Source organism: Triturus cristatus, chromosome 9 (assembly GCF_964204655.1).
Source record: "Triturus cristatus chromosome 9, aTriCri1.1, whole genome shotgun sequence".
Taxonomy (NCBI): domain Eukaryota; kingdom Metazoa; phylum Chordata; class Amphibia; order Caudata; family Salamandridae; genus Triturus; species Triturus cristatus.
Window position 1 is genome coordinate 1,241,563,811 of NC_140592.1, and position 144,179 is coordinate 1,241,707,989.

Below are 144,179 nucleotides of genomic sequence, written 5' to 3' on the forward strand. Positions count from 1 at the left end.
GATGCAAACTACACATGCAGTCCCTGCATGACCTGGTGAAATCTTGATGCACAATGCATATGTAGTTCCTGCAAGACCTAGTGAAATATTGATGCAGTGGCCGCAGGACCTGGTGAAATCTTAATGCACACTGCACATGCAGTTCCTGCAGTATCTGGTGAAATCTTGATGTACACTACACATGTAGTCCCTGCTGAACCTGGTGAAAACTTGATGCACACTGCACATGTAGCCCCTGCAGTTCCTGGTGACAACTTGATGCACACTGCACATGCAGTCCTTGCAGGACCTGGTGAAATCTTGATGTACACTGCACATGCAGCCCGTGCAGGACCTAGGAAAAACTTGATGCACACTTCACATGTAGTCTCTGCAGGACCTGGTGAAATCTTAATTCACACTGCACGTGTAGTCACTGCAGGACCTGATGAAATCTTGATGCACACTGCACATTCAGTCGCTGCAGCACCTGGTGAAATCTTGATACACACTGCACTTGCAGTCCCTGCAGGACCTGGTGGAATCGTGATGCACACTGCATATTTTGTACCTGCAAGATCTGGTGAAATCTTTTGATGCACATTGCACATGTAGTTTCTGCAGGACCTGCTGAAATATCCAGATGCACACTGCACATGTGGTTACTTCATGGCTAGGTGTCTTGCAGTATCACAGCATACGTGGTCACTGCAGGACCTGGTGTAATTCTGTAGAACATGATGTCTTTATATTACCTGGGGAAATCTTGAGGCACATGACACATGTAGTCCCTGCAGAAACTGGTGAAATCTTGATATCTACTCCATGTGCAGTGCAAGCAGGGACTGGCATTATGCTGTAGATTGAACAGTTGTTCCCTGCAGGCCCTAATGGAATCATGGTGCACGGTACACATGGAGTTACTGCATGTCATTGTGTCATTCCGAATAATTGGAGACGTGGTCACTGCAGGGCCTTGAGACAAGTTGATGCACAATGTACATGTGGTCCCTCTGGGACCTGGTGTCAAGATGTAGAATTGAATATCTGGACCCTGCAGGAAACGGTGTCTTGCTGTAACTTCAAGAGGTTGTCCCTGTAGGATCTGGTAAAATATTTATGCACACAGCAAGTGTGGTACAGGTAGGGTCTACTGTCATGCTGTATAGCTGGACATGTGGTCCCTGCAGGACCTGGTAAAATCCTTTAGTACACAGCATGTGCTTGTTCAGTGATGTGTTACAGAACCCTTCAGTTATGCCAGGCCTTTTTCATTTGGTGATGTTTGTTTTCTTGGCTGTACACTGAGTGCCTGTGATGGACAATCTTCATAGCAAATAGTCTACTGAAAATGTGATAGGTAAACAGTCAAATGTGTTGCTGACCACCATGTATTATGGTTTTAGTGTTATTGCAGGCCATAACTGTAGTGTTATATTAGGAAGTCCATAGCTATATAATGCCACGGTAAACCATAGGTCAGCCCTTTTTTGCTTATCTGCATAATAAAAGCACTTGGTTGTTTGCAATTTCTGGGTTGTAAGCCGAGGGTTGTACATGAAGGCGCAAATGTTTTAAGGTCTCTGTTCCCGGGATATGGGTGTGGGGGGGTTATCTAGAAAATGGCCAGTTTTCACTTGTCCTCTGAGCTGTATATGCTCCTCGATGCTTCTAATGCTGGCAGGTAGTGAGTTCCTGACCTTAGCAACTTGTACTGAGAAAGCAGGGCCTCCGATGGAATTCTTATGGTAAGTGGTATGATGGTAAGTGGCACAAGCCTGGAGTACAGTGCTCTTTTTGGTTTGTATTGCTTGAAATTAACTTGTAGTAATAGCAGTCCTTTCTCTTGGAAGGGTCAGTGACATTGCAGAGTTCCTTGAACATCACCCTTCTTGCTGTAGGTAGCCAATTGAGTGACTGCAGGACTGGAGTCATGCCTTCTCTTGGGTGAAGGTGGAGAGGAAAAATTCCCCCAACATCTTGGATGAGCTGTATTTTGTGTATGATGAATGTGGGTGCGCCAAGGTATAGGCTGTTGGCATAGTCAAGCTTGGAGATTACTAGCGTGACAATGACTTGCAGTTTATACTGGTATGCAAGGTATGGGAAGATGCAAAGTAGTGTTTTCTTTGTGTAAGAGGGGCCTCGTGTTTCTTAGGTCTTAGGGCAGGAATTAACCTTTTTTCAGGGACTTGCTGAGTAGGCATCTGGCTACCTCTCCTGTCCCGTTTGAGCGAAAGATATCTTTAAAAAGCCTGGTGATGTTGGGTCTGATGGTAATCTTGATGGTTTGGCTGCACAGTAATAATCAAAGAAACCTTTGGTGACAGGATATTGAAGGCATGCATTGATGGATGGTTATTGGTGTCTCTTTCGGTGGTGGGGTGGGCATACATTGACGTGGTACTGAAGGCATGCACTGATGGATGGTTATTGGTGTCTCTTTCGGTGGAGGTCTGGGCATACATTGACGTGGTACTGAAGGCATGCACTGATGGATGGTTATTGGTGTCTCTTTCGGGGGAGGACTGGGCATACATTGACGTGGTACTGAAGGCATGCACTGATGGATGGTTATTGGTGTCTCTTTCTGTGGAGGTCTGGGCATACATTGACGTGGTACTGAAGGCATGCACTGATGGATGGTTATTGGTGTCTCTTTCGGGGGAGGTCTGGGCATACATTGACGTGGTACTGAAGGCATGCACTGATGGATGGTTATTGGTGTCTCTTTCTGTGGAGGTCTGGGCATACATTGACGTGGTACTGAAGGCATGCACTGATGGATGGTTATTGGTGTCTCTTTCTGTGCAAGTTTGGGCATACATTGACGTGGTACTGAAGGCATGCACTGATGGATGGTTATTGGTGTCTCTTTCGGTGGAGGTCTGGGCATACATTGACATGGTACTGAAGGCATGCACTTATGGATGGTTATTGGTGTCTCTTTCTGGGGAGGTCTGGGCATACATTGACGTGGTACTTAAGGCATGCACTGATGGATGGTTATTGGTGCCTCTTTCGGTGGAGGTCTGGGCATACATTGACGTGGTACTGAAGGCATGCACTGATGGATGGTTATTGGTGTCTCTTTCGGTGGAGGTCTGGGCATACATTGACGTGGTACTGAAGGCATGCACTGATGATTGGTTATTGGTGTCTATTTCGGTGGTGGTCTGAGCATACATTAACGTGGAACTGAAGGCATGCATTGATGGATGGTTATTGGTGTCTCTTTCGGTGGTGGGGTGGGCATACATTGACGTGGTACTGAAGGCATGTACTGATGGATGGTTATTGGTGTCTCTTTCGGTGGAGGTCTGGGCATACATTGACGTGGTACTGAAGGCATGCATTGATGGATGATTATTGGTGTCTCTTTCTGTGGAGGTCTGGGCATACATTGACGTGGTACTGAAGGCATGCACTGATGGATGGTTATTGGTGTCTCTTTCGGTGGTGGGGTGGGCATACATTGACGTGGTACTGAAGGCATGCACTGATGGATGGTTATTGGTGTCTCTTTCGGTGGTGGGGTGGGCATACATTGACGTGGTACTGAAGGCATGCACTGATGGATGGTTATTGGTGTCTCTTTCGGTGGAGGTTTGGGCATACATTGACGTGGTACTTAAGGCATGCATTGATGGATGGTTATTGGTGTCTCTTTCTGTGGAGGTCTGGGCATACATTGACGTGGTACTGAAGGCATGCACTGATGGATGATTATTGGTGTCTCTTTCGGTGGAGGTTTGGGCATACATTGACGTGGTACTAAAGGTATGCATTGATGGATGATTATTGGTGTCTCTTTCTGTGGAGGTCTGGGCATACATTGACGTGGTACTGAAGGCATGCATTGATGGATGGTTATTGGTGTCTCTTTCTGTGGAGGTCTGGGCATACATTGACGTGGTACTGAAGGCATGCATTGATGGAATGGGTTTTGGTGTCTCTTTCGGGGGAGGTCTGAGCATACATTGACGTGGTACTGAAGGCATGCATTGATGGATGGTCATTGGTGTCTCTTTCTGTGGAGGTCTGGGCATACATTATTGTGGTACTGAAGGCATGCACTGATGGATGGTTATTGGTGTCTCTTTCTTTGGAGGTCTGGGCATACATTGACGTGGTACTGAAGGCATGCACTGATGGATGTTTATTGGTGTCTCTTTCTGTGCAGGTCTGTGCATACATTGACGTGGTACTGAAGGCATGCATTGATGGATGATTATTGGTGTCTCTTTCTGTGGAGGTCTGGGCATACATTGACGTGGTACTGAAGGCATGCACTGATGGATGGTTAGTGGTGTCTCTTTCTGGGGAGGTCTGGGCATACATTGACGTGGTACTGAAGGCATGTACTGATGGATGGTTATTGGTGTCTCTTTCGGTGGAGGTGTGGGCATACATTGACGTGGTACTGAAGGCATGCACTGATGGATGGTTATTGGTGTCTCTTTCGGTGGAGGTTTGGGCATACATTGACGTGGTACTGAAGGCATGCACTGATGGATGGTTATTGGTGTCTCTTTCGGTGGAGGTCTGGGCATACATTGACGTGGTACTGAAGGCATGCACTGATGGATGGTTATTGGTGTCTCTTTCTGGGGAGGTCTGGGCATACATTGACGTGGTACTGAAGGCATGCACTGATGGATGGTTATTGGTGTCTCTTTTGGTGGAGGTCTGGGCATACATTGACGTGGCACTGAAGGCATGCACTGATGGATGGTTATTGGTGTCTCTGTCTGTGGATGTCTGGGCATACATTGACGTGGTACTGAAGGCATGCACTGATGGATGGTTATTGGTGTCTCTTTTGGTGGAGGTTTGGGCATACATTGACGTGGTACTGAAGGCATGCACTGATGGATGGTTATTGGTGTCTCTTTCGGTGGAGGTCTGGGCATACATTGACGTGGTACTGAAGGCATGCACTGATGGATGGTTATTGGTGTCTCTTTCGGGGGAGGTCTGGGCATACATTGACGTGGTACTGAAGGCATGCACTGATGGATGGTTATTGGTGTCTCTTTCTGTGGAGGTCTGGGCATACATTGACGTGGTACTGAAGGCATACACTGATGGATGGTTATTGGTGTCTCTTTCTGTGCAGGTTTGGACATACATTGATGTGGTACTGAAGGCATGCACTGATGGATGGTTATTGGTGTCTCTTTCGGTGGAGGTCTGGGCATACATTGACGTGGTACTGATGGCATGCACTGATGGATGGTTATTTGTGTCTCTTTCTGGGGAGGTCTGGGCATACATTGATGTGGTACTGAAGGCATGCACTGATGGATGGTTATTGGTGTCTCTTTCGGTGGAGGTCTGGGCATACATTGACGTGGTACTGAAGGCATGCACTGATGGATGGTTATTGGTGTCTCTTTCGGTGGAGGTTTGGGCATACATTGACGTGGTACTAAAGGTATGCATTGATGGATGGTTATTGGTGTCTCTTTCTGTGGAGGTCTGGGCATACATTGACGTGGTACTGAAGGCATGCATTGATGGATGGTTATTGGTGTCTCTTTCGGGGGAGGTCTGAGCATACATTGACGTGGTACTGAAGGCATGCACCGATGGATGGTTATTGGTGTCTCTTTCTGTGGAGGTCTGGGCATACATTGACGTGGTACTGAAGGCATGCACTGATGGATGGTTATTGGTGTCTCTTTCGGGGGAGGTCTGGGCATACATTGACGTGGTACTGAAGGCATGCACTGATGGATGGTTATTGGTGTCTCTTTCTGTGGAGGTCTGGGCATACATTGACGTGGTACTGAAGGCATGCACTGATGGATGGTTATTGGTGTCTCTTTCGGTGGAGGCCTGGGCATACATTGACGTGGTACTGAAGGCATGCACTGATGGATGGTTATTGGTGTCTTTTTCGGCGGAGGTCTGGGCATACATTGACGTGGTACTGAAGGCATGCACTGATGGATGGTTATTGGTGTCTCTTTCGGTGGAGGTCTGGGCATATATTGACGTGGTACTGAAGGCATGCACTGATGGATGGTTATTGGTGTCTCTTTCGGTGGTGGTCTGGGCATACATTGATGTGGTACTGAAGGCATGCACTGATGGATGGTTATTGGTGTCTCTTTCGGTGGAGGTCTGGGCATACATTGACGTGGTACTGAAGGCATGCACTGATGGATGGTTATTGGTGTCTCTTTCTGTGCAGGTTTGGGCATACATTGACGTGGTACTGAAGGCATGCACTGATGGATGGTTATTGGTGTCTCTTTCGGGGGAGGTCCGTGCATACATTGATGTGGTACTGAAGGTATGCACTGATGGATGGTTATTGGTGTCTCTTTCGGGGGAGGTCTGGGCATACATTGACGTGGTACTGAAGGCATGCACTGATGGATGGTTATTGGTGTCTCTTTCGGTGGAGGTCTGGGCATACATTGACGTGGTACTGAAGGCATGCACTGATGGATGGTTATTGGTGTCTCTTTCGGTGGAGGTCTGGGCATACATTGACGTGGTACTGAAGGCATGCACTGATGGATGGTTATTGGTGTCTCTTTCGGGGGAGGTCTGGGAATACATTGACGTGGTACTGAAGGCATGCACTGATGGATGGTTATTGGTGTCTCTTTCTGTGGAGGTCTGGGCATACATTGACGTGGTACTGAAGGCATGCACTGATGGATGGTTATTAGTGTCTCTTTCGGTGGAGGCCTGGGCATACATTGACGTGGTACTGAAGGCATGCACTGATGGATGGTTATTGGTGTCTTTTTCGGCGGAGGTCTGGGCATACATTGACGTGGTACTGAAGGCATGCACTGATGGATGGTTATTGGTGTCTCTTTCGGTGGAGGTCTGGGCATATATTGACGTGGTACTGAAGGCATGCACTGATGGATGGTTATTGGTGTCTCTTTTGGTAGTGGTCTGGGCATACATTGACGTGGTACTGAAGGCATGCACTAATGGATGGTTATTGGTGTCTCTTTTGGTGGAGGTCTGGGCATACATTGACGTGGTACTGAAGGCATGCACTGATGTATGGGTATTGGTGTCTCTTTCTGTGGAGGTCTGGGCATACATTGACGTGGTACTGAAGGCATGCACTGATGGATGGTTATTGGTGTCTCTTTCGGTGGAGGTTTGGGCATATATTGACGTGGTACTGAAGGCATGCACTGATGGATGGTTATTGGTGTCTCTTTCGGTGGAGGTTTGGGCATACATTGACGTGGTACTGAAGGCATGCACTGATGGATGGTTATTGGTGTCTCTTTCTGGGGAGGTCTGGGCATACATTGACGTGGTACTGAAGGCATGCACTGATGGATGGTTATTGGTGTCTCTTTCGGTGGAGGTCTGGGCATACATTGACGTGGTACTGAAGGCATGCACTGATGGATGGTTATTGGTGTCTCTTTCTGGGGAGGTCTGGGCATACATTGACGTGGTACTGAAGGCATGCACTGATGGATGGTTATTGGTGTCTCTTTCGGTGGAGGTCTGGGCATACATTGACGTGGTACTGAAGGCATGCACTGATGGATGGTTATTGGTGTCTCTTTCGGTGGAGGTCTGGGAATACATTGATGTGGTACTGAAGGCATGCACTGATGGATGTTTATTGGTGTCTCTTTCTGTGCAGGTCTGTGCATACATTGACATGGTACTGAAGGCATGCACTGATGGATGGTTATTGGTGTCTCTTTCGGTGGTGGTTGGGTCATATAATTGTTGTGGTGTTGTCCACATCCTCCTTCAGGTACTTTTCAATCTTTGTAACTTTTTAGAATAATCCAATCGAGATTTTGTCACAGAAGTCTTGTGAACGTGGTGTTTCTGTTTTGGCACTCTGGATTGCAGAAAGCTGTAAAGGTTTTTGAAGGGCAGTCGGCTTCAGTTACGCATGTGGCGTGGTGGTGTCTTTTTGTGGTTCTGTTGGCTCATTTGTAGGCTCTGTGATAGTGCTGTAGCATGCTTTTGTCTGTGTTGTAGTATGTTGAGTTGTACTTTCATTCTTTTGATGTTGCCATTAACCCATGTGGTACTCTTTTTGTAGTCAACTCTGGATGTGGTTTTAATTGGATATGTGGCGAAGGCAAGACGTGGTGAAATCTAGGTGCCCTTCAGGATCTGATGCCATGCTGCATCAGGGCACACGTGGCCCCTGCGGAACCTGGTGAAATCTTGGTGCAAACGTCACAAGTAGTCCCTGCAAGACCTGGTGAAATCTTGGTGCACACTGCAGCTGCAGTCCCTGCAGGACCTGGTGAAATCTTGGTGCACGCATCACAAGTAATCCCTCCCTGCAGGACCTGGTGAAATCTTGATCCTCACTGCACGTGTAGTCCCTGCAGGATCTGGTTTTGTGGCGCATCATGGCTATTGCTTTCCTGGGAATATACAATCCCTGTGGTGCCCTCATATGTCCCTGTGTCACGGCACATGTGGTGCCTGCGGGGTCATGCCCTGGAGAGGGGGCAGAGGTGCCCTCCCTCCCACACTCCTTTCTGCCCATGAGGCGCACGTGTAATTAAAGTGGGAAGGGCAGGAAAGGCTTCATTTCAAGGCCATGAGTGATGCCGGCCACTGGGGAACAGTTTCGCGACAGTAAATGTCTGCATTTCCTCCCCGGATCCCGCAGCGGAGAGGGAAGAGGCAGTGATGGATTTAAAGGGACAGGCACATCGCTTGGCGGAAAGGAGCGCGCAAAGCATTGGCGCATCAGACCGGCCCAGTGCCGAGTGCTTCACGGACTCGTGCCTCCGCTCCCTGGGCGGGATACACGCTCACGTGGCGCTCATTAGGCGCGTGTCTCACGCACAGCATCCGAACAATGCAGGCTACCTCGTAGAAATCCCCGGTGGCTGGTCATCCTGTGAGGGTCCCCCGCAGGCGCGCGCGCGAGAGCGCGCACGCACACCACACAGAAGCAGCCCTTGCTGTAGTGCACGCACACCCTGCAGTCGTGATCTGAGAGGTCCGCATTGGTGCCCACACCGCAGTCTTAATGCATTCTGGGAGTTGTAGTCTTGGTTTGCTCCGGAGTAATTTGACTCATTGAATGAAATCATTTTTAAGCAAAAAGGTCAGGACTAGAAACAGTGTCCGTGATGACAGGGCGAGAGGTGGTCATACACAATTAAAACCGCAATTCTGAGGCCATTTCGGCAGTTCATACGTGCAGATATTTAATGGGACAAACATTTTGATGCAGCGAGCCCAAAAACCCAAGTTAATTTCCATTTTCGCGGGTGGGGGTGTAATAGGGGCTATTGATTGTACCCTATGAATAACGTACCCCTTTGTTTTGTTACTATTCATGTGCAATAAGTATCACACATAACTAGGGCTACGGCTCCCGGTTTTATGGTATTTTTTTTTACATTTCCATGTGTATTTATCTATATTTATTTTTGGGCCATTTTATCTATATTTTTCCATATTTATTTTGTGTTATGATGATAAATGAAGTTGTAAAACTGCGCATTTCCATATTTATTTAACTGATAGACACACAGTCATACTTTGATGTCTGTCGTGTTTTAGCAATTTAAGCTGCCAAATATTACAGAACAATACATCCACTGGTAAATATTAGCGTTACACCACAAATGTATGTTGACATATACCATTATGTAAAGAAATGTTATCCTCTTTAACTTCCCATGCTGTCTATCTGCTCAGCTGTTGGGCTATAAGTCATGAAAGACAACACAGAGAGTCACTTAAAAGTAGCTCAGTTTTCTGTATTTATCCACTTTTAAAAATAAATGCAGACATATTGCTTCCTGTCTCTATTTATCTGTAAAAATCTGTAAAAACGGAAAACCGGGAGCCTTACACATAACACACGGCGATTGTAATGAGAGTCTTAGTGCATTCCACAAGTACACAGACAGATTGACTGATTTATTGACTACACGTGTGTCACTTGCATCTTGGCGTGCCTGTCTTTGGTCTGACTCCAGTCGAGATAAAAAATAATAAACCCTTTCTGTTATCCATGTGTTGTACACACCTTCATCCTATTACTCATGACCTCTGACCCATATTTGGAGCACTGCACACCTCTTGCTCAGCTCGCTGTCAGGGTACTGTGCATCTTCACCCCGTTATCTTGCGGTATGGCACAATTTTGAGTGTTTTATCCACTTCACACAGGCCACCATCGTAGCGGTGCATACCTTTCCTAGAGTCCATATTGAGATCAATACAGACACATCTTTAACCCATTCTTTAGGCTGTGCGTACACTGCAGCTCATTGGTTCAGCTAAGTGTGCCACCCTCCTGTAGTCTATTATCTATTACTCTTTAATAAAAGGCACAAGCAAAATTTAAATTATGTTGGCATAATTCACTATTTGGCTAAATTTGTGTTACGTTTTTCACGTGAAACTCCTAAAATTACGCCATTATTCCAGTTGTGTAGTTACACCACTCTTCATAGTGACGATATAGAGGGAGACACAATAGCAATGTAAACAACCAGAGCACAAGCAGCTGTTGTTTGCACCAACTGTATTTTTCATCCTTTTTTTGCATGAATTTAGGGGTGGGTGGTAATCTTTACTCCTCCAGTTGTGTTTACTGAGCTTTGCTTACTTTATGCTCTGCATGGAGCGAGGAGTTCGGCAAAAATTCCGCCAACTGCAGCGTAGCTGAGTTTTTCTTCTCTGTAGCCCACCAATACTAAGTTGGCGAGCACAAGCAAGAAAAAACAAGCGCTAGACCTCCTCCTGGTGAGATTTCTCAATGCGGGCGGTTGCTGTAGGTCGTTAACGCTCATGTTGGGAAAGGTGTCGCTTACGTAGAAAATCTACGCAAGTGGGAGAAATAACCAGAGCCCTCTGGTGCACCAAGTGGTGCAGTTTGCACTCCTGGTGCTAAAAATCCGTGCGAGCAGCGCAACAGGCCAGAATTCCACCATTTGCAGGACTCTGGAATCTCGAGGAGTTTTTAAGTAACTCTTCAGAATTCCACAGAGCAAAACTCAGCGAGTTCAGCCCACCCCAACGTGAAATGTGTTCTTGCATCAAAAATTGGAGGCCTTGCATTTTGCATAAGTAAAAGAAAGGAAATTACAGGAAATTCTATACCCCATGAATGTACACTAATGCAGCTCACCTTTGCTTGCAGTGCATACTCTGCTCCAGCAGGAAATTATCTATTGCTGTTGCACATCCACCGTCATGTATTGCTCTGCTTAGTACACAACCCCTTCTGTATGTTGTAATCTACTGCGTCTCATTGTTGCATGTAGTACAAGCTGCCTGCACTCCATAACTTATAACTTTTGCACCCCAGGGGTCGTATTACAGAAAGTGCCCAGGGGGAGCAACAGGCATTTGAGCCCACTTTGTACACTCTCTAGGCACTTGGTACTACAGAAGGGGCCGCCAACGCTTGTGCAGCCCCTTCTGTATTACAGATATCGCTGGCGCACAGACAGTCCTCAAGAGGGTGTTCCCTCATTTGCAGGGGGAAGTGGTCCCATGCAAATGAAGGAATCTCTTTAACCTTGTGACCGTGCCGTATTATGGAAGTGGGCAAAAAGGCAAAGACGCTGTCAGGAGGTGCACAGAAAGTGCTCCACAAAAAGGTGGTGCACTATTAATGCTTCCCTCATGGCAGCCCTCTGGAGGGGGGGAAGACCCCACCAGACATCCCCTTGCAGGCGGCTACAGTCACTTAATGCAGGTGGGTTGCCACCTGTACAGTGAAACACTGAGCAGCTTTGAAGCAGCTGATCCGTATTTCACTCGAAAGCAACCTATTACCATGAATGCATTGCCCCCTAGGCAGCACGGGTTAGCAGCTGCCCAAGAGGCAATGCATTCACTGTTATAGGGTTACTTTATCTGTTTGCGCACAGTGCACCTATTAAAAGGTGCTTTGTGGTGCAAAAAGGAAAAGTGTGCCCAATTTGTAATAGGACCCCTAGCATGTCTCATGCTTGTATGCAGTACACCCCCAACAGTCCCTTATCTATGACTGGTAACACCCATTGCAGTTCACTGTTGAATTTAAACCAATCAAACAATCAATTAATATGTATTTGTAGAGTGTGACTATTTACCCGGAAGGGTACCCAGGCGCTATGTTGCTGGGCTCAGTTGAAAAGCCATGTCTTGAGTCTCTTCTTGATTTCCGCCAGAGAGGGTGCTGCCCGGAGGTGGAGAGGAAGACTGTATCAGGACTTGGCGGTGAGGTAGGAAAAGGATCGGCCTCCACTGAAGCTTCGGCGGATGCGTGGTGTATTCGCGACGGCAAGGGAGGTGGAGCAAAGGTCTCTGGAGGGTTTGTGGAAGTTCAGACGGTGGTTGATGTATGCTGGTCCTAGGTTGTGGAAGTTTTTGTAGGCATATGTCAGTGTCTTGAAGTGGCATCTTTTTTGGATGGGGAACTAGTGTACAGTGTACATCCCCATATCTGCAGTTCATTACGTATGGATGCTGCACACTCACTGCAGGTCACGGTGATGTGTAGTGCACACCTTCCTCCTGCAGTCAAAGTAACTGTCATTGTTGCATATCCATCACAGGTCAATTCTTAGTGCACACCCCTACTATCTGTAGTCTAGTATCCACTACTGTTGCACACCTAGTGCATCATCTTGTTGTGAGCATTGCAGGATCCCCTGCAGTTCAAAACCCACGCCTGTTATGCTGTGCACACCCTTCCTCCTGCATCCTATTATATCACTGGAGCGTGTTGTTGTATGTACTACTTGCACCCATTCCCTGACACTCCGTTTTGGACTGGTGCGGTACTCTGCTGTAGCTCCTTGTAATGCACACCTCTTCCACTGTAATCTGTTTTCTAACACTGTAGTATACCCACTGAAACTTTTTGTTGTATATAGCGCACACCCCACCCCAACGGTTCATTATCCATGGGTGTGCTGCACTCGCTGTAGCACACTATTGTATGCAGCACACACCCTTACCCTTTTGTTATGTGCAATGCCCCCCTTAATCTATTTTCTAACACTATAGTTTACCTACTGCGCTACTTTATTGTTATATTATGCATATTCTACGCCTTTACTCCATTACCTAAGTGTGTTGTACGCACACTGCACCTCATTGTTGTATGCAGTGCATGACCTTCCTCCTTCTCTGTGTTATATAAGGGTGTCACAAGGTATCACACACACATTGCTGCTCATTGCTGTGCGTAAATCAAACCAATTTACCTGTTGCCTCTATGGGTGATATACACCCACTGTAGGTCATTGTTATATAGACAGCGTACACCCTCCTATTTCACAACATTATCTATGCGTGTCGTACACACACTGCAGCTCACTGTTACACAGACAGTACCCACCTTTCTGCTGTACATCATTCTCTATGGTTGCCGTACACCTGAGGCAGCTCATTGTTATATAGACAGAGTACACCTTCTTACTGTAACCCATGAATGAGTTTTGTACACCCACTGCAGCTCATTGTTATATAGATAGTGTGCACCCTCCTAGTGTACACTAGGCATGAAAGGAACTCACGGAGTTTCACTCCATGGAATTCCGCAGAGTCCTCCAAGAATTCTGCAAGATTCCGCGGAGATATGGTACGTCACTCTGCTCTCGCTGATTTTTAGCTCCGGTAGCTTGTCCCTTGCTGTAAAATCAGCATGAACGGCATCATGCCATGCAACAGAGGGTGCATTTTCTTTCTGCCGCTTGGGTAGATTTTCTACTCAAGCAGCAGCTTTCACACCGTTAATGGCAAGTTTCTGAATGTGCCACAACCGGCTGCGTTGAGAAATCTCACCGGGAGGCAGTCTAGATCTTGATTTTCTCGCTCGCCAACATACGATTAGTGAGCAGTGTGCGAGAAAAAACTCCACCATGTGAAGGTTGGCCGAGTTTGTCTGAAACTCCATGCTCCAAGCCGAGGCAAAACTTCGCAAACTCCACCAGAGGAGCGGAGTTTACCGCCCACCCATAGTGTACACCATTATTTTGGGTACTTTACACCCACGGCAGTTCATTGTTATATAGATAGTGCACACCCTTCCACTGTTCATCATTGTCTGAGGTTGTTGAACACCCACTGCAGCTCATTGTTACATAGACAATGTGCACCCTCCTGTTGTACACCATCAATAGGTGTTGTGCACCCACTGTGGCTCATTGTTACATAGACAATGTGCACCCTCCTGTTGTACACCATCAATAGGTGTTGTGCACCCACTGTGGCTCATTGTTACATAGACAATGTGCACCCTCCTGTTGTACACCATCAATAGGTGTTGTGCACCCACTGCGGCTCATTGTTACATAGACAATGTGCACCCTCCTGCTGTACACCATCAATAGGTGTTGTACACCCACTGTGGCTCATTGTTACATAGACAATGTGCACCCTCCTGCTGTACACCATCAATAGGTGTTGTGCACCCACTGCGGCTCATTGTTACATAGACAATGTGCACCCTCCTGTTGTACACCATCAATAGGTGTTGTACACCCACTGTGGCTCATTGTTAGACAATGTGCACCCTCCTGTTGTACACCATCAAAACTCCTCTGCAGTCAATTGCATCAGCTTGTTGTTCACTCAACCCCAGCCTGTTTACTGAATATTATGCACACTAAATTAGGCATGTCTTTAAAGAGTGACTCACTTAGCTGCATGGCATTTCCGGAGTGGGTTGCAGACTAACCTACAGCTCATCACCTGAATGACCTACACACTCACTTCAAGGTCACTACCTCAGTCTGCTGCTAACTCATCTGCAATTCATTTCCTAAGTGTGGTGTGCATTTAACTGCAGCTCATTACCTGAAGGTCTGTCACTCTCACCTTCATTTCTTTACCTGAGTGGTTGCACCTTTGCTTGCAGCTCATTATTAGTGGAAGAGGTGTGGCGCCACAGCCAGGGCGACTGACTCCGGAATCTGGGGATCATAGTTCGATCGCCGGAAGCAGATTAGCCCAGCACCATGTGACTCTGGGCAATAGCTTGCTTAATCTTTCCGTCGGCCCCCAGCACCTAGAGAACCTTACGGGTGATTGTTCGCGCTTTACAAATGTGGCTTATTATTATTTGAGTTTTTCACACCTACTCACAGCCCTTCAGTGGCTCCCCATAATATTCAAACTCCTCTGCCTGAAGCATAAAGCTTTGCCAGGCAATGAACACACATACCTACAGGTCAAACTGGTCCCCTGACCTCTAAGAAGAAATCTTAGATCAAGGAGTCAATCTCTTCTTTGTCTCCTGCGTATTCGTATGTCTAAGTATGGTGGACAAGCTTTTTCTTATCTCGCACCGTACCACTGGAACAAGCTTCCCTTGTTCATTAGGGTGTGCACTGAGTTCTCAGGCTTTAAAAAACATCTTAAGACCTGGCTATTCTAATGGCTGCTTTTCTAATATTTGCCTCAGCGCCGAGCTGCCCCTCCGGGGGTGAGTCATTGCTCTCTACTGAGTATCCATTAACATAACATAACTCTTCACATTAGATTGTTACACACTCACCTACTCCTTCTTACCTGAGTGTGTTGCACACTCTTCTCACTACCTGGGTTTGTTGCACACTCATCTGCTAGTCACTACCTGGGTGTGTTCGACACTCACCTGCTACTCACTAGCTTGATGTGTTGCACACTCACACACTGCTCATTACCAGGGTGTGCTGTACACTCACAGGCAGTTCATTACCTGAGTGTCCTGCATTACCTATTACATTGCTCTCTTACCTGCATCGTATTAACCAAACACTCAGCTGTTGGGTGTGCTGCACTCTGCCATGTAGCTCATTACTTGGGGTGTTGCACACTCACACACTGCTCATCACCTGAGAGTCTTGCACCCTCATCTGCAGCACATTACCCAAATGCATTGCTCTCTTACCTGCATATAATTACCCGAGCACTCACCTACTGCTCATTACCTGGGTGTGCTGCCCTCTCACACACTGCTCATTACCTGAGAGTCTTGCACGCTCATCTGCAGCACATTACTTGGGCACATTGCTCTCTTACTTGCATCTTATTCCCAGTGTGCAGAGATGCACACTCTCATCTGTATCTCGTTATCTGAGTGTGTTGCACTCTCACCTGCTGCTCATTATCTGGTTGTGTTGCACTCTCACCTGCTGCTCATTATCTGGGTGTGTTGCACTCCCACCTGCTGCTCATTAGCTGGGTGTGTTGCACTCTCACCTGTTGCCCATTATCTGGGTGTGCTTCACTCTCACGTGCATCTCATTATCTGGGTGTGTTGCACTCTTACGTGCATCTTCTTATCTGGGTGTTTTGCACTCTCACATGCATCTCATTATCTGGTTGTGTTGCACTCTCACCTGCTGCTCATTATCTGGGTATGTTGCACACTCACCCGCTGTCCATTATCTGGGTGTGTTGCACTCTAACCTGCTGCCCATTATCTAAATGCTATGCACTCTCACCTGCCTCTCATTTTCTGGGTGTGTTGGACTCTCACCTACTGCTCATAGTCATTATCTGGGTGTGTTGCACTCTCACCTGCTGCTCATTGTGGTGTTTGTTGCACTCTCACGTGCATCTCATTATTTGGGTGTGTTGCTCTCTCACCTGCTGCTCATTATCTGGGTGTGTTGTGTTCTCACCTGTTGCCCATTATCTGGGTGTGTTGCACTCTCACGTGCATCTCATTATCTGGGTTTGTTGCTCTCTCACCTGCTGCTCATTATCTGGGTGTGTTGCACTCTCAGATGCTGCTCATTATATTTGTGTGTTGCACTCTCATGTGCATCTCGTTATTTGGGTGTTGTGTACTCTCACATGCATCTCATTATCTGGGTGTGTTGCATTCTCACCTGCTGCTCATTAATGTGTTGCACTCTCACCTGCTGCCCATTATCTGGGTGTGCTGCACTCTCACGTGCATCTCATTATTTGTGCTTGTTGCACTCTCATGTGCATCTCGCTATTTGAGTGTGTTGCACTCTCATGTGCATCTCGTTATTTGGGTGTTTTACACTCTCACATGCATCTCATTATCTGGGTGTGTTGCACTCTCACCTGCTGCTCATTATCTGGGTGTGCTGTACTCTCACGTGCATCTCATTATTTGTGCTTGTTGCACTCTCATGTGCATCTCATTATCTGGGTGTGTTGCACTCTCCCCTGCTGCTCATTATCTGGGTGTGTTGTACTCTTATGGCATCTCGTTATCTAGGTGTGTTGAACTCTCACCTGATGCTCATTATCTGTGTGCTGCACTCTCACCTACTGCTCATTACCTGGGTGTGTTGTACTCTCATCTGCTGCTCATTAGCTGGGTGTGTTGCACTCTCACCTGTTGACCATTATCTGGGTGTGCTTCACTCTCACTTGTATCTCAGTATCTAGGTGTGTTGCACTCTCACGTGCATCTCGTTATCTGGGTGTTTTGCACTCTCACATGCATCTCATTATCTGGTTGTGTTGCACTCTCACCTGCTGCTCATTATCTGGTTGTGTTGCACTCTCACCTGCTGCTCATTACCTGGGTGTGTTGCACTCTCACCTTTTGCTCATTATCTGGGTGTGTTGCACCTTCCCCTGCTGCCCATTATCTGGGTGTGTTGCACTTTCACCTGCTGTTCATTATCTGGGTGTGCTGCACTCTCACCTGCTGCTCATTATCTGGGTGTGTTGCTCTCTCGCGTGCAGCTCATTATCTGGGTGTGTTGCACTCTCACCCGCTGCTCATTCTGTAGGTGTGCTGCACTCTCACCTACTGCCCATTATCTGGGTGTGTTGCACTCTCGCGTGCAGCTCACTACTTGTGCAAGCCGTACACTGCAGTCTTTGCACAGGCACACCTCGCTGCCTGAATAATGACCTCGTTCACGGTCGGTAGGGAGAAGTGGGGCAGACAGAGACCCGGTAACCCGGATTAAAACCAATCACTCTATTACCCTGTAATCTGGTGTCTGCGCCTTTCCTTTTTTTCACTGCCCAGGAATATGATGAAAAAGTAAAAGCCGGGGCTGGGCTGGCTTCCAGGCAGCGTCACGTGACGCAGGCAGCAGCACGAGTACTTAAAGGCAGCTTACAGCCAGCGAGGTCTAAATCCATGCCTGTCCGCCGAGACGGAGCACCCACCCCCGGCTCAGCCCGAAATAGGAGGCTTTACGGCGATCACACTCCGGGAGCTCCGAGGAGAGACTGATGTCCTCAGCAGCTCACCCTGAGGGAAGGCAGGTCTGCTGGGGTCAGGCAAGGAACCGGACCACCTGCCCCTGAGGTAGGCTGCTGGGGTCAGGCAAGGGACACGGCCACCTGCCCCTGAGAGAGGCGATCGGGTCAGACGAGGAACCCTGCGTCTGAGAGAGGCTGCAGGGGTCAGACAAGGAACCCTGACCCCGAGAGAGGCATCCGGGGTCTGGTAAAGAACTCTGAACCCTGAGAAAGGCTGTCTGAGGCAGACAAGGAACCTTGCCCCTGAGAGATGCTGCTGGGGTTAGACAACGGACCCAGCCCCTGAGAGAGGCTGCTGGGGCCAACCAAGGAAGCCTGATCCCTGAGAGATACTGCTGGGGTGAGACAAGGAACCCTGCCCCTGAGAGAAGTTGCTGGAGCCAGACATGGAACCCTGCCCCTGAGAGAAGCTGCTGGGGTGAGACAAGGAACCCTGTCCCTGAGATAGGCAGCTGGCGCCAGCCAAGGAACCCTGCCCCCTGAGAAAGGCTGCTGGGGTCAGGCAAAGAACCGTGCCACCTGCCCCTGAGAGAGACTGCTGGGGCCAGACAAGAAACCCCCCTGAGAGAGGCTGCTGGGGTCAGACAAGGAACCGTGCCACCTGCCCCTGAGAAAGACTGTTGGGGCCATACAAGGATCGCTGACCCCTGTGAGAGGCTGCTGGGGTTAAATAAGGAACCCTGTCCCTGAGAGAGGCTGCTGGGCCCAAACAAGGAATCGGATCACCTGCCCCTGAGAGAGGCTGCTGGGGTCAAGAAAGGAACCGGACCACCTGCCCCTGACAGGCTGCTTGGGCCAGACAAGGACTCCTGCCTCCGGAGAGAGGCTGCTGGGGCCGGATAAGGACCCCTGCCCCGGGAGAGAGGCTGCGGGGGTCAGGCAATTCAACCATGCCCCTGTGAGAGGCTCCTGGGGTCAGCCAAGGAACGGACCATCTTCCTCCTGAGAGAGGCTGCTGGGGTCGGACTGGGGTCACTGTGCTATCTGCCCTTGAGAAGGTCTACTGGGGACAGCAAATGAGCCAGGCCATCAGGAGAGGAGATCGCTTGACCCACGAGATGTTCAACCTGAGGCCCAGCTCTGCTGGTGCTGCTGAGAGCTCCTCCTGATGATATCCCGGATCTAGGAGCTACTGAGACTGGAAGATCAGAGCTAGGAGACCAGAGCACCTGCCCCAGAGGGGGGTTGCTTAGGGTCAACCTTGGACTTAAATCTGCTATCTGACCCGGAAATGGGTGCCTGAGGGCAGCCAAGGATACACCAACCTGCCCTGGAGTGAGGGTGCTGGAGTCAGCCAAGGACGCAGATCACCTGCACTTCTGGGGGCTCCCGAAGACCCACAATATACAGAGCACGTGCTCTCTACCTCAGGAAGACACTGGTAAATTCAGCATTGGGCAAAGCACCATTGTCAGCTCAGGTAGTAACTGCTGACATCACCCAGGATATCTATCTGCCCCAGAGTGGGGCTAATACGTTTACCCACAATTACTGCACACCTCAGGGAGGGGTAACTGATGCCACCCAAGGAAAAAGACTTCTCCCGGCTACCAAGAGGACCAGCTGAGGTCAGCAAAGATCTTCCCCGGCCCCACAAGTAGAGAGTTCAGGACTCTGGACCATCGGGACCTCTGGGCTCAGTGTGCCCAGGAGAAGCCAGGACGGCATCGCCAACACGGGCAGGTCTCCGGATGAACCACGATGGGAGAATGGACCATCCTAGAGCGACTGCTGGAGGCTGCGGTCCAACAGCACTCGACGATGATCGGGAGGTAAGAAGGTGCAGGATGGGGCAGACACGAGTTACAAGGGGGGCACTGCGGTGCAACAGCACACGATGATCAAGAGGTAGGGAGGTGACCGGTGCCAAGTCGGCTAAGGGGACCCTATAGAGGTGGGCAAGGAAATCCACCAGCACACACTGTTGGATAGTCAGCATGCTAAGAACCCTGCAAAAGCTGCTCAGATGGATACCAGAGGCATCGTGTAGGATAGTAGTACAGGGTTTGGCCATTTCCAGACATGACTATGGAAATTCCTTGTATCTTGGCAGCCCAAAGTCCGTTATAGAAAGACTTCAAGTCGTTCAAAATGCTGCAACGCGTATCCTCCTGAAAAATCCCACATGTCACTCTGCCACCAATGCCCTGGCAAGCTGTCATTGGCTGCAAGTGCTTAAAAGGATGTACTTTAAGGTACTGTGTATGGCTAACAAAGCAATGCACAAAAGTGTTCCTAAACTGATTCAAAAGCTACCTACCAAGTATATTCCCACAAGAATGCTGCAATCTAACACTCAGCAACTGTTTGCAGTCCCCAGAAAAATGAGAGCCAGATGCGGAGGAAGACCCTCCGCTTTCCTGATAACTAAACTTTAGAACATACTCCCTCAGAACCTAAGGCAAGCCAGATCAGAACTAGCATTTAGGAAACTGCTAAAAACATTCGTTTTCTAACTGCAAACCCATCTGCTGGTTGTCATAGAGCTGGGAGGCCCTTCTGAGAAGCCAGTCACTGAAGAAACCCTTGTGAATAGAACAGAAATACCCATGATGATGAAGAGGTAGGGAGGTGACTGGTGCCAAGGGTGCAAAGAAGGGTTCACTGAAATCTAACAGCATCCAACAATGATTGGGAGGTAAAGGGGCACCGGACAAGAGGAACAAAATAGTACAAGGGTGGCACTGGGCTAAAGAGTGATCGGGAGGTAAGAGCAGCCATGGAGGTCCAGGGAGTACAGTGGGGCAATGCAGCCCAGCAGCGTTCCATGGTAATCAGAGAGTAAAGGAATGCATGTCGGGGAGTGGATAAGTGGATCGAAGAGGTTATACTGTCCCAGAACACCAAACTACCACCGGGCGGTGAGTATATGACTAGCCAGGGGTACACAGAGGTGCAACTAGGAGCAACGAAGCCCAAGAGCACACATTAAGCCAAAGGGTGGTATAAGGTGATGGTGTGGGGGCATGGGACACTGTCATTCAAGAGTACTTATGAAGATTTAGGGGACTGAGAAAGATGTGACTGGCCTTGGGGCCAAACCGGGGCCAGGATGAGTCACACCACAATTAAAATGCACTGAATGGTGACTTGGAGGTAAGGAGGTGGCTAGCCCATGGCAGTAGTACAGACTACAGCAAAACTTAATAATGGCCATAAAATAAGGGGTGACCATCTGGCTAACCTAGGAGAGCAGTGTGTTTCAACCAGAGTAAGTGGGGTTCCGTTTTTAACAGAGTCAAGAGCCTGAGGGAGACTGGGGGAGGGGGTTGGCCAAATCTTACCAATGACCATGTGTTATCTGAGTGCCCTCCCTAAGCGAAAGGGAGCTATCAGGCTGCACAGTCCAAGAACATTCAATGAGAAACAGTACTCAAAAGGGTGATGGGTGAAGGGAGAGGCTCTCTGCAGTCCAGCCATAGTCAGTAATAGTCATAGGGTGAGAGGGTAATCAAATGGAAGAATTGAAGCTAAACCACAGTCATGAAGACTGGCAGGTCAGAGGGTGATTGGGCGAAGAAGAGCCAATGGACACATTGGGGAGAGGAGTTGGCTTAACGGCTAGGGTGGTCGACCTCAAAGCTGGGCAACCGGGTTCAAGTCTCGGCAAGGACGCTCAACATCCTGTGATTCTTGGCAAATCACGTAATCTCCCCGTGCCTAACACAAATTAATGTGTCCTCCTGTAACACAACTGGTGCTCGTGTAAAGCGCTCTGATACCCCCGGGTCATGTTTGCCCTATATAAAACTGTGTATAAAAAGTTACAGTCTGACTATAGTTATAAATTGTCTGTAAGTAGAAAGGTGAATGTGAGTTGAGTGGTCATTGCAGTCTTAACACACTCAACCGTGACTGGCTGATAAAGGTGCGACTGCCCCTGAATAACTTGGGGCTTTAAAGTCCATAAACACTCAACTGTGATCAGGAAGTAGGGGGCTGATTTGCCTTCGAGAGCTGGGGGAACTGCAGTCCACCAGCACTCAACACGGATCAGGAAGTAAAGGGATGACTGGTGCTGGAGGACTTGGGAAATGCAGTTCAAGAGCACCCAGTAGTGGTTAGGAGGTAAGTAGTAATCTGCCTGGGGACATACAGGGACCACTGTGCCAATTAGCACGTGACAGTGATTGGCAGTAGGGCTGGACTGGCTACCGGGCGTTTTGGCATGCTGCGAGCTGGGGGCTGATGTCACTGCGGTGGGGGCTAATTTAGTTGATGAAGACCTGCGTGTGCTTCGAAATAAACAAAGCAAAACAAAGTTCTTTCAGCACACACAGGTCCCCATCAACGAAATCAGCCCCCAGATCGGAAGCATGCCAAAACGCCCGGTAGCCAGTCCGGCCCTGATTGGCAGTTTAGGGGGTGACTGGTTTGGGGGAAGGAAACCATAATCGAACAGCAGTCAATTATGATCACATAGTTGCGATTGACCTTGGGACCGAGGGGACAGCAGTTCAGCATTTCCTAATATTCATTAACATTTTAGGGGGGGGGCACATTGTAGCTGTCAGTGTGTATAGTTTCGACTTCTTTGCTGATAGTGTGTGCGTTAGAAACAATTGCTGTATGTGTAATCCTACTGTTTGCACTTGTGTTAATGTGTCAGTGTGTCAATACTGTGGGAATGTACTGGATATTGTTGTATATATGCAGTACTGCCCTAATAAAGAGTGTGTATATAATCTGGCCAGTGTTTATAGAGATATCAAAGGTTGTGATTGTAGCATACTTATATACTGTATGCACGTGTGTGCTTACATATGTATGCATGTGTCCCTGTGTGTAATGGTATATTTCAGTACATGTGCATATAGGTGTGTACCTGTGTATTTATAGACACACACACACACACACACACACACACACATATATATATATATATATATATATATATATATATATATATATATATATATATATATATATATATATATATATATAATAAGTCCTTATTCCACATAAAAAATTCCACGAATAAAGGGACGGCACACCAGGAAACCACAAAACTTTATTGTGCACTAGCAGTTAAAGGACGACGCGTTTCGGCGTTTGCCTTTGTCAAGTTACGTAACTTGACAAAGGCAAACGCCGAAACGCGTCGTCCTTTAACTGCTAGTGCACAATAAAGTTTTGTGCCGTTTCCTGGTGTGCCGTCCCTTTATTCGTGGAATTTTTTACGTGGAATAAGGACTTATTATATGCGGTGGCTGCTGCTGCCACCGACGGCACCAACGTCGCAGGCAAGGGGACTGCTCTGGCAGCAAGTTGATGAAGATATATATATATATATATATATATATATATATATATATATATATATATATATATATTCGGACATTGACAAAGGCCAGTATGGCCGGAACACGTTTGTCTGCCGAGGGAGTGGAATAAAGCAACTTTGAAATTTTGGAGAAGTGTGCGCCCTCTTTTTGTAAGAAAGTGCATTTGGAGAAATATATATATACACTACGCTTATATATATAGATTTATATATATATATACATTTATAAATATGTATATATAAGTATATATATATATATACATATATATATATAGATATACCTAAAATGTTATGTGCATGTGTATCTGTGTAGATAGATAGATAGATAGATAGATAGATAGATAGATAGATAGATAGATAGATAGATAGATAGATAGATAGATAGATAGATAGATAGATAGATAGATAGATACATTTAAGTACATATGCACCCACAAGTATCTATCCATGCAAGCATATGGATGCATGTATTTATATATATTCATAAATATATATATAAATATATATATATATATATATATATATATGTATGTGTGTGTATATATATTTGTGTATATATGTGTGTGTGTGTGCGTGTGTGTGTGTCAATATACACACGTATACACCTATATGCACATGTACAGATATATACCTACAAACACAGGGACACATACTTACATATGTAAGCACACACGTGCATACTGTAAATCAGCACGCTACAGTCACAACCTTTGAGATATATATATATATATATTTTGCACCCATAGGTTATTACATTAACACCCACTAGAGTACCTGTGTCATGCTTCATCATTGAGCTCTCACCCTGATGCCTATTGTCTATGGGCGGACTTTACCTCAACTATCAAGGGAGCTCTTTGATGATAGAGTCAGGGGAGCTATGAAGAAATTGTCTGGAGGGATCCTCACAAATTTTCGTTTTCTTCCCAGAACCTTTCGCAAGGTTAGAAACAAGAAGGTGGTGTTATTGGGGTTTGTAATTGTACTCCAATATCTATAGGTCTACACGTTTCAGCCAACTGTGCCCTAATGTTTTATTGGCATCCGTCAGGACCAAACACCTTGTTTCCTCTGCACATAGTATCTGGTTAATGCCGCACTCATTTGTGTTATTATGCGATCAGTAAATTTCTCTCATACAAGCATGCATACCAAACCCACTGGGTAAATCCACTCGATCTGTTGCATTTTATGGGGTTTATGTATTGCCCCATAGAGGGTTAGGGGCAGATGGAGCATCTTGTCCCAAGTCCTCCAAGGATTAGCACGATCTTGTAGCTTAATCGGTACCTTCGGCCTCTGTATCAGAGGTTGGAGTGTGAGGGTCTTCTCACCTCTAAACCCTATATGGGGCAATGAGTAAACCCCACAAAAAATGCAACTTACCCAGTGGGTTTGGTATGCATGCTTGTATGAGTGAACTTCACTGATTGCAGAATTGCACAAAAGAGCGCAGCAGTAGCTGAGTTTCATGAGGCACTTTTCATCATAGGACCCCTGACTCTAAAATCAAAGAGCTCCCTCGAGACTCAAGGTAGAGCTCGCCTGATAGAATGGGTACCGGGGTGAGAATTCGACAATGAAGCATGGCATGAGTACTCTAGTGGGTGAGAGCTCCCATGAAACACACAGGGGTACCCCTCCATGTGCCATGGGCTGATAGAAATCAAGGCATAGGGACGACCCTGGTCTCTCTCTGCATATCTTTTGAATAAAATATTGTGAGTGGAGAGAATCCCCTTGAAAAAAAAGTCTATTTCCCCCTTGTTGAACTTGATTACATTAACACCTTTATCATTTAATGTGTTTATTTGGTGAGAGGCACCACCTTAACACCAAAGGGCAGTGAATGCAGAGATTTTAAGTGGACCTGTTTACTGACGCGCCTGGGTGTCCGCGCCAGCCTCCTGCGCGCGCCTGACACGCAGCATTAGTCGAGTCTCACTAATCAGCTGAAGTGCTATTGATTTCCCCCACTGCAGGAGCAGCGAGATAGAGCTATTGGTGCATCTCATTTGCTCTAGCTCAGTGGTTTCTGGGAGGGGAAGGGCCCCTCAGCTGCTAATAAGCTCCAGTGATAGACACAGGTTTACAGGTCACGCGCCCATAGTATGCGCTGTGTCCAAGATGGATGAAAGCACAAAGGGGTCACCCACAGCCTGGGATGAGGTTGGGGGGTACATGAGTCTCATGTGTTCTCGTGCAGCTTCTGTTCCTCTAGTTTCCTTTGAAACCGGCCATGTGATGGGGGTGGGGAGTATGCTGGTCTGTAGCCTTTGATTGTGATGCGAGTTATAAATAAATGATATGTGTGCTAGCCTCAAGGCAGGTCGGGGGTCTTTTTTTAATCTAATATCATGTGCCACACAATTCTCCCTCGCCTCCCACAATCATACACATGCGCTTTATTGTTCTGCATGCGCTTCCTTTCTCTGCAAGTTTTGATACTAATTCATCCCGACAACCTGTCAGTAAGGAATCATCTCTCTTTACCACCGGACATCTCTCAATGACTAGCGTGCAGCAAACACTCAGCTTCAGAAGAGGATAGCTGCCAGTGACTTGTATTCAGCGAAACATCCCTCTTCAGCACTGGGTAGCTCCCAGTGACTTGTATACAGCAAACATCCCTCTTCAGTACTGGATAGCTCCCTGTCACTTGTATGCCACAAAGATCCCTCTTCAGCACTGGGTAGCTCCCGGTGATTGGTATGCAGCAAACATCCCTCTTCAGTACTGGATAGCTCCCTGTGACTTGTATGCCACAAAGATCCCTCTTCAGCACTGGGTAGCTCCCGGTGATTGGTATGCAGCAAACATCCCTCTTCAGTACTGGATAGCTCCCTGTCACGTGTATGCCACAAAGATCCCTCTTCAGCACTGGGTAGCTCCCGATGATTGGTATGCAGCAAACATCCCTCTTCAGTACTGGATAGCTCCCTGTGACTTGTATGCCACAAAGATCCCTCATCAGCACTGGGTAGCTCCCGGTGATTGGTATGCAGCAAACATCCCTCTTCAGCACTGGATAGCTCCCATTGACTTGTATACAGTAAACATTCCTTTTCAGCACTGGATAGCTCCCAGTGACTTGTATGCCACAAACATCCCTCTTCAGCACTGGGTAGCTCCTGGTGATTTGTATGCCACAAACATCCCTCTTCAGCACTGGATAGCTCCCAGTGACTTGTATGCCACAAACATCCCTCTTCAGCACTGGGTAGCTCCTGGTGATTTGTATGCAGCAAAGATCCTTCTTCAGTGCTGGATAGCTCCTATTGACTTGTATGCAATACATATTTAGAGCCTAATAGCTTCCACTGACTTGTAAACAGTAAACATTCAGCTTCAGAAGAGAATAGCTCCCGGTAACTTGTATACAGTAAACATCCTTCTTCAGCACTAGATAGCTCCCAGTGACTTGTATATAATAAATATTCAAAGCCCAATATCTTTCACTGACTTGTATATAGTAAACATTCATCTTCAGCACCGGATAGCTCCCACTAACTTGTATTCAATAAGCATTCATCTTCAACACTGGATCGCTCCTAGTGACTTGTATAGCATAAACCTCCATCTTCAGAATCAGATAGCTCCCACTGACTTGTATACAGTGAACATCCATCTTCAGCACTGGATATCTCCGAGTGACCTGCATACAGTAAAAATTCCTCTTCAGCGCCCAATAGCTCTCAGTAACGCATACAGTAAACATCCCACTTCAGCACTGAATAGCTCCCAGTGAGTTGTATGCAGTAAATATTCAGCACCCAATAGCTCCCAATGACGTGTATACAGTAAACATCCCTCTTCAGGACTGGATAGCTCCCAGTGACTTGTATACAGTAAACATTGATCTTCCGCACTGGATAGCTCCCAGTGTCTTGTATACAGTAAACATTCATCTTCAGCACTGGATAATAATAATAATAATAATCCACATTTGTAAAGCGCGAACAATCACCCGTAAGGGTATCTAGGCGCTGGGGTCGTAGGGAAGATTAAGCAAGCTATTGCCCAGAGTCACATGGTGCTGGGCTAATCTGCTGCTGGCGCTCAAACCGTGATACCCAGATTCCGGAGTCAGTCACCCTGGCCACGGCGCCACACCTCTTCCCTATTGGATAGCTCCCAGTGTCTTGTATATTGTAAACATCCCTCTTCAGTACTGGAAAGCTCCTAGTGACTTGAATACAGTAAACATTCATCTTCAGCACTGGATAGCTCCTAGTGACTTCTATAAGGTAAATACCGTCAGCGCTGGATAGCTGCCACTGACTTTTATTCAATGAACATTCATCTTCAACAGCGGATAGCTCCTGCTGACTTGTATACTGTAAAGTATACAAAAAGTGATGGGTGAAATACTTGAATGAATCTAAGTCACTGGTTACTGCTCGGATCGCATAGCAATCCATCATTTTTTGCACACCATTCCACCTATGCAAATCAGTCTTGACCTTGCTCCAGCGGGAACAGTTCAGCCTGAGCTGCCAGGCCAGGTCCTCCCTGAACGAGAACACAGGCATCCTAGGACCAGTATCGCTCTAGTTACGGGCTCATCAGCCAGGTATAGCTTGGGTCTAGTGACGCAGTGTGCACTGGATCCATGTCTGGGTGTACCTGTCCCCCTTAAAGCAAAATAATGAAGAATACAAAATGTGATGGATGGAATGCTTAAATTAATCACAGCCACTAGCAATTTGTTGGCTTGTATGTAGTAAACATCCCTCTTCAACACTGTGTATCTCCATTTGTATACAGCAAACTTCCCTCTTCAGCACTGGATAGTTTCAGCTGATTTTTATACATTAAACATCCCTTTTCAGCACTAGATAACGTCCACTTACTTGTATTCGATACACATCCATCTTCAGCACCCAATAGCTTCTGCTGACTTATATACAGTGAACATTCATTATCAGTATCAGATGGCTCTCAGTGACTTGTATGCAGTAAACTTTCATCTTCAGCGCTGGATAGCTCTCTGTAATGTGTATATAATAAGTAAGACTCCTGGTTTTCCGTTTTTTACTTATTTTTACAGATAATTACAGACAGTAAACAAAGTGTTTCCGGTCTGTATTTATTTTTAAAAGTGGAAAAATACAAGTGTGCTTCTGTGGGTGACTCTCCATGCTATTTTTCGTGATTTCTAGGACATCAACTGAGCTGATAGCCAGCATGGGAAGTTAAAAATAGGTTTGAGATTTCCCTAAATGCAGGTGTATGGTAACATATATTTGTATTATAATGCTCATATTTATATGAAGGTGTAATGTTTTGCTATATTTGGCTGCTTAATTTGCTAAAACGCGACAGGCAGCAAAGTATGAGTGCACGTCTATCAGTTAAATAAATGTGGAAATATACCATTTTATTACTCCATATATTTGCAAACACAAAATAAGTATGGATAAATACCAATAAGATGGGGAAAAAATAAATATGGATTAATACAGACGGAAATGTTAAAAAAAAAATACAATAAAACCGGGAGCCCTAACAATAAGCATCTTTAGCACTGTATAGCTCCAACTGACATGTATACAGTATATATTCATCTTCAGCACCAGACAGCTCCCACTAATGTCCATAAAGTAAACATTCTTCTTCAACCTCGGATAGCTCCCAGTGATGTGTATACAGTAAACATTCAACTTCACATCACATAGGTCCACTTAGTTCCATACGGTAAACATTCATCTTTAGCCTTGGATAGGTCTATTCACTCCCATACCCTAAACATTCACCTTCAGCTTCAACTAGGTCTACTTACCTTAAAAAAGGAAAACATTAATCTTCAGCCTTGGAAAGGCCTTCTTCCTTCCATACAGTAAACATTAATCTTCAGCATCGTATAGGTTCACTTCCTTCCATAAGGTAAACAATAATTTTCAGCATCGTATAGGTCCACTTCCTTCCATAAGGTAAACAATAATTTTCAGCATCGTATAGGTCCACTTTCTTCCATAAGGTAAATAATCATCTTCATCATTGTATAGATCCACTTACTCCCATAAGGTAAACATTCATTTTCATCATTGTATAGATCAACTTACTCCCATGAGGTAAACATGCATCTTCATCATTGGATAGGTCCACTTCCTTCTATACAGCAAACATGCATCTCCAGCATTAGATTGCTGCCAAGGGCTTGTGGAGAGCAGTCCTAATCAGCACCAAGCATATTCCAATGGCTTGTAGACAGTAAATCTTCCCCTTTGGCTCTTTGCATCTATCAATGATTTTCACAATAGGCACAATCCTCGTCAGAAATGGACAGCAATAATGACTTGTATACAGTGAACACTTGTCATCAGATGTGTGCCCGCACCAGTGAGTTCTATATAGTAAATACTAATTTTCAGAACTGGGAAGATCCCAAAACAAGAACCTTCAGAACAAAGAAATTCCCGATCCCTTGAATACAGTAAAAGAGCGTCTTCAGAGCGGGTCAACTCCCAATCTCTGGCCGACAGGAACCAATCATGCTCAGATGTGGTCACCTACCACTGACGGGTATACAGAGCACAATCACCTTCAAAGTGGGGTAGCTCGCCGTGACTTGGACATGGGTATCAATCCTCTTCCGAAATGGAGAGTTTCTAACGACTACTACACAGTAAATGATTGATTGTATACGATTCAGGGAAATGTATTTGCGGAAAACTGTTCTGGAGAAATTGTTTTCTCATTTACCCCCTGTCCTTTACTCCTCTCTGGTATCACTGCCCCGATACCCTAGCACCTCCACTATACCCTATTTTACCCATTCTCTACCCCAGCCTGTATCCTAATACCTCTCTCCCACCCTATGCCGCTCTACTCAAGACAACTACATACATCCCTCATTACACCATGGTATCTTGACCCCTGCCTATACCTTAGAATTTCAACATCAGCCTACTCTATAGAACCTATAGAACCTGTACCTAGTAGTCCTACCCTGCATACACCTTTAGACATCTTGCTCTACTCTTCACCGCCAAATATACCATAATATCCCTCTAGCTATGTATACACTAGCACCGTTATATCTGTCCGTAGTTCGGTATCTTGTTCTCCCTCTTCCACCTTTTCTCCTTGTGTGTGTTTTGGTGTTAAAATGTTTCCCGAATTCGTGAAGAAGAAGGTATTGCTAACGGTGTAAAATGAAAGAAATTCAGTTTCATCACGTCCAATAGCACTGCACAGAGTAGGAAGGTATCTTCATCCACAGACAGCTCCCTTTGGCTTGTACATACTACATACCATCTTCATCCCTGGGCTTCTCCCAATGGCTTGTACACAGTACACACTATGGTCAGCCCTGGACAGCTCCCGCTGGCTTGTACACGGTACACACCATCTTCAGCCCTGGGCAGCTCCCAGTAGCTTGTATACAGCGCACACCATCTTCAGCCCCGGGCAGCTCCCAGTGGCTTGTACACAGAACATACCATCTTCAGCCCCGGGCAGCTCCCAGTGGCTTGTACACATTGCACGGCGTCTTTAGCCCTAGGCAGCTCCTGTAAGCTTGTGCACAGTACAGACCATCTTCAGCCCTGGGCAGCTCACAATGGCTTGTACACAATACACACCATCGTCAGCCCTGGGCAGCTCCTAGTGGCTTGTGCACAGTACACGCCATATTCAGTCCTGGGCAGCTCTCAGTACCTTGTACACACTACATACCATCTTTCGCCCAGGGCATCTCCCAATGACTTTTACACAGTACACACTGTGGTCAGCCCTGGACAGCTCCCGTTGGTTTGTACACAGTACACAGCATATTCCGCCCTGGGCAGCTCCCATTGGCTTGTACACAGAACACACCATCTACTGCCCTGGGCAGCTCCCAGTGGCTTGTGCACAGTACACACCATATTCAGCCCCGGGCAGTTCTCAGTAGCCGGTACACACTACATACCATCTTCAGCCCTGGGCTTCTCTCAATGTATTGTACACAGTTCACACTGTGGTCAGCCTCGGACATCTCCCGTTGGCTTGTACACAGTGCACACCATCTTAAGTCCCGGAAAGCTCTCAGTGGATTGTACACTGCACACGCCATATTCAGCCCTGGGCAGCTCTCAGTACACATCATCTTTCGCCGAAGACATCTCCCAATGACTTGTACACAGTACACACTGTGATCGGCCCTGGACAGCTCCCGTTGTCTTGTACACAGTACATACCATCTTCAGCCCCGGGCAGCTCCTAGTGGATTGTATACAGCACACACCATCTTTAGCCTTGGGCTGTATTTGATTGGTAACTAGCCCTCTACAGAACTGCACAGCTCGGATGGACTTGCACACACTGAACGCTGGTGTGCCGCACTACTAAAAGACCTCTTTTTCCTAGAGAGCTGCAGTGATAAGTGGTTTCAGCACTGGACAGCTCCAAGCCTCATTTTTCTGGGCCTTGATGTACAAAGTGAACTGACACACCCCGGCTTCCATCGCTCTCTGCTCACACTTCGCTTCTCGATTGTAACAATCGTCGCTCTGCTGCAAGTATTCGTTCATTCACATTACACCTGCATGTCTCCTTCTTCCACACGCGTTCAGAGTTTAAACCGAATTTCTACATTTTTAGCTTGTACAATATCGTACTCTTACACAGGCGTTTGTCATTTAATTTGTAATGTTTAATGCTCGTTGTGTTTACATGTAACCCTGGGCGTAGTTCGCGAAGTAGCACTTCGCGAAGCTACGCAAAGTGCAGTTTGCCCTACGCGAGCTACGCGTAGCACTTCGCGAACTGCGTAGTACCTTGTTCGCACTGTGCCATATGTCGTTTTCAATGATTGCACAGTGCGGACAAGCAACCGGCACTGTGCAATCATTGAAAATGGCATCTTGCACAGTGCGAGCTGTAGTTTTCTGCTGCTCGAGTAGATTTTTACTCGAGCGGCAGCTTTCTCGACGCGAACTGGTAGTTTCTCATTGCGAGCGGTCGCGAGCATACGCGACCACTCGCAATGAGAAACCTGACCTCCTCGCGTTGGGAATCTCGCCCGGAGGTTTATTTTCCATGCTCGCGATCGCCAACTTGATGTTGCTGATCGCGAACAAGGAAAAAGTCTCGCCGGGATGTAATTTTGCTTGGTCGCGGTCGCCAACTTGATGTTGAGGACCGCGAGCAAGCAAAAAATGACCGCAGCACTATGCAACACTACGCTACGCGTGTTCGCACTGTGCTACGTGCAATTTACGTAGTGCGAAGTAGCGCGAACTTCGCAAACTACGCGAGCGTAGCGTAGTGCTTTGCCCAGGCTTAGTTTACAGCTGAAGGATTACCACATTTGCATATTTTAATTTTTTTGAATCTGGACAAAAATATAATGTGAAACAATACGGTTTTGGAATCTTGCTGTAATTGATGACTTGGTTTAGCCATACCAGCATTATTAGGATTGGACCCAATCCAAGATGTCTCTTAGGTTGTCCGGTAGGAGTGCCCGAAATCGAGTAGTATCACCCAACATTCTTGAAAACCATGGGGAATATGCATCATGCGTGAGGTCTCCGCTCTCGAATGACAAGACTCGCTGTTAGAAATGAGGGGACTCTGGTTGGCGCAGGCAAGTACCAGCGACAAGCAGGGACCCTTTACTTCTAGTCAGGACGAAGGATGACTCCTTAGAAAAACCCCTGCTCACCCTCTAGGTGTGTGGCGCGAGCAGTCAAAAATCTGGACAGACCGTCAGCATTGGCGTGATCTGTACCAGGGCGATGTTCCACCGTGAAATCCATACCCTGTAGGGAAATGGACCACCTCAACAGCTTTGGATTCTCACCCCACATATGCATCAACCATCTGAGGGGCCTGTGGTCTGTCTGAACCCGGAAGTGAGACCCAAACATGTAGGGTCTTAGCTTCTTCAGCGCCCAGACCACAGCAAATGCCTCGCGCTCAATAACACTCCAGCTCTGTTCCCGTGGAAGTAACATCCTGCAAAGGAAGGCTACAGGTTGATTTAGGCCCTCTTCATTAATCTGTGAAAGAACAGCCCCCACACCATGATCTGAAGCATCTGTCTGAACGATAAACTCTTTGGAGAAGTTGGGAGCCAAGAGCACGGGCACCGTGCACATAGCAGCTTTCAGGGCCTCAAAAGCTTTCTGACAGCTGTCCGTCCAAATCACTTTCCTGGGCTGCTTCCTAGAAGTCAGTGCTGTCAAGGGGGCAACAATTTTGCCATACCCCTTGATAAACCTCCTGTAGTACCCGGTGAGACCAGGAAGGCTCTCACCTCTTTCTGGGTTTTGGGCGACTCCCAATTCAGGATGGTTTCAATCTTGGGTTGAAGGGGCGCCACCTGGCCGCTCCCAACCTGGTGCCCCAAGTACACCACGGAACCCTGCCCGATCTGGCACTTACTCGCCTTGATCGTGAGGCCTGCCCTCCGCAGCGCCATCAACACTTCTCAGAGGTGGCGCAGGTGTTCTTCCCAAGTGGAGCTGAACACTGCAATGTCATCCAGGTAGGCAGCACTGAACGAATCCAGTCCAGCCAACACCTGGTTGACCAACCTCTGGAAGGTGGCAGGGGCATTCTTCATCCCAAAGGGCATAACCCGGAACTGGTAGTGCCCATCTGGGGTGGTAAATGCTGACCTCTCTTTGGCCCCTTCGGTCAAGGCGATCTGCCAGTACCCAGTCATTAAATCAACCGTGCTGAGGTAGTTGGCGGCCCCTAGCCGATCTATGAGCTCATCAGCTCTGGGGATGGGGTATGCGCCAGTCCTGGTGACCGGATTGAGTCCTCTGTACTAGTCCATGCAGAACCGGAGTTCGGGTGTGGCTCCTGGCGCTACAGCATTTGGGACCACTGGGCTGGCCCAAGGAATGCTGGAGGACTCAATTACCCCGAGTGCAAACATCTTGGAGAACTCCTCCTTGATGCATGCCCTCACACTGTCAGTCACCCTGTAGGCCTTGTGCCTCCCGGGTGGACTATCCCCTGTGTCCACATCATGGACGCACCAATCAGTGACACCGGGAACCAGGGAAAACAGATCAGAAAATTGCCCCAACAATTGGCGACAATCATTCTGTTGCTCAGGGGTCAGGGCGGAAGAGAGGATGACACCATCCACTGACCCATCTTGCTCCTGGGCTGACAGGAGGTCTGGAAGAGGCTCGGTCTCCTCTTACATTCCAGCATCTGTTGCCAGGAGCATGCCCACTTGGGACCTCTCCAAGTGGGGCTTGAGGCAGTTGACATGAAGGACCCTTAAGGGGTTCCTTGGAGACCGCAAGTCCACCATATAGGTCACAGGACTCTTGCGCTCCACCACCTCAAAGGGACCAGTCCACTTATCCTGGAGCGCACAGGGCTCCACTGGGGCCAAGACCCATACCTTTTGTCCAGGCTGAAGCTCTACCAGAGTGGCATTCTGGTCGTACCACCGCTTCATCTCCTCCTGGCTGGCTTCCAGATTTGCCTCAGCAAGTTGCCTGAATCGCCTGGTCTGATTCCTGAAGGCCAGCATGTAACTATATACATTCTGGGGAGGTTTCCTGGGAGATTGCTCCCAGCCTTCCTTGACCAGACTTAGAGGTCCTCGCACTGGGTGGCCGTACAGGAGCTCAAAGGGGCTGAGCCCTAGAGACTTCTGTGGCACTTCACGGTAAGCAAAGAGAAGGCATGGTAAGAGGACGTCCCACTTACGCCTCATGGGTCCTTCTAGGCCCATTATCATGCCTTTGAGGGTACGGTTGAATCTCTCAACCAACCCGTTTCCTTGGGGGTGGTAAGGTGTGGTGAACTTGTAGGTTACACCACACTCTTGCCAAAGGGATTTCATGTATTTGGACATGAAATTAGTACCCCGGTCAGACACCACCTCTAGAGGGAATCCCACTCTAGAGAAAATTCCCATCAGTGCACGTCCCACCACAGGGGCCATCACTGTCCTCAGAGGGATGGCTTCCGGGTACCGGGTGGCATGGTCCACCAGGACCAGGATGAACCTATTGCCCATATCTGTCCTGGGGTCCAGTGGCCCTACAATGTCAATCCCCACTCGCTGGAATGGGGTACCGACTAGGGGTGGGCGGAGTTTGCGAAATCCACTTTCGCAAATTATCGCGAAAATGTTAAAAATTATCGCAAACATGCGGAAATATCGCGAAGATGCGGAAGTTTTTTTCACGCATGTTCGCGAGATTTTCTGCATGGTTGCGGCTCGCCAATTTACCCATGTTGTTGCTCGCGGGCACGGCCATCTTGTTTTCAGTTGTCTCGCGGTGCATGATCGCGAGAAGAAAGACGTGATCGCGCGACGCATGACGTCACTGCGGGCGCGAACTGTCACGAGACAGCGCAAATGGCTAAAAACAATACAACATCTCATGGAGAACGCGACCGGATCAAGAAAACTTGTCGGCGAATGCAGGGATTCAGGTAAGACAATCGCGCGCTAGCGAGAATGTATTATTTTACAGCGCGAGCAAGAACCAAATTATCGCTAAGCTGCGGAATGCGGAAATTTTGACATTTTCGCGCTTTCCGCGGAACGCGAAAATGTCAAATTATCGCAATTTCCGCGAACGGAAGGAAATTTTAGCCCAGGCCTAGTACCGACCACAGGGAATGGCTGAAGTGGAGCCTTCTGCTTCCTTCCACTCTTTCCACTTGCCTGGCAAGTCTGGCATGTCCTGCAGTGAGTGTCTGAACTCCTGCTCATTTGAGGCCAATAAAAGTGGGTGACAAGCCTTTCAAAGGTCTTTTCCTGCCCCAAATGCCCTGCCAATGGCACATCGTGAGCCAGCCCCAGTAGGAAGGCTCTGAAGTCCTGGGGTACCACCAGCGCACGGGCTGACCCAGGCTCAGCAACCTTAAGCTCTGTATATAGGAGGTTGTTCTCCCAGTAAATGAAATGTCACCCAGACTGATCACCTGCGGCCTGGTCTGCAGCCTGCTGCCGCATACCCACGAGAGAAGGGCATTCTCTTTGCGCTTTACAAAAGTCCTCCCTGGAGGGGCCTCCTTCCTGCTGCCAATGGGTCAGCTCCGGCAGGTTCCCCAGTTCAGCTATCTGTTCCCCTGTAGGCTCCAGGGCATCCCCCTCAATGTCTGCTTCCTCCTGGATCGTGGGAACTTCAGGGGCTGGTTTCCCGTGCCCCCTGCTCCTTCTCTCTGAGGCCGGTTCCTGGGCCTCCCTCTCAGGCTCCAGGACCTCTTGAGAACCTCTACTTGCTGCCATGGATCGTGTGGTGACACACGCCCAATCCGGCATACCCAACATCTCCAGGTGAGCACTCCGCTCCACCTTAGCCCAAGGTGAGCTCTCCAAGTCGTTCCCTAACAGACAGTCTATAGGCATGGCGGGCCTCACAGCTACCTGAAGAGTACCAGAGAACCCCCCCACTCAAAGGGAACCTGAGCCACCTTACAGTGACTCTCTGTGTTGTCAGCGGCAACAACTGGATAGAATGCTCCTGGGACCACCTGCTCTTGAGACACCAGGTGACACTTGACAGCTGTCACACTGGCTCCTGTATCTCTCAGAGCTTCCACCCTACGGCCATTGATGGTCACCCACTGCCTGTATTTCTTAGTGTTATCAGGCAGCTGGGTTTGGGGGACCATCTCACAGTCTCCTAATGAGACAAGGGACATCTCTGTGGGACCCCATCCACCTTGGACACTCATCTCCGCCCCCAAGGCTACACTAGTCACCTGCCGGGGTGGAGCACCAGTGGGTGCTGGTTTACCATACAACGGACACTTTACATCAGAGGCAAAATGCCCCATGTTACCACACCTGTAACATTTTAGGGGCCCCTTTTGAACAGGAGGACCTGTCGGGGCCCCGGCGGTCTCGGGAGTGGGGGAGGCTGAGATCCTTTCCCTTGGTTCCCTTGGGGATTACTTTGGGGCCTTTTTGGGAACTCCCTCTGGTTACCCCTGTCCCCCCCACTCTTCTGCTGGGGACCCTGCCCACCTTTGGCGGAATCTCCCACGTGACCCTTGTGGACCCTGGTACTGACACAGCGGTCTGCCTCCTCAGCAAGCTTCCTAGGGTTAGTCAGCCTACTATCAATCAGGTGCTGGCGTAGCTCAGGAAAACAATTACTGGACAAGTGCTCCCATGCCATTAAATCAAGAAGCCCTTGAAAATCATCAACCTTGCTCCCCTTTACCCAACCATCCAGTGCTCTGCAAAATAAAGTCACATACTCCACATACGTACTATTGGGAATCTTAGTGCAACCCCTGAACCTCTGTCTATACATTTCAGGAGTTAACCCATACCTAGCCATTAAAGCATTCTTCATATGGGGGTAAGAGTTATACACATCTGAGGGCAAATCTAGCAGTGTGTCCCGCCCTTCACTCAAGAACCACCCCCACAACCCCGCTCCCCAATCCTTCTCTGGGACCCGATGGAAGGACATGGCTACTTCGTAGGCTTTGAACCACTGCCCTATGTCATCATTCTTAAAAAACTCCTTAACCACATCTTTCGGAATATGTACCCTTGATTCCGCCGGTACTGGCGGTGTGCTGCCACTAGAGGGATTAAGCTCCAAACTTTTTGCTTTCAGCTCCAGCTCCCTCAGCATCATCTCATGTTCCATTTGGATTTTTCTTTCTTCCATGGCCAATCTTTGTTTGTCCATATCCATCTGCCCATTAAGTTTTGCCATCTCTACTTCATGTGTCCAGGTTGCTGCCCTGTCTGCCAACTCTTCTGGCGACAGGCCTCTGGAAAACTCATGGACGCTTTCTGGTGGAACCACTTCCACCATATTCTCTGGTGCCCTTGACTCATACCAGGTCCTCAGCGCCTTTACGAGTTGGGCCTTGTTTTTCAATCCAGTTTGGGAGATTCTGAACTTTGAGCAAAAACCTTTCAAATCCTCATTTGTGTAGCTCTCAAGTGCGCCTTCTCCCCAATCTACATCGTCCATTCCAGAGACTATAGTGGCTGCCCTTCCTGCAGGGAGTGAACCAGGTATGGTTTCTCAAAAAATGGAGATTCTTGGCAAAACATGAAGTCAATAGTATTGTGGCTGCGTTACTGGTCTGCACTCACTATGTGGCGATCAATGATCCACTGTATGCAAACTACCAATGCAAATCTGAAAATCCTCACCGCTGCCTCCAATGTTAGAAATGAGGGGACTCTGGTTGGTGCAGGCAAGTACCAGCGTCAAGCAGGGACCCTTTACTTCTAGTCAGGGCGAAGGATGACTCCTTAGAATAACCCCTGCTCACCCTATAGGTGCATGGCGCGAGCAGTCAAGGCTAAACTTCAGGGCGTACACGGTTAAGCACTTGCAATTATACACACAGTAAATACTTTGCATGCACCACAAACGGACACCAATCAGGTTGTATACAAAAATAAGGCTTTTATATATGTTCAGCAGATTTAGTACAAGACCCAGTAACGGTGGGATGGTGGGGCTACAATCTTTATGAATACGGAAAGTTCCTTGATACGGAAAGTCTTCACATGCGGCAACAAAGGGAACTGTGGGCCTTAGCACACTTCGCGCTGAGGCGGCAACCGGGAAGCATGCGTCAGACGGCAGGGAAAACAGAACGTTGCGGACCCTGGATCCGATACGAGCTCGCGGTCGAGTTTGTAAGTACAGTACTTTTGTTTCTTTGCAGCTAAGGTGGTTGCGGGACGTCCAGCGGCTCTTGTAGGAGAGCGAGGCGGCGTCCGGGGCTCCCACACTTTACGGGGGGGAGGGTCCGATCCTTCAGGCTCACAGGGGGAGCGGGGTGCTCAGAGGGGGAATGTGAGCAGAGCGGGGCAGCCGGGCATGCAGTATACGTCCGGGCCGTCCAAGGCTTCGGGATGCTCACAATGCCGATTCCGGCGGTAGGAGTGAAGGTGCGCAGCGGGCCTCAAGCGGGCGAGGGGATGGGGGCAGCCCAGCACAGTGTAGAGAGAGCGGCTCAGATCGAGCGAGGCTCTATTCAGGTGGGGGCGGCCAAGCAGCCCGGTCACGGCTCGAGGAGGGGCTTACAAGCACGAGGGTCACAGCTCCGGCGAGGGAAGGAACACCACAGTCCAGCGGCAGGCGGGTGAAGGTCAGGATGAGCCCAATGGTCCTGGGGCTCAGTTCAGGGGGCAAGCTCGCTTCCAAGCCCTTGGAGATCGTTTTGAAAAGCACAAGTTTCTTGAAAATAAAAATAAAGCAAAGTCTCTAGCAAAAGGTTCCTCTTCTCTCCTTTGGCAGCAAGGTCACCACTGCAGGCCAGTCCCCCAGGATAGGGACAGTCTTCCTCCTTACAGCTTTCCTGGCGCCTCCTCCTCAGGCAGAGATTCTTCTTGGTTCAAAGCGGATCTGATTTCTTAGGAGCAGGGCTCCTACATTTATACTACATTTCTTTTGTTCTCCCAGGCCAGGGGGGCCCTTGCCTAGTTCAGTCCAGTTCTGGAGCACTTTGTTGACGCGATGCAGGCTTCTTCTTTCAGAGTGCAGGGCAGAGTCATCAGACGCTCCACAGGGGGCGGAGCCGGCATTGTGGTGGCAGAGCACAGTCCTATTCAGAGTCCAGGTATACTCCTCCCACCCATCTACCTGTCAATCTTTCTATTCACCACCAGGCTACCTAGCCCTGCCCATCTGGGTTTCCCCAGCACTGTCACTCACACAAGCCAGACAGCAGATACACATCACACAGAGGCGGGCAGAAATGGTTAGGCAAGCAAAGGCCAACTTTCTAAAAGTGGCATTTGCAAACGCAGAATATTAAAATAAACCTTACGAAAAGATGTACCTTATTATTCTGAGTTCAGGCATACTAAACTCGATCTTCTACCATGTTCCCTGGGCATGTTAGGATCATAGGATGTAACAATCCTAACAGCCCATTCTGGCCTATGAGAACAGGGTAGCCATACAATAGTGAAAATGAAAATGGCTGTAATTCACTATTAGGACATACCACACACATCAGGGCTTGTCCTACCTTATGCTTACAACGCACCCTGCCCTTGGGCCTACCATAGGGGTGACTAACATGAAGTTAAGGGAAGGTTTAGGGACTGGCAAGTGTGTGCACTTGCCAGTCAGCATGTCAGTACCAGACTGCACGCAGGTTCTGCGATGGCACACCTAGACACATTTTACCAGGCCGCTTCTGTGGGTGGCACAACCAGTGCTGCAAGCCCACCAGCGGTATTTGTATTTACATGCCCTGGCACTCCTGTTGCACTTTACTGGGGTCTGACAGTAAACCAAATAAGCCAATCATGGAATCCAACCAACATATACATTTTACATAGGGAGCACTTGCACTGTGGCACTGGTTGGCAGTGGCACAGTGCGCTGAGCGGCCAACACCATAAAAACACATGAGGCACAGCGACAAAAAGTGGAAGGGAGACTCACGCCAAGGTGCCAGGTCTAACACGCGCAGTGTGTACACTCTTACCAAATGCTCGCCTGTTGCCTAAATAAGTTTGCAGCAACAAAAGGCAGAGTTGCACTGCACTAGTTTCATAGTTCTTTTGGGAAATTTCTGCTCCAAAACAAGTCTTGCAAGAGGAAATGAATCAATCGGCTTAAGAAACACGCGAAAACCTGCTTAATAGGGTTAGTCCAACAATTACGATCTACGTAAGGCTACACTCACATAGTGTAAACTACGCACACTTGTTGCAGGCTCGGCATTCTAGCGCTCCCTTGGTATTGGCAGGTGACAAATGAATGGAAGCTTTCGCTATGTTTCTCAATGCATTGTAAATATCCCGCGTGATGTAAATGTGAAAATTTAAATGTCTTCATTCTTCTCGGAGAATTGTAAAGTCTACTCACTGTGACGGAGTAAGGTGCTTCAGTGCGGCTGGAATTGTGTCGTGCACATTAAGGGATCAGATTCATAACTACAAAGCTACAAATCACTTGTTTACAGCAGAGTTTCAACTTCAGCACCTGACAGCTCCCAGTGACTTGTTTACAGCAGACTTTCATCTTCAGCACCTGACAGCTCCCAGTGACTTGTTTACAGCAGACTTTCATCTTCAGAACCTGACAGCTCCCAGTGACTTGCACAGTTAACACCCAGTGTCGTGATGTGTACAGCTCCCGATGACTCCTCACCAGTGAACTATTATCTTCAGAACCAAGCAGCTCCCAATGTTTGTTCACGTTAAACTATCTTCTTCAGAACTGGACTTCTCCCAACCACTTGACCCGAGTGAACAGTATCCATGAGTAATGGATTTCACTGACTTGTACACTGTTTACAGTCACCATCAATACTGGATGTTGCCCAGTAACTTGAATGTAGTGTAGCACCATCTTCAGAACTGGAACGATCTCAACCACTTATGCACAGTAACACTGACCTCGATTACTGGCCTTTGCCCCCTCTGACTTGCACATTGTAAACAATCAGCGCACAACTGGACAGCTCTAAGTGACCTGTATGCAGAAAAACATGATCTTTAGAGCTGAATAGCTACTAAGGACTTGTTAGGAGAAAACAAACCTATTTAAGACCCGACTCGTATGCAGTATAGTTTACAGCACAGCCTCATCTTCAGAACCTGGCAACTCCCAGTGACCTGTTTAAAGTATACCCTCCTCTTCAGAACCTGGCAGCTCCCAGTGCCTTGTTTACAGTTTACCCTCATCATTAGAACCTGGAAGCTCTAAGTGACCTTGCTACAGAACACCCTCATCTTCAGAACCTGGCAGCTCCCAGTGCCTTGTTAACAGTTTACCCTCATCTTTAGAACCTGGAAACTCTAAGTGACCTTGTTATAGAACACCCTCATCTTCAGAACCTGGCAGCTCCCAGTGCCTTGTTTACAGTTTACCATCATCTTTAGAACCTGGAAGCTCTAAGTAACCCTGTTATCGAACACCCTCATCCCCAGAACCTGGCAGCTCCCAGTGCCTTATTTACAGTTTACCCTCATCTTTAGAACCTGGAAACTCTAAGTGACCTTGTTATAGGACACCCTCATATTCAGAACCTGGCAGCTGCTAGTGACTTGTTTACAGAATACCATCATCTTCAGAACCTGGCAGCTCCGAGTGACCTGTTTACAGAATACCCACATCTTCAGAACCTGGCAGCTCCCAGTACCTTGTTTACAGTGCACCCTCATATTCAGAACATTGCACCTCCCAGTAACATGTTTACAGTATACCCTCATCTTTAGAACCTGGATGCTCCCAATGCCCTGTTTATAGTACACACTCATCACCAGAACCTGGCAGCCCCCATGGTTTGTTTACAGTACACCCTCATTCTCAGAACCTGGAAGCCCCCGTGGCTCATTTACACTAAACCCTCCTCATCAAAACCTGGCAGCTCCCAGTGACTTGTTAAATGTACTTCATTATCTTCAGAACCTGGCAGCTCCAAATAACATGCTTACTGTACAACCTTATATTCAGAACCTGGCAGCTCCCAGTGACATGCTTATAGTACACCCTGATCTTCAGAACCTGGCAGGGCCCAGTGACTTGCTTACTGTATAACCTCATCTTCTAAACCTGGAAGCTCCCAATGACTTGTGCACAATACACCATCATCTTTAGAACCTGGCAGCTCCCAATGACTTGTTTACTGTACGCGCTCATCTTCCGAACCTGGCAGTTCCCAGTGACTTGTTTACAGTATGCCCTCATCTTCAGAACCTGACAGCTCCCAGTGAAATGGTTACTGTACACACTAATGTTTAGAAACTGGCAACTTCCAGTGACTTGTTTGCAGAACACCCTCATCTTCAGAACATGGCAGCTCCTAGTGACTTGTTTACAGTACACCCTCATCTTCAGAACCTGGACACTCCCAATGACGTTTTTACAGTACACCCTCATCTTTAGAACCTGGCAGCTCCCAGTGACTTGTTTACAGTACACCTTCATCTTCAGAACCTGGCAGCTCCCAATGACTTGTTTACAAAACACTCTCATCTTTAGAACCTTGAAGCTCCCAGTGACTTGTTTATAGTACAATCTAATTATCAGAACCTGACAGACCCCCGTGGCCCGTTTACAGTACACCCACATCCTCAGAACCTGGCAGCTCCAAATGACTTGCTTACAGTATACAGTCTTTTTCAGAACCAGGCAGCTCCCAGAGACGTACTAACTATGAACCCTGTTCTCCAGAACCTGACAGCTCCCAATGACTTGTTTACTGTACACTCTCATCCTCAGAACCTGGCAGCTCCCAATGACCTATTTACAGTACGTCATCATGTTCAGAACCTAGCAGCTCCCAGTGACATGCTTACTGTACACCCTGATCCTCAGAACCTGGCAGCTCCCAATGACTTGTCTACAGTACAGCATCATCCTCAGAACCTGGCAGGTCCCAGTGACTTGTTTACTGTACACCCTCATCTTCAGAACCTGGCAGCTCCCCGTGATTTGTTTACAGGAGTACACCCTCATCTTCAGACTTTGGCTGCTCCCAGTGACATGCTTACTGTACACCCTCATCTTCAGAACCTGGCAGTTCACAGTGACTTATTTACAGAACACCGTCATCTTAACCCCTTCGACGCGCATGACGGAACGGTTCCGTCATGCACGTCGGTTGCGCTGTGCGCATGACGGAACCGTTCCGTCATGGCCCCGCCCGCGCACGGAAACTTCAGCGTGGCGCGGAAATCCGCGCCGCGCTGAAGAGGTTAAGAACATGGCAGCTCCCAGTGACTTGTTTACAGTACACCCTCATCTCTAAAACCTGTCAGCTCCCAGTGACTTGTTTACTGTACGCCCCCATCTTCAGAACCTGGCAGCTATTAGTGACTTGTCTACAGAATGCCCTCATCTTTATAACCTTGCAGCCCCCAGTGACTTTTTTACAGTACACATTGTGTCATTTACAGTAAACAATCACCTCCAGTACCTGGTGTCTCCCAATAACTTTCACTTCATGCACCAGTTTTATGTTTGGTAGAAAGGAGTAGTGGATATACAGAGAAGATTTTTGCATTATCATTGGTATCCTGAGAATGCTGTGTTTCACAGAAAATGGGATGTACTGGCAGATCTAGCTAAGATAATATTTTAAAGGGCAGGGTGTGGTGTTGGCTGGGGTACAGACTGGAAATTGTTGCACCACTAAGTAGTATACAGCACAATAGTGTTAGTATAATTACTGTGGTAAGACACACAGAGATGAAGTGATTTTTTGTCAGACAGACAAAACATTTGGTCAATGCTGAAACCAGAATTAAAGCCCAAGTTTCCGCAGATGGCAGCTTTCATTGACTTGCATAGAATAAGTACTCAACTTCAGCTTGGGACAGCTCACATTGACTTTTGTGGAGTAAACACTCTCCTTCAGTTCGGGACATCTCCCATTGATTTGCGTAGAGTAAGTGCCTATCTTCAGCTCAAGAGGGCTCTTATTGACCTTTGTAGATTACGCGCCTAGCTTTAGCACAAGAGGGCTCACTTTCGTAGAGTATGCACTCTTCCTCATCGCAGGACAGCACCCATTGACTTTCATAGAGTAAGCACTCTTCTTCAGATCACAACAGCTCCCGATGACTTTCATAGAGTTAACACTCATCTTCATTTATTTATTTATTTGAGAATTTTATATAGTGCTGGCTATACCCAAGCACATCGGAGCACTTAAAACAGAAGGTCAGGGCACTAAGGACGTGCACCAGTCAGTCTAGTTTGGAATAGTTTTATACAGAAATGTGGTGCAAAGAGCCAGGAACGTGACCTCCTTACGTCTCTATTGATTGGAATGACCAAAAACACAAGAAACAGGAATGGCTGAGCACACGACTATTGTTCTCTATAGTGTAAACATAGACAGTAATGTTTGACAATAATTAGAGTTAATCAATGTTAATATATACGAAGAACAACACAATGTCTCCCAAATGACTCCAGAAAAGACTTTGGTTTCTTAATAATAATTCCTTCCTTTATTCCAAATTTTCTTTTTGTTTAAAAACACATCACAGAATTCATAGCCGACGCGGCGCGTTTCTTCCCAACGGGACTTCTTCAAGGCTCAATAAAGAAGATACGTGCAATAATGGAAGTTAATAAGTAGATGCACATTTGATGACTTTAGATCTGCACGTAGAAGAAACACACAACTACATTGTGTTGTGACGATTTTTCTTCACTGTCTGTCTGCGGATCACACCGTTACACGACTCTGTACTTGCTCTGGGTTACTGAATTCCCCTCTACATATTATTCACCACAACACAATGTAGTTGTGTGTTTCTTCTACGTGCCGATCTAAAGTCATCAAATATTCATCTACTTATTAACTTCCATTATTGCACGTATCTTCTTTATTGAGCCTTGAAGAAGTCCCGTTGGGAAGAAACGTGCCGCGTCGGCGATCAACTCTGTGATGTGTTTTTAAACAAAAAGAAAATTTGGAATAAAGGAAGGAATTATTATTAAGAAACCAAAGTCTTTTCTGGAGTCATTTGGGAGACATTGTGTTGTTCTTCGTATATATTAACATTGATTAACTCTTATTATTGTCAAACATTACTGTCTATGTTTACACTATAGAGAACAATAGTTGTGTGCTGAGCCATTCCTGTTTCTGACATCAGAGCACTTTACAACACTGTAAATTGTTAGGAGGATTCAAAGTTGACATAATTTAACAAGAGGGGATACAAACAATGTAACATAAAATACATTTCTCAAAGAGTAACAGATAATCCAACAATGCCCACCGAGGCATAGACGCTGAATTGGGTGACTATATTGACTGATCCTGTTGGTGTAGGAAACTCAGGGGGGGCGCGTTGAGGTAATTTTTCAGTAGTAGGGTTTTAAGATTCCATTTAAGGCAGATATAGGAAGGGTTATAGCAAAGATCTTTAGGAGGAGAGTTCCAAATCGTTGGAGCGATACCTGAGAAAGAGCATTTCTGATATGATTTTTTTTTTCAATTTAGGAGGGATGAGAAGAAGTGAGTCAGGGCTTCTTAGATCCTGAGTTTTGCCCCCTCTCAATAGTTTGCTTTCTAAATATTTAGGGTTTGTGTTGTGAAGGGCTTTGTGGGTGATACAAGCTGTTTTAAAGATGCATTTTCCTTCTATTGGAAGTTAATTGAGACTCTTAAGAGCAGGTGAGATGAGGTCAAATCTTTGGCACCAGTGAGGAATCTAGAAGCTGCATTAAGAGTTGTTCTATGCGATGATAGGTGGCTTTTTGCGGTCCCAGTGATAATGGCATGGCCAGAATCAAGTTTTGAGAGGACAAGATCACCACACCTCCCATTGACGTTTGTAGAGTAATATTTTACCTTCACTTTGGGACAGTTCCCCTGAATTTTTACAGAGTAAGCACACATATTCTGATTGTGACAGCTCCTATAGTCTTTCGTAATTAAGCACTCATCTTCATCTCGGGACAGCTCCAATTGAAATTCATAGAGTAAGCATTCATCTTCAGATAGCAACAGCTACCATCGACTTTCATTGAGTACGTTCTTGTCTTCAGCTTTGGACACCATCAGAGACTTTCGTAGTGTAAGCAATCGTCTTCAAAATGCAACCACTTCCATTGACTTTTACAGCGATGCACCCCTGTTCGGATTTGCAGGGCTCCCATTGACATTTACAGAGAAGCACACACCATTAGATTGAGACAGCTCCCGTTAACTTGTATACAGTAAGTCTTCGTCTTCAGCTCAGAACAGATCCCATACACTTTAGTAGTAAATCACTTTTCACACTGGCCAGCTGCCACTAACTTCTGGACAGAAAACCATCACTGGAGTTGCACCTCAGCCAATTGACAGGTGTCTAAGTCAGCTGGTAGCTGACATTGTAAATTATATAGAAACAATCCCTCCTAATACTGGTTAGCCACAGATAGGGTTAATAAAAGACAGCCCACTAGCATATATAAGGGAAACAATCTGGAGAGATTCACCTGAGCAGTTTGTGACTTGTAGCCAAGAAAAGCCCTTCACAGCACTCGATAGCTCCATCAAACATTTGCACAGTGGTAGCTCTCAAGAGTGCTCAAATGCTCCCCCTGATGTTCACAGTGTAGGGGCCCTTCTCAGCACTCACATGCTCCCCCTGATGTTCAGTGTAGGGGCTCTCCTCAGCACTCAAATGCTCCCTCTGATGTTCACAGTATAAGGGCCCTTCTCAGCACTCTAATGCTCCCTCTGATGTTTAGAGTGTAGGGGCCCTTCTCAGCACTCAAATGCTCCCTCTGATGTTCAGTGTGGGGGCCCTCCTCAGCACTCAAATGCTCCCCCTGATGTTCACAGTGTAGGGGCCCTCCTCAGCACTCACATGCTCCCTCTGATGTTCACAGTGTAAGGGCCCTTCTCAGCACTCACATGCTCCCTCTGATGTTCAGTGTAGGGGCCGTCCTGAGCCCTCAAATACTCCCTCTGATGTTCAGTGTAGGGGCCCTCCTCAGCACTCAAATACTCCCCCTGATGTTCACAGTGTAGGGGCCCTCCTCAGCAATCACATGCTCCCTCTGATGTTCACAGTGTAAGGGCCCTTCTCAGCACACACATGCTCCCTCTGATGTTCACAGTGTAAGGGCCCTTCTCAGCACTCACATGCTCCCTCTGATGTTCACAGTGTAAGGGCCCTCCTCAGCACTCAAATGCTCGCTCTGATGTTCAGTATCGGGGCCCTCCTCAGCACTCAAATGCTCCCCCTGATGTTCAGTGTAGGGGCCCTCCTCAGCACTCAAATACTCCCTCTGATGTTCAGTGTAGGGGCCCTCCTCAGCACTCAAATTCTCCCCCTGATGTTCACAGTGTAGGGGCCCTGCTCAGCACTCACATGCTCCCTCTGATGTTCAGTTTAGGGGCCCTCCTCAGCTCTCAAATACTCCCTCTGATGTTCAGTGTAGGGGCCCTCCTCAGCACTCAAATGCTCCCCCTGATGTTCACAGTGTAGGGGCCCTTCTCAGCACTCAAATGCTCCCTCTGATGTTCAGTGTGGGGGCCCTCCTCAGCACTCAAATACTCCCTCTGATGTTCACAGTGTAGGGTCCATCCTCAGCACTCAAATGCTCCCTCTGATATTCAGTGTAGGGGCCCTCCTCAGTACTCAAATGCCCCCCCTGATGTTCACAGTGTAGGGGCCCTCCTCAGTACTCACATGTTCCCTCTGATGTTCACAGTGTAAGGGCCCTTCTCAGCACTCACATGCTCCCTCTGATGTTCACAGTGTAAGGGCCCTGCTCAGCACTCACATGCTCCCTCTGATGTTCACAGTGTAAGGGCCCTTCTCAGCACTCAAATACTCCCTCTGATGTTCAGTGTAGGGGCCCTCCTCAGCACTCAAATGCTCCCCGTGATGTTCACATTGTAGGGGCCCACCTCAGCACTCAAATACTCCCTCTGATGTTCAGTATCGGGGCCCTCCTCAGCACTCAAACACTCCCTCTGATGTTCAGTGTAGGGGCCCTCCTCAGCACTCAAATGCTCCCCCTGATGTTCAGTGTAGGGGCCCTCCTCAGCACTCAAATACTCCCTCTGATGTTCAGTGTAGGGGCCCTCCTCAGCACTCAAATGCTCCCCCTGATGTTCACAGTGTAAGGGCCCTCCTCAGCACTCAAATACTCCCCCTGATGTTCAGTGTAGGGGCCCTCCTCAGCACTCAAATGCTCCCGCTGATGTTCAGTGTAGGGGCCCTCCTCAGCACTCAAATACACCCTCTGATGTTCACAGTGTAGGGGCCCTCCTCAGCACTCAAATGCTCCCTCTGATGTTCAATTTAGGGGCCCTCCTGAGCACTAAAATACTCCCTCTGATGTTCAGTGTAGGGGCCCTCCTCAGCACTCAAATACTCCCTCTGATGTTCACAGTGTACGGGCCCTCCTCAGCACTCAAATGCTCCCCCTGATGTCCAGTGTAGGGGCCCTGCTCAGCACTCACATGCTCCCTCTGATGTTCAGTGTAGGGGGCCTCCTCAGCACTCAAATACTCCCTCTGATGTTCAGTGTAGGGGCCCTCCTCAGCACTCAAATACTCCCTCTGATGTTCAGTGTAGGGGCCCTCCTCAGCACTCAAATACTCCCTCTGATGTTCACAGTGTAGGGGCCCTCCTCAGCACTCAAATGCTCCCTCTGATGTTCAGTGTAGGGGCCCTCCTCAGCACTCAAATACTCCCTCTGATGTTCAGTGTAGGGGCCCTCCTCAGCACTCAAATACTCCCTCTGATGTTCAGTGTAGGGGCCCTCCTCAGCACTCAAATACTCTCTCTGATGTTCACAGTGTAGGGGCCCTCCTTAGCACTCAAATGCTCCCCCTGATGTTCAGTGTAGGGGCCTTCCTCAGCACTCAGATACTCCCTCTGATGTTCAGTGTAGGGGCCCTCCTCAGCTCTCAAATACCCCCTCTGATGTTCAGTGTAGGGGCCCTCCTCAGCACTCAAATGCTCCCCCTGATGTTCAGTGTAGGGGCCCTGCTCAGCACTCACATGCTCCCTCTGATGTTCAGTGTAGGGGCCCTCCTCAGCACTCAAATGCTCCCCCTGATGTTCAGTGTAGGGTCCCTCCTCAGCACTCAAATACTCCCTCTGATGTTCACAGTGTAGGGGCCCTCCTCAGCACTCAAATGCTCCCTCTGATGTTCAGTGTAGGGGCCCTCCTCAGCACTCAAATACTCCCTCTGATGTTCAGTGTAGGGGCCCTCCTCAGCACTCAAATACTCCCTATGATGTTCAAAGTGTAAGGGCCCTCCTCAGCACTCAAATGCTCCCCCTGATGTTCAGTGTAGGGGCCCTCCTCAGCTCTCACATACTCCCTCTGATGTTCAGTGTAGGGGCCCTCCTCAGCACTCAAATGCTCCCCCTGATGTTCAGTGTAGGGTCCCTCCTCAGCACTCAAATGCTCCCCCTGATGTTCAGTGTAGGGTCCCTCCTCAGCACTCAAATGCTCCCTCTGATGTTCAGTGTAGGGGCCCTCCTCAGCACTCAAATACTCCCTCTGATGTTCAGTGTAGGGGCCCTCCTCAGCACTCAAATGCTCCCTCTGATGTTCAGTGTAGGGGCCCTCCTCAGCACTCAAATACTCCCTCTGATGTTCAGTGTAGGGGCCCTCCTCAGCACTCAAATACTCCCTATGATGTTCAAAGTGTAAGGGCCCTCCTCAGCACTCAAATGCTCCCCCTGATGTTCAGTGTAGGGGCCCTCCTCAGCTCTCACATACTCCCTCTGATGTTCAGTGTAGGGGCCCTCCTCAGCACTCAAATGCTCCCCCTGATGTTCAGTGTAGGGTCCCTCCTCAGCACTCAAATACTCCCTCTGATGTTCACAGTGTAGGGGCCCTCCTCAGCACTCAAATGCTCCCTCTGATGTTCAGTGTAGGGGCCCTCCTCAGCACTCAAATACTCCCTCTGATGTTCAGTGTAGGGGCCCTCCTCAGCACTCAAATACTCTCTCTCATGTTCACAGTGTAGGGGCCCTCCTCAGCACTCAAATTCTCCCCCTGATGTTCAGTGTAGGGGCCCTGCTCAGCACTCACATGCTCCCTCTGATGTTCAGTGTAGGGGCCTTCCTCAGCACTCAGATACTCCCTCTGATGTTCAGTGTAGGGGCCCTCCTCAGCTCTCAAATACTCCCTCTTATGTTCAGTGTAGGGGCCCTCCTCAGCCCTCAAAAGCTATCTGTCTTGTGCACATTAGTGATCCTCCTCAGCATTCGAGAGCTCCCTCTGACATGGGTGCAGGAGGCACTCTCTACAGCACCCACCAGCTCCCTCTGGCTTGTGTACAATAGTGACCTGGAGCACTCACCAGCTCCTCTGACTTGTGTACTGTAGTGACCCGCTGGAGCTCTCACCAGCTCCTCTGTCTTGTGTACAGTAGGGACCTGGAGCACTCACCAGCTCCTCTGACTTGTATGTAGTAGTGACCATCTTGAGCCCTCACCAGCTCCTCTGACTAGTGTACTGTAGTGACACTCTGGAGCACTCAATAGCTACTTTGACCTTGCATACAGTAAGGACCATCTGGAGAACTCTCAAGCTCCTCTGGCATGTACAGTAGTGATCACCAGGAGCACCTACCAGCTCCTCTGTTGTCTGTACAGTAGTGATCACCAGGAGCACCCACCAGCTCCTCTGATGTCTGTACAGTAGTGATCACCAGGAGCACCCACCAGCTCCTCTGATGTCTGTACAGTAGTGATCACCAGGAGCACCCACCAGCTCCTCTGTTGACTGTACAGTAGTGACCATCAGGAGCACCCACCAGTTTCTCTGAGGTCTGTACAGTAGTGACCATCAGGAGCACCCTTTAGCTCCTCTGACGTCTGTACAGTAGTGACCATCAGGAGCACTCATTAGCTCCTCTGACGTATGTATAGTAGTGACCATCAGGAGCACCTATCAGCTCCTCTGACATATGTACAGTAGTGACCATCAGCTCCTCTGACGTCTGTACAGAAGTGACCATCAGCAGCACCCATCAGCTCCTCTGACGTCTGTACAGTTACAGTAGAGACCCTTTGTAAGATTCATTGGCTCTTCTGATCTGAATACAGTAGTGATCATCAACAGCACCCACCAGCTCCCTCTGACTTCTGTTCAATAGGGACCTTCTAAAAAATCATCAGCTCCTCTGACGTCTGTACAGTAGTGACCATCAGCTCCTCTGACGTCTGTACAGTTACAGTAGAGACCCTTAGTAAGATTCATTGGCTCTTCTGATCTGTATACAGTAGTGATCATCAGGGCTCCCACCAGCTCCTCTGATGTCTGTCCAGTAGTGACCATCAAGAGCACCCACCAGTTTCTCTGAGGTCTGTACAGTAGTGACCCTTTGTAACATTTATCAGCTCCCCTGATGTCTCTACAGTAGTGACCATCAGGAGCACACATTAGCTCCTCTGACGTCTGTACAGTACTGACCATCAGGAGCACCTATCAGCTCCTCTGACGTCTGTACAGTAGTGACCATCAGCTCCTCTGACGTCTGTACAGAAGGGACCATCAGCAGCACCCATCAGCTCCTCTGACGTCTGTACAGTTACAGTAGAGACCCTTTGTAAGATTCATTGGCTCTTCTGATCTGAATACAGTAGTGATCATCAACAGCACCCACCAGCTCCCTCTGACTTCTGTTCAATAGGGACCTTCTAAAAAATCATCAGCTCCTCTGACGTCTGTACAGTAGGGACAGGGGGCATTCACAAGCACCTCTAACGGTCGTGCTGTAGTGACCATCAGGAGCACTCACTCACTTCCTCTGACCTGTCTATAGTTGTAGCCATCTACCGCACTCACCAGCTCCTCTGACTTGTGCACAGTAGTGACCTGCTGGAACACTCACCCACTTCCTCTGGCTTGTATATAGTAGTATCTGTAGGAGAGTAGGATCTGCTTCTTATAGTTACCCCCACTTTTTGCTGATGTTTCACTGTTTTTCAACTTTAGTCTGGCTGGGGCCCTGCTAACCAGGACCGCAGCCTAGCTGCTTCCTCTCTATATTGATTCCCAGTACTTTAGGTACACTCCAGATTCGATTCTGGGGTACCCTTATAAGTCCCTAGTATATGGTATACTATGTACCCAGGGCATAGGTGCCCCAGAGGGCTACCAGGGGCTGCAGCATGTATTATGCCACACCTGGGAAGCCTTCCAAAATGACACCACAGGACTGCTACAACAGCTTGGGTAAGGTGGTGCATGCACCCCTTAATGAGATATAGGTTCACTATATCTCTCCATATCACTGCACATATAAACCAATCAGTTGGCAGGCCTTGCTAATCCTGAAGGCAGGGTGCTGGGTTTTATGTGAGAGGGTGCCCATGCATGAGCAGAGCCCACTGCAGCCTTAGGAACCTTTATTCCGGGGTTGTTTTGTGATGCAGCCAAACCATGTTGTGTTTCGTGTCAAACACCTTGGAATCATACCCACAAACCAGTAACTGGTGTGGGAGTATGATCCCACCCTTCTAGAGGGAGAGACATGACAGCACCGGTATACCCGGTACCAGCTAACAGAGCTCTGGCATCACAAAATGGATGCTGCCAGCCACACACATGAGTCTTCCCTCCTGCTGCTGGACGAAACTCCGGCAGGGGAGGCCTGGACAATAGGTTTTCTGTCAGAGGGAGGTGTGACCACCTCCCAGACAGGCTTTAGTGGATTGGGCCTGGGTGGGTGCACTGGGGGCACATTTGGTGTCCCTGTGCATAGTCCAGCTCAAACCGGTTGCAGGGGCTACCAGTCCCTGCTCTGGCGCGAAACTGGACAAAGGAAATGGGTGTAGCCACCCCTCTTTCCTGACCCTCCCATAGGTGGGTCCCTAGAGTTTGTCCCACCACTTCCTTGGGTATAAGATAGGATCCCCTGGCAACAGGACTTTAGATTACACCTGGACGAAACTCTGATACTGAATCCTGGAACTTCAACGATCTACATTGAACTAGATGACTGAAGAATCTCCCTTGGAGTAAAGGAGTTACTCCCCTGCAAGGCAGGCACCAAAGACGCATCTGTCCGGTTTGCATCTCCGAAGCTCCCGCCGGACTCCGAAGAAGTTTGCAACACAGGAGGTGGATTTCTGTAGTCTCTGAGGTCGATCTGTGCACTCAGCAATTCTGAGGCCTTTATCCCTCATGGAAGACCATGCAACCCGAACCCCTGGACACCGCAACCATTTGCAGAAGCATCAGCTTTCCAACGACTCTTGCAGCTGAGCCTTCGCTTACTTGTATCCCTGACCCCGAGCAGCATTTGCACCGAAGATTGCCCGCCTACACTCCACGAGTGTTCCGTGGGCTGGCCCTTTGTGTTTTCTCTCGAGGTCCCTTTGCAATCCCTGTTCCGTAGACTGGTGGGTCCCTCTGAAGGCAACTTTTACTTTAATTGGGCTTACCTGGTTTCTCCGGATGTGCCCTGACTCTCTGTCACTTGGGGAGTCCCCAGGACCTTGCTAGTCCGCACCAGGGCATCTTTTCTCTTCCTGCGTGGGTTGCTGTTGCCAAGGCTTGTTGGGTCCAATCTGGGCACCGACATCGCAGCACTCGACATCCTTTGTGGGACAGCTCGAATCCAGCTCCTGGTTGTCGTGGACACCTCCTAGTCCTCGTGGTGGCAGAGTCAAGCTTCACCTCTTCACACCTGAAACACCCGGCATCAGTGGACATTCGTCTATCGTACCCCTGGTCACTGGCAAGTGACCCAGACTCTGTCCCCTCTGCTTTCAGATTCTTCTGATCTTCGATCCAGGCTTGGATCACACCGGACACTTTTCTCCTTCCCGGCAACAGCACTTTGAAATCAACGGCGATTTCCAACACCATTTGACACCTATGCACCTGGTTTTCCTGGGTGAGGTAACACAAGTACTCTGGTGCTCCTGTGGGTGCTGGCCCTAGAACCCCCTAAGTCTAAAGGGGTTTGCTCAAAGTCCTCTCCTAGGTGTCCTTAACTTCTAAAATTCCAACAACGACTTTCCCTTAGAATAGTACGAGGGCTGTGTTCTCACACTGCACACATCCCCCGTGGGTCTCTTGTGTCACTCCCTTGGGTGGTTTTTCGGGGTCGCAGTGATTCTACGTGCTCTAGGCACTGTTTCTAGTCAAGTCGTGGTTCTTATACCACTTTATTAATATGTGGTTTGGTCCGCCCCAAGATCAATTGTATATTGTGCTATTTACTGTCATTTTAGAACTGTATTATTGAGTATCTTGGACTCTAATCTCATAAAAAGATTAGTAGTGAGTGTTAATAATAAATACATATATTTTATATATATACCTTGTGTGGATCTCCTTTCATTTAGTAATTCAAGAGGTTATAATCTGGTAAACCAAGCTGCTTTACACTCTTTGAAGGCTTAGCCTGAAGACTGCTCTCCATAGCTACCACTAGGATAGCTTTTAATAAAGGTTGTCTTTAACCTAACCATCAATAAGGGTTGTTTGGACTGGTGCAAGGTGACCACTATAACTAGTAGACAGCATATCCCAGGCCAACTTCTCACAGTATCCGTCAACAGTATCCACCAGCTCCTCTGATTGGTGTACAGTAGGGACCTGGAGCACTCACCAGCTCCTATGACATGTGTACATTGGGACCCTCTGCAGCACTCACCAGCTCCTCTACCCTATGTACACTAGTGATGTTCTGGAGCATGTAGGAAGGTGGAATCTGACTATATGGTTGCCCCCACTTTTTTCCTGGTGTTTTGCTGGTTTATGACTTAGTTGGACTGGGATCCTGCTATTCAGGGCCCCAGTCTATCTGCTTCCTCTCTGAAATGGTTTCCATGTACATTAGGTACATATCTAATTGGATTCTGGAGTGCCTTATCAGCCCCTAGTATATGGTATACTATGTACCTAGGGCATAGGTACATCAGAGGCCTACCATGGGCTGCAGCATGTATTATGCCACCCCTTGGAAGCACTCCACAATGACACCACAGGTCTGCTACTGCAACCTGGGTTAGGGTGTGCTTGCACCCCTTACTGTGGTATAGGCTACCTATATCACTACATTATACAGACACATACAAACCTAAAAGCCACTCCTATGGCAGGCCTTGACAATCCTGAAGGCAGAGTGCTTGGTTTTATGTGAGAGGGTGCCCAAGCATGAGCTGAGCCCCTCTGCAACCTTCGGGAATACTTCCTTATGGTTGTTCTGTGATTGTACAGCCATACCATATACTCTTAAGTGCATTATAACCTCGCGGTAAATGCCAACTTTGGAATGGCTGCATCAAAACATGTCGTGTTTGGTGTCAAACGCTTTGGAATACTACCCCCCGCCAGTTCTGGCAGCAGGGGTAGCATTCCATCCTTCTAGAGGGAGAGACATGTTCACACTGGCTAAACCCGCTTAAATCCTTTCAAAGCCCTGTCATCACAAAATGGATGCCACTGCCACAGACACAGGTCTGGCCTCCTGCTGCTGGGGGAAACTCCAGCAGGGGAGGCCTTGACAGTAGGTTTCCTGTCACAGGGTGGTGTAACCACCTGCACAGACACGCTGATGTGTATTGGGGCAGGGTGGGTGCATTCAAAGAATGCTTTTGAGACACTGCCTGGGGCACACAAGGTGTCCCTGTGCATAGCCCAGTTCAAACCGGTTGCAGGGGCACTCAGCCCAGGCTCTTGCATGAAACTGGACAAAGGAGAAGGGGTGTAACCACCCCCACCCCAGGCCCATCCATAGGTGGAGCCTTAGAGTTAGTCCATCCCCTAAACTTAGTATAAGTATAGGAACCCAGTCCCTAGGACTTTAGATTACCCTGGACAAACCTCTGAAACATATATCCTGGACCTTCGACTTTCTATCACGACTAGAAGACGGAAGAAATCTCCCTTGGGGTCAAGGAGTGACTCCCTGCTTGGCAGGCACCAAAGAAGTAACTGACCGGTCTGTATTGCTGAAGCTCCCGCCGGACGCCAAACTCTCTGTGTCACCAGAGGTGGATTTCCAGACGCCGCCAAGACTACCCTGAGTCCACAGCAAAGCTGAGGCCCGTGGCTATCGTGGGTAACGTGGAACTATGACCCCTGGACACCGTGATCTTTTGCAGCAACAACACCTTCCTGGTCATCCTCGAAGTTGTGCTTTGGGCTTCGGGTAGCCCCAGCCTTGAGCACCTCTTTCACTGACGATTGTTGGCCTCCACTCCATGAGTGACCCGTGGGCCAGCTCCAAGTGCGACCGCTTGAGGCTCCTTCGTGATCACTAGCCCGTTGGCTAGCAGGTCCCCATGAAGGCAACCCCACTTCTACTTGTGCTTTTGTGGTTGCTCCAGACTTTTGCTTACTTACCCTTGCTGGGTGAGTCCATCAGACCTTGCTGGTCTGCACCGCAGTCCTTTCTCTGATTTCCTGAGACTTGCTGTTGCCAAGACTTGCTGGGTCCTTTCTAGTCGCCGACATGGCAGCACTCGACAGACTTCATGGGTAGCTCGAATCCGGCTTGTGGACTGCGTCGACACCTCCTGGACCTCGTGGCTGAAGAGTCAAGACACCCGTCAACTCACCTGAAGCACCCGACATCTGTGGGCATTGGTCCATCCTGCCCTAGGTCACTGGCAAGTGACCCAGACTCTGTCCCCTCTGCTTTCAGGTTCCTTACATCCTAGATCCAGACTTGGATCTCTTCGGACACTTCTCCTATTCTTGGCAGCAGCAGGTCTTTGCAGGCTTCCATTGGAATCGATGACGCGACCCGACACCAAAAGACACCTATGCACCCGGCTTCCCTGGGTGAGGTAACTCAAGTACTCCAGCACTCTTGAGGGTGCTAGCCCTAGACCTGTCTAAGTCCAAAAGGGTTTGGTCCTAGTTCGATTTGAAGTGTCCCTAATCTTTAAAATTCCAACCGCGACATTCCCCATAGAAAGTAGTATAAACCCGCGGTTGTGTTTCCACACTGCATACGGCTCCCTTGGGTCCCCGACGTCCCTACCTTGGGTGGTTCCTTGGGGTCCCAGCGATTCTAGAGGTGATAGGCACCTTGCCTATTTCAGTTGTGGTTCTTATACCACTATTTTAGTATATGGTTTGGTACGCCCCTAGGGCCCAAACGTGTATTTGTGCTTTTACTGATGCTTAAACAATTGTAACTGAAGTACTTCGAACTCCAGTCTCATAAAGAGACTAGAGAGTGTGATTTATCTTAAATACATATATTTTGAATATATGCCTGGTGTGGTTGTCTTTTCATTTGATCATTCAGGAGATTATAGACTGGTAAAACAAACTGCTTTACATTCCTTCAAGAGTTAGCCTGAAGGCTGCTCTCCATAGCTGCCACTAGGATAGCTTTCAATAAAGGTTGTCTTTAACCTATCACTATAAGGGGTTGTTTGGACTGATACAAGGTGCCCACTAGAACTAGTGGACAGCATATATCAGGCCATCTTCTCACAGAGCACACATCAGCTCCCCTGACTTGTGTACTATAGTGACCCTCTCCAGCTCCTCTGACTTGTGTACATTAGAGTCCTTCTGGAGCACAGACCAGCTCCTCTGACTTGTTTACTGTATTTATTTTATTTATTTATTTTTTTGTGTTTTATGGAGCGCGGCCTTGACCCGTTAGGTATCAGAGCGCTTTACAGGATTAACAGGTTTTATAAAAATGAGACTTAGGAGCACTCACCAGCTCCTCTGACTTGCGTACAGTAGTGACACTCTGGAGCCATCACCAGCTCCTGTGTCCTGTGTACAGTAGTGACCCTCTTGAGCACTCACCAGCTCCTCTTACTTGTGTACAGTATTGACCCTCTGGAGCACTCACCAGCTCCTCTTACTTGTGTACTGTAGTGACCCTCTAACTCACCAGCTCCTCTGGCTTGTGTACTGTAGTGACCTGGAGCTCTCACCAGCTCCTCTGACTTGTGTACAGTAGTGACCCTCTAAAGCACTCACCAGCTCCTCTGGCTTGTCTACTGTAGTGACCTCTGGGGCACTCACAGCTCCTCTGATTGGTGTACAATAGAGACCTGCTGAAGCACTCACCAGCTCCTTTGACTTGTGTACTGTAGTGACCCTGTGGAGTACTCAGCTGCTCCTCTTATTTGTGTACTGTAGTGACCCACCGGAGCTCTCACCAGCTCCTCTGACTTGTGTACAGTTGTGACCCACTGGAGCACTCGCCAGCTTCTCTGTCTTGTGTACAGTAGGGACCTGGAGCACTCACCAGCTCCTCTGACTTGTATATAGTAGTGACCCTCTGGAACACTCACCAGCTCCTCTGACTTGTGTATTGTAGTGACCCACTGGAACTCTCACCAGCTCCTCTGACTTAAGTACTGTGGTGACCCGCTGGAGCTCTCACCAGCTCCTCTGACTTGTGTATTGTAGTGACCCACTGGAACTCTCACCAGCTCTTCTGACTTAAGTACTGTGGTGACCCGCTGGAGCTCTAACCAGCTCCTCTGACTTGTGTATAGTAGTGACCCTCTGGAGCACTCACCAGTTCCTCTGATGTGTGTACGGTAGTGACCCTGTGGAGCACTCAGCTGCTCCTCTTACTTGTGTACTGTAGTGACCTGCTGTAGAATTCACTAGCTCCTCTTACTTGTGTCCTGTAGTGACCCTCTTGAGCCCTCACCAGCTCCTCTGACGTCTGTCCAGTAGTGACCATCAGGAGCACCCACCAGCTCCTCTGACATCTGTAGAGTAGTGACCATCAGGAACACCCATTAGCTCCTCTGACATCTGTACAGTAGTGACCCTTTGTTACATTCATCAGCTCCTCTGATGTCGGTACAGTAGTGACCATCAGGAGCACCCATCAGCTCCTCTAACATCTGTACAGTTGTGACCATCAGGAGCACCTATCAGCTGCTCTGATGTCTGTACATTCATCAGCTCCTCTGACGTCTGTACGGAAGTGACCACCAGGAGCTGCCATCAGCTCCTCTGACTTGTGTACAGTAGTGACCCTCTGGATCACTCACCAGCTCCTCTGACATATGTACTGTAGTGACCCTCTGGATCACTCACCAGTTCCTCTGACTTGTATATAGTAGTGACCCTCTGGAGCACTCACCAACTCCTCTGACTTGTGTATTGTAGTGACCCACTGGAACTCTCACCAGCTCCTCTGACTTATGTACTGTGGTGACCCGCTGGAGCTCTCACCAGCTCCTCTGACTTGTGTATAGTAGTGACCCTGTGGAGCACTCAGCTGCTCCTCTTACTTGTGTACTGTAGTGATCTGCTGTGGAATTCACTAGCTCCTCTTACTTGTGTCCTGTAGTGACCCTCTTGAGCCCTCACCAGCTCCTCTGGCGTCTGTCCAGTAGTGACCATCAAGAGCACCCACCAGCTCCTCTGACGTCTGTACAGTAGTGACCATCAGGAGCACCCATTAGCTCCTCTGACGTCTGTACAGTAGTGACCCTTTGTAACATTCATCAGCTCCTCTGATGTCTCTACAGTTGTGACCATCAGGAGCACCCATCAGCTCCTCTGACGTTTGTACTGTAGTGACCATTAGGAGCACCTATCAGCTGCTCTGATGTCTGTACATTCATCAGCTCCTCTGACGTCTGTACAGAAGTGACCACCAGGAGCTCCCATCAGCTCCTCTGACTTGTGTACAGTAGTGACCCTCTGGATCACTCACCAGCTCCTCTGACATATGTACTGTAGTGACCCTCTGGATCACTCACCAGTTCCTCTGACATATGTACTGTAGTGACCCTCTGGATCACTCACCAGCTCCACTGACATATGTACTGTAGTGACCCTCTGGATCACTCACCAGCTCCTCTGACATATGTACAGTAGTGACCCTCTGGATCGCTCACCAGCTCCTCTGACTTATGTACTGGCAGTTCGGGCTGGACTGTTACCATTGGGTGCAGGGTCAAAACTGTTTTGCATATAGCTGGGTTCAAACTGGAATGGGGAGCACAATGGATTTAGGCCCAGATCTATGTACTGGGGTGAATGTATGACATTGTTCTGCATTGTGTCCATCAATTGTTCTTTTTGCATTTGTCACCCGGAGTGGGATGGGTATGCCCAGACGTGGGTCCCGCGCTCTCCAGCCACTGGAGTCAATCTATTCTGGCTGATGTGGGGTGAAACCCCTAAACCGGTCCTAGGATGCTTGTTTCCAGTCCAGGAAGTACCTGGCCTGGCAGTTCAGACTCGACTGTTCCTATTGGGCGCAGGTTCGATGAATTTAGGCCGAGATCTCTGTACTGGGCTGAATGTATGACATTGTTCACCATTCTGTCCATCAATTGTTCTTTTTGTATTTGTCACCCCGAGTCGGGTTGGTATGCCCAGACGTGGGTCCTGTGCTCTCCATGCCACTGGAGTCAAGCTATCCTGGCTGATGAGGGGTGAAACCCCGAAACCGGTCCTAGGATGCTTGTTTGCAGTCCAGGGAGGACCTGGCCTGGCAGTTTGGACTGGACTGTTCCCATTGGGCGCAGGGTCAAGACTGATTTACATATGGCTTGATTTAAACTGGAATGGCATGAGGAGCAAAAAAACGATGGATTTAGGCCCAGATCTCTGTACTGGGGTGAATATATGACATTGTACTGCATTCTGTCCATCGATTGGTTTTTTTGCATTATGTACTGTAGTAGCCCCCTAAAGTACTTGACAGGTTCCTCTGACTTGAATACAGTTGCATTTTTTGACAGTATTGACCTGTGTGCAAAAACAATCAATTGTCTCCTGAACTGCCCTGCTCGAATGCGTTTTTGGAGAAGCTGCTCTTCTCAGCATTTCACAGGAGAAGCTCTCTTTATGTCTTTGTGGCTGTTCTCTGCAGTACTGTACAGCTCCCACTGCATCGCATACAGTAACAATCCTATTCAGTGCCACGCAGCTACCACTGCACCGCATACAGAGGCAGACTTCTTAGGTGCCGAAGGTTCCCATTGCACTCTATGCAGTAGCTGTCCTCCCTAATGCACATTCTGTAGCAGCAGTCCTCCTCTGTGCAGTACTGACACTAATGCACACTATGCAGTAGCAGCCCTGCTCGGTGGAGTACTGACCCTAATGCACCATAAACAGTAGCAGTCCTCCTTGGTGCAGTGCCAAGCCTAATGCACCATAAGCAGTAGTAGCCCTCCCCATGCAGTACCCACCCTAATGCACTGTATAGAGTAGCATCCCTCCTTGTTGAAGTACCGACCCTAATGCACCAGATAGGATAGCAGCCCTCCTCTGTATAGTAATAATGGTAAACTGGGTTTTTGTTGCAGTATCCCCTCACACTTTTTGCCTGGTTTGATGCAATTTTGACTGAAGAGTACTGGGTCCCTGCTAACCAGGTCCCCGGTACCAGTGTTCTTTCCATAAAACTGTACCACAATTGGCACAACTTCAGCCACCATATAAGTCCAATGCCCTTGAACCTAGGGCATTGGGACTGAAGAGGGTCCACTAGGATGGCAGCACGATTTGTGCCATCTAGGGGCCCCTCACCAAGATCATGCAAACTGCCATTGGAGGTTATGTGTCTTGGTGCAGACAAAACTGAAGAGTTGACATGGCACACATCCCTGTGTGCTATACTCACAGACACTGCATGAGATATAGGTAAGCCGCCCCTGCTGCTGGTCTTATAGTCGTATGGCAGGGGGCCCTATCTACCACATGTGGGCCTATCTGCCTGAGTGGATATGACCCAGTCCATTCTTGGAGATTGTAAGTATGGAGGGAAGCCATGAAGAGTACATGGGCTGGGCACTCATCAATATGAGTTCCCCAGTCCCCAGCTCCATGATGGCTTCACTGTACCCCAAGATGTTTACTATCAAACATTTCATCTTAATAAATCCACTCTGATGCCAGTGTTGGGTTTATTATTAAATGCACACAAAGGACACTTTAGAAGTGTCCCCTGAAAACTTACCAGCTGCTAGTGTGGCTACCAACTGGTTTTAGTCAGCCTGCCACCACTAGACATGTCTCTGGGCTCTTGGGATGTGAGCCTTCGCTCTTTGAGGCGGGGAACAATGCCTGCTCTGGGCAGAGGTGCTTCACAAGCTCCTCCAGGTGGGAATTTTATTCCAGGAGGGGAAGCTTAAAAGGCGATGCCACTTTTGAAATGCAACCTAGACTCCTCCAGTTAGTGGAGGATGTCAAAACCCCTCTGCCCTGATGCCACGCTTGGGGGGAGAAGTGGTGGGGTATTTAGTTAGATTAGGAGGTGTGCCCACTTCAGCCAGCATCACCCCTAGGTGGGGCAGGTGACTTGGGCCCTACTTTTTAGATTCCTCCATCTTGTGTTGGAAGGAATTAGCCAATTAGGGTCTAGGTTGTGCCCACTCCCCAAAGGAAGTGGTCACATAGAGGGTGTGTAGAAATCCTAAAGGTAGGTAACTCATTGGCTACTACCCTTCATACCCTGTAACACCCCTACATTTAGTATTTAGGTGGCACCTCTCAATGCTGAACTTCAGATTCAATGGACTCAAAGAAGACCCAGACAAAGAAGAGCTGCTGACCCGAGAATAGAGTATCTGCTGCAGAATTTTGCCACAAAGCCCTGCCTGCTGCTTCAAGGACTCAAACATCATGGTGTGCTGACTCATCCTGCTGCTGTGAGGCCTCCAATAAGTTCAAAGAACTTCCACCTCTTTGACAATCGCCTAAGAACTCCATTGGAGTAGAGGAACTACTCCCCTGCAGTCTGCAGGCACTTAACCTGCAGAGTCTGACTTACCGACTAGCCGCTCCCCAGCAACGGAGAATCAGCAACCAAACCAGAAGAGGTGCACCAGCTACAGAGATTCAGATTTGTCTCCCCACCAAGTGTGAAAACACAAGGCCCTACCGGGGCCATTCCGTAGCAATACCTGGGGTTCCGGACTCCTTGCAACTGACACAGAGACAAAGAGTCCAATCTGGACTCCGACTGCACAGGAAGCAAACACCCATTGTGGGACATCAATACCCCTGAGACCTACTCTGCTCCTGTCCCAGCTGTCCTGTAATAGTCCCTGCAACCAGTCTGCTCCTGTCCATGAAGACCATCTTGACGCATGGAACCTGGCTGGAAAACCTGATCTTCACCCAGCCCGCCCGGCTTGGGTACCAAATGACCAGTTGTGGTCCCATGTTCCTGAGGCCCTTGCAGCCTGAGCCCTCATTTGGGGTCCCTCGGAAATGCCTAAAAATCCCCCTGTGCATCCTGTTTTAAGGTGACCCCCTTCTTCGTAGTGAGCCTGCTACCAACGACTCCAACACCCTGCTCCTGGCCAAATCCTGAACACTCCAGATGAACTGCAGGTGAAACATTGGACCTGGTCTTGCTACTACCCTAAAACAGGAAGGTGAACCCAAAGAACCAACTGTATGGTTTTATATACATTTTGCTATTTTCTCCATAGAGATACATTGTGTGTAATTGCACATAACAGTGAGTTATTTTTCGTAATTTGAGAATTCTTAACAAAATAAGTACTTACCTGTGAATAAACTCCTTATTCTTTAAATGTGTGTCTCATGTATTGCCTCTGTGAGTACAGAAATACTTACCACTACCCTCTGATAAGCCTAACTGCTCACCCAGACTACCACAAATAGAGTGTTAGTATTATCAACTTTTGCCCTGTCTACCAATCTGAGTCTCACTGGACTCTCAACACAGTGTTCTTCGTTTTAGTGCAGTATATAGAGAGCCAGCTTCCTACATTGGTGGATCAGTGGTGGGGTCTACAACTCTGCGCTTGCTGATACCACTCTGTCAATAAGTGACCATGCAGATAAATAAAAAAAACTGTCTTTAGCTAGGTGGACTTTTCAAGTGGTCTAATTTTTGAAATTTCTCAAATTAACTGCTAGGGCCTTGGTTAAGCCCCTGAAACAAGTGGTTAGAATTTAAAAGACTTTACTTAAAGTTAGAATAAAAAGGTTTTTGAAGATTTTTTACCACTCCAAAAATGCCCCAACTTTAGTGCTACAATGAGTAACACAGAGAACCAGGCTCAGGAACTTGACCTGACCCCTTACCTGGAGTTTTGATACTCTAAGTAAGGGCCCTCTGTAAAGGTTACCATATTAAAACTGGCTCTCATGTGGCCATTGAAAAGCCTCAAAGGCTTTTGGCAGAATATGAGAGAGATCATCCAGTGGACGAAGAAGTGTCCCATGAGGACCAGACTGATGAGAAGAACCCTTTGGAGGAGGTAGCAGAATCCCTTCACTCAAAAGCAGAAGAGAAGCCCTCGGAGAAGGAACTTGCTTTAGAAAGATTAGCAAGAAGATTAGCTTCAGAAGCTCAACTCCTAGATATAGAGAAACAGAGAAAAGAGATGGGCCTAGGGCCCATCTCTAGTGGCAGCAATATCATAAATAGGGAGAGAGAAGAATCTTTTGAACCAAAAATCCCCAAAGGGATTGTCCTCAAATATACAGATGTGATGACAACACCAAGTGGTTTACTGCTTTTGAGAGAGCCTGTATCAGTGGAAGGATAAACAATCAGCATTGGGGCTCTCTCTTGTGGGAACTTGTCTCTGGTAAATGCAAGGATAGACTCCCGACATTGAATGAGGCAGATGCTGAGTCTTATGACCTCATGAAGGGTACCCTGGTTGAGGGCTTTGGACTCCCCATTGAAGAGTATAGAATCAAATCAGGGAGACTGAACCTCCTCCCACCCCCAGTGAGTCCTGGGTTGATTTTGTGGACTCTTCAGTAAAAACACTAGGTGGTTGGTTAAAAGGGAACAATGTGCACGATTATGATGGGTGTTGCTCGAATATGAATTTACCCTAAATAAGTTTTTAAAAAAGAGGCATCTGGCAAAACAGGAACAAGTTGGTTTACTTAAACGCAGTGGTCGGGAGAGAGTCAACAGAGTTGCGTTTAAGGAAAATCTCTCCGTGTACAAAGTTTTGGTTGACAATATATACATCTATCTACATTGGCATCTAGCTTTGTGGTATTTTGGGGAACACAGCCTTTGGCCAATCAGGTTTGATTAGGGCCAATTTCCTCAGAGCTGTTTGTGGTGCTATTGACTATCTGTGGGATAGATCAGGGTTTCCCTGTGAGCGCATTTGTCTTTGGGCTAAACGAGTACCCACTTGTGACTTGTCACTCAATAACCGTAGGTTGGGGTAGCAGGGCCTGTCTAACCACTTATCTCTGACTCTGGGGAGGTGTCCTTGGGTGAATCCAACAGCAATTATATGAGTTCGTTAGAACTTTTAGGAATAATGTACCAGTCATTGATATCACTTTTACTGACATCCTCAATATTGTGTGTACAGTTGTCATAGCGTACATTGATATTGTCTCTACTGATTTTGACATATCTCTTCGTATCTCAGGACGTACATTGGCAAAGTCTCCACTGGTATCAATATTGCTATGTTGATATGGAATAGGATATACATTGACTTTGTTTTTACCAGTGTCAACAATGTTTCACAGGCATAGTTCATGGCATTCTTTGGCACTGCATTTATGGGTACTGTCATTGGTGTGAAGGCAACGGTTATGGCATATGTTAACATTGCTTTTATTGGTATTGCCATTGTTGGCCCTACACACATTCTGGTACACATGGACATCTTATTCACCCATTCCAAATTTCCCCACTGTAGTTGAATTATCGACTATTTGATCCTCCTTATATGTCATGACTGTTTTATTATTTGAAACTGTGTGTGTATCTGTAGTGTCTGTTGCTGTTTCCCTAACTATGTGCATACTACCTGATATGAGGACTGGATTTTTACAGCAGGAAACTCCCACTTGTAGGAAACCACACAACAAAAGTACAACAGCGTGAATAGCTTGGACACCCAAAGGGGATCCAAGAAATGATATTATGCACCCAGTCCTGCTCAGGGGCAACTCCCTCCTTCTTTATATCGGCTTGCAGATGATGCAGTTCTCGGATGGCAAGAGCCAACGTCACATTGTCCAACTTGTTGCCAGGGATAAAAGTAGAACAGGAACACCAATCTTGACACACACCCCAACCTCCATCAAAGTCATCAAGTCTAACACGTACTGGTGTTGCATCCACAAAGGTGGATGGCTCTCAGTTCTTCCTTGATAGCGGTTAGGCCAAGCTCAGTATCATTTATTAGCTTGAGAAATTCCCACCTGGTTATTTGTAACCATCGGGCTTTGGCCGTTGTTCCTATTGTGAAGAAGGGGATTGACCCTCCTGCATTTACTCGAGTCTCTGTGAATAGTCTGAATTCCTCTGGAATGTCCTTGTACTGATCCAAGCCAAAATACTCAGCGATCCTTCTTTGAGCCTGATGCAACTGAGTTTTTTTCTTCTGTAATAGATGTTGAGACAACTCAGACATATTTTCTCCAGGAATGACCAGTGTTGGGGTGTGTATAGTCATGAGGGTGCAGAGGCCCCACCATCCAGGGAGGAACTGGGTGTAGGCGAGATCGGTGCATTGCCAGTAGAAATCCATCAATGTGGAAGTGCCCTATTGAAGGTCTGGTATATTCAGTATCACATCGGCATTCTCGTTGCTACCAAGCGGTATCATACCTCTGAAACACAGATAATACAGTGTCAGTGTAAGTTTCTGTACATTTAGGGGTTGTCCCTTCCCCTCTAACCATGTGTACCTTTTGATCTCAGTGTCCCAGGCAAGGGGCGTCTATACTGTAGTTTTGACCCTCTACCATGAGTCTCATTTCCCCTAGCATGATTGAGATGAGTGGCCCTACACTGGAGTTCCATGTCCGGGGTCCACTTGTCATTAAAAAATTTGGCCCCAAAAATTTTAAGGGCCACCCTGGGATCAGATCACGGACGAAGACAGTAGCGGACGCATTTGTGCACTGGTGCAGTGGTCTTGCCAACTCCAAGAACATCTTTTTTATGAAGTCCCTTGGCCAAACAGTGTTCTCCCCGATAGTGTCCAGTCTGAGCATCCTGTCTTGCTCATTTTTCGCTAGGATCGGTGTAAAGGTACAGTGCAGTAAGATTGGTTTCATACCACATGATGTTTACTATTGTCCTATGGGGTTATGCTCTAATGGATTGAATCTTGGCCCTGATCCTACATAGGTATAGATTGATGCTTTTTCATGAGCTATCTCCTGGGATAAGTAAAGCCTATGCGCACCTACGGCGTGAGGCATCAGTGAACAAATGTAGCAAAATCGATTCGTGGTTTGAGTGCCCACAGCGGTTATGTGTTGGTACAAGGTGTTGTGTAGGACTGCAATATGTAGTGCATAAGGAATTCTAGTTTGGTTCAGTATAGGTGTATGTGAGGTTAGAGGGGTCTCTGCACATGTGTTGCAACTTGCAAGCAGGTTGAAGTGGAATTTATGAGGTCAGGCATACTTGTGGCTCCGAAGGGGCTTGAGAGCACCTCGGTTAAATAGAACATATAATAACATACATAACTTAAAAATCAATTGCAGGCAGTAGGATCATCTATAGGATACAGGATAGGGTCGTCTTCAGGTGAGATACCTGTGGTCTGGGTGCCCAGAGGTATCTTGTCTTGGTGCAGTGTGAAAAAATGTCTCTTTTAGAAAAATATTGCAAAGTCCAGTTAAAGTCTGATGAACTTGACTGGCTGGTTTTGTAAAAGTCTTTTTAAAAGCTTTTTGGTCCAATGGGTGGCTTGTAGGGTAAAAGCTGTGCAATGTTAGCTTGGAAAAAACACGTATTTAGGCAGTTGTTTGTAAGCCTGGGCGTAGTGGGGCTACGTGAAGCAGCGCGTAGTGTGGCAAAATCTACGCACACTCGCGCGCTCCGCGTAGCCCCACTACGCGCCGCCCGCCTCCTGCCCGCCCTCATTTTAAAATAATTCTCGCGAGAAATGCGCCTGCGCGGGCGTCCGTGCATGCGCATTTGCATGAAGAATTTACCATCCAGAAAGAAGAGGGAGCCCCGGGACGCCGCACTGAAGGTAAGGTGGTTTATTTACCTTTAACCTTCTTTAAATTGTTTTAAAATGAGGGCAGGCGGGAGGTGGGTGGCGGGCAGCTCTGCTTCGCTGCGGTGTGTGCGTAGCGCTGCCTGCTACGCCTACTTCGTAAACGGCGAAGCAGGCAGCGCTACGTGCACTCCGTGGGCGAAGCAGAGCACGACGCCCAGGGTTAGTTGTTTGGCAAATTCATGCATTTACATTTACCGATACACCAGATGGTTCCTGTGAATACATTTCTCTAATGGGGTACTGAAAGAAGGTGATAGAAATTTCAGGGAATAGTGAGTTTTAGACTAATGTTAGTGTTTTTGCATTTTGGTTCTTCCCCCCTTCTATGTGCCACGGTGGGGACAGTACTCTTTCTCTGCGGGCTGCTCCATTTAAACTGTGATGTTTCAATCAGTGTGAAAGGGGTCATTTTGACCTGCATGTGCTGCGTGCAATTTATGAAGCAGATGGGGATGTTTCATTTTAAGGCCAATGTTTCCACTGATACGTGCACGTCCCTTTGGTCTTTGCACATAGCGTGAAACAAGGGTTTCTCTAATTGGGTCAAATTGCTGGTATATGCCTTTCTTCTGAATGGGTTGATAATTTAGGGCTAGTTTTAGGCTTAATTGCGTGGGTTCTGGTGGGGGTTGACCTATGATTTGGGTGCTGCAAATTTTAAACAAGGAATATCGAAAATGGCCAGAGGGTCGTTGAGGAAACCTTGTGGGACCCTGCATGGAAATGGCTGCAATTGTGCTTGTCTGCTGTGTGTTTCAACAAGTGTTGGGGGTCTTTGTGGATTTTGTGTGCTCAGCCTTATGTGGGTAACGCTAATGATCTTGATGGGCTTTCTTACGGAGTGAGGTTGTGTGAATTGGGTTTCCTTGGAGTGTTGAGAACATGGTTGCCCCACACTTGTTTGAGAAACCTGGACTCCGACACCGAAGCCTTTCCCTCGTTTTGGAAAATAAAGGAGGGCCTCCATTTGAAGGAGGCCTGAGGTTGTCGAACTTGGGTGAGCGATCCTGGGTGCCTGTTGTTATGCACCGGCTGGGGGCTACTCTGCTCCCTCGTCAGGCTGTCATTCCCCTGGGGTGTGGTCGGCTAACCCCGCCATGGGGGACCAATAGCAGTGGGCGCCCATGGTCCCCTGCAGTCACCTGGATGGTGAACTCTCACGTGGATTCCTAGTCGACATTGCATGGCCATCCTAAATGCTGGCAGTGAAGGCAGGTAAGGAAATGTGTCTTGAAGCAGTTTGAAGGGGATAGGCCATTTTGGGGGATGGATTTTTGGACTTACAGTGTGCTTAATTGTACTACAGCATTGCCACCCCAGACAGCTCCGACTGTCCGGCCCCTGTGGTGGTGGGTTGACCACAGCCTGATAACCTTGCATCTCATTGTGTGATGTATTTGTTTGGTTCTGAGCTCAGCTTTGGGGGCTGATTCTTGTTGGGGTTCTCCTGGTATTATTCCATTCTGCTTTTGGTACATTTTTAGACAGCACTTATTAGCCTTGTGGCCTATTCTATGATAGTTGTGAAGTCCACAGGCAGAGCAGCCCTTGAGCCTCGTGCCATCTGGATGCTCACGGCCAACTTCTAGAGCAGTTTTTTTCAATTTATGTTGGACCAGTTTGACGGCATCTCTCTGGGCCTGCTTCTTCTTTTCCCTGTCCTTCTCCTGTCTTTTCTGGAAATAGTGTAGTATACGTGCCTCTATTTCCCTCCAAGGTTTGGTGTCTAGACCTACCATATCATCTAGCCTTGTCTTGATCTCAGTGGGTAACACCTTTTTATGAATGTTGTAAAAGAATGCAACCTGGGTACCTGTGTTAGTCCAGGCCTGTCTTGTCTCTTGCCCCCATCATTCTCTCATTCTTTCTAGGAACTCAGTCACTGTCTCCCCAGGCTTCATGCTCCCTGCCATCAACACTCCTCCATCTGGGCAGTCAGGAAATATCTCCCTTAGGGCCATCCAGCTCTGGTCACTGAATGAGTTAAATTCAGCTCCGTCATGCTTGGTGTTGATAAGCGTAACTGTGGGGATGCAGACTCGGGAGAACACTGTCGGTTTGCTCCCCTATTTGGCTGCTGAGCAGACTTGTGGTTTCGCCTTTAGCTTCGTTTATACCTGCAGTGTTCTTTTCAAAGCATGAAATGCATTTTCCTGCTCCATCTATCAATGGAGCAGTTTTTTCCTGAGTCCTTCTTTGTCCATCTGTGCCCATAGAATGTAGATGGTTCCTGCTGCAGGCTGTGATGTAATATGTATTATATGTATTAGTATATAATGGAAAATGTACATATATGTGTTTTTCAAAAAAATGACAAAAATTTCTAAATAAATGAAGTGATTTATTTTTGTACACCGTTGGCTGTGGGTTCCGCCTTATTATATGGACATAGTGCCTAATATTGAAATAGATAGGTGTAGGAAGCCCTGTTGTGTCCTATAGTTTACTCCCTGACTCCTTCCTCACATATTTGAAACATTCAGGGTCCCTCTGTTGTAGTTTATTAATGGTTCCTGCTGCACCTTTATGCAGCATCAGAAAAATACTAGTTCAGGGTGACTCTGTCGGTTTCTCCCTGAAGTAGCGCTCCCATCGTCTCAGGCATCTCGGATCTCCCCCTTTATGCTGGATGCAGTCCTCTGCAACAGCCATGTCCTCTGGTTATAAGGATCCTTCCTCCTGCCAGGGACAATCATACTGCCCCTTCCTTCCTGTCCACTATGCCAGTAGATGGCAAAAGTCTGTGCGAAGGCCTCGCACTCTTCTCTGGATACTATCTCTCTAGGGGTTGGTCTTCCAGACCGGCACATTCAGGGGGGAGTGGAGGACATCCTCATTGCCACTCTCCTCAAGTGCACGTATTTGTGCCAAGCTGCTTCTTTTGTGTCTTAACTGATTTCCAGTAAGGCTTTCTTGACTACTTATTTCCTGGTCTGCTCCTTTCCAGTGCAGAAGACCAGGGAATGTATGAGCTCCTGTTAGAGGCCTTCCTTCTGACTTCGCCCTGAGTTCATCCCTCTGTGGGTCGCGAGGCCCAGCCCCAGTTGTTCCCTCTGGGGGAAGGGGAGTTGTTCCCTCTCTGCAGGCCTTGCCAGGTGAGGGCTCTCTCTCTCTAGCCTTAACTCATGTCTTTCCTCTAGCTCCCATCTCAGTTGCCTCATTCGCTCAGTGTTGTATACTATTCTTCTAGGCAATATTTTGGCCTCAAACTCACTCGCTGATGCTTCCTCTGCACCATAGGTGTGTCATGGATGTGTATAGCCTGTGGCTCCCCCTTCAGAGTCAGATTTTGAAGAATTGGGGTCTCTGTCTTCCCCATTCCTGGTGGAATCACCTTCCAGGAGGGCAGCACATTTTCCTCTGCTCTTAGGGCACCCTGTGGGGTGGTCAGGAGTTGGTGCTCCCTGTTCAGCTCAGGCCTGTTGAGCCACAACTGAGGGGTTGAACCCAGAGAGAGCCTGGCACTGGACTAATCCAATGCTGACTGCGTCTGAGTTGGTTGGGCCTGTGATCTCCCCATGGGTCTGGTAGCTTGCTGTTCGGGGGAGATCCATTGGCCTCCTCACCAGGGGGCTGGTGTATCCCAGCACAGGGGCCACTGGGATGGCCGGGATCAGCAAGAGCACATCTTTGGTAGTGTATTGTAGGGGCGGTCCAGATGCCTTGCTTGCGGACTCAGGAGGGTTTCGTTAGCTGGGGCCACCTCAAAAATGGCTCATAGTTCTAGCAGGGCCTGTCACTTAGCCTTTTTATGGCCTGAAAACCTGGGGCCAGATTTACAATAACTGGCACATCCCTGCATATTAGCAGGGATGCGCCAGTTATTTTGCGTGACTCAGAAAGCCCCTTGCGCCATCATAAATGCGCCGACTTTACAATGCGGCGCACCGTGGCGCAATGATGGACAGATGCGTGACACATCTGTCGCCATAAGGGTGACACAGTTCTGGAGTTGTGTCGCAAGCGTGATGCAAATCCAGCACTGCTCAGGGGTGTCCTATACCTTATATGCTGTGTCACTCCTTACGCCTGCTTAAAGCAAGTGTAAGGATTTGACGCAGCCGGGACATAAAAGTGACTCAGTGAAATCTTGTAGATTTCACTTCGTCACTTTTATGGGGCTTCCTTGCGACGGAATGCCCACCCTACATACATTTTATCTGACACAGGTATAATGTAACGCAGGACTTTACAACGTGATGCATCTCACTAGATGCGTCACGTTGTAAATATGTCGCATAGTGACGAATTGTTTACGCCGCCACTGCGTCTCAAAAGTGATGCAACAGCGGCATAAAAGTGTTGCAAGGGGTTTGTAAATCTGCCCCCTGGTCTGTATGTGAGCCTTTGTGTGTTCTATGATGTTGGTGTCGAATGTCGCCCCTCAGGCCAGTGTGTGCTTTGGTGTTGGCGTACCACACAGGGCAGTGTTTTTCTAGCTTCTTAACCCGGGTGGGGAACCTCGCTTCCATGTGGTCTACTGGAGTCTGTATATGGATTGGGGAATTTGTTTCAGGGTTTTGCAAGTTTTGATTGTTTTGAGATTCTTTAAATAATTCTACACTAATTGTGGGGAATTGTGTACACGGGATGGTACCAACAAACACAAGCTACTGGATACGAGATCTACAGATATGACGCATCAAAAAAAGGAGCATTTAAAAATAAACAAAAACAAATGCAATGAAAATGTAACAACCTGTAAAAAGTGCAATTGTTAGTGTAAAAAGAACAGTGTGAGTTGATTTGTAGCAGCAAAATATGGTTATTTCATAAACCATAGATGTACGAACATGGCATAACATTTAAGCATTGAGCAAAATTGAAATTTTAATACGCCACCACAATATTAAATAAATTGAAAAAAATCTAAAAGCGACTAAAAGAGAAAAGGTTGACAGAAAAAAGGAATTTTTTTACCAAACCTTAGCCCCACTCCTAGCGTCTACAGCACGAGGAGTGGGGATGCTCTGCATAACACGCAGAGCTGAGTGAGCCTGATAGTCTGTCACTGTCGGCTCGGGGACAAAACATAGCAATGATTTCTGCAGAGAAAAAAGGAGAAACCTGGCAATTAACAGCCCTCTATGGCCAGACACAATCTACACCTTTTTCACCAGGGTCAGAATTTTTCTTATACCCTATATCACACATAGGAGGTAGTGCATACTGACTGCCTGGCAGCCAGCTGTACAAGCGCAAAAGAAAAAACCCACCTCTCTTGTTTTAGACACTGCTAGTTGCAAAATCGGCAGCCTCTAAGAAAAACAATTTGAATAAAAAATAAGATCAAGGTGGTAGCCCTATATGACACCCAGGGCCCATGGGTACCTCTGTACCATGCCCAGTGGTCCAAGTGATTTCCTACTGACACCCAGGGACAAAGCATACCTCTGTACCATGCCCAAAGGGCCAAGCGATTCCCTTCTGACAACCAGGGATGCAGCGTACCTCTGTACCATGCCCAAGGTCCAGGCGGCCCCTCAACTGACATTCAGAGACTAAGCGTACCCTATGCCCCCCCACAGTGGTCCCAAACAGTAGTAGTCACCTTCGGCCTCTCCAGCGTGCTGACTAGGGAAAAAGCAAAAAATGATCAACGCTTGTCCTAGTTTGCCACACACCTGATGAGAACACAGATGGCTCTCGACCTCGGAGAGAGATAGGGTTGGCCGGTGTGTATGTGTCCAGATGTCTTGTGTAGGGGGCACGTGATCACTACGTATGGTGTGCATGTTTAGACCTGATTGGCTGAGTGTTTCTATCTACATGTGGCATCTAGCTTTGTGTGTATTTTGAAGAACGAGCGCCTCTGGCCAAACGGGTTTAATTGAGACCAATTTCCTCTGACCTGTTTGTGTTGCAATGGACTATCTGTGGGATCAATCACGGTTTCCCTGTGATCGTGTTTATCTTTGGGCTAAGTGAGGCTCCACCTGTGACTTGTCAATCGACAACCATGGGTTTGGGAAGCAGGGCCAGTCTAGCCATGTATCTCTGACTGGTGGGTGTTGGGGAGGTCATCTCGGGAGAGTCCAACAGCAATGATTTGAGTTCGTTAGAACTCTTATGAATAATGTGGCAACCATTGTTATCTCTTTTACCAGCATCCTCAATAGTGTGCATACAGTTGTCATAGCGCACATTGATATTGTCTTTACTGATTTTGACATAGTTTTGCATACTTTGATCAGGGTGTACATTGACATAGTCTCCATTGGTATCGATATTGCTATGCAGACATGGAATATGACATACAATGACATTGTTTCTACTGGTACCGACACTGTTGCACGGGCATCGTTTATGGCATTCATTGACATTGCATTTGGGTACTGTCATTGTTATGCGGGCATCGGTTATGGCATACGTTGACATTGCCTTTATTGGTATTTCTGTTGTCAATCCTGCACACATCATGGTACACATTGACATCGTATTCATCAATTCCAAGATAGGCTTTATAATTTAATTATGAAAGAACATCTGTTAAGTAATTGTGGGCAGCAAAAGTTGCATCAATACCAGGTGGACCTGGAGCCAGTCTCTCCCCAAGAGTTGGGGAAGAAGGCTGGTCATTGGGTAAGAACCAGAGGTTCCAAAACTAGACATGGTGGAGGTGACCAAACAAAAGAGGCCAAAATAACGTCGCCAAAGAAGAAAGTGGACTACTGTGAAAATGATAAAAAATAAAGAGTTCTCTATAGGCCCCAACAAACCTGTACAGGAGGGTGAGCCCCAAGAAACCTCACAAAGCAAATGTGGGTATCAGGGACAGATGTGAGACCCCAAGAAGACGTAGTGAATTAAGTTTAGCAAGAAAGAGCACCTAGCCAACAGCTCTTGCTGTCCTAAAAACAAACCGGCTCGTACACCTCCAGGGGTTGCGAGTGTAGCTTTTGTGGATAGCTTCTTAGATGAGGAGATCCTCCTAGCTTTTAACTGGGAAGTGGATCCATAAATTGAGCTGGAGATTCCAGAGGGGAATGAACACTTCCACCACCTACTGGTGAATGGAATCCCAGGCACTGCCTTGAGAGATACCCGTGCCAGGCACAGTGTGCATGACAGGCTCGTTTTCTCAAACCAGTATATACCAGGTGAGAAAAAAGAGTAACATTTATCTCAGGGGAGGTTACTGTTAGGCCTGTGGCTGTAGTACCCTAGAAATAGCTGGATCCCTTAGTTGGACAAGGGTGGTAATCAGTAAAAACCCCTCCCCCCACTTGACTGTCTCCTTAGAAATGACCATTCAAAAGTTGGTCTGAGTCAAAGAGAGGTATTGGTTCTGTGCCAGTCCTCACCCAAGGATTCTTGGGTGGGGGCGGAATCTGCGGCTAGTGCAAGTAAGCCCCAAAAGAAAAAGAACAAGAGAAAGGGTAGAAAAGGTGGGCAACTTTTAGCCAAAATTCCAATAAGCCAAGGAGATTCTACACCAGTAGGGGAGAACTTAAAAGTTGGCCCTAGAGCAGTCCCACCTGTCCCAGATGAAGTCCTGACTAATCAGGCTGTTGGTCAGTTTGATATGGTGGCTTCTCAGCTGACAGAAGAGGGTGGAAGAAGGGTATTTACTACAGGATGTAGTAGCCCCCCACCCTAAAGCAGCAGAGAGGCAAACTGGATCCAAAGAAGCCTTTAAGTTAGCTCCTTTACCTGTCTTTGAAGAGCTAAGGGTGTGGTTCTGGGCACTGACAGCTTTCAGTGGCCTCTGCTGGGTGTTAGCATTTATGTCTGCACTGTTCTTGGCATGGTGGTCTGACCACATGTCAAATAGTAAGCTAGGCCCTCTGAAGCTGTTGGTCATGGTGGGGTTACTCAAGCTGTGGGAAACCTCTTTGGGTTAGCTAGTGGTTGCCCTGGCTAAGATAGAATTAGCAGAGGTGGACACCTCTGATACCAAACCAAAAGGATTGAGTGAGAACACTAAAGAGATGAACAAAGGGCATTTTAAATTGGGTCCTGGGAGAGACTGTTGAGGTAGGTCAGCTCCCCAGAGGGAATGATCTAGACAGGAGGCTGAAAGGCAAAGTAGGCGCTGCAACACTCCAGCCTGTTTCCCTATTCTTCCTCACCTGATAGATTAGGTAGACTCTCCCTAGGTTTGGCTGTGTCTCCTGGCCTGTGGGCTGGGGGGATTCAAGGTGGGGCACATGGGGCACATGATGCGGACCCCACTTTTCAGTTTCCTCCATCTTGTATTGGAAAGAATTAGCCAATTAGGGTCAGGGTTGCCCAAACTCCCAAAGGAAGTGGTCACATAGAGGTGGTATACATCCTAAAGATAGGTAGCCCATTGGCTACTACCTGTCACTCCCTGTAATGTTCCTAAATGTAGTATTTAGGTGGCACTCACCAATCCTGCATTTCAAATTCAATGGAAAAAAAGAAGAACCGGACAAAGAAGAGCAGCTGACCCGAGAACGGTGTACTTGGTGTAGAATCTTTGCATGAAACCCTGCCTGCTACTTCAAGGACTTGACCATCGTGGTGTGCTGTCTTGTCCTGCTGCTATGAGGCCTACAAGAACCCTGGAGTACCTCCAGCCCATCAACAATTGCCAAAGAACTCCCTTGGAGTAGAGGATCTATTCCTCTGCAGTCTGCAGGCACCGAACCCGCAGAGTCCGGCTTTTCGACTTTCCACACAGCAAGCAAACCAGAAGAGGTACACCAGCTCTGGAGGGTCAAATTTGTCTCCCCAAAAAGTGTGAAGACACCAGGACCTACGGGAGCCATGCCGTAGCAATACCTGGAGTACCAGACCCCCTGCAACCTACACCGAGACAAGGAGTCCAATCCAGACTCCAACTACCCAGGAAGCAAGCACCCATCGAGGCATGTCAAGAACCCTGAGACATACTCTGTGAGTGGTCAAGTTGTCCTGTTATCATCCCTGCAACCTGGCTGCTCTTGACCGCAAAGACCATCTTGACGCATGGAGCCCGACTGACCAACCTGCTCTGCTCCCCGCCCAGCCTGGGTACCGATCAACCAGCTGTGATTTCATGCCCCTCAGGCTGTTGTGACCTGAACCCTCATTTGGGACCCTCTGACTTGCCTACAAGTCCCTCTGTGAAGCCTGTTTTTAGGTGGCCCCTGTCTTTGCAGCACGCCTGCTATCAAAGACTCCAGCACCCTGCTCCCGGCTGAATCTGGGACGCACCCGATGATCTGCTGGTAGAACTTTGGACCTGGTCTTTCTACTACTCAAAAACCAGAAGGTGAACCCAAAGAACCAACTGTACAATTTTATATACATTTTGCTATTTTCTCCATAGAGATACATTGTGCATAATTGCGCTCAGCTGTGTTTTTTTTTAACATTGAAAATTCATAACAAAATAAGTACTTATCTGTGAATTAAGTTTTTGGTCTTTAAATTGTTATAAAAATAAGTATTATTCTTGCAAATTTGTCTCAGTATATTCTTTGAGAGTGTGTGTCTCATTTACTGCCTTTGTGAGTACAACAATTGCTTAGCAATACCCTCTGATAAGCCTCACTGCTCAGCCACACTACCTCAAATAGTCGTTAGTATTATCTACTTTTGCCTCTGTCAACCATTCTGTGTCTCACTGGACACTCTACACAGTGTACTTTGTTTTAGTGTACTATATAGAGAGCAAGCTTCCTACAGCATTGATCCACATATGTTAGCAGCCCTCTTTGGTGCAGTACTGACCCTACTGCACCATATCAAGAAGCAGTTCTCCTCAGTGCAGTTACAGACCCTAATGTACCATATACATTAGCAGTGCCCCTCGGTGCAGTACTGACCTTAATGCACCGTATACAGTAGCAGCCATCCTCGGTGCAGTGCTGACCCTAATGCACCATATACAGTATCAGTCATCTTCGGTGCAGGACTGACCCTAATGCACCGTATACAGTAGCAGCCATCCTCGGTGCAGTACTGACCCTAATGCACCGTATACAGTAGCAGCCATCCTCGGTGCAGTGCTGACCCTAATGCACCATATACAGTATCAGTCATCTTCGGTGCAGGACTGACCCTAATGCAGCACACATATGAAGAGCAAATCATTTTTAAAGATGGTTTATGTGTAAGAAGGTGTCCCTTCCTGCACATGAACAATCATGCCCCGCAACATAGACACACTGGCACCATGGTACAAGGGGTCCTGAATTGCAGGGATGATTTCCTGCAACTCAGGCACCCTTGCACTATGGCACAAGGATGTCTGTGTTGGCGCTAGGCAGCTATTTGTAGCGACAACACAAGGGAAAACACAGGGGTGGGCCATATTCTTGTGAATACAGTGCATCCCTGCATTTTTTAAATGACACAGCATGTTGCTACAACATTTGGCTCCACCGTCTCCCTGAAATTATACCAAATCTTCTTTTGAAATGTTTTAGTAACAGCCCTCTCTACCACTAGACAGCTCCCAGTGAATTATTTCAGTAACAGTCCTCTCTAACACTAGACAGCTCCCTTTGAGTTGTTTCAGTAACAACCCTTTTTACCATGAAACAGCTTCCTTTGAGTTGCTACAGTAACAGCCCTCTCTACCACTAGACAGCTCCCTTTGAGTTGTTTCAGAAAGAGCCATCTCTACCACTAGACAGCTCCCAGTGTATTGTTTCAGTAACAGTACACTCTACCACGAGACAGCTCCCTTTGCGTTGTTTCAGCAACAGCCCTCTCTACCCTGTGACAGCTCCCTTCGACCTGTTTCAGTAACAGTCCTCTCTCCCACTAGACAGTTCTCTTTGTCTTGGTTGCCTTAGCGGTTCTCTTTACTGCTAGAATGCTCATTTTGTATTGTGTCGCAGCACTCTTCCTTACTAGAAAGGTCCCTTTGATTTATATGCAGTAAAATCACCTCTAGCAAAAGACAGTTCTCTAGATTTGCAAGCAGGAGCTGCTCTCATTAGTATGAGAAAGTTCCCTTTGACTTGTAAAAACTAGTAACCCTCTTCAGTGTTAACAGCTCTCTTTTAAATCCCTGAAGTCGCAGTATTCTTTGGTACTAGACAGCAACCCTTTGATATGTGTAGTTTAGCAATGCTCTCGTGCACACAACAGATATCTTTTAATAGAGTACCCAAGCAGCCTTCTTAGGTACCAGAATATTTCTTTTGCATTATAAACTGAACTGCGGCTCTTCTCTTCAGGACCAGACAGCCCTCTTACAATGATAAACTATGACAGTCTTATATAATAAAGCTAGAGCTTTGGCCTAGAATAATTAACAGCAGGGTATATTAATTGCAATATTCTCTCCATCTCATTTTCCATTCCCTTTACTATCACACACCCCTTTGCATTGGAGAGTACAGCAGTTATCTCTAGTGCTAAATATATTCCTCAGATGCGTGCACTAAAGCAGCCTTTTTAGTAAAGCCCACTTTGAATGGCCGAGAGCAAGGTGGTGAGGTCTATGGTAGCAGGCACTATGGAAAAGGGGCCACCTCAAAATAGGCTGCACAAATGCACTTACAGGTAAGTCTGAGGGCCCCTTAACAAGGGATTGGGTTGCCAGTGCTTCAGGACCATGGGAGCACAGCTGATTCATTGGTTCCCAGGCCGGGTGGGCTGGGTGCAGAGAAGATAGGTCAGTTGGGTTCTGTGTGACAAGATGGTCCTCGCAGTCAGGAGCAGGCACGTTGCAGGGACAATTCTGGGACAGATGGGCAATTCACAGAATAGGTTTCCGGAGTTTCGACATCCCTCAACAGATGCTTGCTTTCTGGGCAGTTGGAGTCTGGCTTGGTCTCTTCATCTAGTTGTCAGTTGAAGTTGTCTGGTACCCCGGGTATTGCTACATGTAGGACGGTGAGATCCTTCTGCATGGTTACCCCCACTTTTTGCCTTGTGCTAAGTTGTTTTTGACTAGTCTGACAGGGATCCTGCTAATCAGGACCCCAGTCTCTCTGCTTTCTCCCTTAAATTCGTATGTTAACTACTTAGGTACCTCCCAGATTGTATACTGGGGTACCCTTATCAGTCTCTAGTATATGGTACTAAGATATCCGGGGCACAGGTACCCCAGAGGTCCCCCCATGGGCTGAAGCATGGATTATGCCACCCATGGGAAACCATTCAAAATTGAACTACAGACATGCCAATGCAGTCTGTGGAAGCTGGTGCATGCACCACTTACTACAGATATGTTTCCTATATCTGGGGTCATTGCACTTAAAACCTATAAGTCACCCCCATAGCAGGCCTTATCAACCCTGAAGACAGGGTGCTTGGTTCTAAGTGAGAACCAAGCATGAACAGGACACCCCTACATGAGCCGCTGCATGAGGAGGACACCCCTACAGCCTACAGAGTCCATTCTCCCTGGTTGTCAGTAAAGCAGCCATATACTATATAGAGGGGCCCACTTAAATACGCAATGGCCGTCTCAAAACTGGCTTCAACGAATCCTATCATGTTTGGTATTAAACATGTTGGAATCATACTCCCCACACTGTAAATGTTGTGGGGGGTATGATTCCAAGCACTAGAAGAGGCCTCCGTTAGACTCTCGGTGCTCCCGGTACCAGCCTTCTTGACCCAGACAGCACAACATGGTTGCTGCCAACCAGAGCCACAATTCTGCCCTCCTGCTGCTGAGCCAAGCTCGAGCAGGGGAAGGCAGAACAATAGGCATCCTGTCACAGGAAGGTGTGACCACCTGCCAGACAGGATTTAGTGTATTGGGGCAGGGTGGGTGCACGTACCAGCACCACTCATTCTGCATGAGGGGCACATTTGGTGTCCCCATGCACAGTCCAGTTCAAACCAGCTCTGGGAGCCATTAGATCCCACTCTGGCATGAAATTGGATGGAGGACATGGGGGTAACCACACCCCTGTCCAGACCCTCCCCTGGTAGGGTGCCTTGAATCATCCCAACCCTTTCCTTAGGGTACTTAAGGGCTTACCTGAGGATGGGTCCCTAGATTTGTCGTTGAACAAGATTCAGATGCGACACCACTTCATTTTCTACTGTCTGGGCACTCTGCACTTCGCTGGACTTCGTTTTGGCTCAACTTCATCTCCCTTCCAGTTTGGGGCATTGTCTGTGCCTGTGCACCATACATGAACCATCCAAGGCCTGTAGGCATCAAAGACACCTAAAGGAATCTTCCTTGGAGTGAAGGAGTTGTACCGCAACTAAGTCAACTGGTCTGATGATCCTGAGCTCCTCCTGACTCCGTAAGGTTCTGCAACACAAGTGGTGGTTTTCCACATCTCCTGAGGCCTGCCCTGCCCTCTCACCAAGTTTGAGGACAGTATCCCTCGTGGGGGTTGCAATGACCAAACCCCTGTCCATCGCGTCAACTTGCAGTTGCAAAGGCTTGTTGGCTTCCTTCCAGGAAGATCTTCGGGCTCCAAGTAGCCCCAAACTCAAGCACCTCCAGTTACTAGAATCTTCAGCCACACCTCATTTTGTGCATGGTGGCCTGCATCTTTTGGTGAGCTGCTTGGGGTCCTCTTGCGACTCTAGTGCCTCCTACCCTTGGGTCCAATTAAGGGTCACCTTTGTTTCTTTGGGCTCCCTTGATTGCTCAGGCCTGCCCTGACTCCCCTGCTTGTGGTGAATCCCCTGGACCTTACTGGTCCCAACATTGCACCTTCTTCGACTTCTGCGTGGGTTGCATTTGCCAAGGCTTTTTGGTGCTCCCACCGGACACGTTAGACAGCTTGTACATGGCTCCTGGTCTTCCTCAGCATCGCCTGGTCCTCACAGCTGTAGAGTCAAGATCATCGTCATCCATCTGGCAACACCTGACATTGGAGGGCATTCGTCTTCCAAGTCTCCTGTTCACTCCTGAGTGACATAGACTCTGTCCCCTTGGCTTGCAGATACCTCTCATCTTGAATCCACCTTCGGATTCCACCTGACACTTTCTCCTTCTTCAGCAGTGGCACTTTCCTGAAGCCCTCCATTGGGTTCGACAGTGGTTTTGGACACCACTTTACACCTATGCACCCGGCTTCCCTGGTGTAGGTATCGTTGGTACGAGGATATCCACGGGTGGGGTCGCTCTCCAACATTCTGTTTTCCACTGGGTTTCTTCAGGGTCCACTAGAAGGATCCTCAATCTTTAAAAATCCAACCACGACTTACAAGTAGAGTTGTACAGAGCACATGGTTGTGTTCCCACACTGCACACGCTCTCCGTGGGGTCCCTATCTACTCACCTTTGGTGGTTCCTTGGGTCCCCAGCACTTCTACATCCTCTCAACACTGTCTTGACCTGAGTCATGGTTCTTATACCACTTTCTTAGTATATGGTTTGCCGCCCCCCCCCCAGGGCCCACTGTTTATTCTGTGCTATTTACTGTGTGTCTTTGCAAAGTATTGTGTGCATTGTGATTACCTCTGTGTAGGAGATATTTAAATGTGTCAGAGAGTATATTATCATAAATACATATTTTTATAAATACCTTGTGTGGTTCTTTTTGAACCCATTTCCCGCGGCCGAAAATCCCCCGCGGTGCGGCGGCTTTGAAGGGTGGGTGAGGCCGCGTCGGCCAACGGACGTGCGCAGCACTACGGAGGTAGTGCTCGCGACGGCCATTGGCCGACAGAAGCAGCGAACGGGTTAATTAATCTATACTATAAGATTGCATTCTGGTAAAACAAGCTGCTTTACACTCCTTCTGAACTAAACCTGAAGGCTGCTCTCCACAGCTACCACTTAGAGAGCTTTCTAAGGTTATCTAAGACCTTCTAAGTCACCATAAGGGTTGTCTGGACTGGTGCAAGGTGCACACTTACATTAGTGGACAACATATACCAGGCCAGCTTCTCACACTACAGTACAGCCCTGGAAGGTCCTGGTGTCCTCTCACTAGGTAGGGGACATATCTGACCCTCTTATGCTGGTGTACCACTTATGGTCTGGTTGCTGCATCGGCGTTGCCGGGGAGCGGCAAGTCGGTAAGCCACACTCTTGGGATTGGTGCCTGCGGGAAGCAAGGGAGTAGTTCTTTTTCTCTGAAGGAGATCTCTGGCAAAGGGCTGGAGGTGCTCTGGGATTCATGGAGGCCCCACAGCAGCAGGATGAGACAGCACACCATGATGGTCGAGTCCTTGAGGCAGCAGGCAGGGTTTCACACCATAATTCAGCAGCAGGTCCTCTGTTCTCGGGTCAGCAGATCTTCTTTGTCCGTTTCTTCTTACACTCATTGAATCTGAAGTTCAGGGTCTAGGGGTGCAACCTAAATATTGAATTTAGAGGCATTACAAGGAGTGACAGGTAGTAGCCAATGGGCTACACCCTCTATGTGACAACTTCCTTTTGGAGAGTGGACACAACCCTGACCTCAATTGGCTGATTCCCTCCAACACAAGATGGAGAAATTGGAAAAGTGAGGTCCACATCACCTGCCCCACCTTAGGGGAGGTGCTGGCTGAGTCTGGACCACCTCCTAATCTAACTAAATTTCCCAGCTGTCCTCCCACCAAAAGTGGGGTCTGGACAGGAGAGTTGTCACCCTCCCCTAACTGGAGGAGCCTGGGTTGTATTTCAAAGGTGGCATCGCCTTTGAAGCTTCCCACCCTGGAAATTAATTCCTGGATGGAGAACGTGTGAAGAACTTCTGCCTAGAGCAGGCATTGTTCCTGGCCTCAGAGAGTGAAGGCTCTCACCCCATGAGGTCAGAATCATGACCCTAGGGGTTGCTGGAACACTTTTGTGGGCTATGTCAAATTTCTAGACCTGAGGATTTCTTTTTCTGTGATAGATACAGGGATTTGTGCCATGTTGACTCTTCAGTTTATCTGCTTCAAGACACTCAGTCTGCAATGGCAGTGTGCATGATCTAGGTTGGCACAATGTGTGCTTCAGCGTAGAGGACTATCTTCAGTATCAATGCCCTAGGTACCAAGGGTACCATTTACAAGGGACTTATATGGCGGCTGAAGTTGTGCCAATTGTGGTACTGTTTTGTGAAAGAGCTCTGGCACTGGGAACCTGGTTAGCAGGGACCCAGTGCTCTTTCAGTTGATATCACATAATGTTCCAGGCAAAAGGTGGTGTCTCACATGTGTGTAATGTAGCTATCCTCTTTAGCAGACTTCAGCTACCTTTGAATTGTATACTGTAGATGTCCTCTTTGGTGCTACACAGCTTCCTTTGATGTGTGTAATTTAGCTAGTGCACTGCTACACCCCTTCCTTTGAAGTGTGTAATGTAGCTGTTGTTCCACAGCTTCCTTTGATGTGTGTAATGTAGCTTTCCTCTTTAGTGCTGTACAGTGTTGTGTCTTGTGAGTTATTTTGCTATTCTCTTTGACACCCCTTCCTTTGAAGTGTGTGATGTAGCTGTTGTTCCACAGCTTCCTTTGATGTGTGTAATGTAGCTTTCCTCTTTAGTGCTGTACAGTGTTGTTTCTTGTGAGTTATTTTGCTATTCTCTTTGACACCCCTTCCTTTGAAGTGTGTAATGTAGCTGTTGTTCCACAGCTTCCTTTGATGTGTGTAATGTAGCTGTCCTCTTTAGTGCTGTACAGCGTTGTTTCTTGTGAGTTATTTTGCTGTTCTCTTTGACACTTCTTCCTTTGATGTGTGTAATGTAGCTGTCGTTCGTAGTGCTATAGAGCTTCCTTTGATTTGTTGATGTAGCTGTTCTCTTTAGTGCTGTACACCTGTATTTCATGTGGGTTATTTTGCTATTCTCTTTAACACTCTTCCTTTGATGTGTGTAATGTATCTGTTGCTACACAGCTTCCTTTGATGTGTGCAATGTAGCTGTCATTTTTAGTGCAATACAGCTTCCTTTGAATTGTGTACTGTAGCTGCTCTCCGTGCTGCACAACTTCCTTTGATATGTGTAATGTAGCTGCCCTCTATACTGCTACACAGCTTAGTTTGATGTGTGTAATGTTGCTGTCCTCTTTAATGCTCCATCCTTGCATGGGTGTAATGTTGCTGTTCTTTTTAACATTTCTTCCTTTGATATGTGTAATTTAGCTGTGCTCTTTAGTGCTATACAGCTGTATATGTTGTGTGAAATGTTGCTGTCTTTTTTAGTAATACACAGCTCATTATTGTGTAACAGTGCTGGTCAGCTCCAATTCATATGTGAAGAGTTGCAGCCCTCCTCAGTACAATACATGCCCCTCTTATTTCTGTACTGTACAAGCCTCTTTAGTTCTATACAGCTCCCTTTCAATAACAAAGTGCTGCAGCTTTCTTTAGTGCCCCACAGCTCCCTTTGATATCACTGGTCCTGGATAGTTCCTAATGGAACTAACAGTGTTGCACATCTCCCAAAGACTTTTATACAAGTTCCATACTCTTCAGCAGTGGACACCTCTAAAACTATATTCACGACAGCCACATATTTCAAGACAGGACAGCTCCAAAAGACGCGTTCACAAAAGCCTCACTTTTCAGCACTGGACAGCTCCGAAATTCATATAGAGAATGGCTGCACTCTCCAACCTAGGACATCTAAAAAAGACTCTGACACACTATCCACACTCTGGGCAGCTCCGAAAGACTGATATACAACAGACACACTCGTCAGCACTGGACAGTTCCCAAAAAGGTCTATACAAATCAATCAATCAAGCAATCAATCAGGTGCTTGTTAAGCGCGACTACTCACCCGTAAGGGTCTCAAGTCACTGGGGGGTGGGGGGTGGGGTGGGTGTTCGCAGGTTCCAGTCCATCAAGGAGGGGGTCTGTCGAAGAGCCAGGTTTTGAGGTTTCTTGCATAGATGGGGACCGAGGTTGTCTGTCTGAGGTGGAGCGGAAGGTCATTCCAGGCTCTGGCCCCGAGGAAGGAGAAGGCGCGGCCTTCTGATCTGGTCTTTTTGGTGCAGGAGACCACAGCATAGCAGAGCTGGGCTGATTGTAGGGTCCTTTGGGGTGCGTGGAATTTGAGTCAGCTGTTCAGGTATGCTGCTCCGGTGTCGTGGAGGGCCTTATGAGCATGGGGGAGCATCTTGAAGGTGACTCTAGCTTCAATGGGGCGCTAGTGGCATGTGCGCAGGTGCTGGGAGATGTGGCAGTGTCTTAGCAGGTTGAGGATCAGTCATGCGGCAGTTTTTGGATGTTCTGTAGCTTGTGGGTGAGGTTTTTGTTTATTCCGGCATAGAGTGCGTCGCCGTAGTCGAGTCTGCTGGTGACCAGGGCGTGAGTGATGGTCTTTCTGTATTTGAGGGGATCCATTTGAAGGTCTTACGTAGGAGGCATATGGTGTGAAAGCAGGAGGACGAGAGTTGATCTGGCGGTCCATTTTGAGCTCTGAGTCCAGGATGATTCCCTGGTTGCGTGCGTGGTCCGTGGGGTTGGGCGGGCTTCTGAGGGCGGGGGGCCACCAGGTGTCGTTCCAGGAGTTGGGGTATGGGCTTCCATTTTGTTGGTGTTTAGTTGTAGGCAGCTGTTTTTCATCCATTTGGCGACGGCTTCCATGCCTTCTCGAAAGTTGTGTCTGGCGGTGTTGGGTTCGTTGGATAGGGAGAGGATGATTTGGGTGTCGTCTGCGTATAACACAATGTTGAGTCTGTAGGTTCTGACGATGGGGGCGAGCGGAGCCGTGTAGACGTTGACGAGCGTAGGGCTGAGGGAGGACCCCTGGGAGACTCCGCAGGAGGTTGGTGTAGGGTTCAAGAGGAAAGGGGGGAGTCTGACCTGCTGCATTCTGCCGGAGAGGAAGGAGCGGATCCAGGCGAGGGCCTTGTCTTGGATCCCTGCGTCGTGGAGTCTGCGTATTAGGGTGCGGAGAGAGACTGTGTCGAACGTCGCTGAGAGGTCGAGGAGGATGAGGGCTGCTGTTTCTCCTTTGTCCAGTAGGGTGCGGATGCCGTCTGTTGTGGCGAGGAGGGCAGTTTCCGTACTGTGGTTTTTTCTGAAGCCGGATTGGGAGGAGTCAAGGATGTTGTGCTCTTCGATGAATGTGGCGTGTTGGCTGTTGATATCTTTCTTGATGACTTTCACTGGGAACAGGGCAGGTAGATGGGTCTGTAGTTTTTGAGAATAGTGAGGTCCACTGAGGGTTTCTCCTGAGGGGGTGATCTCGGCGTGTTTCCCGTTGTCAGGGAACGAGGCGGTTGCCAAGGAGTGGTTGATGGTGTGGCAGAGCATGGGTGCGATGGGGTCGGCGGCTCTGTTGAAAATGTGGTGGGGGCAGGGGTCCTTGGGGGCCCCGGAGTGGATTGACTTCATCTTCTTCAGTGTGTCTTTGGTGGTGAGTGCTGTCCAGTTGTCGATGGCTGGCTTCAGGGTGTTGGGGATAGTTGGTGAGGGTTCAGTGTGTTGGTTTTCTTCGTCGAAGTTGTCATAGATGCTCTTGATTTTGTGGTGGAAAAAGGTGCTGTGTTTGTCGCAGAGGTCTTGTGAGGGAGGGATGTCGGTGGACTCACTGGTGGGTTGGGCGAACTCCTTGATGATGTTGAAGAGTTCTTTGCTGTTGTGTGCATGAGTGGAGATTCTGTCTTCAATCACTTTTTTTCTCGTTTTTTCTGGTGAGTTAGTGGTGGGTGTTGGTTGCGACTCTTAAGTTGTTGTGGGTTTCTGTGGATTTGGTGTTCCTCCAGGCCTTTTCGAGGTGGTGGCAAGTGCATCTGGACCCTCGAAGTTCGGTGGTAAACCATCTAGCTTTCTTGTTGTGGGTGTTGTTGTTTTTCTTGAGGGGTGCTATGGTGTTGGCGCTGTAGGAGATCCATTTGTGCAGGGTTCGGGCTGCGGTGTTTGCGTCGTCGTTTTCCGCGATGGTTGGGGTGGAGTTGCTTAGTGATGAGGTTAGCTGGTCGGTGATTTTAGTCCAGTTTCTTCGTGGGAGCAGGTGCTGGAGGCAGTGGATGGTGGGTGTTCTGAAGGTGAAGTGGACGCATCGATGGTCAGCCCATAGGAGTTTGGTGGTGTGGCTGAAGGTGCTGGAGTTTCCTGTTGTGCAGAGGGGGTCGAAGGTGTACCCTGCTGAGTGTGTGGGTTCGGTCACGATCAGGCTGAGTCCAATGTTGTTGAGGTTGTCTAGGAGGGATGTGGTGCTGGGGTCCAGTTGGTTGTCGAGGTGAAAGTTGAGGTCTCCCAGTAGGGTGTAGTTGGTGGATGCGATGGCATGTGGGGAGATGATGTCCGTGAAGGAGTTGGCAAAAAGTCCAGGGGGTCCAGGGGTTGGTAGATGAGGGTTGCTCGGAGGGTGGAGGTAGGGCTGGCCACTATCTTGAAGTGAAGGTGTTCCATCAGGTCAGTGGGCTCGTCGGGGAGTGTGCTCAGGCGGAGGGTGGATTTGTGGACGATGGCGATTCCTCCTCCTGGGCGGGTGTGGCAGTCCTCCCTGGAGATCTTGTATCATTGGGGAATGGGGATGACGATGTCCAGTCCCAAGGTTGTGTTGGTCCAGGTTTCGGTGAAGAATTTTTTGTCCGGGGTGGTGCTGTCAAGGAGGTCCCAGATTTCGGTGGCATGTTTGTGGCGTGTTTGTGGAGAGATCGGACGTTGAGGAGAATGCTTTGCAGGGGTCATCAATTCGGTTGTGTTCTTGCGGGCGGGTTCCGCTGGGTCCTTGGTCTTGACGGTGCTGCAGGTGTGCCTGCAGCGGTGACAGCTGTAGGGTCCGTGGGCGTCGGCTGGTGATGCTGGCTTGCAGCTGTTGTTGTGGCCTGGGTTGAGAGCATGGAGTGCCGCTGGGTCGTAGCTTTGGTGGTGCAGAGATCCAGAATTCCTGGCGCTGATTGTGGTCGGGTCGCGGATGGGCGCAGACAGGCTTGACTTTGGTGCGCCTTCAGCTTGCAGGCGGCACGGGCGTGCAGCGCCCGTCATTAGGTAGGGGTCGGGGAGGACTGGACAGCCGAGAGGCGGGTAGGAGAGCTGGATTGGGACGGTCATACTGGTCCGGCTGGGGGGGGGGAGGGGCCCCAGGGTCAGCAGCGGCAGGGAAAAACTGGAGAAAAAGGCAAAAGGAAAAAGGCAAAAAGAGAGGGAAAAGTGCAACTAGGGCAGCGAAAGTGCAAGAAGTGGGGAGGAAAGACACAGAGGACACATAAGGAGAGTGAAGGGGGAGATTGAGATGAGGGTAAAAAACGAGTGAAAACTGAGGAAAGGCACAGAAGGAGAGTGGAGGGGGAGCATGAAATGAGGGGGAAACAAGTGAAAACGGAGGAAAGACACAGAGGGAGAGTAAAGGGGGAGATAGAAATGAGGGAAAAAACGAGTGAAAAAGGAGAGAATAAGTGAAGCGGGAGAAAGGAGACAGAGGTCCACTGGACCACCAGGGATGAGGCGCAGGTAAAACCTGCGGGTGGAGGAGGGCCTCGAACACCAACACTCGAGAAAGCAGGGGCTATGGGGAAGGCCTCACTTAATGGTGGAGCTGCATGGGAGGGAGAGCAATTTCACAGACAATGAGTCCACACTCTTTAGCACTGAACAGCTAACGACTGAGGGCTGTGTTCACAAGGTACACTTTTGAGTAATTTTCCTACTTTTGACTATTCACCATTTACGAATGCAAAGTTACTTAAAAGTGTAGACTTACATGCCCCCTTAAACATGGGGTGGAGTCAGTAAAAAGTTCGAAAGTTACTACTAGCAGTGACTTCACAACTGTATTTGATGTTCTGAGCACTTGGCACACACTCCATAGTGGAGGTAGAGATCTCCCTATGGTAAAGTATGAGGGAAATCATAAAAGTTAATTAATCTTTAAAACAATATAAAAAAAAGTATAGCATTAATAACTTCATAATATTTTCCCTTAGAATAAAATTATGTTTCTGACATTTAAATTAAGAAAGACTATACTTTTTATTATGTACTAAAACTGATTAACTGCAATGTATAAAATTAATTGAGTGATTTAAATATGATTTGATAACATTTAATGTTATATTAATTTATAAAATGTACCAAATGTATGTGAAATTTTTAAAAGTAATACAATAAAAGTTTTGTATTAATATTTTATCATCAAATTGATTGTATCTATATTTTTAAATTGTTTCAATAATTTATTGGTATTCAACATTAGTTTCCATGAGGTTTTATTTTAAGTCCCTACCTCCAGCTCTTAAAGACCTTTAGACAACAGCCCCACTCTTCAGCACTGGACAGCTCCCAAATACATTGAATATCAGCCACACTCTTCAGTACTGGACAGCTCCCAAAGACCTTTGCACAAAATACACACTCTTCAGCACTGGACAGCTCTTAAAGGCCATCACACAACAGCTACGCTCTTCAGCATTGGACAGCTCCCCAAAGAACTTCACACAAGATGCATACTCTTCAGCACTGGACAGCTCTTAAAGAACTTTACACAACAGCCACACTCTTCAGCACTGGACAGCTTACAAAAGCTTTTATACAACAGCCACACTCTTCAGCACTGGACAGCTCCCAAAGACCTTTACACAACAGACACACTCTTCAGCAATGGACAGCTCCCAAAGACCTTTACACAAGAGATAAACTATTCAGCACTGGACAGCTCTCAAAGACCTTACCACAACAGCCACTCTCTTCAGCACTGGACAGCTCTTAAAGACCTTTACCCAACAGCGACTCTCTTCAGCAGTGGGCAGCTCCCAAAGACCTTTACACAACTGCCACACTCTTCAGCACTGGGCAGCTCCCAAAGACCTTTACACAACTGCCACACTCTTCAGCACTGGGCAGCTCCCAAAGACCTTTACTCAAGAGACACACTATTCAGCACTGGGCAGCTCTTAAAGGCTTTTACACAACAGCCACTCTCTTCAGCACTAGGCAGCCTCGGGAGTTACCTATTCCGAAGCAGTGATCCTAGTAGCAGAACGAATTTATGCATATTTATTTGTGTTCTGAGGCCACAACTGGAGGTTTCTGAACCTTTGCTTTGCTTGTGCCATGTGTCAAGTCAGAAGAGCAGTTAATGCATTTGATTAGCACATTTATTTTTAGAGCAGTCAGAACAATGCATGGTCTGCACTTCTAAACACAGCTACATTTCTCTTTGGTGAGTCAAGGGCGGGGAAGGTTATTCCACTGCTGTGAAACCTTAGATGGATCCGATACCCTGCAGCGACAGCGCAAACACTGTGATACGGCATGGGGTGCGTGAAAAGGCTTCCGACAAGCACCTTGGCTGCGTTCCCTCAACACCACATTAGCATACCCATTCCCTGGGGTGTGAATTTATTTACATTCAGTATCCACTGTATGTTTCCTTTTTTTTATAGGTAAACAGAAATACCAATATGCACCTTTTTAGAATAATAATCTAACTATACAGCTGGCATTATATTCTCTGTAAGTGTTGTGTCTGCCTCTTCATCGGTCAGAGTCTATGAGATGTTTACAAATTGTGCATCTCCGTTATCTCGGCTCCTTTACATCGACCCTCTTGATTCAACCAGCAAGTCTAAGACTAACTTATAATTTGAGGACTTTTATTTGCACAGAGCAGCAGCCTTCAAAGTGGCCAATAGTGGAGTTTGAACAGTAAATCAGTCAAGTCAGGGTACAGGTCATTCAAAGCAAAGGACAAGTCGAAGTACAGACATCAAGATAAAGGTAGAGTAATTAGAAGTGTGCAAAGTTCAAATTGCACCAGTGATGTCGGGAAACTTTGCTCTTTGCTGAGTAAGGGCTTTACACTTCTCAAAGGCAGGTAAAGTTTCTTGATTTTGCCACACTTCGCTTTAAGCAAAGCTTGCAGCTGGATGTGTCAACTAGCAAAAGGGTTTGTTTTGTCCGCTACCATTTAGGGCTGTCCTTTATGCTGTGTGACTGCAGAGAAATGCTGTAATAAGCACAAGGTCTAATACCTGCCCAATAGAGGTCTCACTTTCAAAGCGGGACTTCCGGTGGAGGGGAATGCATATGCACCCTGTCCAATCCCCGCCCACCAGACGGTCCAATCTATAGAGCTTGGCATGTGTTGGGCAAGATGATTCGACAATGAGGCAACTGCATGGCAGCAGAGCATTGGCAGCTGGCTTATAGACCCAAGTTGCATCAGGAATATTTGGCTACCAAAGCTGGTGAAGCAAAAAAAGTATGTGCACTTGTGAAGCCTTTGATTAAAAAAAATTCTACACTAGAAAGTGCTAATTTAATTATGTTATGTTATCATATGTTATGTTATTGGCTCATATAAATCACGGCGACTCACTCCGAAGGAGTATCTTGGTGCTTGCTACTTAGCAGCAGCACAGTGAAATTAAAACATCCGTGGTTTTAAAGTTGTTTAAACTCGGTGAGGTCAGAACGAGTGTGAATGTACAGAGGAAGTTTGTTCCAGAAAAATGGGGCAAGATAAGAGAAGGATCGAAGCCCGAATCTAGCCGTATGAATGCGAAGGATCCTTCGTAGCGCTTTGTTTGTGGGCCTGAGTAGTCTGGTGGGTTGGTAGTGGAAAAGTCTGGAATCTAGATAGATGTGTAGTACGTTCCTTAGTGCCTTCTGGGTCAAACATCAAAGCTTGAAGTTAACAGGTTTTCTAATGGGCAACCAATGTAAGGCTTTTAAAATGGAGGCAAAGGGAGAACATGAGGGGGGGGGGGGTGCAGATCAGCTGAGCTGCTGTATTCTGCTCTACTTGCAGTTTGGACAGCAGGGAGTTATTAGCTGCCACCAGCAGTGCATTCCCGTAGTCGAGGTAACATGTGATTTGTGTCTGGACCAGGGTCTTTCTAGCAGAAGAAGGAAGCCGGGGGAAAGCTTTTTTTTAGGAGATGCATGGTAGCAAAACAAGTGCCACAGGTAGTGCTAGTATGTCTTTCATGGAGAGAATTTGGTCAAGCTTGATATCAGCTTGATACGAAGTACTTCTTTTCATGTACTAAGGAAGCGAATGTATTGCCTCAGTTGCAAGTTACATGGAACCACAAGAGACAGAGTGCACACTTCCCAATACGTGCTGGTTCTCAAACACTCCCAACTTTACATAATACAATGTCAGCAGCAACAGGACACAAAGGACTCTGCCATTCTCTACACCCACAACATTGTCATTCACCCACTCAGTTTTATTCACCCACTCTGGCTTATTCACCCACTCTTACTTACCATGGGGAACCCACTAGCATTTAACAGGCAGGGAAGGGAAGGTTGGAGACGAGGTGTTGGCTAAAGTACTGGCAGCTACTTCTGACAATCTCGTCACCTGGACATGTTAAAATGCTTGTATAGGGTGAGCAGCTACCCACATGGGGTTTCCCAGCGCTTTCAGCAGCAGATAGTGTCTCCCATCCCGGGGGCTCAGAACAGCCACGTCTTTAGTTGTCTGCAGAATGTTGGGAGCAAAGTTCAAGATCTCAGATGTTCTGGCAAAGCATTCCACTGTTGAGGGCAGAGGAAAAAGAAAGAGTGACCTTCCATGTGAGTGAGTTTGATCTTAGCGACCGTGCACTAAGAGAGGTTGCTTGAATGCAGATAGCGGGTGGGCTTGTACGGTTTCCTGACCATTAATATGCTGGGGGTGATCCCTGTCCTTGCTTTGAACATGCAACACAAAGCCTTAATTTAGACATTCACCAACCAATGAAGCTCGTGGCTAAGAGATGTAACTGAGGCATATTTTGGCAGTCGATAGATCAGCCTAAATGCATTGCTAGTTAAACACTGTTGCATGAAATGATTGACAGTTTGTTGGTCTTCTTGTGTGGTTTTGCTCCTGTACTCCTCACTCACAGTTGCCTGCTGTTCTCCATCTCTTCCAGGATTCTGCTGACAGTAGTGGTCATCTTCAGGATCCTCATCGTGGCTATCGTTGGAGAGACTGTCTATGACGACGAGCAGACCATGTTTGTGTGCAACACCCTTCAGCCGGGCTGCAACCAGGCATGCTACGACAAAGCCTTCCCAATCTCACACATTCGCTACTGGGTCTTCCAGATCATCATGGTTTGCACTCCCAGCCTGTGCTTCATCACGTACTCCGTCCACCAGTCGGCCAAGCAAAAGGAGCGGCGCTACTCCACTGTGTTCCTCAGCCTTGACCGCGACCAGGACTCCATGAAACGCGAGGACAGCAAAAAGATCAAGAACACAATCGTCAACGGAGTGCTCCAGAACACTGAGAACTCCACAAAGGAGGCTGAACCAGACTGCCTGGAGGTGAAGGAGATCCCCCACCCAACTATCCGTGCCCCCAAAACCAAGATGACCCGGCAACAAGGCATCTCCAGGTTCTACATCATCCAGGTGGTCTTCAGGAATGCGCTTGAGATAGGGTTTCTGGTGGGGCAATACTTCCTCTATGGCTTCAATGTGCCATCCATGTATGAATGCGACAGATACCCTTGCATCAAGGAGGTGGAATGCTACGTGTCCAGGCCCACGGAGAAGACGGTGTTCCTGGTCTTCATGTTTGCCGTTAGCGGTCTCTGCGTGGTGCTAAACTTAGCGGAACTCAACCATCTTGGCTGGAGGAAGATCAAAACAGCGGTCAGAGGGGTGCAGGCCAAACGGAAATCCATCTATGAGATTAGGAACAAGGACCTTCCAAGAATGAATGTGCCCAACTTTGGAAGGACACAGTCCAGTGACTCGGCTTATGTGTGAAGGGACGGGGCAAAGGCCCCTCAAGGATGAAACTCAAGCCATACCGGGACTTGGATGGAAAGTGGGACAAGCAGCTAGCACATGTGCGCCGGGTGATGCCCATAGGCAGCTGGGGGTCCCTAAAATCATCCAGAATGGGGGTAGGTTGTCTGCTAGCGGTATTCCGTCAAGGAGAACATTGGACAGAGCCCCCCTATTTAACTTTTCAAAAAGCACGAAGGAGACATCGTTGAATGAAAGACTTGAGAAAGTCTGAGTGGACTTTGCAAACCACTCAAGAGTTGATAATTATAATACTGGCCAATGTGATGTCAAAATATGGGGTCAAGAGGAACAAACTGATGTCAGAACAAGGACTCAGGCCGGCCGACAACCAATCGGCAAAGATCTTGTTGAAGCTCCAATATATGAACGAAGGTCTACGAATGTACAGAGCAGCATTGGCAGGGAAGAAAAAGACACACAGAACACCCCAAATCCTGCTCCGCGCAGTTTTTGCGCGTTCGCCTGCATCTTATTTTCAAGGAGCACTGGTGCTGTTTCCTGATGGGCAAAGGGCTCTTCTGTGCGATAACTGCCCCTGAAGCCATGTCAGACCTCTTCGCGCAAGGCGCGGTCTGATCACTTCGCTTGCAGGCAGTAATCCCAGCATAAGAACCCCTTGCCAATTCTTTCTAAAAATAAAATAAAAAAGAAAATCAATGTGCATTGGCTCAACTGATATTGTTGCTACCGAGGGACTTCTTAGGAGGAGTGGAGTATTTTTAATATTATGGTCGGGATTTTTAAACATTCAGGACTCTTCATTTCACAAAATGATGGCATATTCAATGTGTTTACTTATTTACTGCAGAGGTGAAGTTTTCCTTTGCAGGTCAATTTTACTGCATATTCTCCCACTAACAAATAATTTGTGTTAATGTTCAGCAAAAATGTCAATTGCTGATTTTTTTTTTAGCATAATCTTTGCTCATAGAACAAACTAAATATCCCAAGCACAACATTCATACTGAATGAACAGAAAATTATTATTTTGCTGAGAGATAATCGAAGCACAACATCTATGCTGCAAATAACCCTCGGTAAACTGTTCCTACTTGTAATGTGTAAAAACCGAACAGAAATCTAAAAAGGGCAACATCATTTTTTTTTCTTGGAAGATACTATTTTGCAAACTTCCCCATCCAACTTTTGGACAGAACGTAATTATCTAATATTTTATTTTTTCGTTTTATAATTCTACCAGACACCTCAAGGCTTTATGGTGCTAATGTGAAATCATACACACATTGTAAATACAAAGGAATGGCCGAGGTTATACGGAGCCACAAACGCTTTAAAAAGATTCCTCTCTCTCCGAATGGCCTTAGGGTTGTGTTGTTATTGCTGCAAGGGTGGGGCAGAGGGGGGGGGGGGCAAAGAATTCCAGACTTTTCATGCTTGAAATAAAAATCACGGGCTCTTTTATAACTGTGCTGATACTTGAAAAACATTTGGTAGCCGAACGAAGGTTTCTCCTGGGGACATAAAGCCAATATTGTGTGGCCAAGAGAACCAGGCCAAAGCCTAGCTGGGCCTTGTGAGCCACTCATAGCGCCTTGATCTGTATTCGTTGATTCACTGGCAATAAATGTAAGTTTGGCAACAACGTAAGATTCCCTTCACTATTTCATCAAATTGTCCATATTTTGTGAATAATTTTCTGAAATAGAGGTGGAAAAATCAATGCGTGCTCAGCTCTAGATGAGATCGGGTTCAGGTTGTATCTAGGCCCAGGCGAACTCTGAAATATGCCGCCATTACTTGAGCGTTGCGCTTGTTACATGGAATTACTCATATTACACTATTATGCCGCATAATTACTCCGACGTTCACGGCCCAGTGAGAGCACTGGAATGTGGGATAAGCACAAAAAACGAGAACGAGAGTGGCTTTTGTTCAACGCAAATGGTTTTTGTTTTTTGTGCAAAATGAATTGTGTGGTAACTTATAGTGCTAAAGAAATGATGTGTATTTTGTGTAATTATGTGTAATTTTGCATAATTTGCCTAACGTTTCACTCAATTACACAAAAGCAAATGTGGCATACATCACACATCCCTAGTTGTAACAATAAAGAATATAACTGGAAGGGCCAGTGTTGATCCCGGATGCTTGGATGCATGACACATTTTCGGGATATCTACTTGAGATAGATTTAATTGCAAGAAAAAGAATTAGGAATCACTTCTCAAGACACGTCTAGGCCAGAAAATACTCAGCAAAATATTGACTTGCAAAAATATTGCAGCGTAAATATAAAGTACTGAAGTTTCATGAATATAAGTATCGATTTACTTTGCTTAATTTCACATCCACATTCTTGAAGGTATATCAAGGTACATATATATGTGTGGTAAGTATTGTAAATATATATTTACCTTCAAAATATTTTGTTTGGTATGTGATACTTAGCCTCTGACATTTATGCCTGCCAATCTTGTGTGCATGGTATTCTGGGGAGTCTGCCATGTAGACAATGGTTATATTGAAATCTGGCGTGGATCCATCCACCAAAGCTAGACTCCTTTTAAACATACTTTTCAGCGCTACAGTTTGTATGCCAAGATTTCTACAAGGAGTTCTTCATAGTTTACACCGCGATGTTACCCCTGGGTGTGTCTGCCATTTCCTTTGTGTCATTGTCTTGAGCCCCAAAAGTTCCAAAAATAAAAGAATAATGAAAAATACAGAAACCATTGAGAATGTTGAAAAATTGTGTTATCGCCTGAATAAAAAGCTTTTTATCTATAAGGACACAAGCAGGCATGACCAAAGCCAGACGCAGAACATGTCAGGGAACTTCGGTGACAATTATTGGCAGCTTCGGGAGAGGTTCGATGAATCTTGGCGGTGATCATTGATGTATGTGGTAATGTCTGTATCTGTCCTTTGTCTCTTAACATCACTAACATACACCTTGGACCTGATTCACAAAGGGCCTCCTCACTCGAGGTAGAGGCCCCGCAGTCGTGGGGAGTGTCCACACTTGTGGGGGAGGCCCCAGAGTTGTGGTGGAGTCTATGCACGCGGGACGCAATCTCCACAGTGAGAATTCCCATCGCGGAGATTCCACTCTGAGAGCGGAGACTTCCCCACAGCCGCGGCCCTCCACTACGAGTGCGAAGGCCCTTTCTGAATCAGGCTCTCTGTGTTCTGAAATGGCTTGACAACGCCACTAAATGTCCACCTTATTGTTGGAGTCAGAGGGTAGAGCCAAGACAGAGCCTCCATAGAAGATTCAGGAGCCACTCAGGTAGGAAGCAAGACCGTCATTTCATGTTAGACCCTTAAGTTTCAGCAGGTAGGTCCTGTTAGGGCTCTTTCCTCCCTCCAGACCACACACCAACATTGTATGACATCATACAACCACATTGTATCACATCATTCACTGTCCGCGTTCCACAAACCAACCTTGTATGACATCATTCACTCTTGGCATTCCACACACCAACATTGCATGACATAATTCCTTCTCGGCATTCCACACACCAACAGTGCATGAAATCATTCACTCTCAGCATTCCACACACCAACATTGTGTGACATCATTCACTCTCGGCATTCCATACACCCACATTGTATCACATCATTCACTCTCGGCATTCCACACAACATTGTATGACATCATTCACTCTCGGCATTCCATACACCCACATTGTATCACATCATTTACTCTCGACATTCCACACAACAACATTGTATGACATCATTCACTCTCAGCGTTCCAGGCACCAACATTGCATGACACCATTCACTCTCAGCATTCCTGGCACCAGCTCAGACATATATGGAACGAGGACACACAGGATGCTAAATTTAGTCACACCTATGCAACATGATACAGGATCCACCTGAAGTGGCGACACTTAATCGGTTGGCACATGACGTCCACGTCCATTAGTGCAGAGCAGAGAACACTGATGTTCACAAGACTGATCACGTTCATTGGTGCAGAGCAGAGAACACTGATGTTCACAAGACTGATCACGTTCATTGGTGCACAGCTGACACATTGGCACTCCTTGGTGCATGGCCTGGACCACTGATGTACATTGGTCCGGATCCTGGACCATCAGTGTGGATTAGTGCTGAGCGCTGTCTGTTGATGTTCAGTCTTGTTGAACTCGGAATTTTGAAATGCATACTGGGAACCTCACAATGTCATGTTCATCAGTCCGAAACCCGGAAGATTAAGAATCATTGGTGCTGAACCAAGAATGTAGAAGATGAAGCCAGAACAGCCATGTTCATTGGTGCTGAACCAAAAATGTTTATGTTCAGTGGTGTTGACCATAGAACGATGACCTTTATTGATGTAGAACCGAGAATGTCCATGTTTATTGGAGCTGAACAAGAAATGTTAATATTTGTTCCTAAACCTGGAACAAGATTCTTCGTGGTCGGGGGGTCTGGAATGTAAGAATTCAGTGTTGCTGAATGAAAAATGCCATTGTTTCTGGGGTCTGTTAAATGAATGCTCATTGGTATGGACCCTGGAGTGTCTATGTACCCAAAAAGAAAAGTGAACACACTACCAGTCGGTCAGTTTGCTTGCGATGTCCTTCACGCGTCCTTGTGATAAAAACACATTTAGGTTTTCTTAAACCATCCCTCACCCAGTAAGCTAGTTGGTGGCATGCTTCACCATTGTCATCTCGCCCGAGACACTTAGGGGCATATTATCAAGACAGGAGATAACATTATCAACACTTTAGCGGCATAAAACTGCCGCTAAAATGGCGATAATGGGCTTGATAATATGCTCTATGGAATTCCAATTGAAGCTCAGGTTAGACGTCCTTCACATCTAACATGGGCTTCAATGGGAATTCCCGAGGGCATATTATCAAACCCATTATCGCCATTTTAGTAGCAGTTTTCTGCCGCTAAAGCGGCGATAATTTTATCGCCTGTCTTGATAATATGCCCCTTAGTGCATCAAGGGTGTGCTACAACGCCTGATGAGAGTGGAGCTGTTTTTTTATGTTTCTCAAGTGAAGAAAAGGTGAATTAACATTGCCTCCAAGTTACCAGCCGGTGAGGCATGTTTAATAGTAGCAACTTTGGACAAAGGTTGAAAGCGATGGTGGATGTCCTTCTAGAAAGCAATGAACTCTCGCATCGTCAGTTTCGGTGGACGGCAATGTTCATTGCCACTGACCCAAGGACATCAGTGGTGCTGGTCCTGCTCTTAAAATATCAATATTCATAGTATGGACCAGCAACCGTTGTTGCTATTACACAAGAGGCAGTAACTGATGAACCAAGAAGATGCATGCTCATTGTTACTAAACTCAGGGGCATATTTACAAGCCCCTATTGCCCCAGGAACGCCACTTCAAATGACATTCCTGTGGCGATAGGGGCTTCGCCTTATTTACATGGCAGTGTTAAGCCACTTAATTCGGCTTAACGCTGCCTTCTAAATAAGTCTCCCTTTTTACACTACGCATAGCATGAAAAGGGTGGGCAATGGGTGTTGTGGTGGGCATTCCACCACAACACTCTTTGATTTTGATGCTGCCCCCTATTTACAAGGGTGGAGTAAATATGGGGCGGTGCCAAAATTAAGACCTGGGAAAACCTGGTCTTAACATGGTTTAACGAGGGGAAATGCTTAATTTCTCCTCGTTTTTGCTGTTTCTATGTGGGCTGCATTGTGCAGCACATATAGAAACAGCAAAACACCATGAATGATTGTTTATGTGCAGGAAGGTGTCCCTCCCTCCTGCACATAAACAAACATAAAAAATAATGACGATTTGCAACTTCTAGGTGTGCTGCACAATGCAACAGACATAGAAGTTACAAATCACTATTTGTGATTCTTTATGTGCAGAATGGGACAACTTTCTGCACATAAGCAATCATTTCCTCAATGCAGGCACCCTTGCACTATAGTGCGAGCGTGCCTGCGTTGGCATTAGGCAGCTTAATTTAGTGCCAGCACTAGGGAAACCGCAGGGATGTGCCATAAAATACGGTGCATCCCTGTGTTTTGTGAATGGTGGAGCGTGGTCGTAGCATTTTGTGCTTAACACCACGCTCTGCCATTCCCTTGCCAGAGGGTTCAGGTGGTGTTAAACCAGGTACCTTGATGTTCATTGGTGCTGATCCTAGCGCAATAACTGTTATTAATGCTGATTCAGAGCCTACATTGCTGACATTTATTGGCATTTAACTGAGAAGATGGACATTCATTGATGCTGAGTCTTGTGACTTGTAATGATTGGTCCCACTGTCGAAGAGAGGGGCCTTGGATGGGGGTCCCATGGGTTTTGGGAACCCCTCTGATATAAAAGTCAGCAATGGTTCACGCTGACTTGTCAGTCAGGGTAATCTCATTATAAGCCAACCAGAGTCTCAAAGGGTTTGTTGGTAAACAAAAAAACTTAATCCAGCGAAGGTTAGGTGCGTCTAGCTCAGAGACAGAAAGCTAGACTGAAATGTATATCAGAATGCCCACATGTTCTGAGTAGTAGGCATGCGACAAGTTCTTGCAATGAACACAAACATGTACCGTGCCCAGCTTGAGATCATGGGACTCAGGAAGGATGGTTTTGAGAACGTCACAGAATTGTTAAGTTTCTGCTCAGCAAGGTGTTTTTCCATGCATCAGGAGCCAAGATGCAAAGGCCGCTCCACATCAGATATGGGCTACTCCTATGGGCAATGTTATCCTGAGCAAGCAAGCATTGCTGAAGCTGGTTACAGGTACCCTAATGTCAGCAAAGATGCTTTCTGTTGACACAATTCCATCCTCTCCCTCTGTTTCATTAGCACAACTTAAGAAACTCTGATGGTCACCAATTTATAAACAATGTATAAACTTCCGATTCGACCTCACTTTTATGATAATATAACAGAATCAATTTCCAATCATTATTGTCATAATCCTGGATAGTCAATGGATAAGATGCCTCTACTAAGACATTATAATGAGGCAATGGAGACTCAGAAGGATTTAAATCAGGAAGAGAATGACAACAATGATGAAGACGAATTTAAAGGTCTTCTTTCCCCACCAAACAATGACAGAGATATGGAGCATTTCTGCTCTCTCCTTGCAGTGGTGCACTGTGTGCTGCTTAGGGCCAACCCTGGCACCCTTGCCTCATAGAGCAAAGGTGCCGGCATTATGGGCACGATAGTTTTTGTGCAGGAACGGACACCTTCCTGCATAAAAACAATCCTTAGAGGCATTTTCCTCTTTCTATGTGTGAAGGGGACTGCATCACACATAGAAAGATGAAGCAACAATTAGAAATACAAATATTTCTCCTCGTTAGGCCTCACTGGGGAAGGTTTAGCATTTTGATGCATTGCTAGGTTTACTAGCTTTAGTAAATCTGGGAATGCGGCACAATCCATGAGTGAGAGCATGGGAACACCCATGCTCCCTCACGTAACACATCCCAGCTTGAAATGTAACTTAACACAGTGCAAGCTGATGCGTTTCGTTAAGTTGTTCACAAAGCCATGCAAGGGGATGCTTATCACCCCTTGTGTGGCTTTGTGAATATTACTGAAGCCTTTGTGTTGTCCTTGCCTCGTCTTGCCTTACGCAAGGACAACGTAAAGGCTTGATGAGCCTGGGCCCTATTTTTCAGAGTTCCATTGTATCACATTGTACCTTCTCAAGGGGCTCAGAGTGGTACGCACAGTGCAAGTGTTGCTCAATGTCTAGGGCTTTGTGTACTCCTTAAACAACAGTGGACAGAAAGTGAGTTATTTTGTCACTCCTGCTCTGGGGGGAGATTTCGGACCTAGGGACACAGGGGCATATTATCAAGCACGGCGTTAAAATTATCGCCGCTTTAGCGGCAGAAAACTTCTGCTAAAGCGGCGATAATGAGCTTGATAATATGCCGCAGAGAATTCCACACCAGAACATGGGCTTCTATGGGAATTCTCAAGGACATATTATCAAGGCCATTATCGCAGTTTTCTGCCGCTAAAGCGGCGATAATTTTAACGCCGTTTCTTGATAATATGCCCCAGAGTCTTATAGTATTCTTTTAGCTTTAGAAATCGCCTCAGGCAGCACAAAGGTGAGGTTTGATTCATCCAAAAAACATACACATTAACACAAGTACATAAACATAAGAGCAACATTTGTACATAAGATTAAAAACTAGAGCATGTTGATGAAATTGATTAGTTTTTAAAATCTTTTTTTATTGGTTTTACAGCAAACAAGAGCCTGGGTACAACGGATTCCAGTGGTAAATACCAAAAGGTGAAGTCACAGGAAAGATAAATAGACCTTTTTGTTCATGGACTGATGTAGCAGTCAGAGGTGCAGAACAGGGGCATCAGCATGTACAAGAATATGGAACAATATTTCCTCCCACATTTGGGGTGAGGATTTGGGGAGCCAGGATGCACAGGCAGTAAATCAACCATTTCAACAAATCTAAGCCCGACAGTGCCTCCCCTCCCATGCTGCCCTCTCCCCTTTTGTAACTCACAGCACACATATCATGGGTCACATCGTGAAAGCAGCTGCAGCCAAGGGCCTCCTACCTGTGCAGCCAGACATCACACATCCCATTCTAATCAGTCCTTTAGTTCAGTCAGGCAGGCATCCCACTGTTCCGTGAGGATGCACCTCCCATCTCCACCTCGCTAGTCAGCTCTTATCGATTGTTCAGCTGAGGCCCAGCGGATAGCGTCATTCCACCATGGCATGAGTGAAGGGGGGGCAGCCGCTGCTGCCCATACAACATTTCACAAGGAGAAGCACTAGACACCAATTGTTTTATCTTTTTCGTCACCACCCACGTGTGTAAGAGGCAGCGGGTGGGTTTGCAGGGCAGAATGGAATTCGTAATATCTGAGATACAAGAGGTCACTGATTGCCAATATTGCAAGATCGCCGGGCAGACCCACACCATATGAAGAAATTCCGCTCCTATATGTTGGCATCTGGGACAGTGTGTGCTCACACCTGAGTGCATTTTACCTATTCAATCTGGGGAAAGGTATGTGTGATGTACAGAATTGAATTGAGTAAAGCGGAATAGAGTAATCCATGTAATCAGTTTGACAGACCCCACACATGTCAACCACATCGTGTCTGACAGTTCTATAGACGATCCGCCTTGCCACCACATCCTGAGAGTCTGGAAGCAGGGGTCAGAAGGATCCCAAATTAGAGCTCTGTAAATTACGGAGATCACTCATCAATCAATCAATCAATCAATCAAACATTTGTAAAGCTCGCTACTCACCCGTGAGGGTCTCAAGGCACTGGGGGGGTTGGGGGGGGGGGGAGCAAATAGCCAGGTCTTGAGGAGTCTCCTGAAGGTCAGCAGGTCCTGGGTCTGTCAAAGGTGGATGGGGAGGGTGTTCCATGTCTTGGCGGCGAGGTTGGAGAAGGATCTGCCGCCGGTGGTTGTTGGGTGGATGCGTGGAACGGTGGTGAGGGTGAGGTCAGCGGAGTGGAGCTCGCGGTTGGGGGTGTAGAAGGTGAGTCGCTTGTTAAGGTATGCTGGTCCGGCGTCGTGGAGTGCTTTGTGAGCATGGGTGAGGAGCTTGACGGTGATCCTCTTGTTAACGGGAAGCCACTGCAGGTCCTTTAGGTGGGCAGTGATGTGGCTGTGGCGGGGGATGTTGAGGATGAGGAGTGCGGAGGCGTTTTGTATGCGTTGGAGTCTCTTCTGGAGTTTGGCCGTGGTTCCTGCATAGAGGGCATTGCCATAGTCCAGCCTGCTGGTGACGAGGGCCTGGATGACCGTCCTTCGTGTTTCGGTGGGGATCCATCTGTAGAATTTGTGAAGCATGCAGAGCATGTTGAAGCAGGAGGAGGAGACGGCGTTGACTTGTTGGGTCATTGACAGGGAAGAGTCCAGGATGAACCCCATGTTGCGTGTGTGGTCGGTGTGTGTCGGCGCAGTTCCTAGCGAGGCTGGCCACCATGAGTCATCCCAGGCGGAAGTGGTGGAGCTGAGGATGAGGACCTCCGTCTTGTCCGAGTTCAGTTTCAGGTGGCTGCTCTACATCTATTCGGCGATGGCCTTCATCCCTGTGTGAAAGTTGGTTTTGGCAGTGGCGGGTCTTTGGTGAGGGAGAGGATCAGCTGGGTGTCGTCGGCGTATGAGACTATGTTGAGGTCATGTGATCGGACGATGTTGGCGAGCGGTGTCATGTAGACGTTGAAGAGGGTCGGACTGAGGGATGATCCTTGGGGTACGCCGCAGGTGATCTTGGTGGTTTCGGATCGGAATGGAGGGAGGCGGACTCTCTGGGTTCTGTCGGTGAGGAAGGAAGTGATCCAGTCCAGGGCTTTGTGGCGGATCCCCGCGTTGTTGAGGCATGTGCGCAGGGTGTGGTGGCAGATCGTGTCGAAGGTAGGCCTGGGCGTAGTTCGCGAAGTGAAGTTCGCACTACGCGAGCTACGCGTAGCACTTCGCGAACTGCGTAGTACCTTGTTCGCACTGTGCCAGATGTCGTTTTCAATGATTGCACAGTGCGGACAAGCAACCGGCACTGTGCAATCATTGAAAATGGCTTCTTGCACAGTGCGAGCTTTAGTTTTCTGCTACTCGAGTAGATTTTTACTCGAGCTTCAGCTTTCTCAACGCGAACTGGTAGTTTCTCATCGCGAGCGGTCCCGAGCATACGCGACCACTCACAATGAGAAACCTGACCTCCTCGCGTTGGGAATCTCGCCGGGAGGTTTATTTTCCATGCTCGCGATCACCAACTTGAAGTTGCTGATCGCGAACAAGGAAAAAGTCTCGCCGGGATGTCATTTTGCTTGCTCGCAGTCGCCAACTTGACGTTGAGGACCGCGAGCAAGCAAAAAATGACCGCAGCACTACGCAACACTACGCTACGCATGTTCGCACTGTGCTACGTGCAGTTCGCGTAGTGCGAAGTAGCGCGAACTTCGCAAACTACGCGAGCGTAGCGTAGTGCTTTGCCCGGGCTTAGTCGAAGGCGGCCAAGAGGTCCAGGAGGATGAGGGCCGTGGTTTCGCCATTGTCCAGCAGGGCCCTGATGTCGTCGGTGGCGGCGATGAGGGTAGTTTCGGTACTGTGGTTGCTGCGGAATCCAGATTGGGACGAGTCCAGGGTGTTGTTCTCTTCGAGGAATTGGGTCAGTTGTCTGTTGGCGATCTTCTCAATGACTTTCGCCGGGAACGAAAACAGGGAGCATGTCGTTGTTGGCATCAATTCTATTGGGTGATTCACTTGTGGTAATTCTCTCTCTTGGTCCCACAGTTTACCCGCAACCTTGTGAAGAGCTGAGTCAAAACTGTCCCGGGTTCAGATCTCCCCCCTCCATCAAGTCCTCAAACGTGCATAGCCCAATCTCCACAACCAGATCACTCCATTTCGTATACCCTGCTGTCTCCCAAGCATCCAGCGGGTTGAGTGCCTTTAGGGCCCTGCAAGGTGGGGGTTCCCATAGGGGCACGCTGGGTGCGTATAGCACACCCTTGAGTCCCTTGCACATATATCTCCTCCAACACCCCACTGCCAACTTCACCAAAATATTTGGCACCATATGGTAGGAGGGACAAGTTAGGAACCATCCCAATAGGAAGCCATCTTTCAAATCCAGATCGAGGACTGCTCTCTCGGGACAGGACGTATCATGTAGCCAACATAGTGGCCACTGAAATTGGGAAGCAGTGTAATAAAGCTTGTAATTGGGGCACTCAGACCCCACCTTTCCATTGCCACAGTCATTATTCCAATTGCCAATCTGTGTCTTTTAGTGCCCCAAATCAGGGAAGTTAAGTAAGCAACCGTTGGAGCTCTAAAAAGAAGGGTGCCTTCAAAATCACCAGAATTGCTGCAAAAAAGGAATGCAGTCAGGGGAGAATTAACACGTGTGCGATGTATACCTTACACATTGGTGACAGGGGTAGCTACGTCCAAACAGGTAAGGACTGTTGAATGGATGTGAGTGCCTCACCATGGTACCATCAATGAGATCTTGTTCCAGATGGTAGATATGGACCCCCATGTATTTAAAGGTGACAAATTCCCATGGTAGGGGGGAGTTTACTCCAGGGATACGCAGTGGGGCAGGTGTGTGTAGCAGTAGGAAAAGACTAGATTTCCCCAGTTAATACTGAGTCCCGATACCTGACCAAAAATATTTAAATCGAGATGAACTCTAGTTTGACCTCTGGGTCTGCTTTTAGATAAATCAAAGTATTGTCTGCATACATTGAAACCATCTGCAAGTGATCCATGACCAGGTATCCTCAATCAAGCGCACGCCCCCATAATAGGCAGGCCAATTGTTCCATTGCTAGAGCAAACAATGAGGGGGGCAAGGGGCAGCCTTCTCTAGTCCCTCGCTTGATAAGGAAACTATTCAAGATGATCACCCCGCAGCATACTCTAGTCCTTGGGGAGCTATAAAGGACCTGGATCCACCTACAGAACTCTATGCTTAGGTCCAGCTTCTGTAATACCTCCTGTAGAAAATTCCATTCCAGAGTATCAAATGCCTTCTCTATATCTAAGGAGGCCACCCATCCCTGAGTGTCTGTTCTGCGTGTCAAGTCAATGGTAGAAAACAAATGGCTAAGGTTTAGAAATGTGTTCCTCCCCAGAATAAATCTATTTTAGTCAGAGTGGACTACTGTAACTCCCATCGGTGTCAACCTAGGTGTTAAGACCTTGCCCAACACTTGTAATCAAGGTTAAGAAGAGAGATCGGTCGATATGAAGCCACCTCAAGGGGGTCCCTTACAGGTTTCGGGAGTATTGTGTATTGCAATTAGGTTATCGCGATTACAAATGTATTCATAGAGGTTACCGAATTGCAAAATAGGGTTTGATACATGTAAAAAGTATTTTTTGCATTAGCAAAGGAGCCGATTCTGCAAATCGGCCCGTTTGCGAACGCAAAATTAGTTGATACATGTGGCCCATAGAGTCAATAGCCCTGGAGCTAAAGTGGTTTGATATGAGGCATAGAACTCAATGGGCAGGCCATCTGTACCAGGCGTCTTACCTCTGGCTATTTGTTTAATATAGAAGAAGACTTCCTAGAGTCAAAGTAGCATCCAGTTCTTGTGCTAATAGGGGGCTATGGAGTGGTGTCTCGAGAGGTCGCAGATAAGCAGTTATCACTTTCAGAGTCACTACTGTGGGAGGGGCTGTATAACTTCTTGTAATAACCCTCAACATACTTATCAATATCAAATTGGGAGTTCACTGTAGTGTCCGAGTGTGTGCGGATAGCACCGATAGGAGTACTTGGGTGCTCCAATCGCAGCAGCCATGCCAATAAACTACTGACTGTGTCCCCTAGGTCATATTACCATTTGGTGTATTCTATGAAGTCAAAGAGGGCTAAGTGCCCGGATAAGGTCCTGTAATTAGCCTTAATATCCTCCAATGCCTGATAGGAGATTGGGTTGGACACCCAATCCCTTTACGCTGACTTCAATCTATCCTCAGATTCAACAACTCTGACTGCAAGGCACACCGCACGCCATGTCTCGTGGCCATACATACACCCCGCAACACCACCTTAAAGGCATCCCGCTCAACCATCCCATCTGAGGAGGAGCCCTCATTCTCCATGAAATAATTATCTATGTGTTCCCACAGTGGTTCAGAATGCTACATCTGCTAGTGCTTGTGGGTGCAGGTACCAGATAGCGATGACCGGGCGCGACCTTCCCCATTGAAAAGTCACCATCAGGGAATAGTGGCCAGATAGTGTGTGATTCACATAATCTGCCCTCGTACTTTTTCTAGCTAGTGTCGGGGTGCTGTATTCCATGTCAATTCTCATGTGTTGGGCATGTAGTACAGAATAATAGGAGTATTGCTGGTGACACGGATAAAGCGTGAGCCATGCATCAGAGAACTGTACATTGTAAGTTCATTGAAGAAGGTGTTTAGTGGTATTATGTGACTGCGCACCCGGAACAGGAGGGTGGATCTGTCCAGCTCTAAATCTGGAGCACATTTTAAGTCTCCACACCAAAACGTAGGTGAGTGAGCCAGGCAGAAGAAGGCAGTGTGAATGAGGACAAAAAGCTGGGCTGACCCGCATAAGGAGCATAAAGCACCACCAAGGTGAGAGGGTCTCCATCTAGTGTACCTTCTGTGATAACATACTGGCCTTCAGGATCATTTAAGGAAGGGCCTGGGACATAGGGAACCTCCAGGGCCAACCACACTATATTAAAAAAAAGGATGTATGGCGAGTATGTAGTGACCAGTACAAGGCCCCACCAGCGCTTGCGTAATTTCAGGAGTTCCCCATCCTTTAAGTGTCTCTCTTGGAGGCAAGCAAATTGAATACAGCACTGTTTCAAATACAAGTGTATTCTGCGTTGTTTGCTATAGGTTCCCATGCCCCTCACATTCCATGTGAGTCTGTTATATTCATATATAGTTATGAGGGCTGAGTGAGATGAGGGACCCCAGCTGTGGACCATGTGGTAGGGAATAGGCAGAGCAGTGAGAGGGTCGGGCAAAGAACCAAACCAACCATAAAAGGCAAAATAAAAGAAACAAAAATGACAATTCCCAACAAACCCCGGATCCCAGGCCACGACCTCATTTAGTCATGGCCTGATACTGCAAACAATGATTGGGCAATGAACAGAAAGTCTACTCGATGGTTGGAGGAGTCCAAGATAAGCATCACAGAATGTCACAAATCAGAGTCCCTATGACAGTGAAGGGAAAGAAGTACCTATATCATCTCCCCTTATTGCAATACCACGTTTCCCGTCACTCAAACCCCTTCCCCCATACACCCAGGAAGCCCCAGGCAGGAACAATGCGTTACAGAGAAAAAGGATATATATGCTCAGCCATCAGAAACTCTGCAGCAAGTCCACTGTCATTGGGGTGGCACGGGGGCCACCTCTCAGTTCCTCGGGCAGTCTTCTTGCACAGCGGTACAGAAAACCGGCGCTTCTTCATCTGAAGCTTTGCCATCTTGACTGGATAACTATGCTTATTTTGCAGCTGTGGGCAGCGCCTCTGCCCTGCCTCACGCTGCCTGTACCCTCAATGGTCTGTCATTTCTTTGGGATCCCCTCCTGATCCGTTGAGTCTTCCATTTCTTATCCGTTGATATTTGGGGGCACACTGGTAGTTGTCCTGCGTTTCGAGCCAGCGCTACATCTCTTGGGGCATCAGAAAGAACAGAGTTTCATTATCAGATTCCACTCTCAACTTCGCCAGGAACAGCAATGCATACTTAATTTCTAGTGTACTCAGGCATTGTTTCACTTCCCGGAATGAGTCCTGCAGTGTCCGCACCTCCGTTGTGTAATCTGGGAAGATCATACTGTATTGTTTTCCACGGTCCAGGGGTCCTTCATGCTGGCCAGTTGTAAAATATTGTCCTTATCTCTGAAGTTGAAGAGTCTCGCCGGGGGAGAGAGTGGAGAGGCTCCCGGGGGCCGACGGCACCCTGTCACTCTGTGTGCCCGATCAGCAGAATAGAACTTAGAGGCCTGTCCCCCCAGTACTTGCTCTGCTAACCACGTCTCCAAGGATAGGTCCATACTTTAGCTCTCCGTGCCCTTGGGAAGGCCCACCACCCTGATGTTGTTGCAGCAGGAGTGCCCCTCGGAGTTTTCAGCTCCAGCCTGCAGGCCCACTACCTCCCTTTGAAGGATTTCGATCTGTTGTTGGTGTTCCATCACAGAGGGGCGAACCAACGCTAATTCTGTTTCTGTCTTTTTTTTATCTATCTTTAAGTTTTTTATGACCTTCATGGAGGAAACCCCTGTATTAAAGACTCCAGTTTGGGTTCCAAGGAGGACCCAAGGGTTATGACAGCTGCCAGCAGTTCTGTGAAATTCTCTGTGCAATCCTGTAAGTCTCTCTCCACAGACGAGTGTGGCACTGAAGGGGCTGGGTCCAGTGGGGTGCGTACAGCTGATCGCTCTCCGCCTCCTCCCATTCGTTTTTAACATAGTGATGTATCCCCACTGACTTTGTGCCTATCGATAATGGGGAAAGAGAACAAGCTCTTTGGAGGCCCTCTGGAGGGGCCACAGTTGCACCCATGCCTGGAGTGCACGACTTGTCAGCCGGTACTATAGGCTACCCACACGTGTCTAATAGCATCGGTCATGAGGTATTCTGTAGTAAATAATGCCAGTCAATCTCAATTAAGGGCGATGTAATACAGATGGTCAACATTCAAGGCAATAGATGGGGCTCTGGTTGTTGGCAATCAAATCCCCACTGTAGGAAGTCACCATGTGGAGGTAATGCACAGGCAAGCAGGGCATCCATGACGCAGTAACTGCAGTATGCGAGAAAGATCCCCAATGTCTAACAACAGTGGCGGTGTCACCCCAGTGCTCAAGGTGTTTATAAGGGGCCCGTGCACTAGGGTGCAGAATGAGTCTAATGTGTTCACAAGCCTCACAGTATGTGACTATGATGCACCAGGCCGCCGTCATGGGTTAATGGGTTAATGTGCATCTCCTGTTCATCAACAGTAAGTAGTCCAAGAGTAAAAAGGTGCCTCAGGGTGCAAGGGGCCAATCTTGGTCTCTAACGTGCTCACCAACCAAGTCGATTGGCTCCGTTTGCCACCGCTGGCCACAGAGTGCGGGATCCCCTGAGTTTCAGCCCAGTGGGGGTCCACCAGTACTGCAGAGCTGTGGATGGGGGCATCAGAGTGGCCCGTATATCTGCACGAGTCCCTTTGCGCTAGAGCCCGCACCCTTACCTCAAGCGCAGGAGTAGTGAGCATCGTAGGAACCCGGGGACGGTGGGGGCCACCGCCGTCCAGTCCTCGCGGCTTTGGACCGGCATCATAGCAGGCACTGTTAGAAGATGACGCTGTTGACACCAAGTGTGGTTGTTGAGCCTTGGGCCTTTGGGTTCCATAGGGACACAGCATCTCCCCGTAGGTTACGGCGCAGGCCCCAGTAGTGTCTCCTCGGGTTGAGGCTCACATCCACCGGATCCCGCTTGTTGTGTATGTGGTGAGGGCTAGTGTTGATATGGGCCGATATTGTTGTGCTGATTATACACGGTCACAGGAATACAGGCCTGGAAATGAGGCACACACTGAGATGGGTTGAACATACGAACACATTGCTTAGGTGGGGGTCTCTGCGTTGAGACCATGCCCTGCAACAGCAGCCTCTATTTACCAAGCCCCACATGGTGTGGAGTAAACCAACTGATCATCGGCACGCAGGGGCATACACATGAAAACCCCCTTTTACCAGGGACACAATAATGGGAACCCGATGCTCCACTTGCGTCACAGGAGTGACACTACATTCCTCCCCAAAAAGGCCAACTAACCGAAACATAGTAGTCCGTATAAACCATGTAAAGACCACAGGTAAATTCATAGCAGAAAGTCCCAGGCATCTCACTAATGGCAGATACATATGAAAAGGTGACATACCTGATAACAGAAATTTACCTAACCCCATGAAAATCACAGCTCCTCACTATAAATGAGCTTTCAGTCTGGTCGAAGGCATAGGATTGCGCCGGAATTCATATCTGGTGCGAGTACTGCGGCTGGGTTGGAGATCAGATGAAATAACAGTGGGACTCCCCAGAGGGTGCTCTTCCACAGCAGGGCTTCTGAGTCTATGGCCAATAGTCTCCGATGATTCGCCTTCCAGTTGCACTGCTTCAGACCAAACATCCTGTTCATTCATCACAGAGGCCCTTTCCTCCAGTGAGCTATTCAGTTGTAGATGAAACATCTTGAAGGCTGAAATGTTCTGAGTGGCTGTCTCTTGTTCCCAATGTGCAGCTACTAGAGTGTCATGCAAAGAAACTATGATCCAAGGGTTACGCTCAAAAGGCAGCCTAAACTTGCTGCCAGGGCATCGATGCAGTGTCAGCACCAAATCACCGACTTTCAGATTTGACACCTTCACTCTCCAGCGATTGCTGACCCATGCATCATGAATTGGACCTCTTCCCTTGCTCATAAATCAGCTGATCAACAACAGGTCCCCGGCACCATCTGGAATGGTGAGGAATTGAGTCCATGACTACCCCACCCATTAACAGGTGACCGGGTGCTCGCCCAGTGGTCGAGTGTCGACTCTGCCGATAGTCACAAAGGAAAGAGTAAATGGCCAATTCAGACTCTTGGGATGCCGATGCAATCCGCATGTTTTAAAAAAAAGTTTTCATGAATCTTTCGGCCTCCCCATTGGCTTGGGGCCACCTTGGAATGATTTTGTTGTGAATGAATGCAAAGGATGTTAGATACAAGGCTATCTCTTGCCCCAGGAAAGGCAGACCATTGTCGGTACTGAGTTCTTTGATTAACCCATGGGTAGCCACAAATTTCTCTAATCTGGGCACAAATTCACTGGCACTCAGAGAAGATAAGATCTCTACTTCTGGATATTTGGAATAATCATCGATCATCACCAGGGTAAGCCTTCCATCTGGGAGACTCCCAAAATCAAGACTGGCACAAACCCAGGGATGACTCGATCCTTTTTTGGTCAGTACTTGCGTTGGCGGACTGGCATCATGGGCAGGATCTGCCAAATTTCTTGACCTTCTCATCCATTAAGGACAGTTTTGTTTGGAGTTTGTTCTTGGACTTACCCATGCCCTGGTGTCCAGCATGGGCCAGTTGAATTACTCTATCAGTGAGGGTGGTAGGAATGACCAGATGATGTCCTCACATGAGGCACCCATTTGGGTCAGCACTTAACTCCTGGCGAACGTGATATAGACTTTCAATGATTCACCGTACCTCCGGGGTAAGCAGAGCCCAATGGCTCCTGAAACGGTCTTCATGGTTTCTAGAGATCTCGGGAGACATTCATCTTGGTTTGTTGCTTGACAAAGTGCATCCACGGAAAGGGGAATGGGACGAGACCGCTCAGTCACATACCGCTCATATTCTACGGTCTCATCAGCGTCCTCTTCTGCATCAGAAGTGCTGTGGTGTCCTCCTTGTGCGGATACATTTATTGTTTGGTTTATTAATCATTATAATATGTCTAAAAACTTAAAACATTGATCAAACGTTTTACCCTGAACTGTTCCCATCGCAATCAATAAAAGTGAAACAGGAGAATATTAATAATTAGATAAAAGTTCTCTTCTGGAGCAAGGTAGCCATCGTTTATGTGCTAGCACAAAGTGGCATTATATTAATAATTACATTAATAAAAGTAAAAATCCCTTCTAAAAACGGGGTTGCCACCAAGCAAGAATGAGTACAACACAGCGCAAAAGGGAGTACATGTTCGTGGGCCAGTGCAAGATCAGTAAATTCTAAGTAGCTGTGAAGTTTTATCCAACAATTCATCCATACATTGATAAATAGTTCAATGGATGCTCTAAATCGAATTTAGCTTATTCTGTGTTGTGCTGCCACAATTTTAGTGTGAGGTTCAGAACTACAATGAGCAATAACAAAACATTGATGTTACATCTATTCCTCAGCCTCACAGCTTGCAGTTCCCTGGTCCCTAAAGCAGTGTTCCCCTGTTATTGAAGGAGCACAGTCTTTCAATGCACATGCACCAGAAATGGTTGCACAAGGGTGCCGAGACAAATAGTCCACCTGGTTGTTAGATCCAGGGTGGTACTCCACTTGGCAGTTGTACTCCGGTAATTGGAGCATCCACTTTTCTATTCTCTGAGGTGGTTTGGAAGCGGTACCATTGAAGAGTAGAATTAACGCCTTATGATCAGTTGTGACCGTGAAGGGCTTCCAATACATGTGTAGATGGAAATGGTGATATCCCCAATGAATGGCGATTGCCTCCTTCTCAATTTGAGAATATCTCTGCTCTGTGCTGGTCAGTGATTGACTTGCAAAGGCTACGGGTGCCCAGTCACACTCATCAGTGGATCGTTGCATCAGGACTGCCCCCAATCCTTTAGGGCCTGCATTCATGGCTATCATCGTGTTCTGCCTTGGGTAAAAATAGCCCAACGTGGTGTTAGATGACAAGGCAACTTCCATGGCCTGAGAAGCAGCACCACGGGACAGATACTTTGCATTTTGAAACCTGTATTAACTTCCTTTGTGTTTCTCAGCAGCCCTGTGTCTTCTCTTTCCTGGACCAAAATACAGTGTAGCATCGATTAATGCTGTACAGAAGGCGCTGAAGAAAAAGTAAACATGTGAATAAACCGATGGGAGAGACATTTCAAGAGTACCAGCGGTCTGAAAAACGTAGTCCCATGACTTTAATATCATCTCTGTGAATTACGAAGGATCTATTACATAGAAATATGAAAAACACAAAACATTAGAATATTTACATAAGCAATATTTATCATGCACAATCAATCCATCGATCCATCCATCGATCCATCCATCCATCCATCCATCCATCCATCCATCCATCCATCCATCTATCTATCTATCTATCTATCTATCTATCTATCTATCTATCTATCTATCTATCTATCTATCTATCTATCTATCTATCTATCTATCTATCTATCCATCTATCCATCCATCCACAGGGGAGATTTTCTATCTGTAATAGGAAACCTACTGGAACCCCCTGCAGGTAAATCAAATTTCACCATTCTTGGGGATTTTAATTTTCATCTGGAGGCCGCATAAGATAAAGATTCTATAACCCTTATCACAGAGTTGGAGATATTAGGACTCTCTCGAAAAGTTAGGAGTCCATCGCACTCGGCTGGGCATACACTGGATGGTCTTTTCACGAACAATGAGCAGATCTCTATAAATGAGATCCTTCCTCTGACATGGTCTGATCACTATGTAGTTTATTTGATATTAAGATATTGGACCCTTCCTCCTTACACTCCAGCTCTATTTCCCTCAAACAGTTTAAGGCCTGGAGTGGGATAGATCAGGTAAATAAGTAAAGTATACATCCCTAGGCAATATAATCAAAAAGTATTTAATCTGTCGATATATATGCGCCCCTCTGGTGCACTTTTACTTCCAAAATTCAGAGTGCAACAAAACCTAAACAACACTTACTAAATTTAAAAACAATCATTTAATGACATGTTAAAAAACATTTCAAAATACATTTTAAAAAATATATAAATGTTAAAACAAATTATAACTCTTTTTCATCCATAAACACAATTACATAAGTAACAATTCTTGGTGGCAGACAGGTTGAATCTTTTTCAATTTTCCTTGGTGGCAGACAGGTTGAATCTTGGGATAGATTAGGCCCTTCTTAAACAGCATCTAATCGACACCCAACCAGAAGAGGTTTTAGACCCAGAACTAGCCTCCATAAACTATACGGAATGGCTCCAAAATGCTTTTACTAGACTAGTACCATATAAAACTGTCTTGAAAAATAGGAAGACCCGATATGCCCCTTGGTTCTCAGAGGCACTGAGGCTGGAGAAACAACGCTGTAGGAAACAAGAAAGGCGCTGGCGCCTAGAATATGACAATCAGGAGAAATCCCTGTACAAGTTGGCACTAGTAAACTATAAACGCCTAATACTTAAAGGAAAAAGTAATTACTATACTAGGGAAATAGAAACTGCACAAGACTCAACGAATCAGCTGTTTCAGGTAGTTTCTAAGCTTACAAGGCCAGTGGATAGCTCCGCTAAGTTGGCATCCCACATACTCTGTGATTCGCTAGCCAGCGGTTTTCAGGAAAAGGTGGGGCTAATTTATTCTAACTTCACTGCCCCCGCGGTGGGCTGGAATCAGCTGGTTGGAGATAGCAAGAGTAGGGATAGTTCCAACTTTATGGAATTTAGGCCAGTTTCAGGAGATCAGATCACTGAACTGGTTATTACAGTCAAATCAGGTTCACCGTTCGACCCCTGCCCCCCTCCAGTCCTAAAACTGTTCCCTGACCTTGTAGGTAACAATCTAGATCACATCTGTAACTCTATGTTCAGTTCTGGCATCTATCCTTCCCTATGGAAAAAGGCCTCTACTTTGCCGCTGTTTAAAAAACCTAATCTGGATCCAGGAGACACCAAAAACGATCGTCCTATTGAGCGTCTCACTCTACCAGCTAAACTCTTTGAAAAGATTATGAATACTCAGCTGGCTCAATTTTATTGAGGAGAATAAGCTGCTGGACGACACAAAGTTCGGGCTTTTGGAAAGGCCATAGCACAGAAACTGTGCTTATTTAAGTGCCTGACGAAATTAGGTTTGTGCTGGACAAAGGCGGGGCTGCAGCACTGGTGCTACTGGATCTTTCGGCAGCATTTGACACGGTTGATCATGCCACACTGATCAATCGTGTCTCAGCCGTAGGCATTGAGCATCAGGCTAAATCCCTTTTGTCCCCATATCTATCCAATCACACCCAGCTAGTTAGTTTGGGCAACTTCAACTCACCGTTTTTTTCACTCCCATGCGGAGTCCCGCAAGGATCGTCGCTAAGTCCGACTTTGTTTAATATCTACGCCACTGACTTAGCATGAGTAATTAAATCATAAGGGATGGGTCTCACGTCAAATGCGGATGACACTCAATTGGTGCTCGCTGTGCATAAAAACGGAGATGCGATTTCGGCCAGCTTTAATGAGGGTATGTTGGCCATCAGTACATGGATGTCAAATCACTGTCTTAAATTAAAGTCTGCTAAGACAGAAGTAATGGTTTTTGGAAATTTCTCACCAGGATGGTCTCCAGCCTGGTGTTCAGATACTCTAGAACCTCCCCAATTCCTGTCAAAAAAGCCAGGAACTTGGGTGTCATTTTTGACGATAGATTATCTTTCGTACATCATGCTAAAGCAGTGGTCTTCATCCTTCTGTGATTTAAGGATGATAAAGAAATTGCTACCTTTTGTCCCGACTAGTACCGGAAAAAAGTTAATTGGTGCTCTGATCATGTCTAAGGTTGACTACAGCAATGACCTTCTAATTAATGCCCAGGAAAGTGTTCTGGGTAAGTTGGAGTTGGTTCAGAACGCAGCTGCTAGGATACTGTCAGGTACCCTCAAGTTTAAGTCCATCTCTAAGGTGTTGCGACAACTCCATTGGCTGCCCATAAGAAGCTGAACGAAATTTAAAGATCTCTGTATTGCCTACAAAGCAATTCATAATGCAGGACCGGAATATCTGAAGAAAGCCTTTCTGGCTTACACATCCATGAGATCTCTACGCTCAGCAGACGCTAAACTTATGGTTGTCTCTAGAACCAAGAAAGTCAATTGGAGTGACAGAAGCTTCGTAGTTTCCACAGTCAAACTGTGGAATCCTCTTCCCTTACAGATTAAGGCTAGACCCACACTGCTATCTTTTAGAAAACAAATACAAAATTGGCTTGTCAAGCAATAGGCTTCTCACCAGCTTTTGCATTCCCTTTCAGCATATAGCGCCGAGACACCTATGGGTATTTGTGTGCTTTACAAGTTGCTAAAAATAAATAAATAAATGAATCTATCTATCTATCTATCTATCTATCTATCTATCTATCTATCTATCTATCTATCTATCTATCTATCTATCTATCTATCTATCTATCTATCTATCTATCTATCTATCTATCTATCTATCTATCTATCTATCTATCTATCTATCTATCTATCTATCTATCTATCTATCTATCTATCTATCTATCTATCTATCTATCTATCTATCTATCTATCTATCTACCTGTCTGTCTGTCTGTCTGTCTGTCTGTCTGTCTGTCTGTCTGTCTGTCTGCCTGCCTGCCTGCCTGCCTGCCTGCCTGCCTGCCTGCCTGTCTGCCTGCCTGCCTGCCTGCCTGCCTGCCTGTCTGTCTGTCTGTCTGTCTGTCTGTCTGTCTGTCTGTCTGTCTGTCTGTCTGTCTGTCTGTCTATCTATCTATCTATCTATCTATCTATCTATCTATCTATCTATCTATCTATCTATCTATCTATCTGTCTGTCTGTCTGTCTGTCTGTCTGTCTGTCTGTCTGTCTGTCTGTCTGTCTGTCTGTCTGTCTGTCTATCTATCTACCTACCTACCTGTCTAACTACCTCCTTCACTACCCTCAAAAGTACACTCTGCCTTTCTGTTCAAATGCATAAGAAACATGCTTGGTGTCTCTCTCACTCCCAAGCACCTCCATGAGTCTCAAATACCTGATATCAAGTGACCCTCTCCTACCATCGCCGGAGCCACCACCCCACATATTCCTTTCTTTCAGGAGCCATGCTGTCTCCTCTCAGTGTAACAGCAGAAAGCCTGAACATGCAGACAGTGTCTCTGACTTATGGGCTGACTCATTCTATGGTGGCTGGAGTTTTCTCTGCAAGGAAGATGGAGTAAGCTACTCTTTCACTCAAACAGAGTAACCACCTGCCAAATTTAGAAATGACTGCCAAGCTGGCAGTAATTTCTAAAGTTTTGACATTAACTGCCATCACGGCAGTTCCTAACAATGCTTTTTCAAATGTGATGCATAGCTCTGTCAATTTTTTTAAATTTATTTTCAAAAAGAAAATCTGGAAGCAGTATTTTGTTTTTGAAATACACAAATATTGCCCCCTCTCCATGGGAGCCATCACCCATGGAGAACGGGAAATAATTTTGTTTTTACTGTTCCTTACCACCAGGGCTTGCCAGTCAGTGACAGGCAGTAAAAAAAGGCTATATGTTCACCCATCTAAATTAGGTGGGTGGACATATAGCCACTTCTCCATTGGCTGTTGGAAAAGTCTGGCCATGGTTGAGACGGAATTGTCTTCGCCATTTCCAAACTATGGTCGACCCATGCATAATTCAGCGGGCGGACCATTGTTTTCTGCTAACATCTAAACCAGGCCTTAGTCTCTGTCAGCATGGACTGCAGCCCTGTCTGCTGTAGGTCTAGACAGGTCCAGGGCTGACAGGGATGCTGATGGTGAGTGCACTAGGGGACCTTCTGCATTCCCCTGCCTCCCTTGGGTCTGCAGATGCCCGGGACAGGATGGAGACAGCATGACAATGGACCTTCAACCAGCAATCCACCAACTAGCTCTTGTTTGTGGAAACTCTGAGGACATACCAGGTTAAAGTATTTTAGAACACCATCATCAAAGCCTGGTGTTTCATTGCTATAAGACTGGTAGCAATGATTTGGAAGCAATGAGCAACAGTACTGTTATGTTTTCTTATTGGTTTTCATAGTACATAATACCACCCTACTCTCTCTAAGTCACCCCGTTTCTAGGGTCAGCTGTAACTCCTTTATTCGGTTTGAGAATAATTACTCAAATTACAGCAAAATTATGCAAGTCTTTGCAGAATTACATGAGGAGCATAACTCTAAATTTAGCACTATTTTTTAACAGCATGTGTTCAAAATGGAACAGAGGAAGTATTTTAGGCTCAGAAAATAGCAATAAATGCAACAGAACATGACCAGCAGCAGCACTTCACACTCTGTTTCTATGCTCTTGTGGAAGGCATGTTTTCCGCAAATTACTCCAAATTACGCCAGCAGCGTAATCACACAAATTTCAGTATTTTGCAGTAATTTTGTGTCACAGCAGTAATGCCAAATGACCAACATTATCCCAATTTCTTTAAAATAAACTTTTCCTAGGCTTACCCATTTCCTCTGAAATTCATCCAATGATTTCTATTTCATTGTCAGATCCAACATTAATCTCACGGTTACCATGGTTTACAATGTAGTGTTCCGCAGAGGTTCTCCTTAAGTTCCTCATTGATTTGAATTCACAATGAAGCCGCCTGATTGCCTTTTATTTCCAGACCCCAATTCCTCTAATTGGAGTTCATTGCCTTCCACTTCCACTTCCACTGTCCTGTCTACTCTCACTGTCATTTACTGAATCTTAAATCCACCCTGTTGGAACAGGAATATCTCCTGCATAATGCACACGTGTGTGTGTTCCCCTGCCCCGAGACCCGGAATACTTGTATCTGGTATCACTAGCCTGGCTTTTTATGCTGGCTCTAGCCTCACACTAATCTAGTGTGCGCAGCGGCCTAAGCCCGTCCCTTGGCTTAGAGAGATCCTGGAACTGTCCTTTGACCTGAAGGGGCGCATCGTGCATCCCCTCTTTGCACTGACAGTCGACTACTGCCCCTGTCATGGGTTTACTACATAGATGTGTGGTGTCAGAGTAGTGTTTTCTGTGGATCCATAGTGGTGACTAGTCCTTGTTATCTGTGTCACTGGATTTGAGGCGTACTGGCCCACTTGTGTAAAGTTCCACTTCTATGTTTTAACCCGGATCCTACACTAACATCTCAAATATATGTTGTGTGTGTTTGTGGATGTGGCCTGTGTGGTACATGCATTCTGTGTATGTATGAGCCATAATAAGGATCCAAAACTATGGGAGCCTGTCGGTTCAATTTTGAAATACCCTGGCTTGTTCCTGTGCACACAATGCAGGTGATGTAATGTTGCTTTTCCAGACAATAGAAGTGTATTGCTGACGTTGCTGAAGCTGGGAGGAGGAGGCCTAGGCATTTGAATTCAGAGAGGAGAGACAAAGACGTCTTCAGTAATTAGATTAGGCTTTTTGGTGAGTAGAGCTGTTGTTTAGTCTTCCCGTAGCACAGCTATTTGGTAGATGTTGGGGTGATGAGTCAGACTGTGGCTTCTGTTCTTCAAGATGAAAGGGACCCTTTAGGTAGACTTTCCTGTTTTAGGAGCAGTCCTATAATAACTGATCATACCCCACTAAAAGTGAAATAGCCATTATCGGTGTAAACATATAAGCACTGATAAACACCTACATGTCCTCAAAGTCAAACTAAAATGCAATTCAAAGAAAACTGAAGAGAATGTGTTGTTCTTATTTCTTCATAAAAGAGCTAACACAGTATGAATTTGTTATACAAGGCAGCATCAAGAAAGACTGGTTTAAGATTAGAATTAGACGGGTTGCATTTTGTTATAAAGGGATTTCACTAAACAGTTGTAGTTTTCCTTTTGTGTCGTCCAGTTTTGTGTGCTTAGATTAAAGTTGCAGGATATAGAAGCATGGTTTCAGGTTTGATCAAAATATGTTATACACTGCCGAGAATTTGGGAGTATTAAATCATAATTGATCTTTTGGCAGTGTTTAATTTTGTCACTGATCGGTTAGATCACTGGATCATTGGACTCTTGGACAACATATACTATCGCAGTTTCCCATAGACTCTGATGGGGCAAAACCCTTTAATTACATCACACATGTTTGCTCACAACTATTAATAGCAAGTCAACCGTCAGACAACCTAGGCTTTAAACATTCGCTATAAGATGTAGTGACAGGTACCTGTGAACAATGTTTTGTCATCATGTGCTTGGCACAGTGGTGAAAGCATGCCACAAGATTTTCCACAAGCCAAAGCAGCATGCCAACACACAATCATAATGCAAGCTGTCCTATTGTCACGTGTGACATGGTCAGCTAATCTTGGCCTTTAAGCCAACTGCATTTTAATGCTGAGGTTTCAGAGCCCATACTACAATGCAAACAGTAAAATGTCAAACCACAGAATACAACCTCATGTTAGTTAAAAAAGCAGAACTTACTTAAAGTGTGACACTTGACAAGGGGTTATTTGCTAGCTATGAATTTCCGTTCAACAACAGCGCCACCACTTTCATGTAGTCCGGAAAAGAGTGTAGAAAAGCAGTGGAAAGCAGGCTGAAAGCATCAGGTTTCAGATGCTTTAGAATACAGGGCTAGAAATTAAAACATTTGAATGCAACATTTTCTTAATCCACTAATAGTACTGCAAACCAAAGGGAGGGTGAGTAAGTGTAAGAGGTCATGAGATGTGAGAGAAGGCATGTGAGAGATAGTAAGGGGGAGTGAGATTGCAGTGCACAGATCTTGGTTGGAAGAGCCTATCATAGATTCATTGACTCACTGCCCGTGGGAAGACACTAGACACCCTGCAAGGCCTCTAGGGGTGGGCGGAGCTCACAGGGTTTCCCTTCGCAGAGTTACATGAAAACTCCACGAGATTCCGCAGAGTTCTGCGAGTGGGTGGAATTAAGCATGTCACGATGCTCGTGATGAGTTTTAGTACCAGGTGTTTGTTCCGCACTGTAAAAGCAGCGCAATATGCACACTGCGTGGAGCCAGAGTGTGGGAGCCGGCCTCGTGGCGTGGTCCTGTTCCCCCTCGCTAAGCCGCACGCGGTCCCATGCACCTCGGGGCTCCTCCATTTTGGATTATACGACACTCCACGTGACCACCTGCGTGACCCCGCTTCACCCGGCCTCTGTCCCAGCGAGGCCCGACATCGAGGCACCAACCCCTGGCCCGGGGGATACCACGTGAACCCTTCCCACTCCCGGCGGAGGGCAGTATCGATGGGACCCCCAACCGTCCTTCCACACCTAGGTGCAATCACCTCACAGCTCTCTGGGGCCTGGCGCCTCTCCTGCTGGGCGTCTGGCCGCTCCCTACCCGGCCTCTCCGCCCCCTCCGGGCGCAAGGGTCCGGACATCAAAGGGCTCCAGTCCTATATCTGGGGCAACCCGACAACAGGACAATAGTTGTATCCCGGAGTCAAGAGCCCTGCTGATCGGATCGCGGCTGACCCTACGGAAGAAGACTCATCCTGAACCCACACTCTGAGCCCTGCTGACGACGTCGCGGCTCCCCCGTGCTTGAAGACCTTCACGAACCTTTGGGGCCCTGCTGACGCTGTCGCGGCCTGACCTTGTTGAACCTCATTATCAGAGCCCAGCTGACCTTGTCGCGGCTCGACCGAAGCGGACCTACCACCGGAGCCCTGCTGACTGTGTCGCGGCTCGACCCAAGCGGAACTACCACCCGAGCCTTGCAGACGCCGTCGCGGCTCCCCACGTCCGAGCCGCTCCGAGACCAGCACTCAAGGTCTGGCGCAGAGCCCTCCCGTACCTGGTTGGTACTAAGACTGTCCCGCTACCCTATCTCTCTAACAGACATTGAGACTCTTACTGGATCCCTCGATCCCACTGTAAATATTGAAACGTGCTACTTCTGATAAAGAACTAAATCAAGCAACTGATATTGAGTCCTGTGTGGTGGTGTTACTGGGCCTAGTACGATTATAGGAGAAAGACCTCCCCGAAGGGGGCTTCTCAGCGGCGCTCGGCTATAACTGTGCGGTAGGAAGGGTGCCGGACTAGCCTCCCCGACTCCCCGGTGGTCCTCCCTCCAACATTTGGTGGCCAGCGACGGGATCCGAGCCAGACGCAATCGTACAGGCGAGTAACGCACCCACTACCTAACCAAACGGAAAAAGAAAAGGGAACCATGGAAGGCCAAGAGGCAACCGTGGCCACAACCTTCCAGCCGGAAAGGTTGGAAGAATACACCCACAAAGAACTGAAACAATTCTGCAAGGACAAAGGGATCCCAACCACAGGGTTGGGCACCAAGGAAGAATTGCAGAAAGCCCTGAAAGCCTGGACAGAACCCGAGACCACTCCGCCCCGAGCCGAAGGGACCTCGGCCCGGGACGGAAACCTGCCGACCCCAACCCCGACAGACGGGGGATGAACCGTCCCAGAAACCAGCCTTTCCCACGAAGAAATGCGAGAACGGGAGAGGGTCCGGACACATGAAATGGACCTCGCCCGACTCCGGCTGGACGGTGAGCTCCTACTGGCGGAGAAGAAAATAGCCTTGGAACAACTACGGCTGCAAGAGGAAATCGAGGAAAAGAAGCGGCATCGGGAACTAGAGGAGAGACGGCTAACCCTCGAGCACGAGAGGAGCCTCAAGGAACTTGAACTAAAATCTAAAACGGGGGAGACCAGCACCCCCGGAACCCGGGACGCTCTGCCACTGACCGAGCCAAAGGTTCACATCCCCAAGGATGTCGTCAAGGAGTACTATAAAAATGACGACATCCAGCAATGGTTCCGAGCATACGAAGTAGCCATGACCTCCCATCGGGTACCCCGGAAGGATTGGGGTGCCGGCCTATGGGGGAGGTTCCTCAGCGAGGGCCGGGATACCCTGCTGCAACTCCCCGACGCGGTGATGACATCATACGACCACATGAAAGAAGCCCTACTCACACGCTACGGACTATCAGCCGAGATGTACCGGCAGCGCTTCCGGGACTGCAAGAAGCTCCCCGGTACCACGTGGGTCGAATACGTGGACTTCTTCAGCCGAGCATTAGAAGGATGGATAAAAGGAAGCAAGGTCACCTCATACAAGGAACTGTTCGACCTCATTGTCTGGGAGCACCTCGCCAACAACTGCTTTGTTGAACTAAGGCAACACCTCCTGGACAGTAAACTGACCGAGCCCCGGAAGCTCGCCGCCGAAGCAGACCGATGGGTCAACACCCGGGTCCCCCGGAACCCAGTGAGGGACTACCAACGGAGTACCACGGGACCCCCCCGCCAGCGAGGCGGAGGAGGGGGGTCCCACCGCAGTCGAGAATTCCCGGCCGGGCCGCCCAGAAGCCCGCCACGAGGCCAAGCCACCAACCACACGTCCCCGACCCTGGGCCGAAGGGGGGCCCCTATCGCACGGCCTGGACCACGACCAACAGTGACCTGCTTTGGCTGCCAGCAGACCGGCCACTATGCGAGCGACCCGGCCTGCCCCGTGAACCGATGGAATGGGACCGCTGGGCCCCCTCCCCGGCAAATAGCCGCCGCAGCCCTGGGGGAGGGAGAAGACGAGGAGGAGAACCACGACGACGGGTCCCCCGAGTGGGAACCAGCTGCCATGTCGCTTGTATGCCTGGGCTCCCGAGAAATGGTGCCCCGAGCTGCCATCCCAAGCAACACCCAGAAGTACCAACAGTGGGTCACCATCAACGGGCGACGGGCCGAGGCCCTCCGGGACACTGGGGCCAGTGTGACCGCTGTCCGCTGTCACCTAGTGACCCCCAAACAAATCCTGCCGCATGTCCTATGCCCTGTCCGGACCGCGGACAACACCGAGAGCATGTGCCGGATGGCCAGGATCCCCTTCGAGTGGGGAGGAGTGTCCGGCACCCTAAAAGTAACTGTCCGCGACGACGCCCCAGTAGACTGCCTCCTGGGGAATGACCTAGAAAGCTCCCCCTGGGCCCAGGTGGAACGCCGAGAGCATCTGGGGATGCTAGGACTGCCCGAGTGGGCCTGCGCCGCCACCCGGTCCATGACCGCCCAACCAGCCGCTGCCACGGCCCCCGACAAGCCGACGGGCCCCGAACTATCACCCTCCTCCGGCACGGAGGAACCTGACGAGGAGGCCGGGCCAGCCGAACCTTCTCCCGACGAGGCCGCCTCCCTCAGCGAGATCCCCGAGCTGGCCCAGTGGCGCCACGACGGGGGCCCCACACGCGAACAATTCCAGCAAGAGCAGAAGGCCTGCCCGTCCCTCGAGGGGGCCTGACAGCAAGCGGCCGCCCAGGCTGCGGGGGACCCCACGGGAACCCACTGGGTCTATTGGGACAATGACGTATTGTACAGTGAGCAGAAAGTCGCCAAACTAGGGACCGGCCGGGTGTTGGTGGTCCCCCTCCGATTTCGAGAGTTCCTCCTGAACCTGGCACATGACGTGCCCCTCGCCGGACACCTCAGGCGGGACAAGACCTACAGCCGCCTAGTGACCCATTTCTATTGGCCCCGAATGAGAAGAGACGTGGACCATCACTGCCGGTCCTGCCCGACCTGCCAAGCTAGCGGGAAGACTGGGGGTCGAGTGAAAGCCCCCCTGCAACCATTCCCAACCGTCAACACCCCGTTCGAACGAGTGGGGATCGACATCGTGGGGCCCCTCGACCCCCGAACCACCCTGGGACACCGCTTCATCCTGGTACTAGTCGACCACGCCACCCGATACCCTGAGGCCATCCCACTCCGCACTGTGACAGCTCCCGTGGTGGGCCAGGCCCTGATGGGCATCTTCTCCAGGGTGGGGTTCCCCCGAGAAGTGGTGAGCGACAGGGGTACGAACTTTATTTCAAAGTACATGAGATCTCTCTGGCAACAATGTGGGGTCACCTATAAATTCACCACCCCTTACCACCCCCAGGGGAACGGACTGGTCGAGCGGTTCAACAGGACCCTGAAGGGGATGATCAAGGGCCTGGAAGAGCCCCTGAGGAGGAGATGAGATGTCCTGCTGCCCTGCCTCCTGTTCGCCCATCGGGAGGTACCACAGAAATCCATGGGCTTCAGCCCCTTCGAACTATTGTATGGGCACCCCGTCTGAGGGCCCCTCAGCCTGGTCAAAGAGGGCTGGGAGGCGCAAGTCCAAGATGCCCCTCCCGACGTCTACCGGTACCTTCTGACCCTGCGGAACCAGACTCGGAAGTTCCGGGCCCTGGCAGAAGCCAACCTCGAAGCGAGCCAAGAAGACATGAAATGCTGGTATGACCAAAATGCCTCCGCCATCGAGTTCGAGCCGGGCCAGCAAGTCTGGGTCATGTCACCCGTGGACCCCTGCGCCCTGCAGGACAAGTGGACCGGGCCCTTCAAGGTAGTTGAGAGGAAGAGCCCCGTCACGTACCTGGTCGACATGGAGTCCCCGAGGAACCCTCTCCGGGTCCTGCACGCCAACCGGCTCAAGCTCCACTTTGCCCGAACTGAACTGAGCCTGCTGCTGGCTACCGACGATCGGGGCGAAAGTGACTCCGAGCCCCTACCAGACCTCCTGGGGTCCTCGGGCCAAGACGGCTCCTTGGAGGGCGTCCGCCTCTCCACCACCCTGACACCAGAACAGCGCTATGACTGCCAGAAGCTGCTGCGACCCTTTGCTGCCCTCTTCTCCCTCACGCCCGGGGTGACCCCCTGGTGCGTCCACGACGTGGACACTGGGGATAGCCCCCCTGTGCGACACCGCGCCTACAGAGTACCTGACCGAGTCCGAGCCTGCATACAGACCGAGGTCGCCAAGATGCTCGCTCTCGGAGTCATCGAGCCTTCCGACAGCCCGTGGGCCAGCCCGGTAGTCTTGGTGCCGAAGGCCGCCGCCCCCGGCACTACCCCAGAACTCAGATTTTGTGTCAACTACCGGGGCCTAAATGCAGTCACTAAGACCGATGCCCACCCCTTGCCACGAGCAGACGAGCTGATCGATCGCTTGGGGGCCGCCCGCTACCTGAGCACCTTCGATCTCACCGCTGGGTACTGGCAGATCAAGCTCACTCCCGGTGCCCAAGATTGATCCGCCTTTTCCACCCCTGATGGGCACTACCACTTTCGGGTAATGCCCTTCGGGATGAAGAACGCCCCAGCGACCTTTCAGAGGCTAGTGAACAAGGTCCTGGCCGGACTAGAAGACTTCAGCGCGGCCTACCTCGATGACATTGCAGTCTTCAGCGATCACTGGGCCGTGCACCTAGGACACCTCGGGGAAGTCCTGGCCGCTCTCCAAAGAGCCGGGCTCACTATTAAGGCCAGTAAATGCCAGATCGGTCAAGGATCTGTGACCTATCTGGGCCACCAGGTGGGGAGTGGCCAGGTGGCGCCCCTCCAGTTAAAGGTCGACGCCATCCAGGCGTGGGAGCCCCCCGCAACCCAGACCGCTGTCCGGGCCTTCCTAGGCCTCACAGGCTACTACCGACGATTCATCAAGGATTATGGCAGCATTGTGGGGCCCCTTACGGAGCTCACTTCCAAGAAACAGCCCAAGACGGTGCACTGGACGCCCCGCTGTCAGACCGCTTTTGAGACCCTCAAGGCGGCCATGTGCGCTGCCCCTGTGCTACAGGCCCCTGACTACAGCAAGGAATTTGTAGTCCAGACCGATGCCTCGGAGTACGGGGTCGGGGCAGTCCTCTCCCAGATGGACGCCAAGGGCCTCGACCGGTCTGTGGCCTTTATCAGCCGCCGACTGCTGCCGCGAGAACAGAGGTGGAGCACCATCGAGCGGGAGGCCTTCGCCGTGGTATGGGCTCTCAAGAAGCTCCGGCCCTACCTTTTCGGCACCCACTTCAGGGTCCAAACTGACCACCGGCCCTTGCGGTGGCTCATGCAAATGCGGGGCGAGAACCCCAAGCTGTTGCGTTGGTCCATCTCGCTGCAAGGGATGGACTTCACTGTGGAACACCGGCCCGGCAACGACCATGCCAATGCTGACGGCCTGTCCCGATTCTTCCGCCTCGGCGAGGAGAACTCCCAAGGAGATGGGTGACTCTCCCTGCCTTCAGCTGGGTGGGACGCATGTGGGAGCCGGCCTCGTGGCGTGGTCCTGTTCCCCCTCGCTAGGCCGCACGCGGTCCCATGCACCTCGGGGCTCCTCCATTTTGGATTATAAGACACTCCACGTGACCACCTGCGTGACCCCGCTTCACCCGGCCTCTGTCCCAGCGAGGCCCGACATCGAGGCGCCAACCCCTGGCCCGGGGGATACCACGTGAACCCTTCCCACTCCCGGCGGAGGGCAGTATCGATGGGACCCCCAACCGTCCTTCCACACCTAGGTGCGATCACCTCACAGCTCTCTGGGGCCTGGCGCCTCTCCTGCTGGGCGTCTGGCCGCTCCCTACCCGGCCAATATGTGGAATACACCACTAAAATCCACAGAAATAAATACTAAACCAGGAAAGCCTACGTTTCGAGAGACCAGCCTTTTGTCTTTCCTCTCAACACCCTTCAGTGTGGCTGATGACACTCGGGTGCAGAAAACTCATTACTCGTTGTGTCTTTGTTGTGGCTGCTCCAAGCTGAAGACTACCCTGCTGTGAGGTGCATCACTCTATGCAAACAATATGCCTGGAGAGCAGCCTGGAAATGACACTGAAAAGTTTATATGAGGTGCACAATCTATGCTTAAGGTGGTTTAGAAATGTTGATAGAACACTCAAACATGTCCATACACAAAAATGATCAGCCTATGACTGCTGATGTTTCAAGTGGACATTTCCTCCAATGTGTGTAATGTAGATGAGGTCCTGCAATACCTTACAAGTAACATCTCTGAAGTTACATCGAACCAAAATAAATCATATGCACACGACAGAGTCCCACAAACACTTGAAAGGAGAACTGGCTCTGAAGGAGCAGGCAGTGCCCCTGCATCTCCTGTCTGCCTGACTGTATAAAGGTGGTATCCTCTGATCCACTTGCTGTTCCAGTTCCAGGTTCTCTATGACCAAGGAAGGAAGTGGTGCTACCATAGCTGGTGTCTGCCTGACAGCCAGCCTACCAGAAGGAAGGGAACATCAGCCCAGTCTTGCCTTGCTGTGAGAAGCTGTTCATCTTACTGAGAGCAGGAAGGAGCCTGCCAATCCTCCAGGAGCAGTGACTGTCCAGGAGTCAAATGAAGAGAGACCCCAGTGCTTGTTGGTCTCCCAAAGAAGGCAGGATGGAGGAGAGGGACAGGTGTGTATGGGAACAGAGGGCCCCACAGAAACACAGCTGACCAGTGCTTCTGTGACAAGAATTGCAAACACAGCTGACTTGTGCTGCTATGATCCAAGAACTGTGACTGAACTTGACACTGGGTGTCTGTGACCCAAGCACTATGATTGCAGTTACTCCATGGTGCGTCGCCCCAGCAAATGAAGACCATGTTTGACCCATGCAGCGGTGACCTTAATAACTGTGGTGGCTGTGCTGTGCTGCCATATCTGATCTGAAGACAAATGATTGCCTCTGTGCCGCTTGGCGTAAAGATACCGAGGCACAGCCCAAGTCACTGTTGCCGATGAGTCTGTTGCCCTGAATCGAGGCCTGCACAACACTTACAATCCAGAAGGTGATCGGAAGTGGCGGTAACAAGATCCTCTCATGTGAGGTGACTTCAGGCTACCTGTGTTGAGGAGTCTGAGGGTACTCCATCATTTGCTCCCTCCGCCGCTCATCAGCTGAGACCTCAATGCAGCCAGAGGGGTCTGCATTGGCACCATCGCAGGTATGCCATCCCACAAGCAGGAGAGGAGCTGCGTGCTGCTGCCAGCGGTTGCCGCCCGGCTGCCGAACGCCTTCAGAACTTACCGTGATGAGAGAAAGACCACATGAGCTCTGAAAGATTGAGTGCATTGGCAAATTACAAGGGCGGTAATCAACATCTGAGCCTAGATTCATGGTAATACTACTCCCCCTGCAAGCAGCAGAACCACCTAGACCAGAAGGGAGGGGAGCCCAGGGCTGGGGACTAGAATAGCAGATTGTGGGACAGCTTGCCCCATCTCCCAGTTCACTAAATGTCACCTGCCCATTTAGCTTGGTGTATATCAAGGGACTTCTTTTTAAAACAAGTAAATCACTGAGTTGGACAATCAGTTATTGTGCTGCTGTGCGGTTGTTGAGTTCAGAGCTTGAGCACCCCCATCGCCCCCCCCCCTCTGAGAGGAGAGTGACTGCTCACCATTGCAACAAGTGAGAATCAAGCACTGAAGGAGTTATACAATGTCCCGGGTCATCTGGGGGTCACCTGCTGATTCCTCATTTGCTGTCTGTCCCAGATTCCTCACTGTTCACTGTTTTTCTTGATATCAGGCCCTGGTTTCAAACTCTCTTTCATGCCTGACACTCATGGATGCCCTAACTCATGATCATTCCCTGACTCCTTCCTCCATCACCCCTGCTTCCAACTTCTCCGTCAGTCCCTGATTCCTCTGAATGTCTGTCTAATTTGAAAGTCTATGACCCCTCTCAACATCCTGCCCTGACACGTTTCGGCTTCTAATTCACTGTGTGTAAAGAAAAGGCACAGAATTCCTTGTCAACTGCCTCTTCCTGATTTTTGCCACTATACGTTGCTTTTTTGCAATGTTCTTCACCTGTTGGCAGCTGAAGGAGATTCCACCCAGGTGACACATGTGAGCTGCATTTAAAAAAAGCACAAATGTGAAGAGTGGAATGCTGCAATTCAGCTCAAACACTGGTAATTCCTCCTGGGCTGCATTCCAGTCCATCATTTGTTTTTCTTTGGGACAGAGAGCCCTGAAACCATGTTTGTGCATACCTCTTGCACTTGTGGCATTTAAATTGCGGGTTGCCACTAGGCAACCAGGGAAGCATCCAAAATTCTCTTGTTTCACAGGCAAGATTTAACCCCCTGGTAGTCTTGGTGACTGTCTGGTGGGTGGCTGTGCCTTTGTGTGTGTGTATGCGGTTGTCTCATAGTTTACCATGTGCATCGGATATTTCTCAATGAGCATACACGTTGTATTTTTGTACATTCTATGGCAAGTCACAGGAAATAAACACTGCTTGTAGGTCTCTGTACAGACAACAGTAGCTTTATGTGAAGTTTCATGTTGCCAACCCTTTTAAAAAGTACACATAGGAAGTAGATCAGAGAGTATGTGCTACGGTTCATCCCACCTCAGCTCTTTACTTTAGTGGTTTGCTGCTGCTTGGCTTGGCTGTTCATCAGGGCCGTGGCATTTCAGGGATATTACATTGTCCTGTTTGTGTTCCTCGTGCTGGTGGCGCTGAGGTAGTCCTTTTGTTCGACTGTAGAAACAACATGAGGTCTGGTGTGTAATTCAGAGCCCGTCAGTGTTCTTTGATGTATTTATTTGACAGACATGATGAGCTTTGCTGGTTGATGGCTCTTTTGGTTAGGGAGCGTGTGCTGATTGTCTCTTTGGAGATAAGGCTCTTAGCCAATCACCCATGCAGGTGCATTTGTTTTACACTGCTCTCCTGATAACATGTTGTTGGAATTACAGCTGTTTTTTTGTTCACAAAGTAAAGATGTGCACCTGCATGGGTGATTGGCAAACAGCCTAAGACAAACAATAAATGCTTCCTCATCAGAAAAGCTGCAGGCATACCTCTGGCACCGCTTGTCTGGTGCCAAGGTGATCATGTTATGTTGGACTCTTCCCACCTGTGATGGGTCTCGCTTCTTTACACAGTACAGTGGGTTCTGCTGACATGGGTTCTTTCGATGTGTTTTGTGCAGTCATGCTAATTGTCCCATTAAATCTAAGGATGTAGCAAGATGTTAGGTGTTGCAATACTGTATGTTGATATAAGACCCAGGACGTGTCCATCTGCATGTGTTCAGCTGCTGACAGTGTGTTTATCTGGATCATGGTCATGCTTTCAGTCAGCTTAGCTTCTGGTGTTCTGGTGTATTGTTGGTTTGCTACATCCATACCAGTGGCGGCCCCTCCGTTATGGCGGAGGAGCATCGCCCGCCTGCTGCGGAGACACACATTAATGAAATGGTGATAAATACCATTTTAGTATTGTGTCCCAGGCTCGCACTGCTACATCGTGAGGACAGGGGGCGGGGAAGATTAGTGCAATTGCACTATTACTTCAGCCCCTGCCAGTGCGCATATGAGATTGGCCAGCTGCCCACAGCCAGCCAATCAGACCTGCGCACTTCAGAGCCTGCAATTCCTCGTCTGAGAAACAGCCAAGGGATTGCTGCGTTAGCCTGCTCCAACCAATCCTGCATTGGTTAGTTTCACGTTGTACAAGAAAGTCCGAGGAGAGTGGCAGGATGTCAGGATGAAGGAGATCTTATTCAGAGCCTGCGTGCCAGCATATATAGTGAGTGTTTTGGGCATCATGCCCCACCATAATGTAATGTTGCCGGCCGCAGCTGATCCATACTCTGATTTCACAGTTTGCCTGACTTTTTTTGTGCTACTGTGTGAGGCTTTTCCCATTTCACGCTCTTCCACACTTTTCCACAGCCTTTTCCATGTTGCAGTTCAGTATAAAGTGTGCTCTGTAGTTGTTCTTTGGCGACCCATTACCTGAGGTAATGGTGCACTCAAACTGGATAGAAAGGATCCTACTTTTGTAAACATACCCTCGAAGCCTAGTGAGGCTGGGTATTTGGTCGCACGAGTAGTGTCTGGAACTCAAGTGCTTTCTCATAGAAGCAATTACTTAGATTAAACTCAATCTGCATTTAGAGGTACACATTTGAATAAGTAGTAGATTGCAATGTACATTTTACTCTTGTAGGAAAAGCTGGAGGAATGCTGGCTGCATTTGGGACTCTCCTCTCTCCAGCCTGCTAGTGGTTGTGTTCACAATATTCAGTCAATGGACCACAGGTGCTGGATAGAATGTGTTGGAAAGTGGGTTATTTGTAGTGGTAAATATGCATCTACCACTGGCAATGACACCATCAACACAGTCTAGAACTCAGAATCGATCACAATAAATGATCCCCATGCTCAACCCTTGGTAGCTTGGCTGTGAGCAGGCAAGCTTTACTTAAGAGACAGATATGTAAAGTATTTTAAAACACCAATTCATTAAATAATTAAGCCACAAAACACCATACAAATCTCACACCAATTTATAAAAATATGAAATATATTTATCTTTAGAATTACACCAAAAAAACAAAAATAAAATGTAGGGAACTGGAGGTATGATTTTTTTAATGTTTAGCCCTATATAGCACTTAGAAACCTATTGTGCCAGATTGGGACACCTAGTCACACTGAACTGGGACAAAGTCAAAGCATCAGGCTGACCACGATGGAGCCCTGCCCGGGTATCACTCTCAGTAGGCCTCATTTGATATTTACCTTCAGACTTAGAAACTTTTCTGGAGCTTTTTCTGCCAGGGTCCCCTTGATGCTCTTCACTAGGCTGGGTTGAGTGAGGGTTCCCCTACTTGCTTTCCAGGGAGCTCCCAGTCAAACTCTGGAAGTCATACCTCCGGAGCTTTTCAGTAGGATGAACCAACCAGCAAGGCAGGCCATCTCACGGCTGAAGGTCGCCGGCTTGGCTCTCGCGTTGGGTCAGTCCACTTATGGAGCTTTATTCCAAAGTTGCTCCAAACTTCTCTAAACTTCTGTAACTTCTTCCTGAAATTCCTCTTGGGGGTCCAAAGTGTCCAAAACACAATGCAAAGGGTCTGGAATCTCCAAGATGTAAGCCTGGGTGGAGTCCGTGGAGTTCTGCATAGCGGAACCCCACGAAGTGCAAAACAAACTCTGCCACGCTACACGAGGCTCCCCAAGCAGCAGAGTGCGATAGATAAATGCTGTTTGCGGTGATTTTCAGTGCCAGGTGCTTGTCCGCACTGTGCAATCATGGCGAACGGCACCATGCACAGCGCAAGCAGGCACTACTTCCTTTCTGTTGCTTGAGTAGATTTTTACCCGAGTGGCAGCTTTCTCAACGTGAACGGACGGTTTCTCAACGCGAGCATACGCGACCACTTGCAATGAGAAATCTGATCACCCGCGTTAAACAATCTCACCAGGAGGTTGATTTTGCACGCTCGCAAACTTGATGTTGGCATTTGCGACAAGGAGAAATCTCGCCAGGAGGTGGATTTTTCGTGCTTGCACTCGATAACTTGACGTTGACGAACGTGAGCGACTGAGTTTTTCGGAACTCCAAGAGCTCCGCATACCGCGGAGTGCAGAAAACTCTGCAAACTCCATGAGCGGAGCGGAGGTCACCACCCAGACTTACCAAGATGGTCCATGAAAGTAAAGATCTTCAGTTCCCACATTCGACTTGGACAAAACACTTACAAATCCACTGGACACACTGCAGGCTTGGGAGTCTTGGTGGAGATGGTCCAGGTGAACCCTGTTAACGTGTAGCTTGCAGGGAGTCCCCTCTTTATGTCTCTTGAAGTAAGGTATATCTGAAGAGCTGTAGTCCCAGATAATGCAGCAGGTTCAGTCAGTCAGAATGTAGGGCCTGATGGTGCAAATCAAGTTTCCAACTTGGTAAGCCTTCTTCTTCTCTAAGTTCCAAGCAGCAGATCTGTGATGATCTGTACCTCTTACATGTTTTTACAGTGTTTTCTGAGGTAAAGCAGAGGAGCACTCCTGTCCAATAAGGTGCAAGGTAACACCCTAGAGCATGACCACTTCCTCCAAAGTGTTGCATAATCTCCTCTCAGACAGCACTATTCTTCCAAAGTTCAGTATGGGTGAGTCTGCTGCAGAGGAGCAAGAACTAGTTAAACCAACCTCCAGTATGGCTCTTTTTCATAGTTCTCCTCCCCCCCCTACCATCTGCAAATTCCTACTATAATTCTGCCATCTGGCTGGGTCAGGGAAGCTGTTGGATGGATGGGCCTGGCATTCCCTGCATCTCCTATACCTCTTTGAAGCTCCATGGTTTATGACCCCTCTCCCTGCTCTGGCATTCCTGTGTAGAAGAGCTCTCTATAAGAGATATCCTCTCCCAGGGTGAGCCACTTATCACTTCATCAAAGCAGCCTGGCAAATGCTCTTAACTCTGACCAATCAGTTGAGACCACAGGAAGGGTGAATTTTGGCTTACAGACAAGAAAGGGTTATAACTTTTCTGAATACTTTAGGATAAATTCAACAAGAACATATTGTTGGATTTATCAACACCATTCTCTTAGGTCTTTGAACGAAATTTTAGGAATTCCTAGCGATAGTTATGCATTAATAAACTATTGCCATGTTAACCTATATGGCTGGGGATCTACAATGGGGAAAATGAAATGAGCAATTTTTCCAACACCAGGGCCTATAAAACATATTTTATAAGGGCCATGTTTAAAATTACAGGAACTCCAACCCCTGGGATACGTAGGGGAGACTTTAGGGGTTGTGCACATGCAGAAATAGTGTAGATCCTCACTCCACAGTGCTCCTAGCACACAAGTCGATTTTGGGAAGCACTTTAATGCAATGGGGGAAGTGAAATATGCAATTTCCCTATCCCCATGGGCATGTAAAACCTCTTTTTTATTAAATGTCCTCCTTATAAGTACACGACCCCCCCCGGACACCTAGGGGAGAATCTGGTGGTATGTAATATGGCAACATATTGTAGTTTATTACTTTTTAAGTGCCCCTCTCACCAAAGTCGAGTTTGGGCATAATTTACATTTAAAAGCAGTGCTGCAACACAGGGCTGCATTTAAAATGACCTCAGGCTCTCAGCAGTGCACACGTGTAAGTGCAGAAAGGGCTGCTGGACTCCAAACTGCCAGGCCCTATTATATACTAGGGATTTAAAGGTAGTTTTAATCCACCTGCCCTATTATATACAAGTGACTAATAGAGTAGGTCATGCCAATTATAAATGTGCCCTAATATATAGTGCACCCTCATGTATGTGTGTGTTTTCACCGTGTTTTCAATATAGCACTGGCCCTGGGCCTGGTTAGGCAGAGTCCAGGAACAGTCGGAATCAGTTACCACCAGTACCAGTCAGCATGAATGGGGGTTCCCAGGGCACAGGATGACTTTGCAACAGGATGCTGCTGTCTACCTCATTTGCTTTTATAATTCTGTCCTATATAACATCACTCCTAAAGGGGGTGGCCAATCCTTTTCGAGGATTTCATGAGCATTCCTGTGCTCATGCAGGATGATGAATCCTCTTCGCCTACTTTTATTCTCTATCACAGAATGTTTCATCTGCTGGAGGGGCCCTTCCAGAAAGTACATCTGCCCTCTAGTTGTACAGCTTTCTAGCTGTGGGAGTCTAGTAGCTAATGTCCACTGTGTGATCATGAGTGCTCGAACTTTGTTGAAAGTGATAAAATATTGTTTTCTGGTGCCTCCACAGCAAAACAAAAAGCAGGAAGGTTGATTTTCTGTCAACATGCTTTGCCACTCTTGCATCTACATTATGGGGCCAGGGGCCTCCTTCAGGGCTATAGGTCCGTGTGCCTTACATCAAATATTTTGTAAGAGATCTGTATCAAAGTGATTTACCAGGAACGTAAAGCATGAACAGAAGGATCTCCAGCCGGGGCTTGCATCCTCTTTCCTGCTCCTATGACGATCAATTAAATATTACTTTTTGATTGATTGTCTAAATTGTGCCTTTCACAGAAATAGCCAAGTTTGGCATTAGCATTCCTAAACACTGGTGAATGAGTGAATTCAATAGCAAACAAAGGCACTCACATTCCCAAACACTGGTGAATGAGTGACTTCAATAGCAAACACTGGCACTAGCGTTACCGCACACTTGTGAATGAGTGACTTCAATAGCAAACACTGGCACTAACATTCCCTCATACTGGTGAATGAGTGACTTCAATACCAAACACTGGCACTAGCATTCTCGCACACTGGTGAATGAAAGACTTCAATAGCAAACACTGGCACTAGCATCACCTCACACTGGTGGATGAGTGACTTCAATACCAAACACTGGCACAAGCATCCCCTCAAACTGGTGGATGAGTGACTTCAATAGCAAACACTGGCACTAGCATTTCCGCACACTGGTGAATGAGTGACTTCAATTGCAAACAAAGGCACTAGCATTCCCTCATACTGGTGAATGAGTGACTTCAATACCAAACACTGGCACTAGCATACCCTCACAATGGTGAATGAGTGAATAGAAAACACTGGCACTAGCATTCCCGCACACTGGTGAATGAGTGACTTCAATAGGAAACACTGGCATTAGCATTCCCGCACACTGGTGAATGAGTGACTTCTATAGCAACCACTGGCACTAGCATTCCCACACACTGGTAAATGAATGACTTCTATAGCAAACACTGGCACTAGCATTCCTGCACACTGGTGAACGAGTGACTTCAATAGCAATCACTGGCACTAACTTTCCCTCACACTGGCGAATAAGTGACTACATCAGCAAACACTGGCATTAACATTCCTGGGCACTGGTGAATGAGTGACTTCAATGGCAAACACTAGCACTAGCATTCCCGCACACTGGTGAATGAGTGACTTCTATAGCATCCACTGGCACTAGGATTCCCGCACACTGGTGAATGAGTGACTTCAATAACAAACACTGGCGCTAGCTTTCCCGCACACTGGTGAATGAGTGACTTCAATTGCAAACACTGGCTCTAGCATTCCTGCACACTGGTGATTGAGTGACTTCAATGACAAACACTGGCTATAGAATTCCCACACACTGGTGAATGAGTGACTTCAACAGCAAACACTGGTACTAGAATTTCCACACACTGGTGAATAAGTGACTTCAATAGCAAACACTGGCACTAGCATCCCCTCACACTGGTGGATGAATGACTTCAATAGCAAATACTGGTACTAGCATTCCTGCACACTGGTGAATGAGTGACTTCAATAGCAAACACTGGCACTAGCATTCCCAAACACTGGTGAATGAGTGACTTCAATAGCAAACACTGGCACTCGCATTCTCAAACACTGGTGAATGACTGACTTCAATAGCAAACACTGCCACTATCGTTCCTGCACACTGGTGAATGAGTGACTTCAATAGCAAACACTGGCACTAACATTCCCTCATAATGGTGAATGAGTGATTTCAATACCAAACACTGGCACTAGCATTCCCTCACACTGGTGGATGAGTGACTTCAATCAATCAATCAATCATGGTATTTGTAAAGCGCACTACTCACCCGTAGGGTCTCAAGGTGCTGAGGGGGGGGGGATCCACTACTGTTCGAAGAGCCAGGTCTTGAGCTGCTTCCTGAAGGCGAGATGGTTCTGGGTCAGCCGAAGGTGGGTGGGGAGGGAGTTCCAAGTCTTGGCCGCCAGGAAGGAGAAGGATCTTCCTCCGGCGGTGGTCTTGCGAATGCGTGGGACGGTGGCAAGAGCGAGGCTGGCGGAGCGGAGCTGGCGGGTGGGCGTGTAGAATGTGAGGCGGTTGTTGAGGTAAGTGGGTCCGATGTCGTGGAGAGCCTTGTGTGCATGGCATAGGAGTCTGAACGTGATCCTCTTGCTGATGGGGAGCCAGTGCAGGTCTCTCAGCTGGGGGAAGGTGTGGCTGAAGCGGGGAGTGTCCAGGACGAGTCGTGCCAAGGCGTTCTGTATGTGCTGGAGTCTTTTCTGTAATTTGGCTGTGGATCCAGCGTAGAGGGTGTTTCCGTAGTCCAGACGGCTGGTGACGAGGGCCTGGGTGACCGTCTTCCTGGTGTCGGTGGGGATCCAACGGAAGATCTTTCGGAGCATGCGCAAGGTGTTGAAGCAGGAAGACGAGATGGCGTTGACTTGCTTGGTCATCGTGAGGGAGGAGTCCAGGATGAAGCCCAGGTTGCGAGCATGGTCCGTTGGCTTGGGTGTGGAGCCCAGGGCCAGGGGCCACCAGGAGTCATCCCAGGTGGAGGGGGATGATCCTAGGATGAGAACTTCCATCTTATCTGAGTTCAGTTTCAGCCGGCTGAGCTTCATCCATTCCGCGACATCTCTCATTCCTTCTTGGAGGTTGGCTCTGGTGGTGTCGAGGTCGTTGGTGAGGGAGAGGATCAACTGGGTGTCGTCGGTGTAGGAGATGATGTTGAGGTTGTGTTGGCGTGCGATGGCTGCGAGGGGGCTCATGTAGATGTTGAAGAGGGTGGGGCTGAGCGATGATCCTTGCGGGACGCCGCAGATGACTTCGGTGGCCGTGGAGCGGAACGGGGGGAGGCGGACTCTCTGCGTTCTGCCGGCGAGGAACGAGATGATCCACTCCAAGGCCTTGCCTTGGATTCCGATGTTGCTGAGGCGCTGTACTAGGGTGCGGTGGCAAACGGTGTCGAAGGCTGCTGAGAGGTCCAGGAGGATGAGGGCAGCTGTTTCCCCTTTGTCGAGCAGGGACCTGATGTCGTCGGTGGCAGCTATGAGGGCGGTCTCGGTGCTGTGATTAGCTCGGAAACCGGACTGCGAGGGGTCGAGGGATCCGTTGGTCTCGAGGAAGGCGGAGAGTTGCTTGTTGATGGTCTTCTCGATGACTTTGGCCGTAAAAGGGAGGAGCGAGATGGGGCGGAAGTTCTTGAGGTCCGTAGGGTCCGCGGTGGGTTTCTTCAGGAGGGCGCTGAGCTCGGCGTGCTTCCAGCTCTACGGGAAGGTGGCGGTTGCGAAGGAGCTTTTGATGATGTCCCGGAGTTGGGGTGCAATGATGGAGTCGGCTTTGTTGTAGATGTGGTGTGGGCAGGGGTCAGTAGGGGAGCCGGAGTGGATGGTGTTCATCGTGCGGGTGATGTCTTCGGTGCTGACCGTGGTCCAGCAGCAGAGGGTGGTGGTGGGGGGTGCCTGATCGGTGATAGGGTTCGCGGTCTGTGCGCCGAAGTTGTTGTGTATGTCGGCGATCTTGCGGTGGAAGAACGAGGCGAGTGAGTCGCAGAGGTCCTGCGTGGGAGTGATGTCGTTGTTACAGGCGCTGGGGCTGGAGAGCTCTTTGACGATGCTGAAGAGTTCCTTGCTGTTGTGGGAGTTGTTGTCCAGGCGCTCTTTGAATGCGGTTTCAATACCAAACACTGGCACTAGCATCCCCTCCAACTGGTGGATGAGTGACTTCAATAGCAAACACTGGCACTAGCATTCCCGCACTCTGGTGAATGAGTGACTTCAATAGCAAACACTGGCACTATCATTCCCTCATATTGGTGAATGAGTGACTTCAAGATGGCCGCAAGCCTGTAAAGCTCCGGCTCGTCGGTGCCCTTATCCGGCAATTTCTAATGAAAGGGACCCCTCCTGGATGTTGGGAGCTGAAGCGGAGGTGGCCCATTCACCCCCCGCAGCATCGGCGTGACGATCGGCACGCAAGGTCGCCGAGCGGCGGCCCGCGACCACCTACGAGGTGTGACCGGCGGCTGGAGGAGGCACTGGAGCTCCGCTGCCGGCTCTGCACTCTACTGTGCACCGCGGCTTGCCGAGTGCTCCCTGGGCCGCGGCAGTTGGGACACCGGAAGTGGCGGCCTGGCGATGCAGCGGAGGACGGACCTCTGAGGGGACGTCGCGAGTCTGCGGAGGTCCATGCCAGGTGCGCCTGCTGTGAAGCATTGGCATCTGACTGGTCATCGAAGCGGCCAGCGGCCCACGCTGCGAACACTGGAGGTGGCCGGCCCCGAGCGGGGGGCTTTTTGGCTGAGCACGGCAGGGGCAAGATACGCCTGACGCTTCAACCAGAGGAGCCCCGCGGTCCTGCACGCGCCGGTACCTGGTCGCCTTGAAGGGGTGGAGGAGGAGGCGCACTCCTTGGCGCGGCGCCCGGCCGATTGCACCACAGAGGAGGCGGCGGACGTGAGGAGCGGCGCGGACCCGGTAGTGCCTACACCCCTGGACGCTAGGCCCCCGTGAGGGACCGCTGTGGAGGTAACGGGGAGCTCAGTACTTGGGACGCTACGTGACACCCGTGGACAGCGGCCATTTTGCTGTCGCCCCCACTGCGGGCGCTAGGACTGAGACGGCCTCTGTTGGGTCAGGGCTGGAGGCTGTCTGACGATATCCTGACGCTCATCGGCGGACTGCGGAGTGGGGGCCCCGGCTGTGCCTTGCAGCGAGGAGTGGCGTCGGCGAGTAGGCCCGGGCGTGAGGAGGCGGGGCTGAGGAGGACCACGGAGGAGCCTGGCGAGTGGTCTCTGGAGGCCGCGGCGATTCCGCGCCCAACGATAGTCGAGAGGTGCGTCGCCTGATCGGGGGTCGCCCGGCCACCCCGGTTGGACTTGGCCACTTCCCCCCCCCCTTCTTTGGCACAGCGGACTAGCGGGTGTGGTGGTGAACCTGAAGCGGCGGCAATTTTGGGGAGAAAAGACCTGCTGGGACTGGGCCGGACCTGTCCACTGGTCGGCTAGACTGCGGGCGGATGCCCATTGCACAGCAACTGGTCATGGGCCGGCTGTGCAATGCCCGAGGGACAGCCGGGCACCGGCAGCCGGGCCGAGCCCCGTCTCGGCACCTGGAGACCCTGGCGCGACCCCACGCACTGAGCTGCTGGCCACTAAACTGGATTCGGTGCTGGCCGCGGTGGAGCGGATAGGCTCCTCTCTCGAGCAGACGAGGTCATCGCTGGAGGCCCGCATCGATAAAGTCACGGTTGACTTCACGCTGCTCCACGCGGACCACCGCAAGTTGGCGGACAAAGTGACGCAACAGGAGCAAACTCTTCAGGAAGTGCAGCCTGTTGTGTCCACCCACACGGCCGCCCTTCAGGACCTCATTGACCGCGTACATGCCCTGGAAGACCGTGTGGACGATGCGGAAGGGCGTTCTCGGTGCAGTAATGTACGAGGGGCGGCAGCCGGAACAATATGTGGAAGAGTGGCTACGCAATCTGATAGGGCCTGAGAAACTTTCGCCGCACTTCGTGGTGGAGAGAGCCCACAGGGTCCCCACGCAGAGGCCCAGCCCGGGGTCCCGACCGCGGCCCTTCCTGTTCAAGCTCCTTAACTACCGGGACAGAGATGTGGTGCTCCGCGAGACCAGAAGGATTGGCGACATCACCGTCGGTGGCGGGCAGGTGCACTTCTTCCCGGACTATACCGCCCTGGTGCAGAAACGCCGCAGCAATTACCTGGCGGTGAAGCGCCGCCTGCGTGAACTGGAGATCTCGTATGCTCTCCTGTTCCCCTCCCGCTTGCGGGTGGTTACCACCGATGGCACCCGCTTTTTTGACACACCATCCGAGGTCTGGGACTGGCTGGAAGACACGGGGCGCAGTGATGGTCGGCGACCGCAGAGCTTGGAGACCGCCACACAGCGCGGCAGGAGATCTTGGCGGCGTAAGGGGAAAGGACAACGGCGCGCGGATGGACGGGGACTGGGGGTGGCTCCCAGCCTGGAGAGGAGTAGAATGGAACGCCAAGATGCACTGGCAGCGGTGGCCACCCTCGGGTCCCCGGACAGTGGGAGAGGAGAGATTGCCCAGGAGTGGGGTGACCCGATGACCAGCAGTTCATCTTCCCCATCCATTGTGATCTCGGACGACCAGCTGTTACCGCTGGTCACCCCGCAAACATCGGACCAAGTGATGTAGTACGAGAGTACAAGGGGAATCTGGGGTCCTCACCAGGTGTAATTTTCGGAGGCGGGTTCTGCAGCCCGCAGATAGGCGCCCCGTGGCTCCTGCCCGGGTGGTCAACGGAGGGGTGAGCTGTGGACAGGAGAGGACTTGTTGCTGGAACCCTGGGGGCTGGCAGGACAGGTGAGATGGGGAGGCTGCCGGGCTCCTGCTCCCCCCGCAGTGGGGTGGGCACCTGAGACGAGATATGATTGCCCTTGCACGATGTAGTGGGGGGGGCCCTACACTCCCTGAGCCTACACTGCGCTCCGACTCCGGGGGTCCCTTGCATCGCATATACACAGGCACCTTTGTAGAGGTGCACCCGCGCGTAGGGACTATCACTCGCCTGCCCCCTTAGCCACTATTGGGCTTAGTTACATTTTGTGAGCATTGCCTCATGGTTTGGACGAATACCCGTAGAGGGGTTCGCCCTGACGGTTCTGTTGGCCTGTTTGGCTTGTTTTTGCACACAGTTCCAT

The 144,179-nt window shown here is 48.4% G+C and overlaps 1 protein-coding gene across 1 annotated transcript; it reads left to right on the forward strand.

Annotated features, from left to right (window-relative positions):
- The first annotated feature begins 18,048 nt into the window (after positions 1-18,048).
- On the forward strand, positions 18,049-96,596 carry GJD2 (gap junction protein delta 2). The gene is made up of 2 exons (XM_085627348.1): positions 18,049-19,928; positions 94,376-96,596. Exons 1-2 carry the CDS (start codon positions 19,858-19,860, stop codon positions 95,217-95,219), a joined length of 915 nt encoding a protein of 304 aa, XP_085483474.1. The 5' UTR covers positions 18,049-19,857; the 3' UTR covers positions 95,220-96,596.
- Positions 96,597-144,179: the final 47,583 nt, after the last annotated feature.

Coding starts and splice junctions, on each gene's coding strand:
- GJD2 (XM_085627348.1), top strand. CDS start 19,858: ATGGGAGAATGGACCATCCTAGAGCGACTGCTGGAGGCTGCGGTCCAA. Junction 19,929..94,375: donor CACTCGACGATGATCGGGAG/GTAAGAAGGTGC, acceptor CATCTCTTCCAG/GATTCTGCTGACAGTAGTGG.